Below are 116,909 nucleotides of genomic sequence, written 5' to 3'. Positions count from 1 at the left end.
CGACGGAAAAAAATCATTGCTGCTCGCTCTTTTTATCTGGTCTTCTTCTTCCATCCCATAGTAATTTTTTCCAGTAGCTTGTCGAGATGTCCGTCCCTTGCACTGCTTTCTACCCCTTGCCTGAGCGAGGACGGAACGTCGATGGACGGCAGTATAGGCTATTCCACCGAGCGGTTTAAATCAAAGTGTATGTACTTAAAAGGTGATTAAGGTATTTTTATCGCATTTGCCGGGCGAGATCATTCAGAATTGATATGTTAAATGGCACACAAATTGTTAAGGCCGGGCTACATTGATCGTACTCTCTGGTGTAATTTTGATTTTCACTAGCGCTCCTGGCGGCGGCTGCTGGAAGCTTTTTTTGGTCATCGAGGGAATGGTCGTGCCGGATCTCAAAATTAAGTTGTTTTTCCATCGTTTTTTGCCATGAAAATGGATGCCATGCGTGCAAGACAAGTGCATCTACCTTTTACAAAACTTTTCTCGTCCAAATTAAGTTAAAAACATGGAAAAAATGCATATTTTCTAAAGCGGCTCCAAATTGTTTGGAAAAATGCTTCGGTCAGCCGCCGCCAGGTGCGCTAGTGAAAATCAAAATTACGCGTGCGAGTACGATCAATGTAGCCCGGCCTTTATATTCCATCCAGTCCTTCCTGATTGTAGCACCGGAGCCTCCAGTATTGTTATGTCAAGTCGTGAAATGCTCTGGAGAACTCTACCCTCTCATATTAATACACCTTGGTTCAGATTCCCTGTGCAGTTCAGTATGGTAGCTTTGAATTATGGGCTAATTGCTCGATTATTGTAATGTAAAAAAGAACAGGAAAAGTTAATTTAATTTGCTATTACTTTTTCTACTCTTTCGAAAACATGTTTCAAGATTTTTGTTTCACAAAAATATTTTTATTGGCTTGATGGTCTTACAGTGTGTGTTAGTTAATTCTGGACAATTATGATGATGAAGAAGTTTGAAGCTAAAACTTGTGCCGTTGTTTGTTTATAAAATTGTTCAACAATAAAAGTTTTATTTTTGTTTGTTAAACTCGAACGATACGGGAAATGCCGTCACTGAAAGTCGACCAAGAGCCAACCTCCAATGTCGACTGAATGCACCACGAAACGCGCAGTGGGCCGTTTGTTTGATGGGTTTGGCCGACACTGTCAAAGCAAGCAGGCAAGCACAACAAAAACGATTGTACACTCGCTTTGCCGCATCCCAGCATTGTGCGGTTTTGGTTATTTGCTAAAGTAAAATCATTTCCGCTGCTTCGAAACCAAAATGTGATCGGAAAACCCGTGTACAGAAGGTTGTAAATAAAGTGCAAACATTATTCTGCGTGTTACGATAACTTTTAGCTGCTAAACAGTGCAGCCGGCATCTTCTCTGCACTTATTGGCGCAGAGTGTACGGCGAGGGGAGTGAGGCTGGTCAGAAGATTTTTTTTTGTCAAAAAAACGCCGGGCGTGTGTTGGAAGAAAAGTGCTTATTTGATAATGTGCCAAACAAATATTGCATTGTGTTAAGTGGTTAAAGAGGAACGTTTGCTAAAATTCGGTCCGATGCGCGATACGCTTGGGAAGTTTACCAAGCAGCGGGAAAATGTGAGCGCCACACGGGCACGCAACACTTAAAAACAAAAGCACCATTCATCATACATATATTATTCAACGAAGCCAAGTATCAGTTCCTGTAGCGTACGGTCACACCATCAAAAAATGTGGCACGAAGCGCGCAAACAAGAGAAGAAGATCCGCGGCATGCTGGTCGACTATCGGAAGCGGGCCGAACGGAGGCAGGACTTCTACGAGCGTATCGTAAGTGCCGGGAACGGGGGAGAAGGGGAGAGACGCTGAACCGGTTCCGGGCAGGACCCCTTGTTGTTTTTCCACCGTTGACCTTGTACTGATTGCAAATTTCCCGTTTTTTTTCTCCTTCGCCGCCGAACGCCGTCCCGAATGCAGAAAGCCGACCCGACACAGTTCCTTCAAGTGCACGGACGCAAATGCAAAATACACCTGGATGCGAGCGTCGCGACAGCTGCGGAGAATCCGGCAATCATGCAAGTGATATTCAATGCGCACGGGGAGCGATGGTTCTCCCTGGTTTTCTTTTCTTCCCCCTCTCCCTGTTTGCTTTGATTTGTTCGCTCATACGCGCTGCAATTTTCTCACATGCTTCCCATGCGTGTCCAGCCCTTTCCACCCGCCACACAACCGGACGCCGGCCGGGTTTCGGGACCGGGCCGGTTCCTGCCGGACGCCCTAGTAAAGTAGCAAATACATTTCCTGTTTACCTTCTCCATGCCCGGCGTAATTGCAGCGTAATTGTCCGCACAGCACTGGGCACGGAAACACACGCACACAATTACCCCATCCTATTCGCTTACTACCAGCTTGGCTTGGTTAGAGGTGACCGCGTCAAAGAAACCCTTTCAACAGGCTTGCAGCACACGCACAAAAAAAGGCGGTCTGTTTTATGTTTGTCTTTTTGCTTCCGTTTTCCGGCTTCCTCTATCTCCAGGATGCCTTGGCAGGGACAGAAGGACAATCTGATCGATCGGTTCGATGTGCGTGCCCATCTGGATTACATACCGCCGGTGCCGCGCACCAATCCGCCCGACCAGCCGGACGCGCCCGACGTGGACGATGCGGACGAGCGTGCGATGAACTACGAGCGGTACCGGGTGCTGGCGCAGAACGAATTTCTCGGTGGGTAACTATACATCCAACGGGAAGCCGGCCGAGTGTGTGTGGTTTGGACCCAATTTTATCCCGTTCCCTCGCTCTCCTCACCTCTGTTGCAGGCATTGTGGAGGAAAAGTATCTCCACCAGCTCTACCTCGAGGAACAGTTCGGCGTGAATGCCCAGATCGAGGCGGAAACGAAGGCGGCGGCTGCGGCCGCCAAAAAGAAATCGTCCGCCGGTGCCGCGATCGGCTACACGTACGAAGAGACGGAAACGCTGCCGGGTGGTTCGGGCCCCGGGGGCGTTGGAACGGCCAGCATCCCATTCTCGCAGTCGCTGACGGCGATCGAGAAGGCATCGGAAGCATCGGCCACCCCACTGTCGGGCACGGGGACCGGGGGACCGGCGGCGGCGGCGGCGGCGGCCCGGTTCGATGAGTGCATGAAGGACGATTCCGACTCGGACCTCGACATGGACGTGTCGATCGACATTAACAAGATCGGCACGAATCAGGCGCACGAGCTGAACACGTGCGGCCGGCAGTACGGCATGAAGAGCAATGACTTTTACTCCTTCCTCACGAAAGATGCGGACGAGGCGGACGCACTGCGGATGGCCCGGGAGGAGGAGCAGGAGAAGATCATGTTCAGTGGGCGCAAAAGTAGGCGCGAGCGGCGGGCCCAGCGGGAGCGGAAGGTAGCGGGCCGGCCGCTTAGCCCGCCGAGCTACGCGGCGAAGGAGGAGCTGGTGCCGCGCACGTTCGTGGAAGCGAACGACAGCTCCCGGTCGCCGTCGCCGGTCAACTCGGGCAAGATCACGTACATTACCTCGTTCGGTGGGGAGGAGGAGCTGCAGCCGCACGGGAAGATTTCGTTCGGGTTTGCGCGGGACATGAGCACGCTGGGCGGCATTGCGGGTACGTCGAAGGCGGCGGCCGGGCTGCGCGCCGGCGCCAGCGGTCCGGAAGGCTCGACCAGTACGCTCAGCTACGCGGACAAGGTGAAGCAAAACCTGGAGAAGCTGAAGACGCAGGCCCAGTCGAAGGAAAGCGACCGCAAGCCACCGGTCCAGTATCAGCGGGCGGCGGCGGCAGCTGCGGCCAGTGGCGGTCGTGGCAGGGGTAGCCGCAGTAGTAGCGGCAGCCGCAGCAGCCGAAGCAGTCGGGGCAGAAGTCGCGGACGGCGCCGTCGGTCCTCGAGCAGCAGCCGTAGCAGGAGTCGGGAGCGCAGCCGCAGCAAAAGCCGAAGGCGCTTGCGGGGCACCGCCGTGGGAAGGAGTCGGTCCCGGTCGCGATCGAGAAGTGGCGGACGGAGTGGAGCGGGTGGCCGCTCGACCTATTCGCGCTACCGACGCCGCTCGAAAACGAAGTCACGATCGCGCTCCCGGTCACACTCGCGCACACGCGCGAAAGCGTCCCGTCGGAGCCCTCGGCGTCGCTATCCTGCTGGTGGTGGCCAGTCATCATCAACGCGGCGCCGTACAGCACGGTCATCCTCTTCCTCATCGTCCTCCTCCTCTTCTACCTCATCACGTTCGCGATCACGGTCCCGAACGCCGCCGGTACACCGGGCGCAACCGTCGCGTACAAAACTCCGTACGGGTGAATCACAGGACAGTGATGGGTCACGGGCAGCAACAGCAGCAGCTGCCAAACAACCGGCCGTGCCAGCCATCGGCACGCAGGAAAAGCTACCTCTCGTTGTGCCACACACACTACTCGGTGTACTTCCGCCGCCTCCGCCGCCACCACCGCCGGTCGCGGTTGAGGCAGCGGTGGACGAAAAGAAACCCCTGCCAACGCTGGCACTGATCGAACCCGAGCCGGAAGTGCCCATCAAACGGTACTACGGACGCAGGCGGGGCGACGAAAGCTCGAGCGACGACGCGAGCACGTCCGGCGACGATACGAACGGGGACGGTGATCGTAAACCGACCGTCGTACTACCACCGGCTTTGCCGACGCCGGAACTAGCCACGGGAGCGGACGATAGCCAGTCGGGAGCCGGCACCATTAAGTGAGTGTAGCGTGTAGCGTATTCGTTCACTTTCACTATTTGCTGTGCCATTTGCTTCCCCATTTGTGTGTTAAACCGTCTTCAATTAACACTCTAAAAAATGCTCATTTTCTTCTATTCAGACCCGCTTGTGAGATGGTACTACAGATCAAGCAGGAAAAGCTGGAAAACCCTGCGATCGAGCAGCAGCCCGTCGTCGGCCCGACCGTGGGCGTTGGCGGCAGTGGTAGCGCATCGTTAAGGTTTGGTAAAACGGTTACTGGTGGAACCAGCGCGCCCGAATCCAAAGTCAGTAAGAATAACTCAAACAGAAAACCAAAACCAAAACAACCGCAACCTCTATATCCGATCGTTTCCGAATACCACCACCACCACGATCACCAGCAAAAAAAATGCAAAACCGCCTTTTGCGTCCTTTCTGTCTCCAATCCTCCGATGCGTGTGTGCGTGTGTGTTTTGTTAATTGGTGACATTATCTGAGGGCTTTCCTCAGGTGGTATATTATCCTTCACATCTATAAGCGCTCTCGTTTGTTTTCGATTGACTGATTTGTGCCAAACTCTTCAACACGTTATCCGTAATCTGTAATGGGCGTCTCGAACGGCTCTTGTTTCTTTTAGTCTTTTTCCCGATAGAATATCTGCTATGTCTCATGACCTTATGTGACCATAAGACCGGATCGATGTTGATCGGATACTGATTGATACTATTCCATTATCAAAATCTTTGCCAAAATCATGATCGAAAGTTTGGTGTAAAGTTCATGTTTAAATTTCCATTCTGCCTGTCGTCCGGTAAAGCACCTCCAATTCATGTAGTTCTCAAGGTGGCATAGATGAATAAGATTACGCGCTAAGTTTCCATGTTCCAAAACTCCAAACCTGCCGAAGGGTTTCTGCTGATTCTTTAATGTTAATGTTGCGTAAAGTGTGGTATTATCATTCATGCATTCCATCGCACACGAAACACTCATTCTCTCATAAACTACACACACACACCCACTAAACACATGCACACATACACACCTCACACACATACACAACACCTACACACATTCCCCAATGAGTCACAATTCATCTCATCGCTCATACCGAATCGCCGTCTGCGTTGGTCATTTAACTAGTTTACCGTTTGTTTTCTTTTTCCTCCCTCCACACACACACACACGCGCGTGGACACGCATGCAAAAATTTGCGTAACAGGTCGGGATAGGGGCTAGCGGCATCGCCAGTACCGGGGCCAGCTCGAAGTCAGTAAACCCGCGCGATCGTCTCAAGCGCAAGATGCAGATCCTGCTGAACAAACAATGTGAGTTCGTATCACCGTATACCAATCGCCGTTGTGTCCTCCCCGCTTGTGGGATCGTAATGATGGGAACGTGTCTATCTCTCTCTCTCTCTCTCTCTGCCCTTCTAGACAAAGCGGACAAGAAGGCCGAGATCGAGAAGGTGGAGCGCCAGATACAGCAGCAGCAGGAACGTGACGACGAGATGCGCGAACTGGCGCTGAAGCTGAGGCGCCGGCAACGTGAGCTGCGTCACAAGTACGGCACGCCGGAGAGCGAACACAGCAAATCGCACAGCTCGGAAGAGCGCAGCTCGGACGAAGGTGACGAGGCGGGCGGTAAGCAGCAGCAGCAGCAGGCGTCACGGCTACATCGGTTTGGTCAGCTGCAACCATCCGGTGGTGATGGGGACGGTTCCTCGTCACCCCGTCGACTCCCGTTACTAGTGCCACCGTTAACGTCGCTTCCACCACCGAAGGTGTCGCTTCATTCCCGGCCACCACCCGCACTGCCGGCGGGAGGTGGCGGTCCACCGATGGGTTCCGGTGGTGGTGGTGGTGGTGGTGGAGCAGGATATAGGAACAGTGTCGTTATCGAACGAAAGCCGGTACTACGCAGTGCGTCTAACTTTGGTGCACAGTCAGCGGGTTCCGAGCACCAGTCGGGTTCGTACGGTGGCGATAGTGGTCGGTTGCGACGTCGCGAATCTCCCGCCCCGGGTGGTGGGGGCATCTCGTCCTCGAGAGGGTACGGGGGTGGTGGTGGCGGCGGCATGTCATCCCCCTCGATGAATCTTCGCCGAGGCGGAGCAATGACGGGCGCTGGTCGTTTCGATGATCGTAATCGCCGAAGATCGCCGCCATCGCGCTACGATCGGTCACGGTCGAAATCCAGGGAACGGTTAGGTTCGCGCGATGCGGGACAAAATGCGGCTGGCAGAGGCAGCCGTCGTACGGACTATGGCCGTACGAGAGGCGACTATGAGCGCTACCAGAGCGGTTACGGAGGCAGTGGCCATGGGCAGCAACAGTCGTCCGGTAGTTACGGTGGTGGTGGTGGTGGTGGTGGTGGGAGTCGCTACCGTGGCCGAAGATCGCGTTCCGGTTCACGGGGTCGTCGCTCGCGGTCGAACGAACGGCCCACCACCAGGGGGAATGGCGGCGGTGGAAGCGGATCTGGGGCGGTGACGTCCAGCCGGCAGTCGAATCGGTCACCGAAGCCGATCAAGAAGCTGGTGGACTACTGACATTCGCCTTGTCGATCCTTTGCAGCTCACCCAAATCTACGGTGGGCTTTGTTTTCTTTATACGTTTTAACCTCTTTTCCGTTCCTACTTCTTACAAATCTTGTAACATCTTACCTCATCATTACAACGCACTACCGCAGCAGGGTCGAATGGGTAGTGTCAAACTGACATTGGGTTTGCTCCAATCTGGTAACTCTTTATACTATCCTTATGCACACTTGATGCACACAGGTATACCGTTTATTCTTATGCTCTTAGTGGCTCTGGAACTTGTTGTAAGTCAAACCGGTTTCCGGGACACACACACACTCACAGCAATGTGGTCCATATTATGCCATTAGGTTTGCAAACCCCTGAGCCTGAAGAGCCGACTAATGTTTACTTCGTTCTAATCTTACCGCTAATAACATCATCATCGTACTATCTGCGTACGATTGTTATCACCTCTACAACACAACATAAACACCTCCTTTACCTACATACCAATAGACGATTCAGGTTTACCGTTTACAATAAGCTTTCGCGCGCTCTCGTTGGAGCTTTTGTTTGAGGGCAGGGAGGGGGGGAGGGGTTTAAAGGGTTTGGGGAAGAAGCAGTTCCTACCGATGGAGATTGTTTTTCGTTTTGTCAATGAATAAGAGCAACTGCACATTTTGCAACCATTACACACAGTACTTCACTTCACCGGACAGACAGAAGAGAATACAGAAGAAGGGTTATTAAAAGCAAGCTGTGTAAAGTTATTACTATCCGAAAATAACGTATCATTAGTGCACGGCAACAGAATTCTTGTAGATATAGCAATTAAAAGTTTGTGTGGACGGCCCTGTCCCGGCGAGACTCCGCTCAGTCGCGTACCAGTAACGCATGGTGATGTTGTCGTCCCGAATCTTCCTCGTGCTGTGTGGAATAGCGATCGGAGTTATATTCGGTGCCCTATCGCCTACTGCGGAAGTTGCCAAGGTACCATCCGCTCTCATACGTTTTGTGCAAGAATGTTTTCGCCAACACTCGAGAACGCTGTACTTGGTAGGCTTGGAGGGAATGGTCAGCTATCGAAGTTATCTCGCCTTGCCATATCCTAAAGTGATCGTACAGAGCGGCGTCTCCATTGGTATGCCCGATGAGTCAAGTTTGATTGTATTGTTCGTGGATTGCAGGACACGGGTGAGTTACTGGAGTACTTTACTTGCTATTGATTTTGTTTTAATCTGTGTGTTTTTTTGTTTTGCTCCTCCCGCTGCAGAGCTTCATGTACAACACACTGAGCATGATCTTGCGAGACTTTAACCGAATCGTTCGGAACGGAAAATACCTCGTGCTGGTAGAGGATGCTCTCCTGCGGCACGGAAATGGTACGATTTCGGCCGATCTTGGGCACTTCTTTGCAACGTACAACATCGTGTACTGGTGTGTGACGGGATTTCGGCATGCGGCAGTGCTCCAGTACTCTTTATATCTTGCCCGGCATGTTCACACGATCGGCAGCACGCTGACACACGCACCGGTGTTTGAGTGGAGGCGAGGACTGTGGCGTTATGAAAGGTCAACAATCAACGGTATTGCGTTTACTTCATTTCCATACGTATACTTGCGAGGGGAAGAGTATCGTGGTATAGATGTTACTGTTATGTTCACTATCATAAAGAATCTTGGGTACGTACTGGAATTGCGCGTGGTAGAGCCGACGGACAATAGTGACAGTGATGTTGTGCATATAGTTGATAGTTTGAGCCGCATAAAGGACGACATAATGCTCACGCGCAGACACGTGGATGCGGGTATTCTGCCCGTTGTGTATATTGCCGAAGCGACCTACTTTTGTCTGGTCGCTCCACGCGCTGCGGAGATCAACCTAACGCAATCGCTGTTGCGCCCGTTCTCGTACGAAGTGTGGCTGTTCATCGTGGGCTGTGCAGTGGCAATAAGTGTATTGAATGAGCTCTCGCAGTACGACACCCGGATGGGTGTGTGGCTGAGGTGGATCTGTTCCTGCCCCCCGCTGCCTTCGTTCTACAGCACCTGTTTCGCGTTCATTTGCTTCGTCCTTATCGAGTCGTATCTCGCTACGGTGACATCCTTCTTTCTTGCCTACCGGTTCGTGCCGGATGCGAAAACGTTAGAGGAATTCTTCGCCACGGGCATTCCGATAAGGTTGGAGGAAGGAATGGACACATTTTTGAACAATCTTGAACCACGCGTAAGAGATCTTATAGTAGCACGAGGCGTTCGCGGCACGGAGTGCGAAGAGTTCTCTGGCGGATGCGCCCATTTGGATACGTTCGCGAGAGCTTCGGTGAGGATTAAGGAACTGGTTGGGGTTGATCCGATCAGTGGCCGCAAGCGATCGTACATTGTGCCGGAGATGGTGGCAAGATACAGCTGCATGTCGTACGCGTTTGCCCGCGGCTCACCGCTGACCGATGTGGTAGCGGTGTACCTACGGTGGATGTATGAGGCCGAGCTGATGCGTTTGTTTCATCAAGATTACGAGCAGTATCTACAACCGAACGATCATGCACATACGCTTGAAGATTCGCTGGCGTTTGAGCATCTGATGTCGCTGTGGGTCTGTGTCGGTATCGGTTGGGGAGTGTCGTGCTGTGTGTTTATTTTGGGACTGGTCCGAAAGGCTTTAAATGAGCATCTATGAAGGATACATGTATGTCGTAATTACTATCGGAAGCACTAATTAGTAGCAACAGATTTGTTTCGAAGTGTAATTATCTCTCCCAAGAGACACACCAGGATCGGAGTGGTTCATGTTTTGAAAGCAACACACTGGAAACACAATACATAATTATAATTATTGGGAAGATATAGGCAATCTATTGCTTTGAGAGTAACATATCATTGGCTAGGTCAATACCATGATACCATTACACGTTATTTGGATAGCAATTAAAGTCATCTTGGGCTTAGGATACTCAGTAGGATACTTTCACACTCTTCAGTCATACCGGCAAAGCACGATGGCATGGAAGCGAATGCTATTAGTTGGGCTAGCTGTTGGAGTTATATTCGCTGCTGTAGCTGAACCTACGCAAATTCCCAAGACAATCTCCAGCTTGGTGGAAGAATGCTTTCATCATAACTCGAGAACGTTGTACTTGGTAGGCTTGGAAAAGCTTGCCGCTTATGAGAGTTATCTTGCCTTGCCACACCCTAAAGTGATCGTACAGAGCGGCTACTCCATCGGCACACCCGATGAGTCAAGCTTAATCGTAATGTACATGGATTGCAGCACATTGGTAAGTGTTTTGCAGTGCTTAACTTTGAGTTATGAACCCATTTTACTAACGGTTACGTTTTTAACCTTGTTTTAGAGCAACTTGCTCATCCAATTCAAAGCGATCATGCGTGACTTTACCAGGATCGTTCGGAATGGAAAATACATCGTGCTAGTGGAGGACGCGTATCTTTCTAACGGCAATTTAGCGGTCGCAATCGAGCTTGGATCTGCGTTCTCAACGTACAACGTCGTGTACTGGTGTGTGACTGGGTTGCACCAGGCGGAAGAGCTCCAGTACACGCTGTTTTTTGCGTCGAGCGTTTACTTTATGAACGGTCCACTGACGTACGCACCGGCGTTTGAGTGGAACCGCGGCCTGTTGCGCAATGCCACGTTCGATATCTACGCCCTAGCAATGACATCCTTTCCATACACCCACTTCCAGGGCAAACATCGACCGTTTTGTGGGATTGATGTGAACATTTTTGAAACCGTCATGGAACGAATTGGCTGTCAACTGAAGGTACGCATCTTACAACCGACGGATAGTATAGACAACGATATCGCGGTCATAACTAGGAGTTTGCATCGGTCAAAGGCGGACGTAATGATGACGCGCCGACACGTGAATGTGGGTATTCTGCCCGTCGTGTACATCCCGGACATTACGTACTACTGTTTGGTAGCTCCACGCACTACGCAGATCGACTTGACGCAATCGTTGCTGCGTCCGTTCTCAGGCACGGTTTGGTGGTTTATCGTAGTGTGCACGGTTTTGATAAGCGCATTCGATGAACTTTCCAAGCAGCACACTCGGTTGGGACGATTGGCGCAACAGCTTTTCGCTCGTCAACCGATCGCATCCTTCTATCGCATATGTCTCGCGGTCATTAGCTTCGTCCTTATTGAGTCGTATCTCGCTACGGTGACATCCTTCTTTCTTGCCTACCGGTTCGTGCCGGATGCGAAAACGTTGGAGGAATTTTTCGCCACGGGCATACCGATAAGGTTGCCGGAGGGGATGGTCAGATTTTTGAGGAATCTTGAACCACGCTTGAAGGATCGAATAATGGCGCGAGGCGTTGGCGCATCCGTGTGTTCGCCATACTCTACCCAGTGCGCTCATCTGGAAAGCTTCGCAATGGCTTCGTACCAGATCAGTGAAAACGTCGGCATTGATCCGGTTAGCGGTCGAAAGCGGTCATACATTGTGCCGGAAATGGTGACAAGATACAGCTATTTATCCTACGCGTTTGCCCGTGGCTCACCGTTGACCGATCTGGTGGCGATGTACCTACGGTGGATGTATGAGGCCGGGCTGATGGGTTTGTTTCGGCACCAGTACGAGCAGTATCTGCAGCCGACCGTGCACGTACACACGGTGGTGGACAGTTCGCTGGAGTTTGAGCATCTGATGTCGCTGTGGATTTGTGTCAGTATCGGTTGGGGCGTATCGTGCGGTGTGTTTGTCATGGAAATGGGTCACGGATGGCTGCAAAGAGTTCTAAAAGGAAGGCGTCAGGTTGCTGGAAATGCTGGAAAACAGGCTTGGTGTAAAGTGGGAAACAAAACGGGCCCAATGCCTGGTACGAAGAGTGTGCAATGAATTGCCCTAGGACTGGAGCATATTAACCCCTATTTGCTGAGGAGCAATCGATGTTGCACTAATTAAAAGCACGCGTTTTATTGTCGCTAATTGCACCCAAGAGTACAATAAAAGTATCATCCTTTTGCACTGCCGAGTGATGGCAAAACACAATGGAGCTTTGAACGACATATCGGTCAACAATTTTTTTTTAGTTTACTCAGGGGTCAGTAAGCTTTTCAAGTAAAGGGCTGGAATGAAAAAAAATCCCTTATTACGACTCTGTTTTCGAGGGGTTGGAATTAGTACGTGTACCCAAGTTTGAATATGTGATGACACATGTTACCACTCTGCACGTGTCCGGATAGGAGTTAAATAGGAGAGCCTATATTATCCCTCAGAAGGGCTTCGGATCCTATCCCATTGCACAGCACAGAAGAATCAAAGCAGCATCATCGAAGAATTTCCAATTCTATTATGTTTTCCTAAACTAGCTTAATCTTGGCATATCTCTCTCTCTCTCTCTCTCTCTCTCTCTCTCTCTCGCTCGCTCTCTCTCTCTCTCTCTCTCTCTCTCTCTCTCTCTCTCTCGGTTGGCCTGCTCACTATAGAGCACGTCTATGTGACATGGCCTGGTCAACAATAATTCTCCAAGATGCTCTGGCCGCAAGATGGTCTCTGGCCGCAGCCTCCCATCCATGTAGACACCCGATCTCCGACAGGTCTCGCTTTACCTGATTCAGCCATCGAGTTCGCTGTGCTCCCCTGCGCCTAATACCCGTGTTCGGGGATCGCTGTCGATCATCTTCTTGGTGGGGCATGAGTTCGGTATCCTCATGACATGCCCCAGCCATCCAGCTTCTCATAAGTTGTTATAAAATAAAATAAAAATGTTATCGTGGGTTTCAAGCATTAGTTGTCAGGGTTATCTTGAACAGGGGTAAGAAAATGAAGCCGTCGGTATATGAAAAATGCTAAAGAAATAGTTAGAATCCTTTCAATAGACTCTTTGAGTGCTCAATTACGATTTTGGGCAGATCTAGAAAATTAAGGCCGAAGTAATTGAACTCATTGGTCTATTGCAAAGAATTCATCAAAATGTGCCTGTTGTGTCCGAGCAAAATGAATCATAAAGACGGTATTGAAGTATTACACGGCACAAACAGAACGTTTTATATTTACAGATAAAACATATTAAACACTATACAACCACAGTAAACGGGCCGCGTGCCCTGCCGAGAGCTCCTGCTCTATCGGCTGTTCCACACACTCTGATCGTGCGGTGCTTATGGATGCGCCGGAGTGTGCGTGCGCACACTGGCATCCTCCCTGGGACTCCACCATCGACAGGACGACTGTCGCGGTGAGAACAGGGGTCGCCTATCATCCACAACATCTCCCCTTTTTAATTTATCCGGAGGGGTCCTGCCAACGCGGGATATTCCATTGGGGAATATCGGCGTGGCGACACCCTCCGGCCAAATTTACGTGCGTTGCGGGGTGTCCAGAGATGTGTGGGTGGCGACGGTGCTTGATGGTCCCATCGGCTTCCATCGATGATACGGTGCGGTGGAAGGTGGTGGCGCGTAACATCGCCTGACGAAACTGGTACTCTAGGCGGCATATGATTCGCTTGATGGGATCTGCAGCGATGGCGAAACGTAGCTGTCCAAATGTAAGCTGCAGCGTTAGCGAAATGCAGATTGCAGCTGTCCCTGATAGAAGAACTGCAGCGGCGAACTAATTGCGTCCGTGCCGAGGGGGAGCTGCAGTCGGCGACCGTGATGTCGCTGTACCCGGGTTTGAAGCAGCGGCAGAACTCGATTCTGCTGGATAGGAAACTGCAGCAGGCTGAATACGAGGCTGCATTAGGCGTCTTTGACGACGCTGATGTGGGGCTGCAGCAGCGGCGGAATGTGATGGCGCCTGACTGGAGGCTGCAACGGGCGACTTTGACGTCGCTTACACGAGGTTCCAGTAGCGGCCGAATGTGATCGCGCCGGACTGGAAGCTGCAGCGGGCGACTTTGACGTCGCTTACACGGGGCTGCAGTAGCGGCGGAAAGTGATCGCGCCGGACTGGAAGCTACAGCCTGCGTGGAGAGTGTGTGTGTGTAACTGCTGCCGAAACGGTCCCCGTGATGGGACGGCAGTCGGAACGTCGGTTGTTGGGGCGGCACCGGCCCGAAATTCCACGGCGTTGTTTTTGCACTTGCGATCGCGATGGCGTCTCCCTTGGATGATGCAGCAGAACACAGCTTCCAATCGCGATGGCGGCCGTGGGTTCTTCTTGCTGAGATCCCCCCCTACGCGAGGAGGATCCCATCCTCGTCGCCACTGTTGTGTCCGAGCAAAATGAATCATAAAGACGGTATTGAAGTATTACACGGCACAAACAGAACGTTTTATATTTACAGATAAAACATATTAAACACTATACAACCACAGTAAACGGGCCGCGTGCCCTGCCGAGAGCTCCTGCTCTATCGGCTGTTCCACACACTCTGATCGTGCGGTGCTTATGGATGCGCCGGAGTGTGCGTGCGCACACTGGCATCCTCCCTGGGACTCCACCATCGACAGGACGACTGTCGCGGTGAGAACAGGGGTCGCCTATCATCCACAACAGTGCCCAATACACGATAGTGTCCATACACGATGTTGTTGTTTGAATAGTTAATAGAGGCTTTGGCTCCAACGGAGTTCTTTCGGCTCTTGACCATGCACGATACATACAATTTACAAATTAAATAGCGAATGCTTTTTTGTTAAACAAACTTGTTTCAACAACTTTTATGCATTAAATTTATGCACTTTTAGGGCTTAAAACTTATTCAATACATCGCTAATATTATGTTAGCGCTCTACTGTTTTGGATCTAACTACATCCCGATACAATAATCTCGCGGGCCAGATATACCACATTTGACCGTGGGCTGGACTTTGACGTCTTCTTCGTTGGACAGGTCGTGGTCGTGGAGATTGTAACGGCGGTGAGGAGGTCATACCACGGACCCCGTTGGATGATGATGGTAGGGGCGGTGAGGATATCACTGTAGGGTCCTCAACTGGTACGACATCTCTTGACATCTGTCTGCTGCAGGGAACGTCACGCCGGATTCTGCCTTGAACCGAAACTCGTTGATGCTTCCTGCCAAAGTATCCATAATCAGCTCTGGATTCCTTGGTGCTGCGGGCTGCTGTGCATACTGTTGAGCCTACCGGGCTTGTTGTTGGGGCTGCGCTGTCGTGTGTGGTGTTTGTTGCATCATGTGTGCCATCATTTGTTGCTGCTGAGATAGCTGTTGCTGCTGCATTTGCTGCTGCATAAGATTCAGCATTTGCAAAAACATTCCCGTTTCAGAACCGTTCATGACCAGTCCTGCTTGTGCCGATGAAGCAACGGGATTTTGCGATGACGGTTGTGCTGGTTGCATCGGTGCACTTTGCGTTGCACTTTGCGAAAGCCCGGGTTCAGAGCCCTTGCACCGTTCAGAGACAAACGTCGCTAATCTTCCATCTCGGCATCGCCTTCAGGATTAAAGGAACTCTGTTCTTTGAAATACCTTGGAAGTTTTTTTTATTTAACAAATTTCTCTTTAATACGACCGTTCTCGTCAATGGACGATTTGCGACTAACTTGTAATGAAACGATCGTTCCTAAATCTATTAAAGACTACTTCGATTACACGTGGCTACTTCGTTTACAAGGATTAAACATTTTAATGCCGCTTCGATGAAATTGCCTCTCTTTTCAGGATAAGGATGCACTTCACACGCGAACACTTTAACAATGCCTTTCGCACAAACTGCACTGCACTGAAAAAGTCTTATTTGTTTTTTTTTTCAACTCGTCGCCACTGTTATATTTTTGTTTTATTTCTAATAACGCTAAAGAAACGTCATCGCGTTACTTCCTTTAAAACGATGCAATCGGAATGTCCTAGTTTATTATAATTTACTTGTAACCGATTTGTAAACACTTTGCTCCACGACCTTGCTCAAGCGAGCGCCATATCTTTCTCTTCTCCGATCGGGATTCACGCAACGTGCCGAGCGCGCGTTCGCTGGGAGGTCAGCGGATAGATCGCACACACACTTCGATCCACGCCCGATGAGTGTCCTCGGTGGCGATCTACGGGACCATCAGGTTGGTCCATAACAATTCCGGTATCCTATTCCTGATCTCTACAGGTGGGAGCCGTTTTGTGTTGCACAGAACAAAACAATGTCACATCGGTGGGCGCGCACGCGGCCTTACGCTTGGCCTGCAAAGGAAATGCCCAAAATATGTTAATTTCCGCCGAAAATCGCTGTTTGTTCTAGGCAGCCGATTTTCAGGGCGTTGTGAGAAGTGGGACATACGCCCGCGAACATGTACTATACGCGAAGGCATTAGGAATTGGGCTTCGTTTGCGCTTTTATTAGGGCACTGCGCGCCGTTTGGGGAAGAAGCAGTTCCTACCGTGGAGATTGTTTTTCGTTTTGTCAATGAATAAGAGCAACTGCACTTTTTGCAACCATTACACACAGTACTTCACTTCACCGGACAGACAGAAGAGAATACAGAAGAAGGGTTATTAAAAGCAAGCTGTGTAAAGTTATTACTATCCGAAAGTAACGTATCATTAGTGCAAGGCAATAGAATTCTTGTAGATATAGTAATTAAAAGTTTGTGTCCCTGTCCCTGCGAGACTCCGCTCAGTCGCGTACCAGTAACGCATGGTGATGTTGTCGTCCCGAATCTTCCTCGTGCTGTGTAGAATAGCGATCGGAGTTATATTCGGTGCCCTATCGCCTACTGCGGAAGTTGCCAAGGTACCATCCGCTCTCATACGTTTTGTGCAAGAATGTTTTCGCCAACACTCGAGAACGCTGTACTTGGTAGGCTTGGAGGGAATGGTCAGCTATCGAAGTTATCTCGCCCTGCCATATCCTAAAGTGATCGTACAGAGCGGCGTCTCCATTGGTATGCCCGATGAGTCAAGTTTGATTGTATTGTTCGTGGATTGCAGGACACGGGTGAGTTACTGGAGTACTTTACTTGCTATTGATTTTGTTTTAATCTGTGTGTGTGTTTTTTTGTTTTGCTCCTCCCGCTGCAGAGCTTCATGTACAACACACTGAGCATGATCTTGCGAGATTTTAACCGAATCGTTCGGAACGGAAAATACCTCGTGCTGGTAGAGGATGCTCTCCTACGGCACGGAAATGGTTCGATTTCGGCCGATCTTGGACACTTCTTTGCAACGTACAACATCGTGTACTGGTGTGTGACGGGATTTCGGCATGCGGCAGTGCTCCAGTACTCTTTATATCTTGCCCGGCATGTTCACACGATCGGCAGCACGCTGACACACGCACCGGTGTTTGAGTGGAGGCGAGGACTGTGGCGTTATGAAAGGTCAACAATCAACGGTATTGCGTTTACTTCATTTCCATACGTATACTTGCGAGGGGAAGAGTATCGTGGTATAGATGTAACTGTTTGTTGGGTTCTCTATATTTCCAAATCACTCCACCGTAGTTACTTTCCGGCATTCGAGTGGCGTCCCTTAAATTTCCCGTCCTTGGCGTTGTCAATCTAGTTACTTTTTTGACAACCACCGACCAAGGTTTATCTTATTGTCACGGTGGGCGTCCAATACGCTCGAAGACGCGTCACACCAACCAAACTCTACCGGTGTGAAACCTAGCGAACTCTACACTGTTATGTTCACTATCATAAAGAATCTTGGGTACGTACTGGAATTGCGCGTGGTAGAGCCGACGGACAATAGTGACAGTGATGTTGTGCATATAGTTGATAGTTTGAGCCGCATAAAGGACGACATAATGCTCACGCGCAGACACGTGGATGCGGGTATTCTGCCCGTTGTGTATATTGCCGAAGCGACCTACTTTTGTCTGGTCGCTCCACGCGCTGCGGAGATCAACCTAACGCAATCGCTGTTGCGCCCGTTCTCGTACGAAGTGTGGCTGTTCATCGTGGGCTGTGCAGTGGCAATAAGTGTATTGAATGAGCTCTCGCAGTACGACACCCGGATGGGTGTGTGGCTGAGGTGGATCTGTTCCTGCCCCCCGCTGCCTTCGTTCTACAGCACCTGTTTCGCGTTCATTTGCTTCGTCCTTATCGAGTCGTATCTCGCTACGGTGACATCCTTCTTTCTTGCCTACCGGTTCGTGCCGGATGCGAAAACGTTAGAGGAATTCTTCGCCACGGGCATTCCGATAAGGTTGGAGGAAGGAATGGACACATTTTTGAACAATCTTGAACCACGCGTAAGAGATCTTATAGTAGCACGAGGCGTTCGCGGCACGGAGTGCGAAGAGTTCTCTGGCGGATGCGCCCATTTGGATACGTTCGCGAGAGCTTCGGTGAGGATTAAGGAACTGGTTGGGGTTGATCCGATCAGTGGCCGCAAGCGATCGTACATTGTGCCGGAGATGGTGGCAAGATACAGCTGCATGTCGTACGCGTTTGCCCGCGGCTCACCGCTGACCGATGTGGTAGCGGTGTACCTACGGTGGATGTATGAGGCCGAGCTGATGCGTTTGTTTCATCAAGATTACGAGCAGTATCTACAACCGAACGATCATGCACATACGCTTGAAGATTCGCTGGCGTTTGAGCATCTGATGTCGCTGTGGGTCTGTGTCGGTATCGGTTGGGGAGTGTCGTGCTGTGTGTTTATTTTGGGACTGGTCCGAAAGGCTTTAAATGAGCATCTATGAAGGATACATGTATGTCGTAATTACTATCGGAAGCACTAATTAGTAGCAACAGATTTGTTTCGAAGTGTAATTATCTCTCCCAAGAGACACACCAGGATCGGAGTGGTTCATGTTTTGAAAGCAACACACTGGAAACACAATACATAATTATAATTATTGGGAAGATATAGGCAATCTATTGCTTTGAGAGTAACATATCATTGGCTAGGTCAATACCATGATACCATTACACGTTATTTGGATAGCAATTAAAGTCATCTTGGGCTTAGGATACTCAGTAGGATACTTTCACACTCTTCAGTCATACCGGCAAAGCACGATGGCATGGAAGCGAATGCTATTAGTTGGGCTAGCTGTTGGAGTTATATTCGCTGCTGTAGCTGAACCTACGCAAATTCCCAAGACAATCTCCAGCTTGGTGGAAGAATGCTTTCATCATAACTCGAGAACGTTGTACTTGGTAGGCTTGGAAAAGCTTGCCGCTTATGAGAGTTATCTTGCCTTGCCACACCCTAAAGTGATCGTACAGAGCGGCTACTCCATCGGCACACCCGATGAGTCAAGCTTAATCGTAATGTACATGGATTGCAGCACATTGGTAAGTGTTTTGCAGTGCTTAACTTTGAGTTATGAACCCATTTTACTAACGGTTACGTTTTTAACCTTGTTTTAGAGCAACTTGCTCATCCAATTCAAAGCGATCATGCGTGACTTTACCAGGATCGTTCGGAATGGAAAATACATCGTGCTAGTGGAGGACGCGTATCTTTCTAACGGCAATTTAGCGGTCGCAATCGAGCTTGGATCTGCGTTCTCAACGTACAACGTCGTGTACTGGTGTGTGACTGGGTTGCACCAGGCGGAAGAGCTCCAGTACACGCTGTTTTTTGCGTCGAGCGTTTACTTTATGAACGGTCCACTGACGTACGCACCGGCGTTTGAGTGGAACCGCGGCCTGTTGCGCAATGCCACGTTCGATATCTACGCCCTAGCAATGACATCCTTTCCATACACCCACTTCCAGGGCAAACATCGACCGTTTTGTGGGATTGATGTGAACATTTTTGAAACCGTCATGGAACGAATTGGCTGTCAACTGAAGGTACGCATCTTACAACCGACGGATAGTATAGACAACGATATCGCGGTCATAACTAGGAGTTTGCATCGGTCAAAGGCGGACGTAATGATGACGCGCCGACACGTGAATGTGGGTATTCTGCCCGTCGTGTACATCCCGGACATTACGTACTACTGTTTGGTAGCTCCACGCACTACGCAGATCGACTTGACGCAATCGTTGCTGCGTCCGTTCTCAGGCACGGTTTGGTGGTTTATCGTAGTGTGCACGGTTTTGATAAGCGCATTCGATGAACTTTCCAAGCAGCACACTCGGTTGGGACGATTGGCGCAACAGCTTTTCGCTCGTCAACCGATCGCATCCTTCTATCGCATATGTCTCGCGGTCATTAGCTTCGTCCTTATTGAGTCGTATCTCGCTACGGTGACATCCTTCTTTCTTGCCTACCGGTTCGTGCCGGATGCGAAAACGTTGGAGGAATTTTTCGCCACGGGCATACCGATAAGGTTGCCGGAGGGGATGGTCAGATTTTTGAGGAATCTTGAACCACGCTTGAAGGATCGAATAATGGCGCGAGGCGTTGGCGCATCCGTGTGTTCGCCATACTCTACCCAGTGCGCTCATCTGGAAAGCTTCGCAATGGCTTCGTACCAGATCAGTGAAAACGTCGGCATTGATCCGGTTAGCGGTCGAAAGCGGTCATACATTGTGCCGGAAATGGTGACAAGATACAGCTATTTATCCTACGCGTTTGCCCGTGGCTCACCGTTGACCGATCTGGTGGCGATGTACCTACGGTGGATGTATGAGGCCGGGCTGATGGGTTTGTTTCGGCACCAGTACGAGCAGTATCTGCAGCCGACCGTGCACGTACACACGGTGGTGGACAGTTCGCTGGAGTTTGAGCATCTGATGTCGCTGTGGATTTGTGTCAGTATCGGTTGGGGCGTATCGTGCGGTGTGTTTGTCATGGAAATGGGTCACGGATGGCTGCAAAGAGTTCTAAAAGGAAGGCGTCAGGTTGCTGGAAATGCTGGAAAACAGGCTTGGTGTAAAGTGGGAAACAAAACGGGCCCAATGCCTGGTACGAAGAGTGTGCAATGAATTGCCCTAGGACTGGAGCATATTAACCCCTATTTGCTGAGGAGCAATCGATGTTGCACTAATTAAAAGCACGCGTTTTATTGTCGCTAATTGCACCCAAGAGTACAATAAAAGTATCATCCTTTTGCACTGCCGAGTGATGGCAAAACACAATGGAGCTTTGAACGACATATCGGTCAACAATTTTTTTTTAGTTTACTCAGGGGTCAGTAAGCTTTTCAAGTAAAGGGCTGGAATGAAAAAAAATCCCTTATTACGACTCTGTTTTCGAGGGGTTGGAATTAGTACGTGTACCCAAGTTTGAATATGTGATGACACATGTTACCACTCTGCACGTGTCCGGATAGGAGTTAAATAGGAGAGCCTATATTATCCCTCAGAAGGGCTTCGGATCCTATCCCATTGCACAGCACAGAAGAATCAAAGCAGCATCATCGAAGAATTTCCAATTCTATTATGTTTTCCTAAACTAGCTTAATCTTGGCATATCTCTCTCTCTCTCTCTCTCTCTCTCTCTCGCTCGCTCTCTCTCTCTCTCTCTCTCTCTCTCTCTCTCTCTCTCTCTCGGTTGGCCTGCTCACTATAGAGCACGTCTATGTGACATGGCCTGGTCAACAATAATTCTCCAAGATGCTCTGGCCGCAAGATGGTCTCTGGCCGCAGCCTCCCATCCATGTAGACACCCGATCTCCGACAGGTCTCGCTTTACCTGATTCAGCCATCGAGTTCGCTGTGCTCCCCTGCGCCTAATACCCGTGTTCGGGGATCGCTGTCGATCATCTTCTTGGTGGGGCATGAGTTCGGTATCCTCATGACATGCCCCAGCCATCCAGCTTCTCATAAGTTGTTATAAAATAAAATAAAAATGTTATCGTGGGTTTCAAGCATTAGTTGTCAGGGTTATCTTGAACAGGGGTAAGAAAATGAAGCCGTCGGTATATGAAAAATGCTAAAGAAATAGTTAGAATCCTTTCAATAGACTCTTTGAGTGCTCAATTACGATTTTGGGCAGATCTAGAAAATTAAGGCCGAAGTAATTGAACTCATTGGTCTATTGCAAAGAATTCATCAAAATGTGCCTGTTGTGTCCGAGCAAAATGAATCATAAAGACGGTATTGAAGTATTACACGGCACAAACAGAACGTTTTATATTTACAGATAAAACATATTAAACACTATACAACCACAGTAAACGGGCCGCGTGCCCTGCCGAGAGCTCCTGCTCTATCGGCTGTTCCACACACTCTGATCGTGCGGTGCTTATGGATGCGCCGGAGTGTGCGTGCGCACACTGGCATCCTCCCTGGGACTCCACCATCGACAGGACGACTGTCGCGGTGAGAACAGGGGTCGCCTATCATCCACAACAGTGCCCAATACACGATAGTGTCCATACACGATGTTGTTGTTTGAATAGTTAATAGAGGCTTTGGCTCCAACGGAGTTCTTTCGGCTCTTGACCATGCACGATACATACAATTTACAAATTAAATAGCGAATGCTTTTTTGTTAAACAAACTTGTTTCAACAACTTTTATGCATTAAATTTATGCACTTTTAGGGCTTAAAACTTATTCAATACATCGCTAATATTATGTTAGCGCTCTACTGTTTTGGATCTAACTACATCCCGATACAATAATCTCGCGGGCCAGATATACCACATTTGACCGTGGGCTGGACTTTGACGTCTTCTTCGTTGGACAGGTCGTGGTCGTGGAGATTGTAACGGCGGTGAGGAGGTCATACCACGGACCCCGTTGGATGATGATGGTAGGGGCGGTGAGGATATCACTGTAGGGTCCTCAACTGGTACGACATCTCTTGACATCTGTCTGCTGCAGGGAACGTCACGCCGGATTCTGCCTTGAACCGAAACTCGTTGATGCTTCCTGCCAAAGTATCCATAATCAGCTCTGGATTCCTTGGTGCTGCGGGCTGCTGTGCATACTGTTGAGCCTACCGGGCTTGTTGTTGGGGCTGCGCTGTCGTGTGTGGTGTTTGTTGCATCATGTGTGCCATCATTTGTTGCTGCTGAGATAGCTGTTGCTGCTGCATTTGCTGCTGCATAAGATTCAGCATTTGCAAAAACATTCCCGTTTCAGAACCGTTCATGACCAGTCCTGCTTGTGCCGATGAAGCAACGGGATTTTGCGATGACGGTTGTGCTGGTTGCATCGGTGCACTTTGCGTTGCACTTTGCGAAAGCCCGGGTTCAGAGCCCTTGCACCGTTCAGAGACAAACGTCGCTAATCTTCCATCTCGGCATCGCCTTCAGGATTAAAGGAACTCTGTTCTTTGAAATACCTTGGAAGTTTTTTTTATTTAACAAATTTCTCTTTAATACGACCGTTCTCGTCAATGGACGATTTGCGACTAACTTGTAATGAAACGATCGTTCCTAAATCTATTAAAGACTACTTCGATTACACGTGGCTACTTCGTTTACAAGGATTAAACATTTTAATGCCGCTTCGATGAAATTGCCTCTCTTTTCAGGATAAGGATGCACTTCACACGCGAACACTTTAACAATGCCTTTCGCACAAACTGCACTGCACTGAAAAAGTCTTATTTGTTTTTTTTTTCAACTCGTCGCCACTGTTATATTTTTGTTTTATTTCTAATAACGCTAAAGAAACGTCATCGCGTTACTTCCTTTAAAACGATGCAATCGGAATGTCCTAGTTTATTATAATTTACTTGTAACCGATTTGTAAACACTTTGCTCCACGACCTTGCTCAAGCGAGCGCCATATCTTTCTCTTCTCCGATCGGGATTCACGCAACGTGCCGAGCGCGCGTTCGCTGGGAGGTCAGCGGATAGATCGCACACACACTTCGATCCACGCCCGATGAGTGTCCTCGGTGGCGATCTACGGGACCATCAGGTTGGTCCATAACAATTCCGGTATCCTATTCCTGATCTCTACAGGTGGGAGCCGTTTTGTGTTGCACAGAACAAAACAATGTCACATCGGTGGGCGCGCACGCGGCCTTACGCTTGGCCTGCAAAGGAAATGCCCAAAATATGTTAATTTCCGCCGAAAATCGCTGTTTGTTCTAGGCAGCCGATTTTCAGGGCGTTGTGAGAAGTGGGACATACGCCCGCGAACATGTACTATACGCGAAGGCATTAGGAATTGGGCTTCGTTTGCGCTTTTATTAGGGCACTGCGCGCCGTTTGGGGAAGAAGCAGTTCCTACCGTGGAGATTGTTTTTCGTTTTGTCAATGAATAAGAGCAACTGCACTTTTTGCAACCATTACACACAGTACTTCACTTCACCGGACAGACAGAAGAGAATACAGAAGAAGGGTTATTAAAAGCAAGCTGTGTAAAGTTATTACTATCCGAAAGTAACGTATCATTAGTGCAAGGCAATAGAATTCTTGTAGATATAGTAATTAAAAGTTTGTGTCCCTGTCCCTGCGAGACTCCGCTCAGTCGCGTACCAGTAACGCATGGTGATGTTGTCGTCCCGAATCTTCCTCGTGCTGTGTAGAATAGCGATCGGAGTTATATTCGGTGCCCTATCGCCTACTGCGGAAGTTGCCAAGGTACCATCCGCTCTCATACGTTTTGTGCAAGAATGTTTTCGCCAACACTCGAGAACGCTGTACTTGGTAGGCTTGGAGGGAATGGTCAGCTATCGAAGTTATCTCGCCCTGCCATATCCTAAAGTGATCGTACAGAGCGGCGTCTCCATTGGTATGCCCGATGAGTCAAGTTTGATTGTATTGTTCGTGGATTGCAGGACACGGGTGAGTTACTGGAGTACTTTACTTGCTATTGATTTTGTTTTAATCTGTGTGTGTTTTTTTGTTTTGCTCCTCCCGCTGCAGAGCTTCATGTACAACACACTGAGCATGATCTTGCGAGATTTTAACCGAATCGTTCGGAACGGAAAATACCTCGTGCTGGTAGAGGATGCTCTCCTACGGCACGGAAATGGTTCGATTTCGGCCGATCTTGGACACTTCTTTGCAACGTACAACATCGTGTACTGGTGTGTGACGGGATTTCGGCATGCGGCAGTGCTCCAGTACTCTTTATATCTTGCCCGGCATGTTCACACGATCGGCAGCACGCTGACACACGCACCGGTGTTTGAGTGGAGGCGAGGACTGTGGCGTTATGAAAGGTCAACAATCAACGGTATTGCGTTTACTTCATTTCCATACGTATACTTGCGAGGGGAAGAGTATCGTGGTATAGATGTAACTGTTTGTTGGGTTCTCTATATTTCCAAATCACTCCACCGTAGTTACTTTCCGGCATTCGAGTGGCGTCCCTTAAATTTCCCGTCCTTGGCGTTGTCAATCTAGTTACTTTTTTGACAACCACCGACCAAGGTTTATCTTATTGTCACGGTGGGCGTCCAATACGCTCGAAGACGCGTCACACCAACCAAACTCTACCGGTGTGAAACCTAGCGAACTCTACACTGTTATGTTCACTATCATAAAGAATCTTGGGTACGTACTGGAATTGCGCGTGGTAGAGCCGACGGACAATAGTGACAGTGATGTTGTGCATATAGTTGATAGTTTGAGCCGCATAAAGGACGACATAATGCTCACGCGCAGACACGTGGATGCGGGTATTCTGCCCGTTGTGTATATTGCCGAAGCGACCTACTTTTGTCTGGTCGCTCCACGCGCTGCGGAGATCAACCTAACGCAATCGCTGTTGCGCCCGTTCTCGTACGAAGTGTGGCTGTTCATCGTGGGCTGTGCAGTGGCAATAAGTGTATTGAATGAGCTCTCGCAGTACGACACCCGGATGGGTGTGTGGCTGAGGTGGATCTGTTCCTGCCCCCCGCTGCCTTCGTTCTACAGCACCTGTTTCGCGTTCATTTGCTTCGTCCTTATCGAGTCGTATCTCGCTACGGTGACATCCTTCTTTCTTGCCTACCGGTTCGTGCCGGATGCGAAAACGTTAGAGGAATTCTTCGCCACGGGCATTCCGATAAGGTTGGAGGAAGGAATGGACACATTTTTGAACAATCTTGAACCACGCGTAAGAGATCTTATAGTAGCACGAGGCGTTCGCGGCACGGAGTGCGAAGAGTTCTCTGGCGGATGCGCCCATTTGGATACGTTCGCGAGAGCTTCGGTGAGGATTAAGGAACTGGTTGGGGTTGATCCGATCAGTGGCCGCAAGCGATCGTACATTGTGCCGGAGATGGTGGCAAGATACAGCTGCATGTCGTACGCGTTTGCCCGCGGCTCACCGCTGACCGATGTGGTAGCGGTGTACCTACGGTGGATGTATGAGGCCGAGCTGATGCGTTTGTTTCATCAAGATTACGAGCAGTATCTACAACCGAACGATCATGCACATACGCTTGAAGATTCGCTGGCGTTTGAGCATCTGATGTCGCTGTGGGTCTGTGTCGGTATCGGTTGGGGAGTGTCGTGCTGTGTGTTTATTTTGGGACTGGTCCGAAAGGCTTTAAATGAGCATCTATGAAGGATACATGTATGTCGTAATTACTATCGGAAGCACTAATTAGTAGCAACAGATTTGTTTCGAAGTGTAATTATCTCTCCCAAGAGACACACCAGGATCGGAGTGGTTCATGTTTTGAAAGCAACACACTGGAAACACAATACATAATTATAATTATTGGGAAGATATAGGCAATCTATTGCTTTGAGAGTAACATATCATTGGCTAGGTCAATACCATGATACCATTACACGTTATTTGGATAGCAATTAAAGTCATCTTGGGCTTAGGATACTCAGTAGGATACTTTCACACTCTTCAGTCATACCGGCAAAGCACGATGGCATGGAAGCGAATGCTATTAGTTGGGCTAGCTGTTGGAGTTATATTCGCTGCTGTAGCTGAACCTACGCAAATTCCCAAGACAATCTCCAGCTTGGTGGAAGAATGCTTTCATCATAACTCGAGAACGTTGTACTTGGTAGGCTTGGAAAAGCTTGCCGCTTATGAGAGTTATCTTGCCTTGCCACACCCTAAAGTGATCGTACAGAGCGGCTACTCCATCGGCACACCCGATGAGTCAAGCTTAATCGTAATGTACATGGATTGCAGCACATTGGTAAGTGTTTTGCAGTGCTTAACTTTGAGTTATGAACCCATTTTACTAACGGTTACGTTTTTAACCTTGTTTTAGAGCAACTTGCTCATCCAATTCAAAGCGATCATGCGTGACTTTACCAGGATCGTTCGGAATGGAAAATACATCGTGCTAGTGGAGGACGCGTATCTTTCTAACGGCAATTTAGCGGTCGCAATCGAGCTTGGATCTGCGTTCTCAACGTACAACGTCGTGTACTGGTGTGTGACTGGGTCGCACCAGGCGGAAGAGCTCCAGTACACGCTGTTTTTTGCGTCGAGCGTTTACTTTATGAACGGTCCACTGACGTACGCACCGGCGTTTGAGTGGAACCGCGGCCTGTTGCGCAATGCCACGTTCGATATCTACGCCCTAGCAATGACATCCTTTCCATACACCCACTTCCAGGGCAAACATCGACCGTTTTGTGGGATTGATGTGAACATTTTTGAAACCGTCATGGAACGAATTGGCTGTCAACTGAAGGTACGCATCTTACAACCGACGGATAGTATAGACAACGATATCGCGGTCATAACTAGGAGTTTGCATCGGTTGAAAGCGGACGTAATGATGACGCGCCGACACGTGAATGTGGGTATTCTGCCCGTCGTGTACATCCCGGACATTACGTACTACTGTTTGGTAGCTCCACGCACTACGCAGATCGACTTGACGCAATCGTTGCTGCGTCCGTTCTCAGGCACGGTTTGGTGGTTTATCGTAGTGTGCACGGTTTTGATAAGCGCATTGGATGAACTTTCCAAGCAGCACACTCGGTTGGGACGATTGGCGCAACAGCTTTTCGATAGCCAACCGATCGCATCCTTCTATCGCATCTGTCTCGCGGTCATTAGCTTCGTCCTTATTGAGTCGTATCTCGCTACGGTGACATCCTTCTTTCTTGCCTACCGGTTCGTGCCGGATGCGAAAACGTTGGAGGAATTTTTCGCCACGGGCATACCGATAAGGTTGCCGGAGGGGATGGTCAGATTTTTGAGGAATCTTGAACCACGCTTGAAGGATCGAATAATGGCGCGAGGCGTTGGCGCATCCGTGTGTTCGCCATACTCTACCCAGTGCGCTCATCTGGAAAGCTTCGCAATGGCTTCGTACCAGATCAGTGAAAACGTCGGCATTGATCCGGTTAGCGGTCGAAAGCGGTCATACATTGTGCCGGAAATGGTGACAAGATACAGCTATTTATCCTACGCGTTTGCCCGTGGCTCACCGTTGACCGATCTGGTGGCGATGTACCTACGGTGGATGTATGAGGCCGGGCTGATGGGTTTGTTTCGGCACCAGTACGAGCAGTATCTGCAGCCGACCGTGCACGTACACACGGTGGTGGACAGTTCGCTGGAGTTTGAGCATCTGATGTCGCTGTGGATTTGTGTCAGTATCGGTTGGGGCGTATCGTGCGGTGTGTTTGTCATGGAAATGGGTCACGGATGGCTGCAAAGAGTTCTAAAAGGAAGGCGTCAGGTTGCTGGAAATGCTGGAAAACAGGCTTGGTGTAAAGTGGCAAACAAAACGGGCCCAATGGCTGGTACGAAGAGTGTGCAATGAATTGCCCTAGGACTGGAGCATATTAACCCCTATTTGCTGAGGAGCAATCGATGTTGCATTAAAAGCACGCGTTTTATTGTCGCTTATTGCACCCAAGAGTACAATAAAAGTATCATCCTTTTGCACTGCCGAGTGATGGCAAAACACAATGGAGCTTTGAACGACATATCGGTTAACAATTTTTTTTTAGTTTACTCAGGGGTCAGTAAGCTTTTAAAGTAAAGGGCTGGAATGACAAAAAATCCCTTATTACGACGCTGTTTTCGAGGGGTTTTAATTAGTACGTGTACCCAAGTTTGAATATGTGATGACGCATGCTACCACTCTGCACGTGTCCGGATAGGAGTTAAATAGGAGAGCCTATATTATCCCTCAGAAGGGCTTCGGATCCTATCCCATTGCAGAGCACAGAAGAATCAAAGCAGCATCATCGAAGAATTGTTTAAAGTATATCTTTGCCTTAGACATGGTCCGGTCAACAATAATTCTCCAAGATGCTCGGTCTCTGGCCGCAGCCTCCCATCCATGTAGACACCCGATCTCCGACAGGTCTCGCTTTACCTGATTCAGCCATCGAGTTCGCTGTGCTCCCCTGCGCCTAATATCCGTGTTCGGGGATCGCTGTCGATCATCTTCTTGGTGGGGCATGAGTCCGGCCTCCTCATGACATGTCCCAGCCATCGTATCCTGCCAGCCTTTGCCACCGTCAGGATGCTCGGTTCGCCTCACCGCCTCGCGGTTGTCATGAAATTCAATGAAACTCTTATCGTGGGTTTCAAGCTTTAGTTGTCAGGGTCATCCTGAACAGGGGTAAGAAAATGAAGCCGTCGGTATATGAAAAGTGCTAAAGAAATAGTTAGAATACTTTCAATAGACTCTTTGAGTGCTCAATTACGATTTTGGGCAGATCTAGCCAATTAAGGGCGTCCTTACCCGGCGTAACTTCCAAAGTTTCTGGCTAGATCAGACATTGTTAATTTGTCTAATATATCTCAGTATTGTAGCTAATGGCCTTATTAGACTACAAGAAGAGGTTAACTGCACTCATTGGTCCATTGCAAAGAATTCATCAAAATGTGCCCAAAACTGTCCATACACGTCTATACATACAATTTATAAATTAAACAGCGAATGCTTTTTTAACAATCCAATAATCGTTTGGATCCAACTACATACCGATACAATAGTTTCGGGGGCCAGATAGACCACATTTAACCGTGGGCCGAACTTTGCTGATCCCTGGAATAACTGATCGTTATAGCTAAAAAACACATAAAAAATGTTACTTAATCCATCTACCAGAACGCCCCAACTTAGCATGATCATTTCAGCGTTTTTACCATCGTATCATTTGCATTGGGCGTTTTGGGTGCTTCGGGAAATTCGGGGCCGAGTGCTGGCCATAGGTACAACATCGGTACACGCCCGTCTGGAAAAAAGAGAAAACATCTCACCTGATGACGCTGAGATAAGGTACCACACCCACACCAGGTAGTGATTATTTGTCGATGTTCCGCTGTCTTATTGCACCAAATTTGATCGGTGTTCCACCGAAAGATCCCATGGGATCACCAACCGAAACAATGGTCAAAGTGCGATTGCAACAAACTGACAAAGCGGGCAGTAACATTTGATGTAAATTTTATATTTTCCTTGTTTGCAAACGAAGACAAAGAACGGTAGAAAATGTGACTATTTTCCCCCGGTCATTGATCTATCACGCCGCCATCGCGGGTGCCGATAGCTCCGGAAGATTCGCAGTTACTCGTACGAACACCTTTTTTGCTTCTTCTTTTTCTGATCTCGACAAGCACCTCTGAACAAAGCGCAGAGAGTTAATCAAATTCCTGTCAGTTAATCAACACACCCGCCCAGCAATGCGCTGTCGAGAGAGGTGTCTCTGGCCACGCCACAAAACACGTTGGGAAGGAAAAGTCAAGGGCCAAGGGGAAGTAAAATCCGCGGCCTACGCTTGCTCTCGATGCTGACCAACGTATCGTCCGTACTTGAGAGGTTGCAAAGCTCAATTATCTGAAGTTAGCCGACCTTCGAAGGTGGGAGCCGTTTTGCGTTGCCCCAGAACAAAGCAATGTCACATCGGTGGGCGCGCACGTGGCCTTACGCTTGGTGTGCAAAGGAAATGCCCAAAATATGTTAATTTCCGCCGAAAATCGTCGTTTGTTCTAGGGAGCAGAGCACGCCGATTTTCGGGGCGTTGTGAGAAGTGGGACATACGCCCGCGGCGAACGTGTGCCATACGCGAAGGCATTAGCAATTGGGCTTCGTTTGCGCTTTTATTAGGGCACAGCGCGCCGCATACCTCCTGCCACAAAAGTCAAAATCAGAATTATGACACGGTGTGACTGGTTGTTTGTTCGTTCGCACGAGCCGCCCTGTCGCGCACAATCACATTCACGGAAAAGCGTTTGTTATTTAATTCAAATCGTCGCTCAAATCACACAAAAACTCAGTCCCTTTTCTTCTCTCTGGGTTACATTCGCGTAGCGTGGCGCGCACAGCAGAAGGAAGCGAAGCAATAGAAAGTCGATCGTGGCTTTTGGGAACGATCTCGCGACAGGTCAGGGGTACGGGATCGGGTGTGCAATAATGTATTCACTGTTCCCTTTGCGTCATTTTGGAGCATCACATCTCAAATCTTTGGAGCCATGGAGCCGCTGGGTGATTGGATTGTAAGTGATTTCCATTAGTGCCCGTTGCCTCATTGCTTTTGAAAACGTTTTCGGATGCGTTCTTTCTTGTTCGGTACGCGGCGACATCCATCGATCGAGGCAGAAAACTGCTAAATGTCGTCGACAAGCAAAACGGTTCCGCGAGCAGAGCCCGGTCGAGATTATATCACCCGGGGCGGCATTGTCATCATTGAGACGAGGGCATACGACGGCGAGTCGTCGCTACACAGCAGGAAATCGGGATACGTAGCCCTCCAAGCATTGCGCGCGCGTATCGTAGAATCGCACTTTGCTTCATTCCCAGTCTCGGGCCTCGGGTGCAATAGTAAGGGGTTCAATCATCGTGTACTCATTGCGCAACTGTCAATCACCGTTTGAACTCTGATAAAAATGTCATCTTGTCTATCCGACGGTGCGGCATATTGTGCTATTGGCTGGGTCCTGCGTCCTCCGATGCGCTATCGCAGCCGCCCACCGCCATCCGCCATCCGATGCGGAATATTAATTAAGACACCCGGGCACGACCGTGCACAGTCAATGTGCAACCTTCGCACCCTGAACCTCCTAATCCAATGCCGCCTACCACGTGGGCCGCGTGAAGTCACAAGCCCACCAGTCACAATGCGCCTCAGACTGCGGCGAACGGTGACATCGTTGTGATCGGTTTTGATGAACTGTGATGCGCAGCAACACTAATCGTCGTCGTAACTATGGTTACAGGTTGATGCGCACGGCGCTCACCGAAGAACAGGAACGACGTGTATGTAGTGGTGTCCTTTCCCATTCCCTTTTTCAATCATTATCACTAAACCCTCGAGCAGACAGAACAACCGTGTGAACAAAAACGGGGAAGCGGGTGGGATGAAAAATTATGTAATTAATTTCGATGAGCGCAGCCCGTTTTGGGACGACGGGAAAACGGGGTGGAATGTGCGCGAGCGTTTTGCGTGTGTCAAAGCAGTTGTTGTCGCGCAGCGCAGGGATTATCGGATTGCTTAATCACACGGCAAAGTGGATGGCGGGAAGAGACCCCGTGCTGCAGGATGACGTCGCGCGCCGTTTGGTCGTGACAATTGCTGCACGGTGTGTGAGTGTATTGTTGTTGTATGAAGGTACGCCCTTGCGCTTTATAAAGACGATTAAACGAGGTCAGTTTAATGATGATACGGTGGGTGACCCAAAGGTGGCACCGAAAAGCTTACTTCCCTCCCCGTTCCAACGAAATGTTTGATGCTTTATGATTATGAAATTGCCTTCCCCTCGGCGGCGAGGCGAGTTTGAAGATTCCACTTTGCCTGAAATTGAAGGTCTGGTGCCATCCACCACAAACACACACATACACACACCTATCTTCTGCTTCTTCGGTGTGGATATGTTTCCGTTTGCAACATCGTACCATCGATCGGTGAGAAGCTTCTTCAGCCTCCACTAATGATACAGAAATGTTGTTGAAGGCAAAAACGGCAGGCGCTTTGCCGCGCGGGGCAAATATGTTGTCAAAGGAGTTTGGAAGATGGTAGCCCCCGTTTGCCCCAACCGGTTCGTCGCTGTTGGCCGTTTTGATGAGTCGTTTGATTGTTTTTGATAGATTCCGCATGGGAGGAAAAACGCATTAATTTAAATGCCACTGTGGTGCGATAGGACGTGTAGAGTGTGTTTCATTTTTTTAATCGAAATATCAAGTGGCACACACCTTACCCTTTGCTGAAGGTGTTTTTTTGCGAAAAGAATTAATAAAAAACACTTGTTAATGAAGGGGACAGTTTTTCACTTACACTGTCTGGGCGTAACTGAGCTGCTATAAAAACTTCAAGGAAGAATGTACTAAATGGGTCATCTCCTAACAAGCTAAGCCTGACAGCGCAGAAGAAAGATCTGTTTATCTATTACTGCTACGCATAATCGCTCGTCTAATGCTTAGCCTCACCCCTTTGTAGCGCTTGTAGTAGTAGAGGCGTGATAAATGAAGATAGGCCAAAACTGCCAAGATGAAACTCATGTTTTCATCGGCAGATGACGCGCGTGTGCCACACGATCGTGATAGGGCTTTGACATTTGGACAAAACACACTCGTTAGCGCTGCGGCGGTGAAGATTGAGGCCAAGCGGACCCAACCGTACACGATGTACGATGTGTATGATGGACACAAAACAGGAGGCTGGAGTGTACTTTTTTCCACTTATTAAATCATACCGTACCGCAGCACCCACCTGCCCGGATTGCATTGCCCGACCTTGCGAAACGTGCCCTTAAGTATCGCGCGCAAGTTTTTGTTGTTTCTTCGGATCAACCACTCTTTGGTAGGCTTTTGGGCTGCTCCACTTAAGTGATAGTTCGCCCACGTGAACCCGATCACGCACGAGATACAGAGAGAGAGAGAGGGAGATTGTCGCTCAAGTAGCAATGTAGTGTAGCGCAGCTTCGTAATGACATTGACGCGGCGCAGCGGAAAACCAAACACTTCGGGGAGGCTCGTGTACGAAATGGCATGGAAAATGGAAGTCACCCCCCACCCCCTCCCTGTCCGCGATCTTGTAACGGTAAAGGCGGATTTTCCAGCCACCGCGTGTGCTCGGTGTGTCCTTCGCCGGCGCCAAGATCAAGTGCAACCTGTTCGGATCGCGGGCAAAACAGCAGCGTGCCACCAGATCGGATCGATCAGATTGGGGCGTAGGCAGGAATTAAAAATAATTATCGTTGAATTGGAATTAATTCGCCCTGTTAAATGATTTGTGTGTCTGTGTGTGGCGATTGCCGACTTGCAATCGCGGTTGGGAAGGAACGATCGTAGATCGTGGACCGATAGCCATTTGGTGGCATTTTGAAAACGCAACAGTACTTTTCGAGATTTATGTGCGGCGAATGGTAGTTGAGGTCGTTAGAAGTGCGCAAAAAACATGCGAGCAGGTGTAAAGAAAATGAAACAATTTTCGTATTGCATAAACTTAACAGCTCATCGTCCTGTGTGAGCCTCTGAATTCGGGTTTAAAGACGCAATACAACCTTTCCTGTTCTCACGCATCCAATCTTGCGCTCGAGAAGCAATACACTCCTCCACCCGGTCAATTCTGCTTCAGTCCATTGGCCCCCATGCCGTACTGCGCTGGTCTGTTGGAAGTGACGTGAGCAGTTTTGATTTTTCTTTTCCCCCAAGAAGCTTTTGCACCACCTTCATACAAACACAACACGCAGGGTGCCGCGGAAGTTTGAGGCGGAAACCAAGCCAACCGATACGACAGTGCGTAGATGAGTGCGCTTCTCGGTGCTTCCTTTTGCTGCTGGCCAACGGCGACGGCAACACAGACGGGGTTTAGCGATCATTCGCCACAGTCATCGCAAAGATTGGCGCTTGGCGGTAATTAAACGGTGGGAAATGTAAGCTCCGGCGCGCACCAGTGTAATTAATCGAAACGTTATGAAGATGCGGAAACGCGGAGAATTCTTTCCAGCGCCCGTAGGGAAGGGAACGCGTTTACATTCTTCGTTTACTATCATTCTTTGCGCCACATTCGTCTAGCCGGTAAAATGTGCACCTGCGGGTGCGCTTCTTTTGGCAGGGCTATTAATTAGTGGCAAATTTTAGCGATTATTTGCATTAATTAGATAAACATGTTTTGTGTGCAAAAAATGAAGACATTTAGCGAGAATTTTTTTTCTGGTGTGCGCACCTTCAAACAAACTCAAAAGACTTCAACGCGTCGTCGGGGAAGAGTAAGCGACGAACCTGAACCGAACCATCGCGGCAGGTGCTTGTGATGTGATAAATCGTTTGGATAAAATTTGTATACAAAAAAAACTGTCCTCTAACAAAGTGGCAACAACCAGTAGTGGTTTCGTATGCAATTAAATGTTTTTGGGTTTTTTTACTGCGCACTGTGGCTCCTCTCGACAAGTATGTTTCTCGATAAGTGTGCGGTGGGCCCAACAGCGCCACCGAAATCTCGAATGCACCACCGAAGAAGCTCCGACGAATGACGAAGCGTAAAACTTCAATCGAGCGGCACAAATTAATGCGCGACAATGGTGATGTTCGCCTCGCCCTTGGCCACAGTCGCGCCGGGGTCAAGTGAGGCTCGACCCGTGCTGGGCGACTCATCTGCCCAAACGGTTCTGCACCTCGGTTTGCTGACGGTTTGTGGCAGATCGATAAATCTCACCCCCCAAAAAGGGTGGCTCCACTGAGCGGCAGAAGATTTATTTACGTTCTTACACTCGTGAAGCTTCACCGATCGCTTCTCCGATAGGCGATCAGATAAGAAGAGGTCTGCGCTCTTCCAGTCCAGATGGGATCATTATGGGGGATTTTTGTGAGCGTCGATCTGCCTGTACCAGCACCGCTTTGGGGATGTTTGTTTTAAGGTATGGTCGGTATCGTATTCCACCACCTCCTGCCAGGGGAGCCTTCATCTGTTTGTCTTAAGGGACAATCGGCAGTGCAGCGATGGCGCAAGTACCCATCACAGTGTGCCTTAAGGGCATTCAATTAATGGATTTGCAATGAATTCCACCGAGCGTGGACGGCGGTCGCTGAAGGGTTATCTCGACCCCTTTGCCAACGGTCACATCCCATACACGAGCTATGTACGATCGAATTTTAAGTCAACTATGCGCGTTGTTTCACTTGTTTCATATCAATTAATGTAAAACTTATCAACAGTTGCCATATAATAATTACACGCATATCATCGCCGCTGTTTACCATTAAATCGCAACCCACACCATCTGTCGGGGCTTTAATTAGAACGCACATGTTGTGCAATGTTTTGGCTTTTTTTTGTTGCTGTGCACATCACAGTTCGTAAATTAATAGCTGCCCATCTGCCTGCTTGATGCGTACAAGCCTGCTGGTAGCTCTTTACCCCGAAGAGGAGCTTTTTTCCCTCGCTTGTGCGTCTTGTCAAAAGGGTCAATGCAAATTTTCCTTATAAGCAGCGAAGAGGAGGCTACTGCATGATCTTTCGCAGCGCAATGAAGAAAGTGTAATGCGGCAGCATCAGAAGACACAGCATGGGAAAAATGTCGGTTCCTTTTTTTTCCTGTGCCGAGAGCGTGAGCGACCGAAACGCCGGCAGCAGGATGCCGATAATGTCAAGGTTTGCCTTGCCGCCCGGTGGTGGCCCACTGGCACAGTGATCATGAAAGCCGGGCGGGATCGCAAGTGTGAATTGGCGCTGCTGCGGTTCATCCGTGGAGGTCCAGAAGATCACACACATCCGTCGTACAGCGCACAGCCGCAGTGATCACAAAGCGTCGGGGGGACAAAAGGAAAGTACGATGAACCTTCAGGGGGTTGCATAATGGCGTCAGCATCACAGATACGTTTGGTACACGGGGCGGATGAAAGTTGTAAACACGATGAACTTTGCGGGAACCCAACAGCGAGTACTGCTAAAATGCGACGTTTTATGCTTGTGGGGAGGGAATACGGATCGATTTACGATGGTTCCAAACCCGAACCGGCACTATCTTCACAACCCAAACGATGTTTTTAACAAACATAACCAGCCAGGTTAAAGTTCATCTGCAGCATCTTCGTCATCTTAGACGAGCGAACGGAGCGAAACGGATCGGCGACAGTGAAGCGTCGTGCCCGGTGGAATTTTAATATGTCTACGGAAACCGAAGAGCATTAGTAACAGCGTTGGGCTGTTGGGGGGCCGTCGACGGTCAGTTTCCTTGACCTCCTGTGTGTGTGTGTGTGTGTGTGTGTGTGTGTGTGTGTGTGTGTGTGTGAGTGTGGCTTGGTGTGTATACACAATGATAGCAGTGTGCTGTTGGGTAATGTGATGCTAGAATTTTAAAGACCGTGTGCGCGCGCGCCTGTTTCACTTACCGTGATCATCCGGTAATGCACGACGGGCTGGGTGCGATGAAAGCAGCAAGACATTGACATTTAGACCGAACGGGTGGGCACACTGTGGTGGATCTTCTGCTTGTGCATTACATTAGATTGATGCCAATTCAGGTAGCGTTTCGGGGCGGGCGGGTTGTTATTTCTGCAGCCTGGCCAACCTTTACCCATTCTTCGCTCGGCGTTTCATTTCATTCGCCGCTCGTAAAACGTTTGACATTGTTCGGGTGGGAAATTTTCGTTACAGAAATGTCAAGATCTTACGGTACTCGAGGGACGGTCCGTACTGAACCACCACCACCACCACGCTGAGACGCAAGCTCGCTTGCACAGCAAGAGGCGCAGTGACATGACCTATGATACACATAAATCATAAATCAAATTTATTTCCGGCAGCATTTTATTGCACCAAAAACGCAAAAGTGCACATGATGCGCTAATAACTCTGCTGCTTCTTGCTAACTGTTTTGGTTTTTTGGTGAACAATCCTGTACGATCACCTCACCTGATCAATGGTGCCGATTGTTTGAATCGTTTAATTATTCAACAAAACATTTATGATCTTGAGGAGGTGAAGACCCGCACCATAGGATGGCGTTTGTTTGACAGCACGCGACAGCACTGCACCGCAAGCAAGGGTGTCACACGGGTGTAGACACTTCTAATTAACCAAACGCGTCGAAAGACTTGACGCGCTGGAGGTTCGTCGCCTAATGCATTTATCAACATCTTCAAGGCTTTCGAAGCAACCCAAGCCTCCCCCCATCAACACCAACAGCGGGTAAGAATTCGCACCATCGCATCGGCAGGCCCGTTAGCTAATTTATCAAACTATCAATTTCCTGGTTTTTGTCTGGTAGCCTTTTGGTATTTAGGGTGTGTGACCTCACCGGCACCTCCCGTCTGTGTGTTTGCCAATAAATTCTCAAGGTTTCCGCGCATCAAAACATGCACGATGAAAGCGGTCCAGCGGTTAAGGATCTTTAATCAATTTCCCTCTTTGCAAAAGCGCGCGTTTTCGGATGGAGTTGAAAACTCAGCTCTGCTGGCAAGAAGTCTTGCCGATAGGTACACGGTTTTGCTTTAGCTCCAACGACCTAGCCCGGGGGTAAACTTTGTTTCGATTGCTTCATCACTTTCGACACACTAATCATAATGGTCCGTCGTGTAGAATGGTAAAATAATAAAATTCACCTGCCCTGGGACAGTCCGCACAGGATCCCTGAGAAAGGCTTCATTATTGATGGACAGTAATTAAAGGCGGACCTTCACCAGCGGTGAAGATGCGTCGTCGTGTGATCTTACTGTAGACAGATGGGGTTTTTTGTGCTTGTTGCCGTTTTGATCGACACGAACCCACATGGGATGATTGTTGGCAGTAAACGCAACACGTTATCAAACACACACATACGATCGTCGTGATCGTTAAGGCACACGGCGGGTGGGTTAAGTGCGATCGTTTTGCCGCTTCGGATAGCTTCGCTTTCTGTGCCGGGTGGTTTGTTTGTTTAGCCTTACGGAAAACTGTTGCACAAACTCGTCTAAATTTCGCACAACAATCAGGTGAACCATCTCGCTCCCAAAGTGATCCCCCAAAAAAGGCACTCGGGAGACTTTTGGTCCGAGCGCCAGCCCGTGGTATAGTTTCGGGTGGGCCGGATTGTGATTAGACGATCATCCGCGGCGAGGCGGGACACGCCAAAAGGGTTTGACCCCAATCAGTGCCGGTAAGAGCGGGAGACTGAGCGCACCTAAACCACGAAAACCCACACTCTGCTTTGGGTTTGGTGTGAGGCTGACGGTCATAAATCATGCACCGTCGAGGTGTGTGAGGATGGAGTTATCGGGTTAGCAGGCTGGCGGAGAGTGCTTTTGTGCCCAACGTGGAAGGGATCGGGCTTTTTTTTGCGCATAGCGTGCATTTTTCGTTTATTTGAAACAGTGCGCCCACCTGGCCAACGTGGTTAGGTCCAACGGGTGAGGTTGAAACAGCGATAGCGCTTGTTGGAAATGTCACCAAAAGGGATTCGATGGGCTCCTGCGGGAGTGGGAAATGAGTTTGAGCACCTTTGCTCAGTAAGAACTTTCAATCAATTGGACAAAGAAGATCTTAATTGACAAAGCAAAGTGCTGTGTAACTGTTTTTTGTTGTGATTTATATCAATTGATAAGCTAAACAGTCATTGCCCCTTCTTCCTCATCAAATAAAACCCTCTCCCACCAGCCTGCTAGTACCGTGGCACCGTTTTGGGGTGACATTTTATTATGTGCAATGTGTTGGCATGCCGATGCCGATGGTGGCACGCTTGAAGATGCGCATGTTAGGCGAGAGATACTTTGTCCGTGTGCCGTTGGGGATAGCGAGGATCGCATTGCAGCCCATTTGTGTCGATTGTCGATTGTGCAATTTGCATTGCCAGGGGAACACATTTGGGTACGGCCAGTTCGTGCTCGTTCTCACTGAATCGCTCATTGAGATCGGTTCGGTTGCCAGCCACACTGGCCATCCCGGGCGAGGAAGAACATCGCTGCCCGGGGAGGTCGCGCGAACATGCAGCAATGCCGGCGAGCGACTTGTTGAGTGAAATTTATGAGCCAATTTGAAGCCATGTTCCGCAAAACATGGCATCTTTTTCGCCCAGTTTCGTCGTTGTTGTTGTTGTTACCAGTGTTCGTAACTGTTTCTCTGCCGGTTGCTCCGCATGGCTCAAATACTTACTCTATTTCCGGTAGGGAAGGCGTCCAAGCTCGACGCCGGCGGGGTCGGGTCAGTTTGCAATTGCTGTTGTGCAGCTGCTCTCCTGCACACTAGCACCCAGCACCAGGCATTTGCCTAGCGCGCTTGGCCAACCGGCCGGGTGAGAACCGAAACCATCTTCTCAGCGCCATGATCCATGCAGTTGATCCCTCGGCAAAGCAGACGCCGGGGAAAGGAAGAAGACAAACCACACAAAGCGTACCGAAATGTCACGATTTATGGGACAATATTTTCGGGAAATTTATGAACCATTGCAGCAGCAGAAGAGTACCGATATCCGTCGAGAATGAGGCAAGCACCCTCTTTGGCAGGTTGGGTGGAACTAGTGGCACTGTGATGAGCGCGTCGGTGGCGAGAGCTCGAGGAGGTGGATGTCACCCGAGCGCCACGGGTTCGATCGAGCATGGTGCGTTTTATGACAGCTGTTTGCCGTTTGCTGGCGAGATTAAGTGAGCAATTGATCACTTGCTAGTGCGTGGATTGGTTTAAAGGGGCTCTCGAAGGCGCTCGGGCGCCATGCAAACAAAAAAAGTGTGTGATGTAAGTCTATTCTGGGCTGTGGACTTGTTGCGATTTTATATCGAGCGTCGTAGCGTTTGGGTCTTTAAGCTAATTAACTGTAATGACTGCTGCGGTAGGTGATGATTGTTTTACGACGTTCTGAAGCGTGGATGGGGTTTGAATCGCTTTTTTTAACGGCAAAAATCATTACGAAGTTCAAGAAAGGGAAGAGTACGCTAAAACATGTTGCCAATGACGCACGGGATGTTAGGGGGAGCGTTAGACACGGATGACATCTGCCATCAGAAGGTCGAATCGTTTGCGATCTACCAAACGACTAATTAAGCCATCGATCGATCAATATGAGAAGAGGAGCGCTTAAAGGATGTTTGATCGGTGCCAAAACCGTTCCATTGTTTGGCCAAAATGTCAGCCAAAAGGGTGATAAACTCACTGTTTGACCTAAACCTTTAAGTATGCTGCCGTGTTTGTTCGTCGAACGATCGGACAGCAGCAACAACAAAAAACCCTCATAAACGTAAATAAAACGACCATAAGTGTCATCATGTTAGCAACTACCGTCGTGTGTACGTGCCATCGTACACCGAGGTACTGCGTTGATTCGTGCAGCATCATTCGGGGGGTACCCCCATCGTTCAAACTCTGCGTAGTGAATTGATTTCCCGTTACGAAGAAGTAATTAGCTCGTTCCAAACAGGCGCTCTGGGACGGCACCCCAAATGCGCGCATCTTTTCCGCGGGTGACCTTTAGCAAGGAAGGCGGAAGGTGAGCCGAAGACGACGCACATTTTTCGTAGATGGCAGAGCATTGTGCTTCTGGTTTTGATTCCGATGCCGCTGCTGTTCCCGGCACGGTTCCGTGCGTTTTCGAAGCAGCGGAGAGGAGGAGGAAATAATATAACCTCCATTAGGCATGTCCATTAATTCCAATCCACTTCCATTTCCGAGGCGCTAGTGCCCCGGGATTCAGGGCCCGCAGCTAAAGGTGTTATCGCCATCGGGAGGATAGAAGGAAGCGAATACTTCAAATATTTCACAGGCAACGTTTTATTATGCAAATTGTAAATTTAGATGATCTTTCAGTGGAAGTAGACAAGTCAAAGAAACATAAACGATTTCAGTAATCATAATACGTGTGATCAGCTCAACTCACGCTGGTATTAATCACACAATACTCCGATCGAAATAAGCGTAGCAGCAACACCATTAATCAAAGCTATCCAAACGATCATCAGCAAGCGATGAAGATCGGCCACACGCCACAACGCCGCCACTATCACGCGCACAGCAAACCGGTGTGTCACCCTAAATTAAGTCACTATCAGCGGTGGCACGAGCATCCCACTGGACCACATTTATCTTTCCGAAAGCGCGCATTTAAAGCGGCTGACAGCAAAAAGGGGTTCCTCGCCTGCTGATGGATGGTGTCGTTTGTATCTACAGATCGCACTGTTCGGAGGCACGGCCGGCGGAGATCTTTTTGTTGTTGAATGAAAGTGAATCTTTCGATGTCGGTTGGAGAGGAACAGAGGTTTAGAGTCGGGTGGGTACTGTGGATTGAAAATTAAAACCGTTAAAGCATCGATTTTGGCGTCCGATCGTGGCCGAGCGATCTTCGAGAGAAATATTTGGAATTTATGAAACGTCGTGGAATGGGCGGCTTTTGCATATCTTCATGCTTACTCCATAAATACACAAGAGAAAAAAGCACGGTCCGTTCGGGTTGTGGTACACGTGCACGAACGCCTGCCCGCCCTGAGCTGTGTGGACGGTTTTGTGCTAGCGGCGGGGATGACGCGACCAACACCGTGCGAACTTTGCCTGTGTGTGTGTGTGTCTGTGCCCGTGTCCGTACGTCTGCAGATCGTGTACTCTACGGCATGCTCGCAAGACGAAAACCCGAAGACGAAACCGCACAGAATCTTCACCCCAAACCGAACCTCCGTGGGTTTCGTCCAGCTCCCCCAGGTCCAACACCCACCGCCACCCCCCGGGCAGGCGTGGAGTGCGTCTGTGCCCCGCCGAAGACACCGAAGCCTAGCGGGTGGGTTGTATATAAACCGTGCAATGGTTACGTAGAAGCATCATTCGCAAGCCAAACTCAAACCGCGAACTCCTCTCGAGCGCTCTATCATATCCCTTGCGATCCAGCGTGAAACCGTGCAGCGTAGTGTGCAGCGAAGATGAAACAGTTTGTGGTGTTTGCTAGTGTGTGCTGTGTCCTGCTGGCAGGACGCGTTGTGTTGTCGGCCCCCGCGCCCCAGCAGGGCGGTGCGCCGGCAGGCCAGAACCCGAACGATGTGCAAACGGTGCGATATTACAGCGAAAACAATGGACTGGATGGTTACAAGTTTACGTAAGTGCTGGGTGCAGTTGTGCGTGTGTGCCCACAAGTGTTTGACCCGTGTGATTGATTGGTAGTGGCGATTGGTGATAATTTACCTCCCTATTTCTGCTTTTCCCATTGCCGCATCGTTCCGCAGCTACGAGCTTAGCGATGGGCAGATCCGATCGGAAGTCGGCACCTACCGGGATGTGAAGGACGCCGAGGGCAAGGACGTGAAGGCGCTGTTCGTGCAGGGCTCGTACTCGTTCGTCGGTCCGGACGGCCAGACGTACTGGGTGAACTACACCGCCGACGAGAACGGTTACCATCCGAAGGTCGGCACTGGCCCTACGGGTGGAATTCAAGCGGGCCAGGACGCGCCAGTGGCCAGCGCCTAGAGAGGACAGAAGCGACAGTCGGGCGAAGTTCAAGCGATTGAACTGCGCCCAGAAATGCTCAGTACACTATGCTTAGTGCGTTAGATGTCTGGCAGGAAGGATATCTACAAACGAGATACACTTACCGCACACCACACAACTCCTGCAAATACAGATACACAGAAAGAATCCACAACCACACACACACAAACACAGCAACTCTCGCGTGCGCGTCAGCATGCAAAGTCAGTGGCATTCTATTTCGCTAGGCTTAAGGATAGTCGATGTAAATAACGATGCTTTTTTGTGTGCTTCTTGGTGTGACATTGTCAAGGAGGCTGCAATAAACGAAGAAGCGTAGGAAAATCTAAACGATCGCGTGTATTTACTTACCGAAGGTGTCACAGTATTAATTTGCAATGATTGTGAAAGAAAATTATCTTAATTTTTGACCATTCTTCTATGGTTTGACTAATTCAACGCTTTAGACCAATCGGTAAGTACCTGTTATTCTTTGTTGGAATATATTTGCACATAATTGCTGTGTGATAGAAGCGATCGGATGGTCTAATCGTAGTTTCAGCCGGCTCCTGTAAAGGTCGGATGCGGTTCGATTCTTATCTGGACACATTGATAGAAATATTTAAAGCTACACCAGGCTTCGGACGTGGATGTACGTAAAGGTATTATAATGTCAAGAACATCAATGATCTCAATCATGATGTCATCAAACGTTTATAGAGACTTTTGAGCCCTTTTTCGTCTCTTATTCGTCTCTTTAACCTCATACAATGAAATAATCTTTTAATATCGAATGTTCTTCTTGGCAAAACTATGCTAACCATGGTTGACAAAGTGGCAAGAGCAATTAGAGCAAAACATTTTCATTCTATTCTCATCATTTCTCTTGGTTATGATATGTCAGTGTGTGGCTATCAGTCGAGATTATTTAGACAGAATTAATTAGTGTGATTATAAGCAAACCATAAAAATCCAAAAAATTAGATAAATGATTCAAAATCATTCAATTGTCTTCCTAATGCTCATTCAAGAGATCTTCCTAATGTTCATAATCCTGCCGATAGATTGTACCTTCAAGCAAACAAAATGGATGATAAATCCATCAATGATCGTCTAGCAATGGTATTATACCTAGCAATAAGCACTCTGACCCATAGCTAAAACAAAAAGTGGTGTCGATTGGTTACTTTATAAGATGATTTTGTTATACCCTTAACAGGAAGTCTAATAGCACGCTTTGCATAAGTAAGACGCCATTACTATCTAACCGTTCTCACACATCATGGGCACGCTTATCCGTAAAGTAACATAACCGATGACCGATGACCGGTGCCGTGAAATTAATGATTTAAAAATCACACAAAGTAGTTTCTGTTTCCTCCAACATCAGCGCATCCGTTTATTGACCATTACCCATTCCCATACACGCGAATTTCCATCCATTAATCATGGCACCACTACTAGGCGAATGGGCGATTCTTGCGCTCCCCACCGGACAGCTCGAGTTTGCGATCGGTATCGTAGTCACCGGTGCCCATCCGGGAGCGATATCCGTTCTCGTCTGCAACGTACTCCACCCAGTACGTGCGGCCATCGTCTCCGACGTACGAGTAGTGTCCTTGGACGGCTACGAACTGCACATCTTTGCCTTCCTCGTCCTTGCTGTACCGGATCGTTCCCTCTTCCTTGCGCCGCTGCTCATCGCTCAGCTCGAATCTACGGGAGAGAAAGTACCGACAAGCTGGATATATAGCATCTTCTTGTCTGTGATCTAGCACTGCTCGCTATGTCTTACCCAAAGTTGTATCCTTCGCTCTGTGCGTTATTGTTTTCGTACTGCACAATGTACGGTGTTGCGCCGGAATCAACGGGAGCTCCCACAGCGGCACCGACTAGTGTGCAGAGGACTAGAAAGGCAAACACTTGCTGCTGCATTTTGAAAACTGTGTGTTTTAAACTCGCGAATACTGTACCGAATACTGATGTGCTGATCGTGTGCTGCAAGATCTTTTATATAAGAAATTTTTGGGCGAAACTGAGATGACATTTTTTTTGGTGTGGTGCTGCATCCTGCATGCAGCGGAGATTAGAGATCCTAAATGTTTTGCATCTTTGCTTAAGCAGGCTCCCATTTGGGCGGTAACGAGGTTCCATCAATCAATACCGATTGACAAATGTGTCTATGCGCCACGAGCCAGCAGTGCAGACGGGATGCATTTGCATTTGCGAAACGTGTCATCGGTCTGCGGGAGGATTATGATATTGTTTCTATCGTGTGTCGCAAATAATACAAACATGCCAAGGTAATATGCCTTTAAAGCTAGTGTATAAGATGTATTGCTAATTTAAATAAAAAAAGAAGGTGTAATGTACAGAAAATGTTACTTTATTTTAAATACTCCAACCGTTGTACACAAATGCTTCATAGACGTTGTCATGCTGGACTTTTGGTGGGATATTCTCACTCTGGGCGTGCTACTTTTTGCCAAAGTAAAACGTCTTTTCAAACGTGAACGATTGCGGTTTCACACGCTCCACTCGCTTTATGTCGGTAATGAGCCCCTTGGAGTGTAGATTGTTCAGAATTTCCTTGAAGCCTGCCGTTTCTGAAAAGGAAATGAATGTTAGTAGACCTCTTTAGAAGTGAAGATAATTTATTTAACAAAAATAAAGTAAAAAACATGGAAAATGCGGTGTTCAAAACAGCTTCTAATGATTTAAAAACGACAGAAACGATCAAAACGATGAAAATGCCCCTGAAGGTATGCAATCTGTGAAGCGATTTAAGTGAAACATTTCAGCAGAAAAATTTCACTGGTGAAATATTTCACGTGAAATTGGGATACACTGTGGTAAAAGTGAAAGATTTCATTTTTAAATTGTTCCGTTGGAAATTAGAGTTATTCGACACGTTGAACCATATTCTTGCTGCCAGAAAATCTATCAAAGAATGGTGATCTTGTGGCAAAATGGATAGCAACTATTTTGACACGGATTTAAGTTTTTTGCTCACTTTGCCAAAGGCATAAAATTGAACGTTCTTACACATAACGCGGATCTTCACCCTAATCCGCGCAAGACCCTAATCCGAAAGACACCCGTGCCGCACAGAACCATTCCTATATCGATCGCACACACACTTACTGTCAATCTTTTCGGTGTATTCCACAAAGTACAGATAGTCGTCGTTCGGTGAGTTGAGCACCCACTTCCCGTTCACTTTCAGCGTATCGCGGTCCCAATCGTACGCGTACTGCGAAAACTCCACGATCTTCAGCGGCAATCTGTACGGAAAAAGCAATACGAGACAACTTGTCAGCACAGCACACACCCATCACACTGCAGCCCCAGCACTTACTCGTCACTGAGCACATTGCTAACAAACTCCGTCTGGTTGGAGATGCGCTCCGTCACGACGTGCTTTACCGTGTAGAACGCACTGCCCTGCCCGATCACTGTCAGCAAAACTACACCGAAAGCCACGTAGCTAACCAGCGCACCGGACCAGACGCACTTGCCACCGTTACCGAGGAGCTTCATGTTGACAGTTCTAACAGCACCGTGCCAATGAGTGCGGCCGGTAGTGGTGGTGCGAATTTTATATTCTTCACACCGTCCGCCCGAAACCCACCCAGAAAAAACTCTCCGAAAATGCTGAAATTCGGGTTTGGGAATCGATTTGCCACGTGACGGGAGATCGCCAGCGTAAAAAGGGTTGGAACGACCAACGGGTGCGAACGTTTGATCTTCTTCGTGCGCAGTGTACTGGTTGGCAGCAGAAGAGGAAGAAAAAGAAGGGAGTTTTTTCTTCGCTCCATCAAGAAAGAAGCCGGCATTAGAAGCTTTCGGGTGTCGGGTGTTCCTCTCGCAACCACTCACCAGGGCGATTGGGTGAGATTTTAACTCAAAGCGTTCTGTCTTGTAACGCACACAAACACGGAAGGAATGGCGAGCTATGGGAATCAAGTCCATGCGGCTGGCTGCATTAAATTAGATGCTTTTTGCAGTGATCATCATCTTTGTTTTTTTTGTTGCTGTTCCTTATTGACCATGGTAAACATATTATGAATGAGTTTGGAGCGAATGCAGTTCCATGGGATGTTTACTCGCTTGCTCGATTTACGATCATTTCAGCATTGAAGGTTACATTTTTTGTGTGTTATTAGATGCTAGAGATTGACAGTTCTATTGAGCTAATTCGATTTGTTGTATGTTTCGCTAAATGAGGAAGTAATAAGATTGTTCTTTACGGTTATGGCATGTCCGAAGCAGTGACGCTTAATCAGGTGCCACGTACCTAGCAGGAGGGTGAGTTTTGGAGTACCCTTACAGTCAATGCAAAGGAAGGCATTTTGTGAAGCACCTCCCGAAAGCTATAGAAAGCAGATTTGCGTCAAAGGCTGGGCTTTTAATTGCCCATTGAGGTGAAACCTGTTTTGTCGATTTTGAAAAAAAGAATTTGTGTTTGTGAGTTAGATCGACGCAGTTACGATCGCGCTCCGTTACGAAACCGAAGCAGTGCAATGCGTTAGAACTTGGACACGGTATGGTTTGGTCCAGCTTTCGAGCAGTACAATTAACACCTTGGAGGTGTTGACTGATAGTACGTGGATTTATTTACTTTTGGGGTTGTTGGAGCGATGGTGGGGCACTTGTTGGGCACAGTTGTTTGGAGGCATACTTTCGTTTTCAGCAGCTGTGGAGATGTATTGGTAGACTTCTTTGGGTGCACTTTGTAGCTAAAACGCACCAGAACCAAACGCACTAAAACCGGTTAACATCACATCACAACTAGTACATAAACTTTCCTCAGCAAATGTGTGTCACTATTGTCGCGGAGCTTCGGAGGGTTCGTCGCTTGGCCGTTTTCCCACATTCATCCGATCGCTTCGCATCCATCAACGCGATCGTACGGCGGCAGATATTTCATCAGCCATTCAAAGTAGGTACGCGACGCGCATTCCATACGCGTAGAGTGTGTCCACGCGTTCCCAAACCCCCGAAAATAAAGCTCGCAATTGTTCCACAAGGGAGAATTTAAATATTCATCAGTGTATGCCGGCCGCGCGACTGTTGGTTGCCGTTTAATCATCGAGCCGCGTCTGGTGGGATGTTGTAAAGTTCACCGGCTCAAGTAACGCGCGTCTAATGGTGTTCGTGTGATTGGTGATTCCATATGAAGATAGAGAGAGAGAGAGAGAGAGCAAAACGCTTCCAAGAAACGATCCTCCAAGAAGATTGTCTTAATTAGCAAAAGGCTTATGTCCAGATTGTTTTTTTGGAAATGTTCTCGCCGATTTCACCACAAAAAAGCGATAGGAGAGAGCCCAAATCCCCAAACACTTTCGGTAGAACTAGTGACATTCAACGAAGCAAAGGCTAGAATTGCTCGTTCCTTTTTAGTGGTGGTATTCCCTGGTCAGAACATCCACCCAAATGGACATTTAGCACTAGAGTGGCATGAATGAACCGGTATATGTTCGCTAGAATATACGTTCGCTATTGGGGTTCTACCCTCCTAAAAGGCGGCAACCAAAAAAAAAAAGTGCGTCTCTTTCACATTCATCAACGGGCTGATTAGCAAGCGATCCTTCCAGTTTTTTTTTTCCTTCTGCGTCCGCTTCATCGTCACTTCCACCACTCTTCTGTAGGTTCGGATGTGTTTTTGTTTGTTCTGGATAAATATTCATTCCGCCCAAGCATAGCAGGCTCGTCGGTTTTGGTATTAAACCAGTTGCCGAGTCCCCCTCCCGTACCCGTACAGCGAACCAGCTGCAGCTTGCCACCGTTGCTTTGCGAAGGTGCTTCCGTGCCGTCAGACACACTGGAACTGGTCTGGTTGCAGCCCAGTCCCCAGTCAGTCTGTCTGTCGCTGTCCGCCGTGTGGCGGGTCAGCGGATGCTCATAATGGGATGCAGATCGTGTTACAGATTTGATCTTGACACTTGCGCTGCTCCCATGCCAGCAGCATCCCGGAGGTTGGGTTTGTTTTTTTTTGGGTGAAAAATAACATGCATGCAGCATTCATAATCATGTCGCAATTAAGTGATATGGCTAATCGACGTCAGAGAGTGTGGCAGGGATTGTTCTGTTGTGGTCAGTGTTTATGGTCAGCAACTTTTGACCCTCGTGGAGATGTGGACCCCTTTGTGTGTGAGAGATGATGTAAGGATGTGAATTCTGGTGTGGTCCAGATTTGATCTTCGCCCAGGGAGGACACTGTTTTTAATGATGTGGTTGCAGACGAGATGAGTTGTTGTTCGGAGCAACAAATGGGACATCATAGGGTGAGAAAACGGGCAAACCGGAATCGTTTATTTTGCCGTTTGGTTTTGGTGAAGGTCACACAGGTTCAAGTGATGCTGCCACAGTACAGTAGTGGATGAGCGTAAGACGTGAATTGAACCATCGCACTAGGGGTTATTAATAGGCAATTGGCAAAGGGCATGGCGGTAATGATGGGCTGATTGAGGCAAGGAAAAAAAACAGGATAGATACACACATACACACCCATTTTACATGCCCATAGACAGATCTCGCGAGCCCCTCTTAAGTAGAATGGGGCTTTGCTACCTGTTCATTATGCATGAGGAGGGGAACTTTTTTTTCGGTTTGTTGATGCGCGTCAAGCTCGCGATCGTATGCTCTCGATTGATCTTTGACGGCCGAACAAAAAAAAAACCCCGCTAACAGCTTTGTGACGCGTTGAAATGGATGGGGAATTTTGGGGGCCCCATGCTGCTTGCTTGACGTGCTTCAGTAACACCGAGACAGTTTGGTGAAGATGTTTATTTGTTTTTTGTGATGAGGAAATTTAGCCTGTTGTCTGGCTGTCTGTGTGTGGGGGAGCTCGCGTGACGGAAGGTGCTAGTGTGAGCTTCTGCCCTGCCAACCGGCCGTAGTCATGAACGTGAACTTGAGGAAGCTACTCGTAGCCGCCGCTAGCTGCTGGTTGGTGCTCGTGTGTGGATCGCCCGAGCGGGTTGCAGGTGCCGGCCAGGCGGCCACCGTCGACGGTATACTGCGGTCGGTTGTTGCAGTACGGTACGGTATTCCCTTGACCCGGCGCACCCACTGGCGATGGCTCTGTATGTTCTTTTAATATCCCGTTTTAGTGCCCAGCTGGAACCGGTGGCGCAGAATCGTTTGTCCCAGCGAACAACGCCGATTAGACAGGGAGGCTTGTCCTGCGGTGGAGTGATACGTGTGCCAGGACTGCAACGGTTGTTTAACTGTGTTACTCCCGATCGGGTTGTGTTGCAAACGGGAGCAGCACCAACACCAGTAGCACCTCCTCCCCAGTTCACTGTAGAAGCGCGTGTAAACGATAAACCGCAGCAGCAAAGCACGGTGGAGATAATCGCCTCGGATCAGCGAGCAACATGGTCAACGTACAGTGACGGAACGCCTTCAGCGATACAGGGCGGCAACGGTCCCCTGTACCAAGGTGATCCGGCGATAGGTGCGAATCCTCTCGCACTGATCATCCCCACGCAGGAGCAGTTGCAGCAATTCCAGCAGTGGCAACGACCGTACCAGCGTCCCAGCAAACCGGTGACGACCACCACAACCACAACCACCACCGCTGCTCCAGACGTGGATGAGATCTACTTCCCGCCAAGTGTTGATGAGCCGGTACCAGTGCTCGGAACGGTACGTTCTACGCAACATTACACCACAGCGGCTCCTGCGGGAGGCTCGATCGCCGAACGGGTTCCATGGGAAACGAGCAGTTGGGCCAGTGTGGGAGGCAACACGAAAGACCCGTCCCTGGAGGAGGAAGTAACGACCGAACCACCGCACGAGGAGGAGGAAGAGGAGCACGGGCTTGGCAATCGAATCGATCACAAGCTGCTTCTCTCGCTCGTTGGTTAAATTATTGCTTATTATGTGTTATTTGTACTTTGGCAGTGTAAACCGTGGTTCGTTATTAAACAGTATAACATGTTGTGTGTCTTTTTGTGTGGTAAAATTAAAAAGGAAAAAAGTCTATGAGTCTAGTAATTGTGTTTCTGCTACTGCGTCGTGTTCATTGATAACAATCTATTCTGCTTTGCCTCGCACGAATTCCAACACGAAGAGGGTTTTAGAAGGAAACCGGTTTAGGAAACCGGAAAGCAGCTTACCCAACCCTCCATCCCACCCGCTTTGAAGGGGAGGTTGGGCTGCGAGACAAAGCATTACAAAAAATCGCACACGATAAGATTACAGGAGGTGATGTAAATGTAGGTGCAGTAAAAGATGAAAGGAAAAATAAACAAATTTCAAACTAATGCAGCTGATCGTGCGTCATTTCTTGCCCAAAAACTTTTTGAAGATGAAAGGGAATAATAATATGTTTTTTAACCATGCATCTGATGCGAGCTATTTATTGCCGTGACTGTAAGAGATTAACAACCTACGAAATGGCAAACATCATTAAGAGAGTACTTGCAGATGATGGAGGCTTAAAAAGATCCTTCATCCCGTTGGGCCGCATTAGTTGCAGTACGATCGCGAACGGGTAACCATGGTGAAGATACGATCGGTGGTGTTTGCTGTGTGTCTAACGGTGGCAGTGAGTCTCTTCTGTCCAACTACAGCACGGTGGGCTTAGCGTTTTATTGTGCTTTGTACGATCTGCATACTTTACCACTGCCGTTTTCGTGTGCTTAAACCTTCCAGACCACAGTTTTCCTTCCTCGGAGGCATTGGAGTACAAACCCCAGTCGGTGGAGTGCATTTGGGTGTACCGACGGGGCTTACCGTTAATGTGGGCCGGCAACCTGTGGCATCGAAAAGTCCAGCAATTGTAACGCCCTTGCCCGAAGTTCCACAACCAATCGCGGAGAGCAGTGGTTCTCCTGATGAAAGTGTAGGCACGCGGATTGATGGAGCTTCCGAGAGTGCACCGGACGTAACGGAGGCACCAATTCACATGGAGGTGACCGAGCTTTCCCCGCCGGGCGAAATTCCCTGTCAAAAAGTGGAACTACCAAGTGATCCTTCAAACGAAACAAACGCTGACAATGAGGAAGGCAACACGACGGAGCTGCCGTGTCTAGGGATTGGTGCAGGCAACCGGATTAGTCCGAAACAGGCTGCATTACTGTCACTAGTTGGTTAGCAGTTGTGAACGAGATGAATTTGAAGAAAGTGTATGTTTAAAATGAAAAAGCTCTTGCATCAATTTTGGCTTCCGACTTCCTAATACAACTCCAAGTGGCTTGTCAAGGTATACCCTTCTAGCTAAGAGGTTCAGCTTCTGTCCAACACCGTCCAACGCGTCAAAGGAAAAAGGGTTTTCCCCGGTTCTGAGATTTGCCGCTCTTCCCAAAAGATGATAAATTTAAAGTACGGTCAAGTTAGTTTAGTCACGAATAAATTTATTATTATTAATTTCATTCAATTAAGTTTTACTTCGAAGATGCCAAGAAGGTAGCAAACACAAGGAGCACCACCAGCAGGTTAGCTTCCGGAGCGCACCGACCATCGTTGATGAAGAACTTTACCTCCGGAAGTGGGATGGATGGTTGGTTGGTGATGTTCTTGGTGGCGGTGCTAGCTGCGGTGATTCCTTACCCTTTTGTCATAGAGAAACCTGTGCGGTCGGCTGTGGGGCGTTGGAAAGGATGGGTGGGTGTACAATATGGAGCTCGGTTGGTGATTCTTCACACTCGGGTTTTTGGGAATGATTAGAGAGCGCTGGAATGGATGGATCGGTGGTGCAGAACGGGCTTACCGTGTGAATGATAAAGGTTAAAAACCCTGGGCAAGCAATACTTTCGGCGTTCAATATCTGGTGTGGTTTTGGCCGGGGAAACACACTTCATCTCGACCTGGACAGGCAGCCGAGAGGCGCAACCTATCTCGAGCATGGGCTAATATTTATTCGAAGTTTACCGGCGCAAGTTTTCCAGCGATTGAGAGGAACGCCCTCTTCCCTTTCTCAGCACAAATGTGACGATTTAAAGCCTGCCGGAAGTGTATGGCTATATGTTATCGCTTGTTGTAATAAATTATAATTGGATTTGTTTGTCTTTCGGTGGGGGTGTACTTTGGTCGGTTTGGTTTAGTTTGGTGGACGGGATTAGATGAAGATTAGACCCCGGTCCCGGTGTGGTGTGGCCGATCTTTGCGAGGCCGAAAGTCACCGGCACTGGGCAGAGGACGGTGCGGTGATTCCGTTGCCATCACGTTAACAGGAGGGTTGAAATTACGGCTCAGGTTTTTTCACAGGCTCGAAACTCTTAATACGCCCACCGCTGCCACCACCGACGAGCGATAGGAGAAGCTTCTCCTTGGCACTCACACCGCCAAACTTTGGCTCGAGTGCAATTGGTTCTATCGCGTAGAGAACGGGAGAGAATGAGAGGGTATTAGCAAAGGGCACGGGTGATAAGCGGCGTCTTTGCGAAGGTTACCTTCAAAGTCACCGGTTCGCTCAAGGGTCAGCAGGTATTCACCGTCCACGGTGAGCACGGTTATGTACTCCACAATGCGATGCTTTATCACCTCAACCACACTATAAAGAAAAGGTATCACACACAACCATAAGGTTCACGCCTGGAGAAGTAATCTTCTGGACTCCAAAAACCCCTCACCTGTCGTGTATTTGCTGCACAATGTGATCCCTCATACTAGCATACTCTTCGCTCGTACCATTGTCACTGTCCAAAAACTCACAGCTCGAAGTTCGCGTCGTGTTTGCACTATCGCCCGCAACAATTTCGAACGCCTGGCTGGGCCGGCCAACTTGTAGCACAATAATCGACGTACCCGTCGCCTCCAGCTGACTCGCTAATCGATCACAGTAGCCGCCGACGTCCAGCGTATCCAAGGGTACGGAGAACACTTGAAACACGCTGCCGAGTGTCATGCTAATGACACCGCCGATCGACAGCAGCAGTAGCGCGAATATCTGCCAACGATACATCACGAGCGCGGCCAGCTAGGACTGATTGATCAAGCGGTTGCGCGCGTGGTGATATTTAAAGTCTCTCCACTTACCTCCACTTTGTGCGCGCGCCGTGGAATGCAAAAGGGGTTGAACTTGAAGCTCACGACGACTTTTACATACCGTGTGGAGTCAGCATCGGGCGTGCGTCTGAGTGTGTACGGGAAGTTGCCGGAACTCGGTGCAGTTCCATTGTAGAAGTGATTTGGTTATCATTCTAACATCTTGTTTGGGATCATGAATTTATGTGGAAAGGTGTCGGGTGGAAAAAAAATCCCAATCAAAAGCAGTTTATAGCCGACACGGGTTTAACACGTTTCGGCATTGGATGTGAATAAGAGCCGTTTTGGAAACTGGTTTCCTTGCGAGCTGGATAGAGTAGGTCTATTTTTGGGTATTGAATTTATTATGTTAACGTTTGCTTTGCCTCAATAGCCATGCAGATAGTGTGATAGCCTCATAAGCTTTCCGGAACTTTACTTCTTGTTGATGGTTAACGTCTTAATGTTTCCTCCACCAAGCAGCGAGAGCAGAACCTTCTGTGCGTCGTCATCTGTCACATCGAAGTAGGACACCACCTTTGGTTGGTAGTTTTTATCTGAAAATTGAAGGAAATGTACCATTAGAATGAAAACGAATTGTTTATGGTTGAGTACGGGTGCGTAAGACTTACCTAGAACTCGCTCCGAGGTTACAGTAAAAACGAGTCCATCCTCGCTCGCAAAAAGAAAGTTCTCTATGATCAGGTTTTCTGTGTCACCGTCAACAAATCGGGTCTGATGCTGCTCCAGGTTGATTTGCACACTGCAATAAAAACGACGAAGTTAACAACGTTGCCAACTTCTGCCAATTCGTTTTCCTGCCTCTCAAAACCTTACCCACTCGCGAGCAGATCCGTCACGATCGTTCGTATCTCTGCGATATCGTCTTTCACGATCGGCTCTGCCTGCTGAGGTGCAGCTAGCGACATCGCAATCGCTACGCACAGGAGAAACCCATGCTGCTTCATGCTGGAGCAGTTTGCTGTGTATGAGTAGTTTCGGGGTTTTTTTTATTCGGTATCGTCCGGACACCAAGCGACTCTCAAGACAACTGGAGAACGAATGATGAGGTGGCTCGATCAGTTGAAGTGTTATATAAACAAGGAAGACAAGAAACGAGCCTGTGATAATGGTGGAGTTGTTGAGTTTGGAGGTGATGGGAGTGAAGAGATTGGAACTGTTCCGAAAATGAACCATTGCGAGTCGAATTCATTCCTGAAGTTTGGTGACGTGTTGGGGAATTTCTGGAGTCAACTGGTAATCAGGAGTACTTTGGGGTTATCCAAAGACAGCAAGTAACATAAAATGGGTAACGATCATCACGTGAGGTTTGTTAAAATGTGGGTTAAAGGCACTCTTCGTTCATTATTTTGGAGATCATTTTCAGTGACGCAATTTGTCCCGCGTGGAAGCTGTTGATGCATTTCGTCCCATTGCGCAGCTGTTACCGTGGAAAAGCCCTTTTCGTCGGATGCATCACCCTTTTTTTTAAAGATCCCCGTAATCCTTTACCCATCGGGGAAACCCTCGAGTACGCGGGAACCGCATGGTGCTTCATTCGGCGCGCCCGGGGTTAATTCGATTTATGCATGCATCGGTGCCACCGAGTGCGCTCGCGAAGGGAAGGAATCCTTTGCATACCAGGGGGTTATTCGCAGCTCCGTAACACCGAGCCGTTACGTGTAACCCCTTCGAGCGAGGACGCGCATGCATGCCATGCCTGCTTAATCAATAACCATTCAATATAGCACGGACGCGGTGCAAACTGTCAGCTGCTCATCTCTCCCAGGCGCGTGCATTCGAGGGCTTCACACATTGAGTTTCTACAAAAAAAAAAAAAAAAAAAAAACGGAAAGACCCAAGCACCCAACATAAGCGAAACGGAAAAGGGTATGATCATTTAATCGGAAGCGGTGTTTGAAATTAAAATTATGCCTGCATCGAAACGCGGCAGGACAGTTTTCACCGTTGCCGCTGGGTGTTGTGTACCGTTTGGCGCAGTTTGCTCGAATTGGTACAAATTGAAAGCGCAAACATGATTGGGTTTGAGCTGGAACTGCTCACAAACCGAAACGGCGAGCGGGCCAAGGAAAGCGCAAACGTGTGTCGAAAAGGGTTTCGAAGGTGGGTGGTGTTTTGGTTTTCATTTTAATTTGGACAGGAAATAAACAAAGCCCCAAGACCAGTGCGTTGCTGCAAAACACACACACACACACAACAGGGTCTTGAGAACGAGAATGAGAAAACAAACCGTTGTCCTGTGCTTGGTCGAGGAAAGGGAGGGCTTTCAGTGAAAAACCATTCCATGTGGGGGGTTTTCAGTCCCAAAAACACACACTCAAAGACACAGAAATAGAGAGGCGGCCCGAATTCCCGGAATCCGGAGAGGACACAGGGATTGAAGAGGGACCCGGAGGCTACTCCGGAAGGCTATTGCTGCAATGTGGTTTGTGCTGGGGAGTGCGAGAGGGAGTACTGGTGGTTGGAAAAACAAACAGACCACTCGACCAAAACCGATGTCCAACGTCTGTCGAGCTGGCCATGGTAGAGTAGAACCGGCATGGCAAGGAAAAACATTCCACCGGTCTGAAGTCCAAGGAAAGGCGTCCCCCGCATGGGGTTGGGTGGGGGAGGGGGAGTGAAAGGTTCGGAACACATTTAGCTGAAAAGTTTCTTCAAAAGCGCCCCAGGAGCTACACAGGACACAGACACAAACACACACACACATACAAAGCGTTTTCGGGTTGGGGATGGTAGCTACCGCTACGTTTCGTATATGTGTGGCATGTGCTCCAAAGAGACATGGACCAACATGGTCGCTGTCCGAAAGTGGAAAAACCCTCTCCGTCCGAGGCGAGGGCTTTTTTGGAAGGAAGGTTAAGCTTGTTTGAGGATAACACAAACATGGGTCGAATAAGGCTGAGGCTGCCCATGGCGCTCGGCAAGCAAACATTCGGCCGGCACTTCCTCACACAAAAAGACGTCTCGGTAGTTTCGCCTCAGGGGAGGTGGGAGGCCGTTTTGGCCACAAACGAACGAAAAAGTATCCCTGTGCGCTAGAATGCCGGGGAGGAAAAGATGTACGAGCATATTGTGGTAGCGGTATAGCGCAGTGTCTATTGAGAGGAATATCGATCGACGGTGGTAGCAGTAGTAAAACAAAGCAGGCGCCTAACCTAGCCTTATCGTACTCACCTTCGTTGACCGTGTGCAAATGAGACAGAAACAGGGAGCTCGTTGACCTAACCTCAGAAATTAATTCCCATATCCCAAGACGTTCGTTGGGGGATTTTAAGCGTTGGTCATCATTTTAAGATACCCCTCGCTTCGGACCCTTCCCCGTGCCATTGTAGCCTCTGCCGACGACTTTCTTGCTGGCAGGAATTTTAATCACTTTGATTTATCCATCTTTGCTTCCCTTCGCACGAAGACAACTGGTCGGGTGGCAAGAAAGGACGAAGAAAAATGAAAGAAGGGGTTTGCGAGTTTGATCTCTTTACCCCGGTGCCCGGCCGATGGGTCACACCAGAAAACTCGTACGTGCATAAGTGACACCCGGAAAAACGAATGACCAAAAGTCGTCTCTACATTAGCATGCCCATTCCCGGGTGCCATTTTCACTTCCCTTGCGCTCCGTACCCATTTCCCTTCCTTAAGAGAGAGAGAGTGAGAGAGCTCCTTTGAACGCAACGAACCATTTTCAATTCAACTTCAACCGACACCGTCCGTTCTCAATCGTCCGAAACGGCTCGTGCGAATTCCCGAATGTGTCCCGGGTCCCCGTCCGTCCGGTCATGGGATGGCGTCATCGCAGTATGGCACTGGTGAGCCCGGCACCCGGAAGAAATATGAAAAGTTCTTAAGTCTTTGATTTAAATTTCGGTCACCGGTTGTTCCCGCCGCCATCTCATCCGCCTGCCGTTTCCATGGGGACACAATCTTCTGCCTGACTGGGTCCGGTCCTGGCGTACGTGTGCACATACGAGGCTTTGGCTTTGAGGCGACCTGAACCTGAACCTTAGGGGAGGATATGAGAATGCTTATGGTCATGGGCTAAGTAGGTGACATTATTTAAATTCTAGCTAGCCTGTTGGCCAGGCCTGTTTGGTTCGGGGCTTTGCTGTTAAGACGACCGATGGTCTGTGTGTGTGTGTCGGTCCCGGGGAGAGAGGAGGGATCAGAATGAAGAGTTTTCGATTTTTCAACGTATTTATTAGCTAACCCAAAGGGCGCTTAGTAGGTATGGTGAGGGTTTTAACGTACTCACGGCGCGTGTGTGGGCGAAAGACTCCGAGGCAACCATGCGTGCAGTGGACCCGGTCCACGGAAAATAGCCAATTTCGTGTTTGAAAGCATGATGAATGGGGAGCGGTTTCTTTCGTCCTCAGAGCTCTTGAACTCTTTTCCTTTGCTGCCAGTTCCGTTGAGTATAAAGTTGGACAGAGTTGAATCGAAAGATTGCTGCCAGTAAAGTGACAGGAGGCGGTTAGGCCATGCAGGCGAAAGGGGTGTTTTGGGCAACCAAAATTAATACACACTCGGGTCGGGACTGGGATTAGGGCACTATTAATAAGTCACACAAGCGCGGATGTAGGCCAATGAGTGCCGGGGTAGAGTCGTTTGTTCGGCACAATGGACGGGGCAAGTTACGGGTAGTTTGGTTTACTATGCTTCAATTAGCTGTCTAGAGCGACGCGGGTGACGTCAGCCGACGATGCGGTCCAGCTGCTTTCCCGGAGAGTGATGGCGGTAAGATGGATTTCGGGAGACAGTTTCGGTCACTTTGTGATTTGGGCGATGGGGATGGTTTGAGGAGGATGAATAACACCAAGAAGTGGTACAAACAGTTCGAGGATAGTTCAATGAGTTATCATTAGTGTATGTGGAGTAGATAATAACTTAAAAAGGTATAGAAGTATAAAACATCTTTCAGAATTGATAGTTGTCATCTTGCCCACAAGATGGTGTCCACAAATTGCTCGTATATTAAAATGAGACCAGAGACTTTGGACAATGGACAATTTTCATCATATCCTATAGACGCTTTTTATCGTGAGTGTTGCGACCGCAGACGTGTAGTAGTCCATATTACTCTTGAAACAGAATTATTACCTTAAATGACCAAACATGTTCGTTAAAATATGACAATCAAAGATTAATAATCTTTATTTTTAGCAACTAATTCAATGAAAGATGATCTGCAAAAAGGTATCAACATGTTTAGTCTCACACAAGAAATGGCCACAACATTACTATAATACTTGAATAAAAAGTTGAAAGTACCTTCAACATAGCGAGTCACTGTATAGACGACTCGACAATAGTAAAATGCGGAGACTAATGCCCACCGGGGGAATTGACTCTGCAAACCGTTGGCTCAATTCTTCAATATGCCAATTCGAAAGCAAAGGACGACGCGTTTCTCTTGCCAACTAGAAGCAAAAAAAAACCTTCACATTCTAACTTCTATGTCCGAGCAATGCAAAACTCATACACCAGAATTTTGGCGTAGAACTGCTCAAACTGTTGGCCATAAAACGATTTTCACCCTCCGAGGAGCGCTCACAAACGAAGTTGGAGTATTATTTATCGTTTTGAAAAATATAAATAATCTTCCTATCCAAGGGTCTGCCAAGCTACGGGGCCAGGAGCGGACGACTTTGCTTCTTTTATTCCCAAAACCAAACCAATCCGAACCCGAGGTAGGCGATGGCCGGGCGTTTGTAGCTAGCAATGGAAATTACTCCATCGCTCCCGGGGCTCGTGTACGTGATCGTAGCGTTTTAGGTGAGGTTTCTCCGAATGATTCCACTCGGGCAGGAGGGAGTTGGTATGGCATGGTGATGAAAAATAGCACATGATAACGGTTTTGGACAGTTACCAGCCAGCAAAACGGACGACCGCTCCGTTAGCATACCCAATGCCTAGCCCCTTTTACACGGAATGGACGCGGCAGAGGACGTATCTCTATTCTGTTGTATGGTGGTGGTGTGCTTGTACGGTACGGGGGAGAGGCGAAAGAAGTTAGAATGTTTCCTTTTACACCCACCACCCACTCTCCCACACACCGAGTGGGAGAGTTAGTTTTGCTCTCACTCACTCCTCGTCATCTTCTGTTTGTGTGCCTTGATAGTTACCATAAATGGACGCTTGTTATCTTGACCCAGGGTGATTAGAATTCCTAATGAATTCTTCCCTTTCGGGCGTCCACCCCTTCAGGCTGGTGGTGGTGTGTGGTGTGTGTGTTTGTGTGAATGTTTGCAAAAGGACAGGACGGTGTACCTAGTGCTGGTCCGTTCTGGGAATTAGGAATAGAGGAGGGAGTTTTCATCTCCTAACAAGCACCGCACCGGTTGGACTTCGATCGATTGGGCCAGGTTTTAAGATGGAAGAAGATTCCACATCTCAAGATTGGCCTTTTTGTAGTAGTGCTGAGGGAGAAGGGGCGTCCTGTAGCGGTCTTGTGGCGGAGAAGCAAGACGAGGTTTCTTACATAACCGCAGAAACCAACCATGGGGGGGCTTCATCCAAGGGACCATCTACCAAATTGACTCTCGATAATGGGGTTTGCGAGACGATCCTTCCAGAAGCGATGATCGACGCAATGATATGCGTTGGCTAGCCGATTTAATTTTATAATAAAACAAATTCAATTTCGCCCAGCTTCGGTGGGTACTCTGCAGGATCTGATCGGTGGAAGAACACGGTACGGAACGTTTTGCATCTCCTACCTATTCCACCATGTTTTCCATCACACCGAACCTGACGGGGATTTTCATCATATTCAGCTGGAACGATGCACACGAGCCGTTGTTTGGAGAGATGCGCTTGGGAGAGCGGTCGAAGTTAGGCAAAGGGAAGACTGGGGTCCATTGTTCCCCCGTACAACAAAAAGAAGAAACCCCTTAACAGCGAGGGAAAAAGCCGGAAAGGTTTATAAGCGGCCAACGGGAATCGGGGGTTTTTGGACATGCAACACAAAAGCAGCAACGAAAGGAGCTGGAGCTGAAACTGAGAAGCTTTCAGCTCGATGCACCTGAAACTTGGAATCGGTGTACGGGTTGGGATAGACAGCACTGTGGTCGTTTTGTAAATGATTCAAAATTAGAGCCGTATTTTCAAAGTTTCCTACTTTATTGGTATTAAAATGCTTGGTTCTGTTAATCATATAATAATTGTAGTAAATTTTGCATAAGTGTTTTCAATACTTTACGGTCATTGCAACGATGCGCAGACACAGCTTCTTCCAGCAAACTCCATCCCCAACCCGACTAATGGCTCCGGAAACCGGAAGCCTGCATCGAGGAAAGAAACAAGAGCCAAATCCTTCGCCTCTCGGGGGTGGAAAACGGGTCCATGCCTTGGGTTCGTACAGCTTATTGTTCGTGTATGGCCGTTGGCTTCCGCCCGACTGCATAGTAAGCTCGGTTGCATGCTTTACGTCCGCTCAAATTTTGCTCTAGAAAGTGCAGCCGAAAGTGTGCTGCAAAGTGGATTATGTTTTATGTACCGATTGAAACTATTCACCTCTTCGGTGGCTGTTGGAAAGTGGTACTATTTTGATTAATACGGTGCGAACGGTTGCATACAATTTTTAATGGGAAGGAGGAAGCTCTTTACTTCCGTTTTCCGTCCGGTACCTAGAAGGGAGCGCTTGATTCTTCCTGTCCCGCCTGCCAGTAAACGAGTTAAAGGACGCCTTCATTAGCACATTAAATTTACATACTAAAGCAGCTGAGAAATGTCACAACGGATCCCTTTTCTGCGCCCCCTTTTGGCACAGTGGTGTGAATTCAAAGGAGGAGGAAAATGGACATTTCAACACACACGAACATACACAAACGTTGAGCAAGTCTCCCTACTGTCCCTCATACATTTCTTGGACGTCTATCCATTTCCCCGGTCACAAAGGGAAGAAAAAACATAAAACGCATAAACGCTCAGAACGCCCGTACGAACGGTAGCGATAAAGTAAAAGCATGCGAACCCTTGTCTATTTATTTCTATTAAATAAAATATGTGCTGTCCTGCGAATGTTTTTTACACCCTCACCCCCCACTCCCCCCCCCAGTGACGCTTCGACCTTCAACTAGAAAGTTGAGAAATGGACAGGAAGCTGGGAGTAAGTTTAGTGCTAGTGGGCGAGAGGAAAATTGTTGTTTTTCCGTGCCGCTTTGCATCAGGCCTCCTTCCCTTACCCCTGCACAAAACTTTTCCCCGTGCAAGGGTAATGGCGAGGAATTGTAGAGTCCGCGAAAGGGAAGGAAGAAAGAAAACATATCAAGAAAGAAAAATGTTCACTTTGAAAATCGAAGCAACCGCGCCAAGACCAAGGCAGGTTCGCCTTGACAACCGCCCCGAACCGTCGGGCGGGGTGGTTCATCCCTTTTTCTTTTTATTTGCCTTTTTTCCTCCGATCCGATGGACTGCCTGTTTGGCCTGCTGTGCCAGACTGTGGTCAAGTGGAAAGGAAAAAAAAGGATTGGGTAAGGAAGGTATGCTGTGCGGAGGGGAAAAAAGGGTCGGTAAAGGGGGTTTTAGAAGACAATCTCAATATTCATCCATTTCGTATCCAGGGAGGCCAGAAATTCCCAGTATCTTGTTAGCACATGCCGACCATTTTTGCACTCACGTGTGTGTATGTGTATACAAGGGTTGTCCTTTGCCTTAGTCCCCTTCCCACACGCAAATAAATACACAGCCACACACACACACAGACTGGACGCCCATTTTATAACCTCATACCGGCAAATATTGACACATTCACACAAATGTGCACACACTAAAACCATCTCGGACAAACACACACACACACACCAACACACAGACGCACGTGCAGGATCCACCGAATCCCTTTTTTCCCAGCCCGGAATGTCCTTTCTAAACAAACCATACCGGCGTTACCCATTCGGGAAATGCGAAAAACCCTCGTCCGTCCGGAAAAAGGGACCAAACCCGCTCACCCACCCAGCCGGTCCCGTCGGACGAATATTCTGCACGGTAGGCTTCGCCCCCGGGGGTGGATGGGTTGTGCAAAGGGTTCTCTATCGTCCAGTTCGCCCAGCAAACTACCTACGAAAACGCCATCCCCGAAACGGAAGGATGCTTCCGCGTGTAGTTCTGCTATGAGCTAACTCTCTCTCCCACACACACACACACACACACACACACACAAGCACACGTGGTCTTCTGTTTTCCCTCCCCTTTCACGTAACGTTGGCAACTGGAGGCAACACTTTTTCCGACCAGGTCTTTGACGGTCGGAATTTTCCATCCCTCACTTACTCACTCACTCACCGCGTGCAGAAGGGTGTCTTCTTTGCGCTTTGCAGAAACCCCTCGCTTGCTCGCTCGCTGCGCTTACGGGCTCTGTAACAAGAAAACGAGTCAATTTTATTAGAAAATAAATGCATAACGAAGGTCCGCACTATTGAGGTGCGAGGGAGGGAGATAGGGACGTCCGAAGGGAAGTGCGATACGGAAGGGTTTTTCGGACTATTGGTTGATAGTAAAAAAAGGACAGTCCAGTGTGTTGGGAAGGGCCGCGGCCGGGGTTTGGGAGAGCAGGAGAGTGGACGCAAGAGAAAACAACCCTTGACTCGTCGTATCGCATCGTAAAGCGATCATTTTTACCCCTTTCCGTCTAGTGCAGGGTTTTACGGCTCATCCCTTTTCCACGCCACCACTTTGCGGGGGAGAGGAAGTGGGGTAGCGACGGTGGTTGGGTGGCTGGGTTCGTGTTGGACCTTTTCGCCCCCGGAATGTCAGATGGAAATCGTTCACACATTTTGCAAGGAATTTGCTTGGGGCAGACGGAGAAAGAGGGGGAGCTAGCGAGGGGAAGGGTTTGCGAAGGACTGTCCAGGGCTACTGGTTGAAGAACAGCATAAACTTATAACTAGCCAACCCACTTAAAACCCCTCCGGTGGCTTCGAGTGGCTCGAGTTGGGCTGGCCGTTTTTTGAGTGGCTGGTGTTAGCGCCGAAGCGTTGTTTCAGCGCAACGGACATCCCACCGTTTTCCCTTCCCTATCCCATCCTGCTGCAACTCGGTATCTCTTTGCGTGTGTGTATAGGTGGGACGTGCATTCATTCCCTTTATGTCCGGTCGAGGAAAAACTATTCTCATTTTTCCTCTCTCTACGCTACTGTGTGTGTGTGTGTGCTTTGTGCTCTCTCACTCCCTTTCGCTGCCGGACAATGTTAACGCTTTCGCTTGCGTACCTCCCATGCGTGCGCAAAGTATCGCCAATAATAAAATGGTGGACGATGATGGCGAATGGTTGCTGGCCAGGGCATGATGATTAGAATGTGTGATATTTCGATCCAACGGGAATACAATGGTTCGTGCGAGAATGGACATTCCGGCGCGTGGGGTGTGAAATGTTTGGCGTGCAGAACATGCTGGCCGGTGCTAAGCGATTCGGAATGTAAGGGAAACATAGCTAATGCACTGATTTGTTGATGCTTTCGATGATTTCTTTTATTAACGAATTATTGGGGGAGAGATTTTGACAGGAATTTGGAGTGTTTTAGTGTGTGCGAAACGTGAGAAATATCAAATAAAAGAAAAAATCGTTCTATTACATCGATTAACCTAAATCACGATTGAATTAGTGTAACATTTTGATATGATAAAAGCTACAAATGATAATGGTGCATGTGTAAAATATAACTTGCACATGAGCCATGAGATAAACTTTATAAGCAATTGATGTTTGAATAAATTGTGTTGGCACTATCTCATTAATTATTTTACCTATTTTATTATATTGGAGTGGTTAAACTTGAGCTACTTTTCATTATTTTTTTATATAAAAGAATATGTTTTTTATTATGTCTTAAGTTCTGATAATTAACTATGTGTTCGCTTCAGCATCTTTATCAATTATTGGAATAGAAAAAAATTGAGCTTTGGCACACAATCTCAGCACAATCTAGGTATTTGTCGGTAAATGTTTGTTATTTCAAACTTTAAAAGTCACTGTTGCCTCTTTTAAATTGAATAAGCTTGTGCTGAATTTCTTGTTCTGTTTATTTAACACTTTAACTGCTGTAGGACACTATGTTGTTGTACGATCATGTTAAAGGTGTTTGTGCATATCTTCGGTCGATTGAAATATCAAATAAGGTATTTTTTCACAGTAATTGTTTAGAGTTTGGTTAGTTTTAGAAATCTAGCCAAATGTTTTCAAAAAGAATTGATACGATAATTAGATGACATAGCGTTCAATGTAAGATTTTGTATTGAAGGATTTAACACTCAAATTAGGAACTAAAAGGCACTTCACATGTTGCTGCTGTTCGAATCACTCAATCAAAAATTCAATAATAATCGTCATTTAAAATGTACACTAATTTGCTGTTAAAATCCACATGTCACAACATCAATCACCATGTTTTCACTTAACTAAACGAGCCTTGAATTCGCACAAACTTCCGAAACGAACGCTTCTGAACCGAACTGACGATCCTGCTACCGATCATAGCTGCTGAACGACTAAGGCCTCTGCCCAGACCCGTGCCATACCCATTCCAGTGGCGCAACGACACTAACACGAAAGCACGTTACCTACTTCCCGGGGCATTCCATCGTTGACGGTGAATGACGGCTTTGCTTTTGACGCAATTACCTTCAGCCGTATCTTACCGTCCTTTTTCTTACACCTCATCATCCGGGGAGCGGGTCCATAGGTCGAAGGGTTGAGGTTGAGGATCTTTTGTGTGGAAGGTCTCGGCAAGGAGCAAAAGCATGAAAGGGTTCGTGTTTTTTTTGGTGTTGTTGTTGTCTGAGACTAACGTTTTGTCCTGCTTGGATTCTAAAGGAAGCCCAAATGGGTATGAAAAGGATTAGGTTAACGTAAAATGGTAGTAGAAAAAGGAAGAAAACACTATGAAAAGAATGTAAAATAATAGTTTGAAGATGTTTATTTTGTTTTCTGAGGATGATTTTTTGTTCGTCCTTGTGGCTTTTGAGGACTAATTACATCAAGAAGCTTCTTTAGTGTTTGCTCAAGAAGATAATTACCATTTAACTCTCACTGTAAGGGGACAGTGAAGAACATGTTAGATGATAAATGCATTACGAACGTACACACGGCTACACTTTCACTCTTTCCGCCGCATGATCCACCATCTGCCAAAAGGCAGCTTGTTGCACTACTTCACCTGCCCTGTTTCAATCAAACGCTTAATCAAACGCAACATCCACAGTCCCGGACAGCCGGAAGTGGTGACGGCTTTTGTCTTTGACTGTTTGTTCGTGAAAAACACAAAACCGTCACCGCCGTGCACTTCCGGCAGTGGAATGGTTTTGGTGACAAAGCGGAGGAAAGTGCTCCAGCTAACAAGGTTAAACAAATCGTACAGTTTAAGCTCCGCGAGCGGGTTCATTTTACACACAGCACAGCAGATGCAACAACTGGCAGCGAATAACGAGCGAAGGTTGACGGGCCCCGACAGGAATGCAATGGTTTGTGTTTTGAAAATTCCATTCCGCCTTATTTTTGTTTTCCAACGGTGTGTCACTTAACGGAAGCCCTTTGATTGAGTGCAGGCTGATCAGATGAGAACGCCTGTGCACGGGGTTGAAGGGATAGTTTGACGAATTCGTTTTTGTTTGGTTGACAAATACGTGGGCCTGGGGGGAACTGGTGACAAACTGGCAGCAAACGGTGACGTTAAAGGTAAGGGAGCTCTTACTTTCAAATTATTGCGCTGCTCTTAACGACAAAGTGCACAAGGGAGAAAGTGAAAATCATTTCTCAAGGGCGCATTTTCTCGCAAGACGTAAGGAAATGAAGCTCAGGCTAAAGGGGACATAGTAGCACGTGACTGTGGTCAACAAAACTGCCCCTTTACGATGTCAGTGTCGATGGTCGGGTCAAAAGGAGTTCCTTACCTGACGGTTTCTTGACCGAAATGTGTCCGGTCATTCTTCCGGCGTCCAACCGAATGTCCAAGGTTGTATGCAAAATAGACTGAACAAAACCGACGCCATCGAACGGGCGTTGCGTTGAACTCGGGAACAGGACCTTTCACGAGGCACACATGTCAGAATTTAGCGGACGTACGCGTACCACTGCAGCACTGGTGCCAATGCCCTGGCAAAGGATGCATATTTCCCCTTCCAATCTCTCGGGAGGGTTTGATGGCAGACGATACCGAGTGTAACGCTTATGGGTCGTATTCTAATCGGGCGAACATTTAAATTTAGGGACCTTCGCAAAGGGATCTATCGCGAACAGGGGACAAAACGGCCGATGATAGCGAAAGGGTCCCGGAATCGGAATTAGGATATTTATTCATCGTAAAAAATACACACAGCCGAAGAAATATTTATAAATTACCGGGTGTTGCCGCGGGAAGCACTTTCGCCTCGCCAAAAGCGTGTGCCAGAGTGCCTGGGATGCCGGTCCGGGGACTCGCTGCTGCGGTCCCAAATGAAGCGCCCGCGGGAAATGGGATTCTAAAAGGTGTTAAGCGACCAACCGTAGCCCGGGAACGACCTAGCCGGCCAGGTAGGTAAGGATTTCAAAGCGACGGTTTTAAATTTCAGTGTACCTAAACAACCCCGGGGAACCCCTTTCCGATGACGATGGCGCAACAGTCGATGCATTATGAGTGCGTGTGTGTGTGTGCAGAAATTTTGGCTCAGTTGGGCGAAATTACCATAACAAGCTGCATACGCAAACGAAATAGTGAATCTGGCGTGAGCTGGGACGTGTGTGCGATGGGACAGATGTTCGGCTGTCCTGCATGTGCGTTTGGTGGGCCGTTTCGAGAGCGGTTGAGTGAACGTTGATCTTTCGGTGGGTTTGTTATGTTTTTTTTTTCGTCGCATGGAAATAGCGAAAGCTGCTCAAACTGAAAGCATTTTTCCAAATGGTATCAGGAACGGATTAATTTAGGAGAGGTATTTCTTTTTCCAATCTGCATTGGTTAGAAGCATTCGGCAACGGTTTAATGGCGATTTCAGTGGTACAAAGCGAGATTGATTTTTTTTTCAAAATTCAAAATTGATTGTTACAATGAAAGATAGCTCAAAGGATTAGTTTTAAATGATTTTTCAAGTTGTCAGAAAACTGTGTAAGAAATGTCCACAAAGCTTAGATGTATTGCATTCGTCAAGTAAACAATTTAATGTTGATTTATCACAATGAAACATACAATTGAATGAAACTTCTAAGTAAAGACTTCATAAGACCATTAATTTTAGCATATTGTATTTCTGCATCGATCTATTCACTTGCAATCTTCGATCAATGCCATTATATCGTTGATAAACTTTAACCTTACATTCTTACCTTATCGACCATATAACAATCTATTGCACCATAACAAGACTAAGGTGAATATCTAGCAATGAATAAAACATATGGCAACATTATCTGGAGCGAAAACTCGAGCATCAATGCCCTTCCAACTCACAACGTGGCTGTGATGGCTTACAGAATCTTCCGGCTAGTGCGGTAACGAGATCGCAGCGTTTCGGTAAAAATCCTTCAAACCAACGGAGTAGCATCAGTCGGCAGTGACACACACACACTAGGGTGGCGTATCGATTGTAATTCAAATTTAAAACTAATCCTCCTTTTGTGGCAAAGGTCTGGCGTCCTGGGTGTCTCGTACATTATGCCAGTTACAGTTACACCAAGCAATGAATGCTTTCACTTTTGTTCCAGATTCCGGCCTCTACACAAGGCCCTCCGATTGGCATCGACGCACGCGGGATTATCTAGGATGTTGGTTTGATGAAGTGCAAAATAAATTGCACAATACCGTACCAGTGGCCCGAAATCGAAATCTGCCCAAAAGCTCCGATCGGTTGCAGCTAGGGAAAGGGGTTAACGGGTTGTGCCAAGTTCCGTGGGAAAACGGATGTAGCACGAAACACATCATCCGCTTTCCGTGATCTGCAACTCGCAGGACAGCGTAAGAAGGCTCACACAGCACAGCTGCATTACCTGGCAAACATTCGGGACACGACCTTACACGGACGCGTTAAGGATGTGCACGGTACAGCCCCGCGTTGAAGAACAGTAACGGTTTTGTCGGATTTGTTCGACTCCCGGGCGCAGGTAGAAGGACGAAACGGTTTTTCTTCGACCGGCGAAAGAAAACTTTGTAATTATACTGACGTAACGATCCGTTTTTTTCCCGCTCGCTTCTTTATGTGGTGTGTGATTATTTGAAAGAAAGAACGCACCCAACGAGCAAGGATACCTTGCACAGTTGGCGATCGTGGCGTCATCATAATTCACTGGCTTTTGTGTTTCAATTTAAGGTAGCGAGGCGCATCCCAGTAGGTACCTGAGAAGAATAGAAGATCCTGCTCCGAAGGTTCTAACTTTTCATGGGAAAATTGTTAACCCTTCGACAACCCTTTTAAAAAAAACGGGACACGATAGGATGACGTAAGGTTTCTGGAAATAAAGCCTTGCACAATTCATTTGCTTCCCGGTACGGTTCGCTCTCTGCGTCAGCAATGGTTCTCGAATTCGAGCGGCCGCACCGATTACGATCAAATCGTACGATCAGTTGGAAGTGGATCCCGTTGGGAGGACTGCTTACAACAACAACAACAGAGGAAAAAAACCTCATCAGACACTTGATTTCGATTGTGTGATGCCCTCTATAGTGCGTCGATAAGCCGCCGGAAGTCAACAGGCACTCCCGTGGAACGGATTCACACCGATAACACGCTGATCTGTTGCGGTCTTCAACACTCTGCGGGAGGTGCTCAGAGAGTGGAAGAAGCGAAGCAGCAACAAAATTAATCGTTCACCCCTCAACGATGGGAGAGGTACAGGGGGAAAAAATGGTACCAAAAAGCATGTTTTTCCACAAAAAATAGAAAACACTTTCCCACTAGGTTGTCCCCGGGAAAGAGCGGTAATGAAAACCTGAGATTGCCTAATAAAAATAGCAAACACCAGTGGCAGCATCGAAGGATCGATGGCAGTGGAAGTACATACCTAAAAGCCAACTGGGGGAAAACGACTGCACCAATCCTAATCGAATGTTTTGTCTGCGCTTAGTGTAAATATTGTTGCGTCTGTAATTGCCTTTGCCGTTCTCCCAGGTTCTCGATTGCACCAAATACCCAAACACCAAACAAAAAGGGCAACCTAAACCGTGAACCATTGCAACAAAGCACCACCGACCGATGCACTCGATGGAAGTGGCTTTTTTGTTGTTTTCTCACGTTTCACCGACAGCCCGGAGTATCAATGCTTTGGCTTTAGGTTTTTTGGGGTGAAAAGTAGATGTTTTCACACCAAATACGATACCGTCGATTGTGATGTCGGTAACGGTTAATGAATGAGCTGCAGAGGATAGGGTGCGACTGTTTGACCTTTTTTTTCGGTCAGGCAGAATTCGCAACGGGTGATCAACGGGTGTAATGAGCTGTTGGGGTGCAATTTGTCAGCGAGTGAGTTAATAGCGTGGATGGGTAGTGGTGAAGGATGCTGGAAGCAGGGTAATTAGGAGTGTAAAATATGTGCGTATTTTGGTGCAAGAATCCTTGAAGTTTGTTAAGAAGTGTCAAGCGAAAGGAAGATTTGTGCGAAGAGATTGAAGACCTGGTAACTCCGAAACGAAGAGCTTAAGATGGTTTCCCCATTACTCCACTGTTGCCAATAGATGGGCGAAATAAACAAGTATTCTTTACAGTCCTCCGAAAGCGCTCAATCCAAAGCAACAAAACATCAAAGCATTGTTGGCTCATTCTTTTTCCACCATAATCCCCCCGTACCGTATCACACATCACCGAGATGCTAAGGCACCTGATACTCCGATCCAATCCCGGGCGGATATATAATAGCCAAACGAAACCGACGGCGCACAACGGACACCCAAACCCGCGGACGCTCCAAGGTAAAGGCAAAACTCGATCGACCATGAACCATGATAGGATATTGGAAATTACGATTCTGCTGCGCCACCGAACGGCCCCCTCCCCCATCCACCCCTCTCCTCATCGATACCGAGAAGGTGGGATCAGTGGTTTCACGTCGGCACGTTTGGGAATCACATTAACCGCGTCAGCCTTGCCCGACTCGGCCGTCGTTTCCGGTCCAGTTTTAAGCTTCGAGAGATGAGCAGAAAATAACAAACTACAGCGACACAGACCTTCCCCGAGAGTCGGGCGCAAATCTCGGTGCAGAAGGAGGATGGAAGAACAAAAAAAAGCCTGCAAAACTCCCGAAAGTCTTATACGTGCTCATATGAGTGCTTATTTTTGGGGTGGTGGTCTTGAGCCGGCCAACAACACGCAAAGGGTCGCAACCGAACGCGGAAGCGCACTGAGGGAGGTACTGTGTGCTGTGCTAAATATATGACGGGGACGAAGGCTCGTGCAAGGAAATGCTGGAAGAAAAAGTGCAAAGCAAACCGAGAGGAGATGATTCGCCAAGGATAATAAAAATAAATCCCACGTACTTATCTTTTGATATATATTTATACATTCACTGTCCATTCCTGCGGGGGTAGGATGGGCGCGAGGACGTTCAGAGCTCGGGACCGCGTTTTTGCTCGGTAAGTTTGGTTTGGTGCTCGTATGATTACGGTCCCGGTATGTGAGCCGACCGGGGGGCGGTCGAAACTGGACCAGGCTGGACGAGGGTTGGGCAAATCCCCAATGTTATAAGCAACATATAAAAAAGAGAACGAAAGACCCGAATGCCAATTCCAATCAAACGAATATATCCTTTCGGTCGCTTCGGCGCTTGTGGAAGGTGACGGTGTGCAAGGGGGCCACTGGAAAGGATATTGGCTTCCTATACACCGTCCCGGCTTGGCTCTGCGCACTGTTTGTGTGTCTGCGGTAAGGACAGACTGCCCTAGCAACGGTAGCAAACTACAATTCCGCCCATTCTTTTCTTCCCGCCCCAGCGCATGCAGAGGGAGCTTGCGCTAGATGGCGGGAAAAAAGACATGGGGATGCCTTTCGAGGACTGAAATGAGACGACCGGGTGCAGGAGTTTGGCGAGCTGCCGTTGGCGGACATCCGAGGCGAGGTGATGCGGGAACCGCACGGAGCAAAAAACGGAGTACAAAGCTTATAACGTTCTTAGAAGTTGCCATCGTTTCCTAAATCCCTTGCAAATCCTTGCTCCGCTACATTCCTGGAGCGGACCGCTCTCCTGCTCTCATTCTCTCGCTCCTGTTGGTAGTCCTGGTCGCCACTGTCATAGGTCGTCGCCGACTTCGATTAGCGATCGATGCCAAACGTGTGGTCTTTCGTCCTCTACGGACTGTACGCTAAGCATTGTTTATCTTGGTCGGTTCGATTCTCGTCTGTTCGGTGGAGTATAGAGCATTTTGGTTTTTTTTTGTGTAGAATGGAGACTCGGCATAGCTTATTAGCCAGTTGTCGAGAGGGTTAGCATAGACCAAGGGGTGAACGGCCAACCAGACGGTGGTATTTTTGCCCGTCTATGGAGGCGTTTTCTTTTATATTGCTCATGTGTTTTGTTCTGTATTTTTGGGTGGAATTTAACGTATTTTTGGTTGTAATGTATTCACTTGTTTAGGACGTGTGGGCGCTTATTCAATGGCATTGTTAATGTTTGGATGTTGTTTCATTCAGTTGTACTAATTTATTTTGTATAAAATCTGTATAAGTCTTCAAATATCATTCGTTTTATGTCCTCTATATAAATATCCTTTACACTTGATCTTGCGGGAGCACATCTTCGTTCTTAGAGCACATCACTCTAACACTTGGACGACCCCCTCTGTCAGCCGCATTGGCAAGAACCCCATCCACAACACAACCGATGTAAAATGGGCAGGGAGACAACAACGACGACATGGTAACAAGAAATACCGTATCATAAATAAAACTCATGAAAAGTTCTGAAATCATACTGCAGCTACCCCGAAAGAAGACCACTCCTGCTCCACCCTTCCACGGACATTGCCACATGTCACCACCGTGTACGAATTTCCCCCGGGGACTCGTAAGCTATGCATAGAAACGCGTGTCTCGCGTACCATTTGGCGGGAGGGAGCAGCATCCATGCACGTGGGCCTTGGAATTGGAATTCGATTTGCTAGCCAATGGTGGCAATCCAACTGGTCCACCATCGTGGGTCGTGGTCGTGGTCCCACGTGTGGATGTTTGCGTTTTATGGAGCCATCGAGAGAGGTCGATTTGCCCTCCCGCCCGTTCCGGCAGACGCAATTCGACGACGTTCGATCACTTCTTTGTGTGCCCGCTCGGTTACGGTTTTATGACAAATCGAGCAGGGATTTGGGCATTGCTTGCCGCTCGCTTCCAACGTCGGAAGGTAACTGGGATGTGTTTTTTTGTTGTTGATGTTACACGCTCGTTCCTCCCTGGGCCATCGGGTTCGGTCAGTTCTGGGCCATACCGTACAGCAATGCGTTCAGTACGGTTGCTAATCCTTTGCACGCGCGTCACCAAGGAGTGTCCGTAAAATGGGGGATTTTTTTACCTCCTTTTCGATTGGGGTTTCGCAAAAGGGTAACGTGGCGTGGGGCGTGGTGGGGGTTGAAGTAGAGGTAATCCTTGAGGAAATTAAATTTCCTTACCGCCGTTACACGGCGAGAAGTGGGTTGCCGTTTTTATTCAGCGAACCGCAATGCAAATTTGGTCATCGCCAAGGGTTTCCGAAATTGATCCTACAGATAGATCCTACACACACACGCAGTGGCGCCTTGTGAAGGATAGCAAGAGCCAAAATAAATCCATCTTGAACACCGTTCTTCACATGCACCCGGCATAGACACCCATTCTCCCAATCCAATCGGTGGCATTTGGAGCAAACATCAAGCTGGGTGAGGGTTGTTGTTTGCCAATAGCTGGACGATGTTGTTGATAAATAACACCAATATGACACAAAATTATGATGACGATCAACCCCCTCGTTTAGCTGTGTATGGCCATGGGGAGGGATTTTTTCCAGCCAAAACCGAGCAGAGATTGAAACGGATACAGAAAAAAACGAGGGTGTAACGCGGTGCTTTGGGGTGCCAGAGCCATGGAAATAAGTGGAAAGGAAAAGGAACTCAATTTTGACCATATGTGGCACACCGGCAGCATCGCCATCGTGTGTCCTGCCTTTGTCGTTTGCTGTGTTTATTGCAGTTTGTGGCTTGAATGTGTGTGTATTTTTTGCTTCATTTTTATTCTCAACTTTGTGGCTAGTTCGTACTACCAAACGACATCCGTGGAAAATTGGAAACCCCCAATGCTGTACGAACGGGTAGAAACGCCATTAAACGTACAGGGGATTCGGGTTCGGTTGTCGTTGAGCTGACCGTTTGAGGGCAGTAGGGTGTGCAGTGCTCCGACGCCGACCAACCAAATGCGTCGCATTACGTCCACGTTGGATTGGATTGGAAGGTGGAAAATAAATGGACGGGAAAAACTACCCTTTTCTGGCGAGCGTACTCCTCCGGTCGGTCTGCCGGGAGGGTGGGAAACAAAAGGCTGAAATGAATAGCGGCCTGGCGTACACTGGGGTTTTGCGTGAATTGGGACGGGTGTGGCCATTAGACGTCGCGTAAAATTCGCTCGTTTTGTTGGAAGAAATACCTATTTTTTTGCTCTCCGTTTGTGTGGTGTGTGTTTCAGTGGTATCGAATCACTCGTTTTTTTTTGTGTGTAGAGGGTTATGTTGTTTGTTTTCAAAATGGCTGCCATCAATGGCTGAATGATGAGGATGTATGTTTGCTGAGCCTTTGTTGTAAGTCACATCATTACGGGACGGATTTGCTAGTGCTCCTGGTTTTGTCGGCAATTAATTGAGTCGAATGTTGTTCGTAGCTGAATGAAATTGCTTCAAAGTTGTTACATGCCGATGCAAATTGTAATGAAAACTAGGTTAGCTAGATTTGTTCAAGCGACATCAAAATTTTTACGTGGATTTAGTTACACGAATGGTGCATAAAAGCATTTCTTTCATCTCTTCCTGCTCGTAGACCATGTCAGCCCAAGTTCTTTGTTTTTAGAATATTGCTGATTAAAATTTTTCAATGAGGTTAAACATTCAAAGAGATAAATTTTCGAGTTAATCTTATATTCTGTGTTTAAAATCCATTCACATCAAAAGATCTTTAGGGTTTTATTGAGTAAGTCAGCTATAAAACCATAAAGAGAGGGTAATTTTATAAAATTGTTGTATTTACCCAAGCGCTGAGTTTGACTAGTTTTTAGAACGCCTAAAACAATGCATTTTTAGATGAATAATTTATACGACATGTAGTCGAATAAGTAGTAGACATAAAAAATATCACAACAAATCATTAAAAACCAGGATTATTCCAAAGAGGAAAGATTTTTTGAATGGTGGAACGCCTGTTAAATCTTTCAGTTTAGTTTTTGAAAATATGGATAAACTTAATCAGTGTCACTTAATGATTCCAATTCATATGACATATTTTAATTAAGGATAATAACGACGATGGATAGGGCCGGTCTGGTGGTACAGTCGTCAACTCGTACGACTTAACAACATGCCCGTCATGGGTTCAAGCCCCGAATAGACCGTGCCCCCATACGTAGGACAGACTATCCTGCTATGATAACAATAAGTCAGTGATAGACAAGCTCACTTCACTAGTGGGTACAGGCAGGCCTTGACCGACAACGGTTGGTTGTGTTGTGTGCCAATGAAGAAGAATAACGATGACAGAACATGCACTGTAGAACAGTTATACAGTTGAACAGATGAACAGTGAGCATAGAAAATTGAAAAAAAGTATATTTATATTAAAAATAGACACGGAATTATCTAAAATCTATTGGCTAAAATCTATATTGCAATATTGAGCTCTATTTTGAATGTAAGATATAGACATAAGACTTTACTTAGTAATGAGGTTGTACTTATAACTCATCTATCCGTAATCGAACGACATACTTTATAATTGTAGTAAATATTTCAGAAAAAAATATATATATTTTACATCTATTGTATTTATTCAAACGGTTCCTCCTGAAAAAAAAAACAAAAATCTCTGAGTGCTGATTTATAGCACTGTTATTAGTCTGATTTAACAAAAATGCCATCCCTTTTATCTATTCCAAAACTTACCGTTTTGCCAATGAAACTGCTCTCTGCGAATTCTTTTCCAAAAAAACGAATAGTTTTGACTTTACTCCTCAAATCCCGGCTTCAATCCAAAGCACCGGATTTGTATGTGTGTGTGCCCGTAATTCCCTACACCACTTCAACCCTTTATTAAGGGAAGTGCGTATGTGCAAAAGTTTGCAAAAATTCATCCATCCTCAAGCATAAATCAATGCATTGCGATCCGTTTTTTTTTTGCTATTTTAAACCCTTCACGAAGCAAAATATAGCAAGGGAAACATCTCATCCCCGAGCACAGGTATAAAATGGACTGGTAGTGGAATCAAAAAAGAAAAAAAAACACGCTACACTCATCCTTTTTAAAAGTATAAGTTTGCAGCGTCCACGATGATGTAACGGTAGCGATGGACTAATAAATAAAAATTTTACACTCCTCGCTGTCCCTGCTCGTCGAGCAAAGAGTGTGAAGCTTCGGTCAATCACTGCTGCAAATGTGGGAAAGTAGCGTTGCGATGTGTGCCACCGAAACAGAAAAACAAAAAAAGGAACTCGCGCACCCCAAGAACAAGCGCAATGAAAAACAGAAAAGGATCGATATACAATTCCTATCAAAATCGAAACACACCGTTACAAAACCATGACAAGTCATTTTTCCCGGACCCACGGTAGGAATCGAGGGGAGTAAAAAGTTAACAAAAAAAAAAAATCGTGACAATGTTTCGAACGGCAAACGAACTGCAAGATGCGACGCGCCAAAGCCGGCGAAGGGCCAAAATCGCACGGATTACCTTACCACCGTGGTGGCCAGCAGGCGAGTGTGTGTGTGTGTGCGTGTGTCTTTGCACTGGCGAAGTTTAGCACCCCGGGATGAACATATTAACCCCTTTCTCTGTCAATATTTCCAATCGAACCTAGTGGCCCGGGCGACCCCTTTGCCCTTAGGTAGACTGCTGAAGCAAAAAAAAAAAAACACGGTGTGCTTGATTTTATTCTGTGCGCTGAATCCGGGAGTCCGTGTCTCAGTTTAAAGTTCATGGCTCATCCCCGAACGGGCCACCGGCGTCGTAACGAACAGGGAGCATGGTGTTGCTGCTGCTGCTGCTGAGAAATGGAATTGACGCAGTACGATGCGAGCACTGAAAGCAAGGGGGAAAAAAGGGTTCAATTATTGATTAATGTCATTCCGTGACAGGGAACAATCGAGTTGCTGGTTGCGGCCGAATGTGTCGAAAAACACACACACACTTTTCAGAATCGTTATAAAAAATCGCTCCATTCGAAGGTAAACGGAAAAAAAAATCGCACAGAAAAATTCAAAAACAGAAGGGAAAAAAGAGAACTCAAAATTCGAACTCACGTCGATGGGAATTGGGAAACTGGTGGGGTGTTTTATTTTGAGCCGAGTTAGTATTTATGGCCCTTTTTCTTGGGCCGATTTTCTTTTCCAAAAAGGAAGCGCTCGAGTACACAAAAGGTAAAGGGGGCCATCTTTTTGTTCCATTTCATGCTCGAGCCAGCCAATATTGTCCGAAAAGGCGCATCCGGGAAAAGTGAAATGAACCAAATCACACACGCACACACCACATATGTGTCCAGCTCGGGTGGACTGGCCAGCTTTTGCTCGCTCAGTCTATCCGCCCTCCCGATGTAGTAATTCATCCAATAGTCGGCCGAAGGAAGAATATGCTAATTTTATGTTCTTTCATAAATTCTCATGCATAACAATCGAAGGAAATTGAAACATATTCCAGCCTCCGGGCACATGTTAAGAAAAATTGGAGGGACAGAGAAAAAAAAGGGAAAGTCGAGGGAACGGAGCAAACGGGGGATGGAATGGAAAAAATAGAATTTTTCCCATTCAACGCCCCTGTACCGGAATGGAAGTACGGAGTCGCCAAATGTGGCGCGTCCATTCCATTGTCCAGGCACACATATACCCACACACACACACACATGTACCGGCTGTGGGCTACCGTGGGTCCCCATGTGTTGAAATCTCGATGCAAATGGCTATTTCTTTACCCCACCCTACCTCGTCCCATCCACCACCACCACCATTACCGCTTCCCACACACACACTGTTGGCCACTTGGTCGTAATAACAACAACAACAAACGAAATTCCCTTCCCGTCTCTTCCACGAAGAAGAGGAAGATTTTCCACAACACAAGAAAAGCGTCTTGGGTGGGCGCGCGCACCACCAAGGGGAAAGAGAATAGAATTTGTGCTTTGTTATGGTTTTCCCCGCACATGCTTTTGCCCCGCTTTTTGGGGCAGAGGAAAGGAGACGCGAATGTGGAGCGGTTTGCGTTTAGTTTCGGGAAATTGGACACAGTTGTGTGTTGCCCATTCGGCAAGACTGGGCTGGGCTGGGAGGAAAATTTATCCATCCCCTTCCACACGCTCTTTCTATCTCTTTCGCTCTCTCGTCCTCTTTCTCAGAAACCTCAAGTGTAACGCTTTCCTTCGGCGTTGGCTCACTGTGCTTGAGAACACATTTGTCCTGCTCGGTTTTCGGACCGTCCATGGGCGTGTGTGTGTGTGTGTGGATGTGTTTTTTCTGTGTATGCTGTTGTTGCCGCAAGTCCACGTCTGTACGGTCGCTATAGGATGAACCATCGCTCTTGCCATGTGCTTTTGGTGGTGGCGGCGCGGGGGATGGCTGGAAGACGACCACACAAAAATAAACACAGCGCTGTCTAGTGCACGGATTGGTATAGCTTGGCAGAATGGGGAAGCGTGGGGGCGATGGGAACCATTATCATCATCCGTGTGAGTATGTTGCCTTTTTGTGCTCATCCCCCCACATTCGAACGAAAACCCTCGGACCCTCGGATGCTCGTCCACAAGGGCGCACACACACACAGAGTGGATGTGAGGAAGACTTGGGTTTTCTTATCCATCGCCGTTACCAACACACCACGGCGAGCAGGTCCGTGGAGCCCGGGTAGAGCCGAACCGAAATCGTTATGTTTCGTTATTTATTCAGTAGCGAAACGAAAACATATGCGGTGAATTAAGGGAACACAATCCGCCTCACCCAGCGCCCAGCGAGCGGTTCTGGTAGGTTTGGGGTGGTCCTGCAACCGTTTGCTAGTAGCAGCGAACCTCGGCAAAGGTATGGCCACATGTGTCCATCCAACAGTTTGACTCATGTGGGGGGGAAAGGGGGAGGCACGTTAGTGAGCTTGAGTGGGAGTGATGTTCGCTCGAGAGCACCAGGCACCAAGTTTGAAGCTTTGATGATTTTGCGAGAACAACCTGCGCTCGTTTGCTGTTTGGACAAACCGGGGGTGGCTCGTGTCGGGTGACGGGGTGAGACAAAATCTAATTGTGACGAGCGTTCGTGGGGTTGTAAATCATTTGAATTTTGGGGTTTGCGTACTCGGTACACCGCGTTCCTTGGTTGCTTGAATGCTTGAAAAATGTGTTCTCGGTTTGGCGTAAGCGTTTTTCGCACCGTGCGTCGTTTTGGGAAGGATATGATGACGAGCTAAGTAACACTTACGCTTACATCAGGCGAATTGGAATATTAGAAACAGGCGATAGGATGATAGAATGTCATTGAAGCTTTGCGGAAGAGTTTGTGGGTTGGAGTTTGAGCGCTAAAAAAAGGCCTTTTCATTTAAATCACAACTGACAGCTGTAAAAAAATCGACAGGAATGATACAAATTTGGTCTTTAAGATCTTCACAATTCAAAAAAGTTGCTTATTCTTTACTTTTATGTAGAGTATTTAGTGAAATCGTTAGACTTAAATTCCAAAAAATAAGAAAATATGTTTCCAAGCACCAATCAACTTAGCACGTGTGCAGCCACACTGCTATGCACGACCGCGAGCGAGTTATTTCGCACGAAACGTCCTGCAATGGCCAGCCCAATAACTCATGTCACCGACACCGATGACTCCCGACGGCACCCCCGCTCCGTACAATGTTGATTGGCTGAGAAATGTCCTCACCCTTTGGGGGGGGGATGGAACTTTTTGCATGCTTCCTGCACCCGTGCATTCAGCCTCGCCGCTTCCAAACGCGCAAACCCTGTCCTGCCAGAACTACAGCAAGGAAAAACGCAATAAGAGAAATTTATGGGTACGGATGTTTGGTCCATTTGCGACGAACAAACGCAGCATTACATGCACCCGGGCACAGTGGTGAAGTCAGAGAGGAACAGAGGAAAGAAACGACAACAAGAAACACAAGCACACACACACCAGGGCAGAAAAACCTTTTCGGGCGCCGAATTGGACGGCCAATAAATAACAATAACCGTGCTGCCAATTTCACTCGCTGGAACTTTTCCACCCAACTCGCCTCAAAGAACGGGGAGCTGGAAGGTGGCATCGGCTTCGGGGGGTTTGGGGTTTTTACGGGGACGCTTTTTTTACGGTGTGCTAGTGAGTGGCCATTTTTACGATTATGTTAGTACGGGGGTGATAGAAGCGGCCGTGAGGTAGAGAGGGTGGTCCATTGTGGGAGAAAGGTCTATTTTCCCTGCTTCCGGTACAACGGGCGAACAAAACAGCGAGCAAAAGTTTGTGACTGTGCGGGATGGGAAAATTTGCCAATAACGATGCGAGTGCGATGGCTGGATGAATGCCCATCGAATCACAGCCCAAATAATAAGCAGTTCGGCACAAACGGGCAAACTTTCGTCCCGGGGGCGATTGTCGGCCTGGGGGGGCCGGTGTAGGGAAGGGAAAAATTGGCGTGCGTCATTTTTTTTCCTCGTCGATGTCTGCCGGAAACCGTTTGCTGGTCTCCATTTTCGGTTATTTTTAGTTTATTTGTCGATTTCCGGACGATAAATAACTCTGCCCGGTCGGTCGGGCGGCAAACTTTCGCTTTCGGCCGCGTCCTTGGGCCGGTCCTTTCGCCTGGGCTGGCCGGGTCATTTCCGGACGAGCGGTGAAGGGTTGCTCACGAAAGGGGGAAGCACTTTCTTTGTGACCCCTTATGTGTGTGTGTGGCACATCGTTGGCAGAATTGGCGATGGACGTCGTCGCTGTCTGCCCCTTTTTCCACATATGTACTGGGCATTGAGTCGTTTTGTACATGTCGCTAATTTCCTGTTACAAGTCGTGCAGAACCACAGGACCGTGCAATTACTTCCGGGCTGAGCGCGTGCCGTACGGTGGAGGGCGATTGACGACAAGGGCGGAGTTGGCGAGCGAATGACAGAATATGTAACCGGGGAGGTATGGTCAGGCTTTAGGTGGTGAAGAAAGTTGGTGCATTTGTAGATTCTGGCCTAGATCACTTCAATGATTCAGTTCAGTCTATAAATACAATAAGACGTACGGTTAATATTGGTTTTGAGCGAAGTTCTTGGAATGCATTTGGCGCAGCATTGCAATGGTGAGTGCTTTTAGTGTCTGATGAAATGGAAATAGGATTACAGCAAGTTCGCTTGGTTCTACTAACCATGATAGTGTGCATACGTTGTTGACTGCAAAGAGCATTTTAATCTGAATCCATGATTCCATTATTATATGTTAACAGTTCATCCTTAGTTTGTTCGAAGTGCTTCGTAACCAACTAGTATCGGATAGGACCGTGCATTTGCATCTTTTCTGCATTCATCCTTCGCAATGGGCTGTAAACAATAAATGCAGCACTTAGTTTTAAACTTAATAAACACATTTGCGGTATTCCTGCGAAGGAAATATTGATTTCATATGGCTAATCGCAATGTAAATGTGTTCTCTTATTAGCTTAGCTTGATATTTTTTGCTATTGTTTTCCTCATCGATCTATACATCTATTGAATCACTAAAAGCGAATACCCATCATTCGCATATATAATGGACATATCCATATTTTAATATACGTAAACTGTTATCTTTAAGCAAACATATGCTATCAAATCGAAGAAATTTCGTCCTCAAATCTCCATAAATTTTTCCACCTAGAAGTTCATTCCCATTCCTATCAACCGTGTTTAAGCTTTCGCCCACCCAAAATTCTTTCCCCAATCAAATACGAAATGACCTCCGAAATTCAGCTGCTGCTTCATCGAGCAATTTCACTCATAATCCTTTGCCGAGACAGACAAACAATTCTCGTTCGATCGCGAAACGAGGAAACAGCATTGCTCGTTCAGCCGGTAGCGGAAAACACAGCAGAAAATTGTGTGTGCGTGTGCAATTTCGTGGCTCATGATGGCCACGACGGGGTTGATGCCATCGAATTTTGCCTGCTTTTGCAACAGAAAACGAAAAAAAACCTTGTCGCTTCCCGAAACCCATCAGTCGCTTCATTTAGCCGTGACATTTTTTTTAAAAACGGCTACACATTAAGCCCCCACAAGGGGTAGAGCAAAAAAGGGTGAGCTGAAAAAAGTAGTGCGCGAAATCCCAAACAGGCGGACGACTGTGTGACTTCCCTTTTGTTGTAACCCTTTTTGTGTACGCTTTACAATTCCTTACTTTTTTGTTGTTGGTGCTCGTCGACGGATAATAATTCAGTATTCAATGCACTGTACACACTCTTACACACACACACACACACACACACACACACACACACATACACACACACACGTATTCCGGGACTCTTTTCGGACAGTTTTTGGTGATTTGGTGCGCACGGGGAAAAAGGCGGTAGCAGCATCCTTCTGTCGATATTTCCAATCGGTTCCGTGATGTTTGGTACCCCTTTCCCGGTACCCAGGGGCCGGGAGCCGGGTGTCCTCTAAGCCGGCCAATGTCTGTCTGGTGCGCGACAGATAAAGAGGAAAATCGGGAAAATTATGTAATTTATAGCTTATCCATGTAAGCCAGCCGGGCTAATAGTCTGGGGTTAGCGCGAGGGTACTCTCGGCGTACACAGTCGGACGGATCGATGGCTACGGCTATTGACACATGAGTTATGAAAAGGGTTGAGAGAGAGAGAGAGAGAGAGAGAGAGAGAGAGAGAGAGAGAGAGAGAGAGAGAGAGAGAGAGCGGCCGGCTCCGTCCGTCCATCCAACTAACGAGCCGGAAAGCATTAGACCAGATTGAGCCAGATCATTGGCGTGGCGGGCGATTTAAAATAAAAGTTTAAAATACAGAAACTACCCTGCCAAATCAATCGCCGTGCGAGGGATGAGAATTCATTTCGCTTGCAAAAGATGTTGTAAGCTCAAGGGGTTTTTTGGTGCAGAAAAACAGTGCACAGAGCCTTGTGCGATTAATCTAGCTAAGAGGGCTGCTAACAATTTTTATTCTTCACCGCCACAGCCGGAGCCGTAAATCGTTGCGTTTCGGACTGCCGCGGCCCAATGATACTGATACTGCTGTTGTGCTGTGTGTACGTCCACGCGTACAAAGCACATACGCATAAAATTCGCCAACCGAACCGAAAGATGTAAATTCATTCAATTTCAATTTATCAATTTCGATCCATTCGCAATGTGAGGATGGGACGGTTGCCCCGCGTCCGCGCTTGCCAGTCCACCGAGCCAGACCAACCAGCAAGATGAAGTGTTTGCAGGCTGGTGCGCTGGAAAAAGAGTGGTAAAAAGTCAGCACAACCAGGAGAGCAGGCAGGTTAGGCCGCCGTTCTGGACCGACCGGTGAAGATAACGAGTTGGCCACCGTTTGGGTGTTTGGATGCACGCAGCATACAAACTGGCCGGTAGTGGTGGTTGTTTGCCTTTCCGACGTTACTTGTATTCTGCAAGACGAATAATATCTTGCGCCAGTTTTCGCTAGGGTTTGCGGAGAGGGAAAAAAACCTTGGGGGAAGAATTGTAAAAAAGTATTGAATTTCATTTTTAACATTGAACTTCTTTCGCTCCGTCCGGGAGCTGTTCCCCGTGTGCCGTTTGTGCTCTGGGGAATTGAAAACCATAAGTTTTACGGGCTTGAGAATCCCTTTCGGAGTTGGATGGTTTGGTAGGATCTCACATCACGGCGCGGTAGAATTTGTCTGGTTTCAGGCACATTCAGGCAGTTGTGTGTAGTGATCTCAAGCGAGAATACCTTTTGGAACTGATCTTTAGCAAAGTTACTCAGTTACTAAGTTAGTTTGTATTTTGCAAATAAAGCCATTTCCATACAACCGGTCCACTGTTTCCAAAGCCTTTTGGCGGACACGTGGACATCCGGCAAAGCCCAAGTCCGGGCGACATAAAAGTCCCATCCCTCGTCCGTTCCTTACCATTCCTTTCATCCGCCTTTCCATGGGCCTTGGCCACAGCTGCCTTGCAGGAGATAAAATTCCACCATATAAAAACATCGCCCATGAACGGGGCAAATGGGGTCGATAATGCTACCCAGGAGAGCAGTTTGACACTCGTTTCCAGAAATAAATGTACCACACTCTTCCTTGTCTTCGTCTTCGTCCGGCTCGATTCGGGGCACTACCCGCGCGGGGGTTCTAGAGCCGTAAAAATCCCACCCTCAAGCAAACGGGAGGCTTACGCTCGTACGCACTAGATGTGGTGAGTGGGGTTGGCGCTACGTGCCTTTAAGGATAGCTCGCCACTGGTCCGATGCCCATGCAGGCCCATCATCAAAGCAGGCCTTTGGGCAGCATGGCGGTAGGGGTTTATAAATTTTATATGACCATCAACTACTGGACGTCCGGGAAACTGTGTCGTTTTCAATTTCACTCCCGCCCCGCTTAACGCCCCGCTGGTGTGCTATTCCAGTCGGCCGACTGTGTGGTCCATTAAAAACGGCTCCGCAAAATTCCCACTGGACACGCGACGGCAACAAACACTTTCGCTCTCTCTCTCTCTCTCTCTGGCTGTATGTTGTGCAATGTGAACCGCAGCTGGAAAAATCGGAATCGGTTTCGGAGTTTTCGAGTGCAAAACGTAATTAAAAATCCGTCCCATTTGACAGTTTTCGTGAGGGCGTGGGGAGGATGTACGGGCAAATGGAGCAAATCGTCCAGGAGTGAAATGATTAATGAACCCGCCGGCGGACCGCTGTGGCCGCTGTGTACGCGTGTGTGTAACGATTCCGTTGCGTTATGGAACAGGGTATCGCTGTCAATCGCTAATTCGTTCGTCCTAATTGAGAGCCGCCTCTATCGTGTTGCGTGTTCCAATTCGTGCGATTCGAGTCCATAAATCAAATCACAAATTTGTGCTGTTAAATAAAGCAGCAAATGTTGAAGAAACCTCAGCAACCCTCCGGTGCGAGATTTGATTGATATTGATGAGGAGGTCAGCAGTGGGAAGTGAGCGAATGTTTGTTTTGTTGCGCAATGTGGAGGAAAGCTCTGGTGCAGGTCCTTGGGAAGTGGTAGCACGAAAGGGGTTTTATTTGGCAATCGTAGATTACTTTTCGATGTAATTTAATCCATTTGTTGTTGTTGGTTGGGTGGACTTTTGGTGAGGCGATACAAATGCTTTGATTGTTGTTCGCGTGTGTTCGAATCGCATTGTTTCATCTTCGTACACCCGCATTGGAGTCGGTGGAATACTAGAAAGTGGGGCATAAATTAGCAGTATTTCAAACATACGCGCAAGCTAGTCCGCTCCATAAATCATGCTCCAAAAAAAAATGCAAACTGATTTCCATATTTCCATCAGCCAGTAAACGAATTGAAGCAGCATTCGGCATTCGTGAAGGACGCTTGCCCGTCTTGCAAAAACCCGAACTTTGTGCTAATCTCGACTGAGTAGGACGGCGCTGCCCTCGACATGGTCACGGCGCTGTGTGGCCACGCCGTGGTAGCGCCGAGCGGGCGAGAAAGTAGCAAATGTGACACACACATGACACGGCTTAGCCGGCGAGGCGCTGCGAGATGTGCTCGTGTGTGTTGCGTGTGCTGTGTGTGTGTGTATATGTGTGTGGGCTGCCTTGTGCGCCACGATGGTACGTATCCTCCGATAAGGATGATGTATGCCACCGTCATACAATAAACTTAATTTATTGAATATAATACGGAGGACACAGTGGCAGGACACCGGCACGGGCCGGGCAAACCCGAGCAGCAGCTGCGAGAGTGGCCACAGTGAAAGAAATCTGCTGCATAACCAAATGAGACACATACATAATGTGTCCATTCTCCACATGTACTCCCCCTCCACACACACACATGGAGAGGAAAGGGAGGGAAGCAAGAGAAAAAAGAAGCAACGAAATAATAAATAAAACCGGAGGCTCGAAGTCTGACAACTACACGACTCCGAAATGGACGCCATCGTCGTCATCGTTGTCGTCGTCGTCCAAACCGCCCTTCGCTTACCCCGCCACCCTACAGCATCGGAGGGTTTTCTTCTTTTGGTGGCTCTCGTTGTGTCAGGAAAATGGATGGGAATTGAAATGGAAACTCGATGCGAGGCGCAAGCAGAAGAGACAGCAGAGGAAGAAAGGAAAACCCCCCAACCAACACCCCAAATAGAAGGAACGTCCGAAATGAAAAAGATAACATTCGTTTCATCAAAATTCAAAACCATTTTCCATACATCATCGCCAATGGGCGGCGGCTCAAGCTTGGATGGATGGATTGGTGGCTGCGGGGCCATGCAGGGCCTGCGCGCCCTATTCGCACATAAATCCTCGCGCGACTCACTCTCACAAACCGGAGTCTCCCCGGCGTGTGCGTGCGAGCGCCTCCTTGACGTGACAGTGTCAACCTGCAAAAAAAAGGGGAGGCCGAGAGTTTTCCCCGGGACGGCAGGACCAAAAACCTCGAAAGGTTTGGAGGAAGCACCTCACATAAAGGCACACAAAGAGGAAGGAAAGCGCCAGTCGGTTTTTGGACAAAGCCCACCACCGCACCGGGCCCGGTGCCGGTGTGGTTTTATTTTGAGCACTCACTGTGCGCACACTGGACCGGCCATATCCCTTCCCGTTTCGTCGCTCGCTTTTTTTTGGTCTGTGGCAAAAATGGCCCACCACACCATAGCAACATGACGCAGCAAACGCGCAGAGGTGGGCCGGCGCTTTTGTAACCGCAAATGCAAAACGATGACGGTCGCATATTCGGGCCAAAGGGCTACTTACGTATTGATGGACCGTACATTTGTACATTTGAATATCTTTTTTGTGATGAGCGCTTCTTTTTTCCTGCTGTCTTTTGGGGGGGTAGGGTGTCGTTAAAAATAGCCCAAACCGTTCAACAAAAAAGAGAGATGTTGTTGAATTTAGAGTGAAATATTCATACAAGTTTGTGCGAGCCACTCATGAATTGAAGGTGGACGTCCATTTTGTGCTTCTTAGTACTGTGCCCCAACCATCCATCCAGATGGCAGTGCGTTGTGCGTTGATTTGTCCTCACCTCGAGGAAGGACAAAATAAACGGATGATGCTCGTTTCACTATTCATCCGTTTCCTTCCGCTAAATTAACGCATTCCTGTAAGCCGAAGATAATTCGGTGACTATTCATGTTTGTGCTTTCCACAACGATCCCTCTCACTCTCTCTCTATATATATATCTCTCTCTCTAATACCCTTTCTTTCCATGTTCTGCCCTGTTTTACCAGCCGACCCGACGCGAATGGAAATGGACCAGAGGCCTCCAGAAGTGTCATGCACTCGGCAAGATACTCGAATATTACACTCCACCTATGGCATCCGTTCGGTTTTTACCCTTCAGCGGAACTGTGCAAGCCATGTTTTTTTTTTTACGTATCCTGGTAGGACATTTATGCTTTTGTGCACCGTCATCGGTTATCGGTATTTTCCGTTCGGGGAAGGTTTGCTGTGGCCTTCCTCTGTTCACTTCCGCCTAAGCTCGCCGATCACGAGTGGTCGGCGAATGTTTCCAAACATTTATTTTTAATAAACTGTGACAAGAAGGGCAATGACGCAGCAGCGGAATGTGAAGCAGAGGGCCAAGCAGGAGCAGGAAAAGGGGTTTTGCAGGGACATGGGAACCGAACGGTCGTCGACTGTAGTGTAATGTTTGGGAGGGTTGTATTTTTTTTAATTTTCCAAAGGATCTGAGCTTGTTGGTATTTGTAGAATGATAGTAAGATGAACGAGTATGTAAACGAGTAAGTTAGTAGTTTGAGACAAATCATTGGGACTTTCTACCTCAAGAAAGGATGGAAAATTTCACCCGTCCCGAAATAAACATTCGTAAGATTCTAACCGTAAGGCGTTACTCCATCGTACCAAACCTTTGCCAGAAAAGTTTGGCGCAAATATTTCCCAGATTTCCCGAAGGTCCATTTCGGTCAATCAATCGAAAACGAGCTCCCACTCGGGCTCGTTCCACAAAGTTTGCCAAGCTGGTCCTTCACACAAACGCTCCAGCTCAAGCGGGGAAAGGGAACTCGGGTCCGATCCGAATGCCCGGTGATGATGTATCGAACAGAGCGGATTAATTTTCCTAGAAGGAAAATTAATTGATTGCAAAAACTCCCACCGGAGACACGGTTACGTCCTAGTCCTAGGAGTTCCCCTTACCCGAAATCCGTACTCAAAAGAACCAAGAACCTTTTGCTTGGAGCGCGGAGGTGCGAATGGAAATGCTTGGACATAGTTGAAGGGGTTGGCGGCATGCACAAAGTTGGACATTTGCTAGCATTTTCGGAAAGTTCGTCGGCGATGAGGACGAAACAAAACCTAACTTTTCACGGATTTTCCATCCGTTTCTGTGCCGGTTGCTGGTTGCGTTTGGACGGGGTCTCTGAAGTATTACCCAACCCCCATTTTGTGCCACAACGGCAGAACAACCGTTGCGGCAAAGTTGTGTCTCCAAGCGATGGACCGGTTGGCCCCTGGAGGGCCTGCCCCTTTCTCCAGAGAAGTTCGGTCCGTTGACCGAGGTGGACGTGGGGCGTGGGTTTTTGCTGTGCGCCCGACAAAAAGGATGAACCCTTTTTTGTTGGTTTGCAAAATAAAGTAAATATCTTACACGGCTTCTTGTGCGTGTGTGTATGTCGAGGGAGGGGAGTGTTTGGGATAAGGACTCCACTCGTCCATAGTTTGGGATAGTGTGGGAGAAATGAGTGTAAAAAGGGCGGGTGTTTCCATCTTGGAGTTTGTGTGTATTTTTGTGAACTAATTTTAGGTCCTGTTCGGCAAGAAGGATATTAGTGAGGGTATAAAAAAGGGATCTTTTCCCAGCGTCTTATCCGTTTCCGTACTCGCAAAACAACGGTCCAGAATAGCTCTGGCAGTGTGGCTGTGTGCGATGTGTCCCTCTGGGGAGGGCGATGACGGCGGACCATCGTTATGGGCCCGAATCTTAACGCTTTACCCTTCGCTTAATGTAAATGGGGATAGCATTGCGCCTTGGTAGTGTGGTAAAAAACCGTGCAAGCAATCGAACGCAAGCGGCCACGCCACTTATGCTCGACCATGGCGTCAGCAAACACTTGACGCTTGATGGTGTGTGTGCGCGCCTGTACGTTAAAACAATGGCAACAGCGGAGCCTGATGGGATGGGCACTCAAAAATTACTTCGCAAAATGAAAGACCACCCTCGGTCGGTTCAGCTGTGACCGGCAGCGTTCGCGCACATATGTGACTGGCATTAGAGCTGGGGGTTTTGGGGCGGGTTGGGGTGGTCGGGGAAACTCTACCGTCCGTAATAGTGCCTCGTCCATCGCTGGGCTGCACAGAATTTCATATAATCTAACCATTAGACGGGCTGCCGGTCGCTCTGGGCAGGCTTTGTCCTTCTATCCGTGTCACACTTCCACAACACATCGCTGTAAGTGTGTGCCGTTTTTTTGCCGTTATGTGTTTTCATATTTTTATTACACTCACCCTCTCTTTCTCTCTCTTTGCGCTGAAAATGAATGGCACAGCACAACACCACAGGAAAAAAAAACCATCCCTTCCGACACAGGGACACAGAAAGCTATCCGGTGTGTGTGTATTTGTATGTGTAGAATTAGGGAAAAAAGAAAGCAAATGCTCATATCATGTGAGGGGTTGTGCCTGGATGAAATAAAGAGAAGAAAAAACAACAACAACCTACAAACGGAAAGGACGAACGCCGGAATAGTCGGCTATCCCGTTCGCGCGCATGGCGGAACTGCTAGCGAGAGGGTGAGTTCATCCACTGACCTGGGGTGGAAGAGTAGGAGTGGACACACATTCCTACCATTGGACGTGTCTGTGTGCGAATGTCCTTTCGGGTCGGTTTTCCCATTGCTTTCCACACACCCTTCTTTCGCTGTCCATTATGATTTTCCCCCACAACCTACCAAACGGGGAGGCGATTTTTCTCGTTTTTTGTTGTTGTGTTTGTGCTTCTCTTTCTCTCCCTTCCTTCGCCGTACTGTCACGGTTGACCGGAGATGGCGGTGGTGGGATGATGGACACAAGTACAGGAGGGTCGAAGGTGCGTTTCATGGTATGGGTGTGTCCCTGGTAACCTGTGGCAATGCGATGGAAATGGCGGAAACGGTCGGCTCTTGCCCAGTGTCCAGGGGATGTAAACGTGCAATGCGCCTGTGTCCTGCAGCGCATCCGGGATGTGAATGTTGCGCCCATTGAAGCGATACGTACGCATACACGGACGCGCAAATACACGGAGGGAGTTATCTTTACGACTGCGTCGTGTATCAGCTATCATAAACTGCTTGCGATTGCATTAAAAAAAAAAAACGGATTCCACTTTAAAAGGGATCTGTTGACACTGATAAGAGAGGATTTACTTATTGATTTTTCTATGAATATTTGCAAGGACTAAGCAACGATGGCTTGCAGTATTGCATTTATAGATAAACTTTAAACATCATTTTTGAACAGGACTCAATCATTGCTTTCTTATTAGTTACACGATGTGTTTTAAGTTGTTAAACGATGCTTAGCAATACATATACAAATTATTGTACATGTCTCTCACTTACCCTTTTAAATTCAGAAACCAATATTGAACGAACCTCATGTAAAGGTTTAGCCTCTCAATGACTCAACTGATACAGGCTTGTGGTTAAAAGAAATTATTTAAAATAAATAAACTGTAAAAAGTGTGATGTGTATTCCGTTTCCATTCTCACGCTTGTTAAAAGACGAACGACCGGCGAGCTGCTCATTTGCCCCCTTAAGCAAACCTCAACCAATATTTAAACCACAAGCAGCCCCGGCAACTAACAACATCGCCACATTTCACCCGGATGCAAATCACCCCGCAGAGTAATCGGTTGTGAAGATAACGACGTTGCCGTCCAGCTTTGGAAGCAAAAAAAAAAAAAATAACCCACTGAAGGGTACACAGTGCAGAAGCACACACTGAGAGAGGCGAAAAAAAAAACACATTATCCAAAATTGACCGTCATGAGGCAGTGGCGTCGCTTGACACCCACAGAAGTGTCACCCCTGGTTGTGTTGTCCCGCATGCAAAGCAGACAACACGTGCCTATCGAATTGGTCTTCCTGCTGGGGGTTACAGTGATAGCGTCCATGGTGACGGTTTGTTTTTTTCACTCTAGTTTGTGTGTCTCGTACTGGTGTCACCCGTCACGGGTGGGTGAGTGTTGCAAAAGAAAGGAGCGAGATGGAGTAGAGCGAAGCAAAGAAAAAAAGCCAGGCAGCTTTATTAAATTTACTTGCCAGCAAACGCCGATCAAAGGGATGTGTGTGTCCATTTTTCTGTTCTTGGTTGATTAGCAACCATATGCGTTCAATAAGAGAATGATTTTCCGAAGGGGCAATGGAAAGAAATTTAAGACTCATGTGAAAGTTTGTAGCGTAAAATAGGAAAGTTCGAAAGAAATTTGTTTTTGAGTGTGTTGATATTGAAACTGCTGCGTATCGTTACCTTAACAATACGGGGAAAGCAACTTTTGCAGTGCGTATTGCATACTTGGTGGGTAAGTAGTTGCTAAATTTGAGTTTGAATAATACGCCTAATTTTAGTCTATCCTTAAATAAGAAAACCTTTCAATTTATTCTGAACAAGTAGGAAGAAGGAATTGATTGTTGTACTGTACTGTAGCAACCGAGATCGGAAACACTTATGGTCCTTATCAATTCAGGGACGAGCTATTTCTGGACGTAGAAGCATTGGTCGGAAAAAATAGACTTTAGCTAAAACTTCTCTACAAATTTCCCTTTGCTGATGCATGTCTCTGGCCACCACAGATGGCTCTTCACGTGAAAATAAGTCGCAAACAAATTACTGTTTGATTTGGTTTCCACTGTGCTGTAACTACACGGAACACGGATCTCCAAAACACATCACGTATTCCCGGTAAGGAGCGTAAGATTTTCACTCACATCGTGGTGCGCTGATACGCCAGCCGGGTGCAGACCACTCGAGAATGATTCTTCCTTCCGGGAGACACCAAGACCAGCGCCGTTTGAAGTACCATCCATCGTCCACTCAGCCGGGTGGGTGCCAGTGCCGTTGTGGGTAGTCGAACGGGACTGATGCTGGGGGAGAAATCTGGGTAAATCTCAACAGCAACGCATGAACGCAACGGTCCCACACGGCACACGGGATACAGGGTTTCACACGATTTATTGGTCAGTTTCCATGATTTTTTGGTGCGTTCCCACGATTTTTTGATTGTATCCCATAGATTTTTGGTTCGTTCCCATAATTTATTGGAATTTTCCGATTGGATATCAATACAATTGGACGAAAAAATTCTGGGAAACGGTCAAAAATTCGTGGGAACGCACCAAAAAAATATGAGAACCTATCAAAAATTGATGGGAACCAACCAATACATCGTGGGAAACCCTGTAAAGTTTCCCATTTTCCAGGTTTGATTGTCGGTCGGGTCGGTACTGGGTTTATCAGGAATAACGGATTCCATACCTACCGGCTCGTCTCTGCTTTGCTGCGAAGCGCTGGGAAGCGAAGCGTGACCGGACTGGAGTGGTCGTTGGCATGGTGGAAAACTTCGGTACAAGTGCTAGCAAATAAATTTGGTAAGTCCATGCAAATAAAATTTGTCCATCACGGTGAACAGGCTGGGCGAGGATGGGTTGGGAATAGTTGCCTCATACGTGAAAGGACGAGCTGTGTGCTGTAGGAAGTGGAAGAGTTGTGTCGTTGTGTGATTTCTCTCTCTCTCTCTCTCTCTCTCTCTCTCTCTCTCTCTCTCTCTCTCTCTCTCTCTCTCTCTTACAAACATACAAACACAGAAAAGGAACGGACAAGTAGCGTATCCTTCCATTGACTCGATTCACCTGAAGCATGTCGTATTGGATTTTTATTACATTTGCTGGCCGAAAGTGACAACACACCGGACGAGTGCCTGGCGGGGTTGTGGGCGTGAATGATGTTCGATTGATCTTTCGACCACTCCAGCCCGATGTGTCGCATCAGCTTTCAAATCATTCAATTAAGGTCGAACCATCCCCCGGTCGTGGCTCCTCCCGATAGGACCAAAAGCATTGAAAATGGAATGGAAAACACAACTCCATTATCGGTGCCATTCAATACTTTGCAAATAATCCGCTCCTCCCTTTGTCCAACGTTCCCATGGCGTGGCGGGGTAGTTGGATTGGTGGAAGAGACTTTTTACTTAAACCATGCTAACCGTTTGCAACTAAAAAAAAACCCCCAATCACTAACAGGCAAAAACTGGACCGACGGGGGCTACGCTTTTCCACACCAGGCCACTCACTACACTCGCACGGAAGTGACACAGAAATAACACACTCCCGCGTAATGGGGCAGGGCCGACCGAAACCTGTACCCGACATTCATCAAACACAGCGTGTTTTCACCGGTGGAGGTTTTTAGTTTCGCTACGCTCTCCGGCCCGCGGGCTGCATTTTCCGCGAAGGCTTACCCTAAAAACCCTGGACTGTGCCAAGCGCGGGGACTTTTGCCAGAAAATATATTCGACCATTCGCAGTCGCGTTTGTCGGCCCACAACTGCAAGCGAAGGCAGTGCGGGGAGATGTTTGTTTACCTTTTGCCCTACGGTATGTGTCATGTAGATGGCAACTTTGACAATGGACCAAAATGGCTTCCGCCACTGTCGACGGAAACGACGGAAACTCGGGCCGGGCAGGGCAGGCAACGCATCAAATATTTGTACATTTTTCCGCTACTTTGCGGTTTGGGTGGGCTGGGAGGGTGATGGGGAACGGTTGTGGTAAAAGGACTCTTTCGATTGTGTGGACCACACCCATCCTGCCATCCTCTTTTGGGTCCATTTGTTTGTCACATGCGCTTGCTTTCAATTCCGATGGAATCCGCCGGGTCGGGTGAACGAAATTTGATAATGCAAAAGAATGGAATTATTTACGTTTTTTTCTAGAGAGAGAAAGAAAGAGAGAGAGAGAGCGAGAGAGAAAGAAGGAGGAAAACCCGGGAGGAAACTGATAGACAGGATGGCCAATAGGATCCTGTCCTCGGGTGTATGTTTATATTACGAATGTATGGGGCTTGTCGGTTATATGAATTATGTGGAAAATTGCGCCGATTTCCGGTGCACAAAAAATATAGTGAAAATATTGTTTTTAAAGGATAGTTGGGAAAACATGGAAACGAAAATCCATTTCAAAAACACGGTCTCTATCAACATCTATGCTGAGGAAGAGAGTGAAGAACACATTTTTGCAATGAGTAATGCATACATTGAGGCGTTTAAATTGCCAGTTAAAGCTCGTCTTAGCGAAGCCTTAATGAAACCAAAAATTAAAGCTTCCAAACTGAACCATTCGGGAATTAATATTCTTAAAGCTTCACCGCTTTTATTCGCACTTGACCTTCTTTTCTGACGAGAAACAAAAACAAAAAAAAAAACGAGTCCCTGTAATTAGATGCTAAATGTGAAAAATATTGATCGACACAGAAGAAGGGAGCTATTTTTAAAAACAAAAACCAGGGAAGAAAAAAAACATTAACCCAAAGTCAAAGGACCGTAGCCATCTCGTGCCCCGCACAGCGCAAACGGAAAAATTAAAGCATCTTTTTAATTATTTCCCACTGCTTTAAAGATGCAAAAACCAGCGACCAGAGGCACGGCCACGCCGGCAAACGAAATGTGCCGCACACAGCCGCGCACTCGTCGGGTCGAGACGGCTCGAGGAAGCAGATAGAATAATGCGTTTTTTTATTCTTCTCTACTTTCTTGTTTCGTCCACTGCCACTCCTCTCCCCGCTCTCCACAAAAACACACCCCTCGGCAGTGGCCCATTTTTCGGTACACCGGCGCTCGCGTCTGGCGTGGCGTGAGCGGTATCGATTTTTTATCCTCATTACCCTACCGTACCGGCGCGGATCTTGAGTTCTTTCCTCCGCGACAAAATGTAGAAAGAGGGTGTGTGTGTGTGTGGGGGTGACCGTCTCACAGCCCAAAACACTCGCAGACGCACACAGCTTCATTCAGTCGCAGAGTTGGGCGGGATGGGTTTGGTTGTTTTTCCTAGACGCCGTTTCTGCACCACAAAGCGGGATGGAAAAAACCAGCCCAGTGCCGCGAAAAAAGTCCCTCGAGATGGTAAGCAAAACGGAAAGAAATTGAGTGAGAAAGTTTGTGCTGCTCGCAAAAAAAAGAACCTCCCGAAAGCCAGAGCAGCTGCAGGAATGAAAGCAAGCAAAGCGTTTCACTTTTATTTTTAAATTTTCCTTTACGCAGCGTGGCCCTTTTCCCTTCGCTTGGGGAGTTTTTTTTTGTACCGTGGCGCGAAAAATGGCGCGAACTGAGAACAAAACACTCCGACACTTTGGCGTTGGCCTTGTCCGGTGCTGGAGTTTTGCCTTTCTCTCTCTCTCTCTCTCTCTCTCTCTCTCTTCGCTGCCAACAGAGCCGTGCTGTACAACTTCATCAGCTGATGGCTGCAATCATAAATTAAAATACATAAAATACACGGTAAGGTGCGGTAACGGGGGTAGGCGGAAAAAAAGACACGGACGAGCGCCTCATTGGGCGTACACGATTTCTCGGAAGTGCGAAAAGCGATAAAGGAAGGAAAGGAATAAAAAAAAAATAATAAACGCGAACAGCACACAGCGTCGTCTGCTTTCATCTCGCGATGTTTTCCCGCGAGTTTTCCACCATCGTCGTCGTCGTCGTTGTGGTGGACGCATTTTCACCGCTGGGAAGGTTGGAAGGTGGCCGGTACTTTATGGCCGGCACCAGTTCAAGGACGACGGTGCGACAGTGCTTTCACTCGCGGGCTTTTATGCATTGTTTACATCATTTGCATAGCGAAAGTGCGACTTGTGGCCGCGCGCGAGTCCTGAAGTCACTGGTGAGTAGGGAGCAATAACCGCAGCAACGAACAAACGCGCGGGAACGTGCGGGGCTGAGCAGGGACGTGCTCGAGAGCCACCACCATCGAGGGAGCGTGCCGGTGGAGTTTTTGTTCGTAAAGTTTAGAGGATTTTTTTGTGCTTGTTGTGGTTGCTGCTGTCACGCCACGTCTTTGCTGGCTGGTGTAGGCTGCTCCACGACGCCTAACCACGGTGAAGGTAGCAGAAAAGTGTGTAAAAACGTAAAATAAACGGTTGCTTTGATGGTGTGCTGGCGGCTTTGCAAGAAAGCAGGAAACGTAACTTTAAAGCTTCAGCGTGTTGGCAGCTTCATTCATTGTTGGCGTTTGGCGAACTTTAGAGTGAGGATGGTTGCCTCGCGTTGACTTCACAGTTGCGTAAGAAATTGACAACATAACGCGTTATTAGTATGATTGAATGTAATTTGATAGATTAATGTCTGCTTTAAGTTTTCAACTCAAATAAATTACCCTTTTTATGTAGCTTATTTAACTAATTTAATCAATGTACGAACGTGAAAATAGATTTTAAACATATTCGGTCAAACACTTACCACACACTTTATGTTGCATAATTTTGTCTTCCTCGGCACAATCGTCACAAAACAAATACATTCACTGCTAAATTCCAGCACGAACCGATCCGATCCGGCTAGACGAAGCTGTTCCACGCTACCCATACCCAGCAACAAACCCAACACCACTACCGGGCCACCACGGGTACGGCTGGCGCGAGCAAGGCGAGCGTGTAAGCGTGTTACGGGGTTGGGATCGAAATAAAATGAAGGATTTCTTCCCCTCCACCGTAGCAAGGGCTGCACAAGAGGCGACGTGCGAAAGGGAAGCGCCGAACGACGATGGCAAAGCAGAAGGGGAAATTAGGGGAATTAGGATTTAGAGTTTTCTCCGCCAGCTAATGGGAAATGCTTATTGGAATGGGCTACGCGGGCGCCAACTGCTATACGGTGTTGGGTGCTGGTACTACACCGAGCCGCGCTGCTAGGCGATTGGGATGGCTGTTTAATTATACAATTAGGGCTCTTGCAATGATCTGGACAACGCAAGATAAGTACAAAAGCTTTAAAGAAGAAGAAGAAGAAGAAGAAAAAATGCAATAAATTTACAAATAGTTTTCATACGAATTAGTGTTTAAGATGTCATATTTGCTCTTAAGACATTTGACCTCAACGCATCTGGTAATTTATTAGAATCATGCACTTTTCAAAGATCGAATTTCAGAGCTACCTACATTCTTCTCTACGATTTGATACTTCTTTGCAGATGATCCTACAAATGTTCTCCGTGTATAGAGCATTAAGCAATCAAGAAGATGCAAACATGAAATTGCCTAGGAATTGTTCGATATTTTTCGGAATCAAGTATCAAATAAGTATACAATGTAAAATAAAAAAAAATATAAATAGATAAAATGTATGTAAGAGACAAATTTGAAACAAAGGGCAATTATCAAACATTTACTTTCCAAAAATGTCATTTTCATCAGTAGCTTTGGTCTTGCGGATGAGTTTGACAACGTTAATAGAGACATACGACAGCTATGTAGAGCATTATGCCATTTGATATTGCATGTAACATGTATGCTCCAAGTGTATTTCAATAACATGTACACAAGGCTGAATACAAATAAAATACGCAAATTATCAACAATGTTTAAAATGAAAAGTTGCCCTACTTACCACGCACAAAATTGTACATGAAAGCATAAAGCAGTGAACAAAAGCAACAAACAACAAAAAAGTATTTATGTTTCTCTGTGTTACATTTTTTTGCGCTTCAAAACACCGCAAAAAAAACTATTCACAATGCAAACCATAATCTGCACAGCACTGCAACATAGGAGCATAAAACTAAAAGCGCAGCGAAGCATTATTTGCTTTGATTTTCGCCGAACTAGAGTGGCGGAAGTTCAAACGGCTGGTTTGCTGGTTCCAGGTTCAATTGATGTTACCCGAGGCGTGCGCGAACGATTGATGTGCTTGGTATACGTTTTAACAAATAATTTTCCGTGCTACATTTCTGCTTGTGCAACTATTGCTTACCCAAATAACAAAAGATCACACACAAAAAAAAAACAAGCGTTTGTTTCATACGAGTTTGAACGAGTATGCTCAGCACAAAACCTCTCCATGTTTGCCGCTTTCCTTTCGCCTAACATCGCCTAACGATCGCCTCCCTCGAGCTGGCCCTTCTCGTTCTCGCAGCGCTTGTAAAAGGGTTAATGTACATGATTTAAGTCTCGTGATCAGGTGCTTTATTACGATTTTAATTTCACCTTGCCCTTCCTCCTCCGTGCGGGCGTACGTTCTTCTCCGTGGAGAACAAACCCTTCCCCAACGCATACCACGGAGTGTCGAACGACGGAGAAAACAATGCGAGAAAGTGTGGGAGCTGAGCGGGGCGAGGGGGAGTTGTGGCGCGGGTAAGCCATTGCCGAGATTTCCGGCGCAGTCTCGCGAACCGACCAGCACCAACAGAAGCATAAATCATTTTTAATGTTTCGGTTCGGTCGTTCTCTCTCTCTCTCTCTCTCTCTCTCTCTCTCTCTCTCTCTGGTCGGGGGATGGAAGCCACCCTGACTGTTTGGCGGCGGTGAACGGATCTACCAATCCGGCCAGCCTTGGCCGGGGTTAGTTAGACAATGGCCGACGGCCCGGGAGCTGCGAACCGCAAGCACTGCCACTTATCAAAAATGTCTTGCCGGAAATGACACCCGCACAAAGCCGTGGCTGGCACTCGCACCGGACCGCCATGGTGTGGACAGTGCCGTGCAGGGCGATTAGTTTCGGGCGCCTTCCATCGCAAAAGCAAGCGGGGTTGTATTTGGGGTGGACAGACCCCGTTCGATGGACTAGGCGGCCATTTGGGCCAGTGTACGAACGGGGACTCGGAGACGAAAGGATTTGTTTTGAATAAATTATATTCTGCAATCGAGGTTTGGTGGAGGAAGACGGACCGCGTACAGATGGAGTCCTGTGTAATCTCTTATTCCAGGGGGGGAAAGAATGCAGTGCATCCTACACCTTCACCGCCAAATTGAACGGCAGAATACGAACCGCGGTTGAAGTCACATACGCACACATCGGAACGTCAAGCGGCGCCATTCACATCCGGTAGGGTTTGTTGTGTGTTATTGTTTTTAAAGTTCTCATTCCTAGTTCTGCTCCCGCGTGTCTTTGCCAGGATCTTAATTCCAGAGTGCATTCATGTTTAGAGGTTCCCCAGCACACCACAGAAGTCAATGAGTGGAGCTTCAGTACAGCATGTTCTTGAATGTAATGAAAAGGAGTTGGAAGGTAGAGAGCGTATGTAATGTATGGAGACGGCCATGTTGGTAGGGAGGGAAAAGAATTTCCTGTGTGTAGGATTGTTTTAAATCTTACCCATGCTCTGGTTGCGCATCGAGCATGAGATTAAGAGTTCTTCAAACACTGTGTGCATGCTGGCAGGTCTTTCAGAAGGATTCGACGTGGGGCGTACGTTGTACATTGTGTACATTGTTTGGTTGATTAAATTTTGTGTATGGAGTACACTAGATAATCTTTTGGACTGGAAAAGTAAAATAAATGTAGTAAGACATTAAGTTGATTGTTTTCTAACTCTCATATTCGATCAAAAGCTTAAATGTAAAATGGTTCATTGGATTGGATAATAGATGTTTAGTAAGTTAGTATTGTACTTAGCTGTATGGTTTGTAATGCCTTTTTTATGTTAATAACCTTGTCTTTTCTGTGAAATATATTTCAGCATTATTTTAGAGTACAATTAATTGGTATAGAGATAAGCTAATCTCAAAAATATTTTCAACAAGGAAGAGATCAATTTTCATGTAAATCTTAAACAAAAAACCCAAGATAAGAAAGAATAAATCGCTTAAGCTTTGAACAACTAGAAATGATTTTCTCTAATATTTGTTTGAGCTCGAATCATGGCGTTTTATTAATATATTTATTTACAAATTAACAAACCAAATATTTCTTTCAGAATCTTTCATTTTAAATGCTTAATCGATTCTTCGAAAGATTGCTCACCGAATGGCATCAATATTTTTAATCATGCTTGTTAACTGGTAAAATCATTTGCAAATAACAGCGAACATGTTTAGTTTAGTACCTTGCATCCACGTATATTGAACAGTTCAATGTCCGTTTCCAGCTAAAACATAACCTCTTGCAGCATCCAGCATGTATCCGTCCTCGGTTTTTTCTCTGTAATATTGCTTTGGTATTTTTTAAAGGACATTCTTTTCTTTTTCGCTTCCTCGCTCTATCACTGTTCCTCTATTTACCATGACACACCGTTCACCTGGTAATCCGATACCTGAAGATATGCAGAAACGGGACATGATAAGCCTTGCCGACTGCTAACGCTCCAGATACCAGCTACGGCAACAGATCAAGAAGCAGCAAGCAGGGCCTCAGCCCCGACCGACCGACCGACCGACCGACCGTCTTCCTGCAGCACAATATAGTGTACAATGTGAGTGAAGTTATATTGGAAAATTTCCTCCAACCCTGCACACGCATTTGAATCCTTTGCCTGCGTGCGTTCCTTTCCGTTCGGCTGAAAAGAATGAGCCAATAATGGGGGTAGTAATAGAAAGAATGGCCCCGCACTGTTTCGCTTTTGTACTGGTACCGGGTCTCTCGTTACAGTGCTGCACTGCGCTGGAAGCTCCTGCTGGAGTTGGGATTTTGTTTTGTAGTGGAGCAAGATCCCGTTCAAGTATTGTGCAAGCCGAGACGAACGATGCATTGTGTTGTGAGGCTGGAAGAAAGCTGTCCAGCGAGGCAGAACGCTTGGGACGGGTTGTGCAACATGTCGTGGAGGATGTTGATTTGATGAGTGTCTTGTTGGAATCACAGTGCATGATGATGATTATTTTAATTGCAAAACAGCAAACGGTAAAGGTTTTGGGCTGTAATATCGCAGGTAATATCTTACTTCCTTTGAACGATCGGACATCGTGAGTTTTCCAACCGAACGGTGACCTTCGGAACCACCGTCCACCCCGGAGGCCATTGCGTCGCATAAATCAGAGGGTCCATTAAAAATCTGTCTACAAATTGGAAGCGTCCCGTGCTTCCGGAGGCCTGCTGCCCGAGGGGTTCTTTCCGTGGCGGTCAATTCTACCTGCGGTTCGGATCACCCTTTTGCCCGTGCGGAAAGGGGTGCAAAGCTGGCGTGTTATTTTTTACTACCAGGCTCACCAACGACCGGCCCCGGTTCGACCAATGGCGAGTGCTGATGGTGAAAATATGCAAATTAGCTGCCCGGCAAAGGGTCATCCCAAACTGTCTCAAATATTATTGTCGTTTCGGGCGAAGTTTTAATCTATTATTTATACGCGAACCAGGAGCCCCGATACCGAGCGGCCGAGCGACCGTACCGTTACCGGATGTAGCTATCCACGGAATGGAAAAAGGGACACATTCGCAGGGATACCGGGATTTTGGGCACGCTCGTACCGGTACGGCTGAGAGCAAAACCCCTGGTTGTGCGTTTTTCCCCTGCTTCCTCTTTTCCGTTGTGTTTGATTTTCTGTTTCCAACCCTTGCCGGGAAAAAAACACCCAAAAAAGAAACGGGGGTAAATGGAAATGACGAAGCACACTTCCGACATACACAAACATACCCGCCACACATACCGAACAGGCGCACGCGAAAGGGGTCGAAGGGTTTAATTAAAGCCCCCGTGCTCGGTCCATTGCCGGTCAGTCGTGCGGGCGCACACAACCTTTTCCACGGGTCGCACGGTTCAGGCCATGTTTAGGCTTTAGCCGGGCAGCATGGACTCGCCTCTCGGCCGGGATTTCCGCATTTTTCACATCCACCGCCCGGTGCCGTCATTTTATTCCACTCCAAATGGTGCTTCCGACGCCGCTCCCGAGCGGGCCAGCGGGCAGTTTTAAACGCGTCCTGCGTCCGAAACCGGGACAAAATGTCGTCCGGAGGTGGTGAAAAACCTCCCTCCCGTTCGGTACATGCGCTTTAGTGCACACCATACGTGTATCGGTGTCCGGGCTTGGCTGGCAGAACGGGGCTGGCAGTATAGGGTTGTTGCAATGGGGTTTTGGCGTGCTCGAGTGTGCGTCGGCCGCCTTGCCCGTAATGGGAGACAGAGAATGGTTTTGGTAGTGCGATGAAATTAAATTTGAGTTTGATTGAAATTGCCAAAGGCGAGACCAATTAACACCGGCCAAGTAGTGTAGCAGCGCCGTAAGTGTGACGGGCAGCTACAACGTACGCCGTAACAAGGGAAATTATTTGAATAAATTTGTGTGTAACCGAAGCCGGAAAGGGTGCAATGTAGATGGAATTGTTGTAAGGCTGAGTTTAATATGCAAGCAGCTTGGTGAATGGCAAAGAATCATTGCGCAAAGAAATCGAGTTGGGTGTAGTTTTACGCGAGTAAGATTTATTTCTGCTGGGATGCATTACAATATCTCGTTTTGTGTTTCATAAATCTCTACAAAACGCAATTATAGTGTAAATTATTCATAGCAGTTATTGTTTTTAGAATGATTTTGACAGTTTGGTATTGTATGCACAGTAAAAATGTATATATTTCTGCAATTTATGTTTTTAGAGTACCTGAAAGTATGCAAACCGTGTCGAGGAATAAATGATCAAGTATCGTGATCAAAAGTACAATCGCATTCTTTATTTTCAGCTTATTGTTTGGTCATATTTTAGGTTAAATATGTTGTAAATCTTTTTTTTTCAATCAATGAAAGGCCTATTTTTGTAGCTTATATCTATCGCTGCATAATTTTTATCTAAAAATGGCTCATTTTGTACATATACATCGCTCTTTTTAAGCTGCAATGCATCACATTGCATACTTTCGGGCGTGAAGCAAGGCTACTCGTGTGGACTTGTTTAAGCAAACCAATCAAAGGTTAAAGTATGTCGGCTTGCTGTGATGAAGTTACAGAACAAACTTTGCCCTATCATGTCAGCATTTTTGATACATTGTAACACTTCCACCTTTTCAGTCTTCAGTGTCCAACCGACCCAGCGACGGCAGCAGCAGTACATTAACACCATCGCCCTTGACGGACCCTCTTTAAAACGCTCCCTGGCCACAATCAAATCCATCGACCAATCCAAGCGTGTACCGGTGGCACCCGGGCACCCGACATCTAACGAATTTCGTTTCCAAAATTTACTTCATAAAATATTGAAACCATCTACGAGGGAACCCCCTCACTAAGAACAGAAAGTCAGGTCCAGCAAAGTCTCACCCAAAGACTGAAATAAGAAAGGTTCGGTTCGGTTTTTGCTTCCACTCGCCCCGTTCCAATGAACGAACCACTAGTGGAAAAACCCATCCAACCGAAACCGGACCGAAAACCCACCGGGAGTCCATTTTGGGGTGGGTGGTCAGACCTGTGCGCCACCTCGGCTTAGAATACCGCTTCCAAACCAAACCCCGGGCTACAGCGAAATGGACACGGGGGCTAGGCAACAGGAATGTCGAAGGCAAAACTTTTCATCTTGGTTTTGTCGGAAACCGCACCCAGCGGACAAGGTTTCCACTCGAAGGCGCTTTCGAAGTGGAGAAGTTTCGTGCTTCTTGGATGTGCTTTGTGTTTGTGTGGGCGTGTGTGTGTGTGTATGAATAGTGCGATAGAGTCCCGCGAAAAGCAGCAGAAACAAGCAGAGTTACGATGGTCCACGAACCGCAGAACGGTCTGGGAGGGAACGGCGTGCCCGGGTGTACGCTTCGCAGGAAGAGCGGTTCTCGATCGGGAAGAGTTTTGTGAAAATATATAGTTTTAGTGTGCTACTTTTTGCTTAACTTTCTAATACAACTTCCCCTTCTCCGGAACCCGGCCCGGGCGTGGGCGTGGGCTGGCCGACAAGCGCCGACTGTTCGCATCCGGTTGCCGGGAACCGCGTGTATCTGGACGTGCCCGGACTTTGGACGGACTTGCCCAGCAAGGCAGAAGAACCGCTGCATCCACCCGGGTGGAAGGGCGCAAGTCACATCAGAAGCGTGTTTCGTGGACATCGATTCTCGGTACAATGTCTCATGTTCCCGGGGGTTTCAGCGAGCTTTTTTGTATCATTTCAATGTTGCGATGCTCCGTTCAAGCCAATCATTCGGGCTTTTCATCTATCCGGGGAGTAACTTCAATGCTTGTTTGGTTCGTTTCACTACAGAGATGTTCTTTCTTCGACTGTCTTTAAGAAAACACAAACTTTGTGCTCAACCAACTGATGTATTTTTCAGCACAGCAGGAAGAAGAAAATGCTGGGTTGTTTCAGCCCATCTTCCCGTATGTGATGTTTATTTCACCCCTGCCGGTGGGTTGGTTTCGTGAACGGGAGAACACTTCATCAGCAAAGTTCACGCCACCAGTTTCTAGGGTAGGGAAATAAGGCGGTTTCTTTTAAGACATCTTTTAACGGGCAAAGGACGGACTTTTGGCAAACGGTGCGCCGAGCAACCCCGGGCACCAAGTATCAACTTTTGATGGTCGATGGGCAAAAGTTTGCACGGCCGCGTACGGTGCAGGCCGTTGTTCATTGTTCACAAATCAGGCACCTCTTGGGATGGTGGAGGGCGTTACATACTTCACATACGCCCGAGCAAGCAGCACGGCAAGGCTTCTTGGCGTGGGGCAAAAGTTGTTGCATTTGTAAAATTACCACAATGTATGCGTGCAGGTTAAAAGGTGCAGGAGGGAGAAAGCAAAACTTTTAACTTCTTTTAACTAAACTCCTCCTTTCGGGATGGAGGTTGTCTTTATAAAAGCACAGGGTCTCCAAGCACGACAGTGGCTGACAAGGTAAACTTGTTACAAAAGGACACACAGCGCATATGACAAGAAAGAAAAGAAAAACACTGACAAACCGGATCTACAATGTCCAGTTTGTCAGCGCAGTAGTTTCGTTCAAATAGTGTTGAGTTCTTCCTGCTGATACAAGGGGTTATGGGCGCGAAACACGTTTCTTAAGAAGTTTATGAGCGTGTCCGCAGCAATAAGAAGAAAGGATTAGCCGGGCAAAGGAAACTCGCTGGGCTGGGCCAAGGGTTAATGGAAGTGTCTGTACTTTGCGGTCTGTTTACAGGGAATTGTCCAGCGTGCGATGACAGGCTGGGCTGGATGAGTGGATGATTTATGCGACCGTATTTCGGTACACAAGCGCACACGTGTTTCGTTGGCCCATTCTGACCTTAGAGGGGCTATTCGGGTGAAATGAGGAATTTCTGCGATGTATTGGACAGTTTAGTGGCTCCGAAGACGTGAGTTTAGTTGAATTGAGGCATGTAACAGTTACTTTACAAGTGCTTTGCAATTTATTGTGATGTAATTATGCAAAATGAGCTCATTTCCGTCTAAACATCCATATACTCTTATGGAAAACCCATTGGAAAATGTATGGATAACAACAGACAACCCTCAAGCTGAAGCTTCCTTCCCAATTAGCCCGAGACGCACTCGGGCCATTCTAATTGGATGCTTTTCCAGCTCCCGATTACCCATCCATAGAAGATGCAATGAAGCATCACAGGTGCTTTGTCGTTGCGATACGAAATAAAATAACGACTAAATAAAGCAAACACACACACACACACACACAGATATGGATCGGCATGAATTGATGTTGAGGAAGGAAAGGACCGAACAAATCTCAGTACATCGGTTCGCGGACCATAGGAGCAGGATATTGACAAGAGTGAAAGAAGGCGAAAAAAAAAACCACCAACCAACATTATCCAACATCGAGCCGACAATGCTACCGACGAGTACGGACGACTCCACGGCACTCCAATGGGTTGCACAATGAGGCTACTAAATAACGGCTGAGTTCCTGTGAAAAGGATCCACGCTGCATTCAGCCACTGGATATCGGCCGTAGCCGACGAGTCAGTTCCGAAAGAAGGGAAGGCTTTTTTTTCTTTACTCCTGCACCCGGCTTGAGGCCGTCGAGACGCTTGCGTACACACTGTTGGGCGGAAATGTGGGAAAATCTTGCAAGAATTCCGTGGCCCCGTCCACGACCGGCGTGTAGATGTTGTTATTTTTGGTTGTGCGTTGTGGTACCAACGGGTCCCAGGGTCCAAAACGCAGGTGCGGAAATCCAACAGCGCAATCACCGGTGTGGGCAACGAGAGCGGCTGATTTTGGATAGCTTTCGGACGGCGTGGGTGTGTCGTCGTTAGCAGCCCGGTAGCACAGCGCAGTCAGCAAACGGTGGTAACAATAACTACTCCACCGACGGCGCAGTTGGGACGACGAGCAGCAGCAACAAGGAAGAAGTTCCAATCTCCGTCCCCGGTCGCTCCACACCAGCAGTGCAGCGTGAAGATGTCGTGTCGCGCAGGGCGAAACCCGTGCTCTAGCCCCGGTAGCAGCTCTAGCAGGAGCGCACCAGGATGCACACACAATAGGATGGAAAAGTTCGGAAAAAGATGATGACTATGAGATGTCGTCAGCGTGTTTTCCTGCAGCATGCGTTGCCCACCGTTTCTTCGTCGTCGCGTTTCATCGCCGTTCAATTGAATCGTGCTGGGGGATGGCGGCGACAACAATGATGATGATAAGTTCGTCGGTTCGGTTTTGCCGAACTGGTCCCTGGTCACGCGGACAGCAGGTGGGAGGACTGCACACGGACAGAGGCACGATTGTACAAATTCTGCACAACTTGACTAGAATGGTAGAAGGGATGGATAAGAGGTGGTGTTCCTGGTTGTACATTCCGGTCGAAAGGACTAGCGAGCGTCCGCCCAGGGCCCGTTCCAATCCAATCCAATTCCATTCCGATCTGATCCCAGGGATGCCTACCTTTCCACTTCAACAACGGATGGCCAGGAGAAGATGTGTGGGTGTGTGTGTGTGTGTGCGGCTGCGCATGTATTTGTCCTCGGCATGTATTCGACGTTAATAATATGTTTTATTTGTAAATTTGTATACCTTCATTTGGTGCAGTTTCGCAGCGCCGTTTGCAGGGGAAGGGTGGTTTTGACGCAGGAGTTTCGGCGAACTCCATTCGGTAGGAATTTGTTATTATAATAGAGCAGCGAGCATGTAAGGCTTCGGTGGAGTACGTTCCACGGGGATGGGGTCGAGATTTACTAGTCCTGCTCGATCGAAGCATATCATAACGTCGGATGGGACAGATTTGTGCATATTTTGTGCAGTTTATTGCATTTTGTTTGCACGTTGAATGCCGGTAGAACCTACCTGGAGTGTCTCGGGTCGCAATGCATGTTAAGCAAAATGTCTTATTCGCTTGTATGACAAAAGAAACGGGGAAATAATGTGCATTCTTACCATTGATCGTGGTAAGGTGGATGGTAAAGAAACTGTCAAAGAGAGAAATGGTATTGAAACATAAAATAGGTACAGTGAATCTTGGCCAAGAGAGCACTTAACATGCCATGAGGATTTTACTAATCGAGTGAATCTGTGACTGGAGGATACTCCGTTAGATATTTTTTTGTTAATTTCAATTGTTAGGGAAGTCTAACGAATATGAAACCAGTTAAAAAAGAATGAAAATATGGATCGGGAAAATCAAGTGTATTTGATTGATATTTGTAAAATTTTTTTACATGCTGATACAAAACGCCTGAAGGTATGCAATATGAGACAAAGTGACACTTTTAATAGTTTCTCTTATCAGCAATATTAAAAAAAATGAGGCGAAAACAGCTCTATAGAAAGAAAAGCACAATTTATATATTGTGCTTCAATTTCTAAGCCAAATTCAACAAAGAGCATTCCGGGGTTTTACTGGACATAATTCCTTTTTGAATGACAGATAAGACAAAAGACACTATACTCATGGTATTTTATCTACAAAATACGTATTAATTCTTACCGTATTCAAATATTTACGAACCTGTAAGAAAGCTTCTTTCCAACTCATTCCGCACTTATTGATTGATTCTACTGCACTGCAAAAGCTTCTACTCCGGATTTGGAAATAAAGTGCATAAGCGCACCACATAAGTTTACAAAACTTTTCTTCGCAAAATCTTTCGTACACTGGGAGTTTTTCCCACAACCGCATCCTTTTTAAACTTCTTTTACACCTTCAAATCGCTTACTCGCCTTTTCGCAATGGTTCTCTCTGGTGTATGTAAAATTGGCGCGAAGAAAGCCGAAGTCAATACGGCACTGAACAACTTCCCCATTTCCAGCTAACGGCATACTCCTTCGATCGCTGGAAAGACATTATCCAGCACAAATTGCTGTAAACATGTTCAACAGTGGTTCTTAATTAATTGGAACCAGATGGTGACCGGCGCCGCGGGTTTACCGAATCGGGACGTATCGACACACTTGCAAAAAGGGCGGGGGGGGGGGGGGGGGGGGGGGGATAGGGAAAGGCATCTTGTCTTGCGGCCAACGAAGTGAAGGTCTTGGAAAAGCGCCACAGATCGTACATGTTTCTCAATTTGCATTAAATCTTCACCTCAGCGTCAGCGCATATGTGCGAATCGGTGGTAAGTTTCGCTTCGTTTCGGCCTGCGTGAAGCCCACACCTTCGTTCGATTCATTCCGTATTCCAACTGCTACCCTGCTGCTGCTTCTTTTGTGTTCCAAAGTCCCCGTCCGGATGGGGAAGTGACGCAGAGATGAAAAGAGCATTGCTGTTGGGCTGCTGGGAACATCGCCCCATTGCAGCTACAGAGACTCCATTAGCTATTACGGTAATACGTCAGTCACGGAAGAAGGCAGCGAAACGGAGGGCCACTTTCAGCAGGTGAGCAGCTCGCAACTGTTCACTGTTCTGTGAAGGCTTTCACCTAATGAATTAGTGTTTATATCCTTCCATCGTATGGGGAGAGGAAAAAAATGGCTAAAACAAGCGAGTGCTCCAAGGCTGCTCCACAAGGCTTCACTTGTGTATGAAAAGAGAACCCTACCGCCCGGCACTTGGCGGTTTTTATCCCATTCCCCATTTGTTGCTTTCAGGGGAGTGATATTTCGTCCGCTTCGAAAGCAACAAAAAAAAACCCTTTTCTCATTTATTATGAAGTAGTCGTAACAACGAAAACTGGGCAGAGGTAGAAGAAAAAGGCATAATAAACCGCGAACCATGGCGGCCTGCTTGCAAGCCACTAGCCGTAGAAATAATAATAACAAAAAAAAAACCTGCATACACATGTGTGTGACCCACGACCTCCCAAACGATGGCTTGCTTTTATCATGGTGCGCCTACGTTCATCATTGCTAATTAAAGTCTCCCGTCAGATCCCGTGTATGTAGGTGTGTGTATGTGTGAGTGGAAAATGGGAAGCAATATCCCGTCCCGTCCACGGAGGGCTCATTTCAATGGGATCGTGCGCGCTTAAAAGAGTTTCCTTTCCCCATCATCATCATCATCATCGTCGCCGTTGCGGTGAACCAATAACTTTCCTTTAAGGGTCCAACAAAAGACGGAAGCAAAAAAAACCTCACACATAAAGAACACACACACACACACACTCCATACATACCATGTGGATACATCCGTCGACAGTCCAAATGTGCATGAGCCGCGAAGCATAAAGCAAAGCCATCCTTGAGAGATTGAGATCACCATAACATTCATTAGCCAATAGGGAAAGTGCTATTAGTGGGATAAGCCATCCGTATGCGAGTGAGTGTGTGTGTGTGTGTGTGTGTGTGTGTGGAGTGGGCTTTGGGAGGGACGGCATTGGTGAGATTGACATGTGTGTGTGGGTAGAAACAAAAAAACGCAAAAAAATACTGCAGGAGCAAAAACCCGACCATTCAAAACTACCCGAACAATGGCACTCCAGGGGAAAACAATGACCATTCATCATAAGTTTAGAGGACGTCGCCGTTTTCTATTGTTTTTGTTTTCCACCCTCAGATCAAAGCGTCGCAGGACGCAAACTGAATGGATGATGGAAAGCGGGTTGAGGTGAAAATGGTCCCAAATGTGAGCTGGCAGTGTAGGCTTGCGACGTGCGTTTTGAAATTACTATTGAAGGTAAGCGAGGTGGGTAATTTGTCTGGAAGATGGTGTTGATTTTATACTCACCGGTGTATTTTGAATGGAATTTTAATGTAAAGGATTAATACTACAACTAAATCATATAAAGAAAATTTTGCTCCTACTTATTCTATTTCATTCTAATAGTATGCTTCATGTCCAAACTCCAAACTGAATAGCAAACGATTCCAATTACCATTCAAATGCCTACAACCCACCTCGGGAAAAGCGGACATGTCACATTTGCTGCAAAATGTGTCATGCACTCCCAGCACCATGACCTTCGCATGTTTGCGCTGCATTGCGAACGTTGCACAATCGAACCGGTAACTGGTGTAACATGCATGCAATTTGAATTTTCCGTTCCGTGTGCACCAACGAAAATTACAAAACCCATCCCAGTCTGGGCGATGTAATTTTGCGACCAAATGTGTACTTCCTCATTTCCATGTTAGCCCATTCGGAGCCAATTCCGATCAGCCCAGGCTGTATGTGTGCCCATCCCACCATACCCGCTTGCGCGTAGACATGCTTTCGATAATCGAAATTTCGCCCCCGGGGGCACCCGGCTAGATTCATTACCGGGGGGAGGTTGGTTTTTAGGTGGAAAATTGAATCGTCAGCGCCCGCACATGTAATTTTTAATTTCCTTGCAGCCTCTCGCCTGCCGGTGGCTTCCCGACTTTTTCCCGCATGCAATTGCACTGTGCAATCGCGCTTATGCTCGGGCATGCAGATTGCTGGGACGGGACGGTTGGAAGTTGGAAGCGTACAGAGAGGAAAGCCGGATGGAGGTGGTTCGAGCAATTAAAGCACGAACCGCACCTACCGAAACGGCGGCGCGGTTGACAAATTGGACGACAGGGAAATCGACATTTTACCGAGCGCTTCCTGCTTGCAGTCTGTTCGGTAGCAGTCGGCGCAAAATGGGAGGTTTTTGTGTTTTCGGTGAAGGACATGTCCAGGGAGGTGATTAAAAGGCTGCACACCATACGTGAATTCAATTCGAGCAATGATTTAAATTCATCAAAATAGGTGTGTGCTTTTGAGAGCAAAATTACATTTCGCATCCAAAATCCGCCTCATATCGCGCATGCCGGTAGCCATCATTGCCAACCGGACCGCCCGCAAGGGTGCCAGGACAGGAAGGCATAAATCAAAACATTACGCTCCTTATTCAAGCACCCTTTTTCATTTACACACACACGCGCGCGCCTGGGACGAGACGCCATGCTTTTGTGCCGTTGCACCCACCAATGGAACGGTACCGGGCACGGTCCTTTCGGGCTAATGGGTGGCGATTTTTGGGGGCAAACGGTCAGCGGTGCGGGTAGGCCCGCGCGGAGGAGGCCGGACCGTTTTCTGATTGTGTGCAGCATTTTCCACCCCTTTTGGGTTTTGCGAATTTACTGTCCAGACGCGACATTTTCCTGCCGCGCTGCATCCGATGGAAGCTGTTGGCAAAAAGGGTTATGTGCACGAATGGCGATACGAATGGTTTGTGCATGTGTGTGAGTGAGTGAGGAAGAATGCAAGGATATTAAACCAACCAGCACTACATGTTCGATTGTGGGATAAAGGACTTCAATTACAGCAGTGGAAGAGGGAGTTCGCTGGAGGAGATTACTCTGTCGGGAATTTGAGTGCTGAAGGAAACAGTTTTGCTGAGGATTTTAATTTTAAAATTATTGTTATTATTTAAAAGAAATCAAAACACATTCTCAGAACAGTCCTTTCTTAGTACATTCTCAAATTCGATCGAAAAACATTAACCCATCTTCCACCAAGTGTCACTGCGTTCGGTAGTTGCTGGCTGCCTTTTTTTAGGGACAATTTATTTCCCTTGCTCTGGGCACGTGTAGACCCGTGTCGCTCCTGCTTGCCAAACAGCGTATTTTTAGGCATGTGTGTAAAGTTCACTTTCGCTTCTAGCCTTCTCCTTACTGTTGTGTATCTCTCTGTACGCGTGTGTGCGTATGTGTGTATAATACAATCCCGCTCCGATAACATTTCCGGATAGACAAAGGTCAGAAAAACGAGGGTCGATTAAATTTTTACCAGAATTGATATGGGTTGTTGGACATTTTATATCCCCCTCCGTCCCGCTCCCGTGGGTTGCCGAGACCCTTCCGGGAAGCGGGTCGTTTTTCCTTCCCTTCTCAAGCCTCCTCGGCCGCAACGGAAGGTAGCGGTGCGATGTTCGACCAACCGGCAAACCGGGATGGACGGACCCGATTCGATCAGCCCGGGCGCAGCCCAGCTCACTTCCCGCTGTCATTTCGACACGGTCAGAAGCGAGCCATCACGATAAGGACGCGAAGGACCAAACGCCACAGCCATTGCCGCTGTTAGCCAGCGCTAGCGGCTGTCACGTATGGTGTTGAGCATACGGTCGGGTCTGGGTAGGGAGTCCATTTTAAGGTGAATTGGAATTGAAAACTGCTCGGTAGAGTGAGCTGTGGCGCGGTAGTTGGAGAATTGGATTGGTTTGAAGTGTGGCTCGCAATCGAGGTTTGTATTGGTAGGAACAATGATTTTTTTTAGTAAAGAAGTGTTGGTTAAAATCAAAAGATATCTCACACTTGACTTTATCAAACTAGGCACTTGAGCCTTATCGGTAGATTAAGAATACTTATCTTATTTTGCCACTTTAACACTTGAAGTCGTTAAGCAATATTGACTGTTTCATCTGTAGTGCAAGAAACAATTTAAATCATGGCGACGTCTTCATCACGGGAATATTGAATCAGGCTATTAAAGATCCTAGATGTAGTTAGAAAACTATGTAAAATGTCATGTAAAACCATTTCATTTCATTTATCAATTTCAATATGTCTGCCTGTTGGGTTGAACATAAATGCTTAAAACCTGGTACTAAGCTGGCCCTATTGGTACTAAGCTAATTGGAACTATACTAAACTAAGTAGATGAGGATATAACAGCAAGGAGATCCGTAGTGAAAGAAATAAGCAGCGGATAAGAAGAACATATTTTACAAACAAAAACTAAAAATTAAGAAAAAAAACAAAAAAATAAAAAAAGAAGAGAAAAGAATTTGATTGTATAACATGAGCCGGAACATAGTTGAGACATTAAAATCACGGCAATGTTCATTGAATTGACGCAAAAAAAAAATTTGCCACGGGTCGTTAGTGCCAAAAGATGTATTGCGGAAAGGTATTGCTAGAGCAGTCCGATTTCTTAAACACCTAGAAGGAAGATACCAACTAAGCTGGGGCAGCAAGTCTGGAGCATCTACATTTCCTCGTAAAAAATTGCTGATAAATGACACAGTGCTTTAGTTCATCTAGATTCGAGGGTTTCAATATTGAATAATATGCAACGATCACTGTATCACGGTAATGAGGTGATGGAATTTCCGACGAGGCGACGATATAAGCACCCAGTGACGCGCTTTTGCACACCTTCGAGTTTATTATTCCAACCTACCCTGATAGTACAGAAGACAACAGAAGTATACTCAATAACGGGGCGCACTAGGGAACAATACAATACCTTAAGTCATGCAACAAATAAGGCCAAGGTTTGAGTAAGCTTTACCGATGACCGACGCAAGATGACTATCGAATGATAGCCTTTCGTGTAACATAACACCTAACCCGCGAACACATGACACTCTGTTGATAACAGTGCTATTAAGAACATAATTGTGAATGTTTGTGGTTGGCATGTTTTGCTCTGTATATTGTCTATCTTTAGGCACTTTGCAGTGCGGGTTGCATAGTTGGAGATGCAATGTGATCTGCTTGGCATTTTAGGACTTTTATTTGAAAACTGGAATTTGACAGATGTTCAGAAAGAGCTTTTGTTTGCCAAGAAATGCAGTGGAAATAATTTTATTCAGCATTTGTTTATTTGAATTATTTAGTACTGAATATACTTTCATGGGTTTATTTTTATGTCTGTTGATGTTACGCTGTGTGAACGTGCTTAAATAATATTAGAAAAATCCTTAAATTAAAACTAAATATTGTATTATTTTAGCCAGCAATTAAAATGAAAACCATGGCTGCATTCGTTCTGGCGGCCATTTCCGTCGCAAATAACGCCTCTTGCAATGACAACTTTGTTAGTGTTGGGGTGGTGCTTGTTAAAAACTTCGTCTATTCGTGCTATTCTTTTCTCACCACCCGGTCCAGCATATATTTTCCACATATATACACACACACACACACGGTCGAGCGACCATGTACGGTTTGTTTGGCTGCCCGGCTTCCTACCCCGGCAGCAGTTGAGTTGAGTTTGTGTTTCGTAAGAAAATATCTTAATGAGTTATTTTCCTCCATTCGTAAGGCTCGGCTGGCGACCATTTCCACGGACCGGTCTAATTCGTATTCTCCCACCCCATCCTGAGAGCCCATCCATTCAACCGTACAGCAGTTTGCCCAATTCGTCCGCTGGCAGGCGTGCCGAAAAGGGAGAAAGAATGGTGCCCGACGCGCACGATGAAATACCGCTCCACACCGGATGATCTTTGGCCGCAGCAGTGGTGGAGTCGAACTCCCAGCGCGGCAGAGGCGAAGCTAGGGTGCGGGTGCGGGTGGATAGCGGTGGCAAAAACTAACCTCAATCTTTGCCGTTTTTGCAAGGCCCAGTCCAGCCATCCACACATGCACGCACGCACAGTAGCCAACCGTCCAATCGTCGCGCTCGGGTGTGTAAACTCCTCGCCAACGCCAGCAGAACGGCAAACTTTTCTTCCAAGCGCAAAAGGAACGGTGAACCGGCGCGCTTTCGCTAACTTTTGCCCCCGGTTTTGGGTGGGGCGGGAGGTATGGTGAGCAGGGAATATCGAACGGAACTGTAACTTTTCGCCCAGTCTCCCAAAACTACGGTCGGGCTACCGTTTTGGCACCATTTTGAGCCCCAGTGTATGTGTGTGTGTGTGTGTCCCTTTCGTAATGGTTGCGCTTGTCCGATCGCCCTGCACCACACGGCGGCACCACACGGTGTGCGGATCCACCTTCGGGGTTGGACGTTCGGTAGCGCGGACGCTTTTAAATATACATGAATATTACATCCCACTGCGAGCGATGGGCCAGCGCCCGGCCCAGCCCAGCCCAGTGCTGCTCGGTTTCGGTTTGGGAAAACTCCTGCCCGTTTCGTTGCAGCCCGCTCGACCGTCCACAAACCCGCACCGTTTGGGATAAAGTATATAACCGCGGCGAAGACCGTCCCGGACCGGACCAGAAGAAAGCTGAACCCTTTTTGTCTAAACCTTTCGACCCCGATCTGCCACCCTTCCGCACAAGGGACGCATTCTTCGGACGCCATTCCGCTGCCCATGCGTTTCGGCGTCCAAAAAACCCCTCGCAAAGGCGTGGGGGCCCACTGGCAAACTGGTCAGGCTATCTGATTTCCCTATTGCCTTCCCATTTCGGGACGCTCGTTCGACTTTTGTCGTCCGGTGTGGGTGGATGTAACAGGGCCGTTAGGGTGCCGAACGGGCGGGTTGGCCATCCTCACGGGAACCATTCCGGCGGTTTTTGTGCGCTTCCGTGTGCTGTGTGTGTGTGTGTGTGTGTGTTTTTGCAGCAGCAGCCGAGTGTGTTGGCGCAGCTGCCGAAACCTTTGCTGGCCGGACCGTGGACCACTGCCCCCTTCCCGACCGCCTCACTCGGGATCATTCCGGCCCGTTGGTGAATAATCTGCAGATAAATATGGCCGACCGAGTGCTGAGAAATGGGGTGTCCTTTTTGTGTCGGTGTGTGGCCCCGGCCAAACTAATAGTGCTGCCGGTTTTGGGCCCAGCGGAACGGGATGTGGGACGCGGGATTGCGGGGAGTGAACGAGATGTATGTAGATGTACGAAAAATTCACACCACCATAACACACAGCAGGGCAACGAACGGGAGAACGGGAAGGAATAGGAAAGAGAGGTACTGTACATGCCAGGGTTAGCATTCTTTAGCATTCTTCTGGGTGGACCCTTTGGCAGGGTGGCTGAATGTGTTTCATGATTTGAATGCTGCTAATGTAACTACTGCTTCCATTTTACCATGAAGTGTGTTGTTGTTGTTGTTGTTGGGAAAACGGAGTGACTGGAAAAGAATTTACAAAAACTATGCTGTAGTATTAGCCGTAAAGCTGTTAATAGGCAGTGTGTTTAATGTAGTACATCAGAGAAGCTACCAAGAGTGATAACGGGACAAAAACTGTTACTACAATAATCGCATTTAATTTAATCAGAAATGTAAAGCATAAAAGCGCTATTCTGTATAGGCGGTTGCCTACTTTCAGGCGCATTGGTAAATCAAGTCAACACAGTGGTGTCTCTGGAAGGTTGCAAATGAACATCAAGTGTTGAAATGGTCTTCTTTGACCTCAGAAAGAGATATTTCAGTGTTTTATTTGAATTAGTTTTAAATTTAAATTAAATCGGTCGAATTTTAAAAACCATTTTAAATGGTACCAAATTCTAATGTTCAGTTTAAATCAGATCAATTGACTAATATGGTGGCTAAAACCTTCCACTTCCAGATATGCTATTGCTTCCGGTCCGCAACAATAGCGTATATTGGAGATTAGCTGTACTGTAATTGTATCAATAGTGGTATGTTGAATAGATGGTACAGCTGTATATGATTGAAACTTCGCTTAGCTAA

The 116,909-nt window shown here is 47.6% G+C and overlaps 13 protein-coding genes and 2 long non-coding RNA genes across 15 annotated transcripts; 9 read left to right on the top strand and 6 right to left on the bottom strand.

The window, feature by feature from the left end:
• Positions 1–1,162: 1,162 nt before the first annotated feature.
• On the top strand, positions 1,163–7,957 carry LOC1273354 (CLK4-associating serine/arginine rich protein). Its single transcript, XM_061642736.1, has 7 exons — positions 1,163–1,815; positions 1,963–2,060; positions 2,522–2,709; positions 2,805–4,701; positions 4,824–4,989; positions 5,904–6,009; positions 6,118–7,957. The coding sequence occupies exons 1-7, from the start codon at positions 1,717–1,719 to the stop codon at positions 7,230–7,232; spliced, it is 3,669 nt and encodes a 1,222-aa protein (XP_061498720.1). The 5' UTR covers positions 1,163–1,716; the 3' UTR covers positions 7,233–7,957.
• A 1,028-nt stretch (positions 7,958–8,985) lies between these two features.
• LOC133391899 (uncharacterized) lies at positions 8,986–12,967 on the top strand. The gene is made up of 3 exons (XM_061648570.1): positions 8,986–9,817; positions 10,404–10,483; positions 10,559–12,967. The coding sequence occupies exons 1-3, from the start codon at positions 8,986–8,988 to the stop codon at positions 12,068–12,070; spliced, it is 2,424 nt and encodes an 807-aa protein (XP_061504554.1). The 3' UTR covers positions 12,071–12,967.
• A 223-nt stretch (positions 12,968–13,190) lies between these two features.
• LOC133391170 (uncharacterized) lies at positions 13,191–15,720 on the bottom strand. The gene is made up of 2 exons (XR_009764656.1): positions 14,464–15,720; positions 13,191–14,385 (listed from the first exon to the last, which is right to left on the bottom strand). It is a non-coding gene; the product is annotated as an uncharacterized LOC133391170 (long non-coding RNA).
• Positions 15,721–17,633: 1,913 nt separating this feature from the next.
• LOC133391168 (uncharacterized) lies at positions 17,634–18,812 on the top strand. The gene has a single exon (XM_061642738.1). It carries the CDS (start codon positions 17,761–17,763, stop codon positions 18,781–18,783), a length of 1,023 nt encoding a protein of 340 aa, XP_061498722.1. The 5' UTR covers positions 17,634–17,760; the 3' UTR covers positions 18,784–18,812.
• Positions 18,813–19,000: 188 nt separating this feature from the next.
• Positions 19,001–21,861, top strand: LOC133391169 (uncharacterized). Its single transcript, XM_061642739.1, has 2 exons — positions 19,001–19,381; positions 19,457–21,861. The coding sequence occupies exons 1-2, from the start codon at positions 19,001–19,003 to the stop codon at positions 20,966–20,968; spliced, it is 1,893 nt and encodes a 630-aa protein (XP_061498723.1). The 3' UTR covers positions 20,969–21,861.
• Positions 21,862–25,293: 3,432 nt separating this feature from the next.
• Positions 25,294–27,215, top strand: LOC133391167 (uncharacterized). The gene has a single exon (XM_061642737.1). It carries the CDS (start codon positions 25,421–25,423, stop codon positions 26,441–26,443), a length of 1,023 nt encoding a protein of 340 aa, XP_061498721.1. The 5' UTR covers positions 25,294–25,420; the 3' UTR covers positions 26,444–27,215.
• LOC133391895 (uncharacterized) lies at positions 27,018–29,096 on the top strand. Its single transcript, XM_061648562.1, has 2 exons — positions 27,018–27,041; positions 27,117–29,096. The coding sequence occupies exons 1-2, from the start codon at positions 27,018–27,020 to the stop codon at positions 28,626–28,628; spliced, it is 1,536 nt and encodes a 511-aa protein (XP_061504546.1). The 3' UTR covers positions 28,629–29,096.
• Positions 29,097–42,515: 13,419 nt separating this feature from the next.
• On the top strand, positions 42,516–43,524 carry LOC1273355 (endocuticle structural glycoprotein ABD-5). The gene is made up of 2 exons (XM_312322.3): positions 42,516–42,805; positions 42,933–43,524. Exons 1-2 carry the CDS (start codon positions 42,633–42,635, stop codon positions 43,171–43,173), a joined length of 414 nt encoding a protein of 137 aa, XP_312322.1. The 5' UTR covers positions 42,516–42,632; the 3' UTR covers positions 43,174–43,524.
• Positions 43,525–44,541: 1,017 nt separating this feature from the next.
• LOC1273356 (endocuticle structural glycoprotein SgAbd-5) lies at positions 44,542–45,172 on the bottom strand. The gene is made up of 2 exons (XM_312323.4): positions 44,969–45,172; positions 44,542–44,889 (listed from the first exon to the last, which is right to left on the bottom strand). Exons 1-2 carry the CDS (start codon positions 45,106–45,108, stop codon positions 44,634–44,636), a joined length of 396 nt encoding a protein of 131 aa, XP_312323.3. The 5' UTR covers positions 45,109–45,172; the 3' UTR covers positions 44,542–44,633.
• A 366-nt stretch (positions 45,173–45,538) lies between these two features.
• On the bottom strand, positions 45,539–46,764 carry LOC133391256 (uncharacterized). The gene is made up of 3 exons (XM_061643517.1): positions 46,532–46,764; positions 46,318–46,457; positions 45,539–45,779 (listed from the first exon to the last, which is right to left on the bottom strand). The coding sequence occupies exons 1-3, from the start codon at positions 46,711–46,713 to the stop codon at positions 45,649–45,651; spliced, it is 453 nt and encodes a 150-aa protein (XP_061499501.1). The 5' UTR covers positions 46,714–46,764; the 3' UTR covers positions 45,539–45,648.
• Positions 46,765–49,040: 2,276 nt separating this feature from the next.
• Positions 49,041–51,446, top strand: LOC133391255 (uncharacterized). The gene is made up of 2 exons (XM_061643516.1): positions 49,041–50,217; positions 50,289–51,446. The coding sequence occupies exons 1-2, from the start codon at positions 50,078–50,080 to the stop codon at positions 51,046–51,048; spliced, it is 900 nt and encodes a 299-aa protein (XP_061499500.1). The 5' UTR covers positions 49,041–50,077; the 3' UTR covers positions 51,049–51,446.
• A 165-nt stretch (positions 51,447–51,611) lies between these two features.
• LOC133391259 (uncharacterized) lies at positions 51,612–52,556 on the top strand. The gene is made up of 2 exons (XM_061643521.1): positions 51,612–51,759; positions 51,838–52,556. Exons 1-2 carry the CDS (start codon positions 51,683–51,685, stop codon positions 52,277–52,279), a joined length of 519 nt encoding a protein of 172 aa, XP_061499505.1. The 5' UTR covers positions 51,612–51,682; the 3' UTR covers positions 52,280–52,556.
• Positions 52,557–52,980: 424 nt separating this feature from the next.
• Positions 52,981–54,348, bottom strand: LOC133391257 (uncharacterized). Its single transcript, XM_061643518.1, has 3 exons — positions 53,757–54,348; positions 53,577–53,677; positions 52,981–53,496 (listed from the first exon to the last, which is right to left on the bottom strand). The coding sequence occupies exons 1-3, from the start codon at positions 54,086–54,088 to the stop codon at positions 53,369–53,371; spliced, it is 561 nt and encodes a 186-aa protein (XP_061499502.1). The 5' UTR covers positions 54,089–54,348; the 3' UTR covers positions 52,981–53,368.
• Positions 54,349–54,492: 144 nt separating this feature from the next.
• LOC133391258 (uncharacterized) lies at positions 54,493–55,891 on the bottom strand. Its single transcript, XM_061643520.1, has 3 exons — positions 54,988–55,891; positions 54,783–54,913; positions 54,493–54,707 (listed from the first exon to the last, which is right to left on the bottom strand). Exons 1-3 carry the CDS (start codon positions 55,116–55,118, stop codon positions 54,586–54,588), a joined length of 384 nt encoding a protein of 127 aa, XP_061499504.1. The 5' UTR covers positions 55,119–55,891; the 3' UTR covers positions 54,493–54,585.
• Positions 55,892–55,983: 92 nt separating this feature from the next.
• On the bottom strand, positions 55,984–97,395 carry LOC133391260 (uncharacterized). Its single transcript, XR_009764733.1, has 3 exons — positions 96,856–97,395; positions 67,051–77,352; positions 55,984–65,968 (listed from the first exon to the last, which is right to left on the bottom strand). It is a non-coding gene; the product is annotated as an uncharacterized LOC133391260 (long non-coding RNA).
• Between the last annotated feature and the right edge of the window lie 19,514 nt (positions 97,396–116,909).

This window comes from Anopheles gambiae, chromosome 2 (genome assembly GCF_943734735.2).
Source record: "Anopheles gambiae chromosome 2, idAnoGambNW_F1_1, whole genome shotgun sequence".
Lineage (NCBI taxonomy): Eukaryota > Metazoa > Arthropoda > Insecta > Diptera > Culicidae > Anopheles > Anopheles gambiae.
Note: the sequence above shows the minus strand (reverse complement) of the source record. Positions and strands in the feature narration are given on the sequence as shown.

What these genes read in the sequence shown, in the direction of transcription:
- LOC1273356 (XM_312323.4), bottom strand. Translation starts at nt 45,108, where the DNA reads ATGCAGCAGCAAGTGTTTGCCTTTCTAGTCCTCTGCACACTAGTCGGT. An exon ending in AGCGAAGGATACAACTTTGG is followed by an intron (nt 44,890 to 44,968) that starts GTAAGACATAGC and finishes TCTCTCCCGTAG; the next exon opens with ATTCGAGCTGAGCGATGAGC.
- LOC133391168 (XM_061642738.1), top strand. Translation starts at nt 17,761, where the DNA reads ATGTTCACTATCATAAAGAATCTTGGGTACGTACTGGAATTGCGCGTG.
- LOC1273355 (XM_312322.3), top strand. Translation starts at nt 42,633, where the DNA reads ATGAAACAGTTTGTGGTGTTTGCTAGTGTGTGCTGTGTCCTGCTGGCA. An exon ending in CTGGATGGTTACAAGTTTAC is followed by an intron (nt 42,806 to 42,932) that starts GTAAGTGCTGGG and finishes ATCGTTCCGCAG; the next exon opens with CTACGAGCTTAGCGATGGGC.
- LOC133391255 (XM_061643516.1), top strand. Translation starts at nt 50,078, where the DNA reads ATGAACGTGAACTTGAGGAAGCTACTCGTAGCCGCCGCTAGCTGCTGG. An exon ending in CGGTCGGTTGTTGCAGTACG is followed by an intron (nt 50,218 to 50,288) that starts GTACGGTATTCC and finishes ATCCCGTTTTAG; the next exon opens with TGCCCAGCTGGAACCGGTGG.
- LOC133391169 (XM_061642739.1), top strand. Translation starts at nt 19,001, where the DNA reads ATGATACCATTACACGTTATTTGGATAGCAATTAAAGTCATCTTGGGC. An exon ending in ACATGGATTGCAGCACATTG is followed by an intron (nt 19,382 to 19,456) that starts GTAAGTGTTTTG and finishes ACCTTGTTTTAG; the next exon opens with AGCAACTTGCTCATCCAATT.
- LOC1273354 (XM_061642736.1), top strand. Translation starts at nt 1,717, where the DNA reads ATGTGGCACGAAGCGCGCAAACAAGAGAAGAAGATCCGCGGCATGCTG. An exon ending in GCGGAGAATCCGGCAATCAT is followed by an intron (nt 2,061 to 2,521) that starts GCAAGTGATATT and finishes CTCTATCTCCAG; the next exon opens with GATGCCTTGGCAGGGACAGA. An exon ending in CCAGCGCGCCCGAATCCAAA is followed by an intron (nt 4,990 to 5,903) that starts GTCAGTAAGAAT and finishes TTTGCGTAACAG; the next exon opens with GTCGGGATAGGGGCTAGCGG.
- LOC133391256 (XM_061643517.1), bottom strand. Translation starts at nt 46,713, where the DNA reads ATGAAGCTCCTCGGTAACGGTGGCAAGTGCGTCTGGTCCGGTGCGCTG. An exon ending in AGCAATGTGCTCAGTGACGA is followed by an intron (nt 46,458 to 46,531) that starts GTAAGTGCTGGG and finishes TTTTCCGTACAG; the next exon opens with ATTGCCGCTGAAGATCGTGG. An exon ending in ATACACCGAAAAGATTGACA is followed by an intron (nt 45,780 to 46,317) that starts GTAAGTGTGTGT and finishes TTTCCTTTTCAG; the next exon opens with AAACGGCAGGCTTCAAGGAA.
- LOC133391899 (XM_061648570.1), top strand. Translation starts at nt 8,986, where the DNA reads ATGCTCACGCGCAGACACGTGGATGCGGGTATTCTGCCCGTTGTGTAT. An exon ending in GTGGGTCTGTGTCGGTATCG is followed by an intron (nt 9,818 to 10,403) that starts GTTGGGGAGTGT and finishes CACACCCTAAAG; the next exon opens with TGATCGTACAGAGCGGCTAC. An exon ending in ACATGGATTGCAGCACATTG is followed by an intron (nt 10,484 to 10,558) that starts GTAAGTGTTTTG and finishes ACCTTGTTTTAG; the next exon opens with AGCAACTTGCTCATCCAATT.
- LOC133391257 (XM_061643518.1), bottom strand. Translation starts at nt 54,088, where the DNA reads ATGTATCGTTGGCAGATATTCGCGCTACTGCTGCTGTCGATCGGCGGT. An exon ending in GTGCAGCAAATACACGACAG is followed by an intron (nt 53,678 to 53,756) that starts GTGAGGGGTTTT and finishes TTTTCTTTATAG; the next exon opens with TGTGGTTGAGGTGATAAAGC. An exon ending in GCGAACCGGTGACTTTGAAG is followed by an intron (nt 53,497 to 53,576) that starts GTAACCTTCGCA and finishes TCTACGCGATAG; the next exon opens with AACCAATTGCACTCGAGCCA.
- LOC133391259 (XM_061643521.1), top strand. Translation starts at nt 51,683, where the DNA reads ATGGTGAAGATACGATCGGTGGTGTTTGCTGTGTGTCTAACGGTGGCA. An exon ending in TTCTGTCCAACTACAGCACG is followed by an intron (nt 51,760 to 51,837) that starts GTGGGCTTAGCG and finishes TAAACCTTCCAG; the next exon opens with ACCACAGTTTTCCTTCCTCG.
- LOC133391258 (XM_061643520.1), bottom strand. Translation starts at nt 55,118, where the DNA reads ATGAAGCAGCATGGGTTTCTCCTGTGCGTAGCGATTGCGATGTCGCTA. An exon ending in ACGGATCTGCTCGCGAGTGG is followed by an intron (nt 54,914 to 54,987) that starts GTAAGGTTTTGA and finishes TTTTTATTGCAG; the next exon opens with TGTGCAAATCAACCTGGAGC. An exon ending in AACCTCGGAGCGAGTTCTAG is followed by an intron (nt 54,708 to 54,782) that starts GTAAGTCTTACG and finishes TTCAATTTTCAG; the next exon opens with ATAAAAACTACCAACCAAAG.
- LOC133391167 (XM_061642737.1), top strand. Translation starts at nt 25,421, where the DNA reads ATGTTCACTATCATAAAGAATCTTGGGTACGTACTGGAATTGCGCGTG.
- LOC133391895 (XM_061648562.1), top strand. Translation starts at nt 27,018, where the DNA reads ATGTACATGGATTGCAGCACATTG. An exon ending in ACATGGATTGCAGCACATTG is followed by an intron (nt 27,042 to 27,116) that starts GTAAGTGTTTTG and finishes ACCTTGTTTTAG; the next exon opens with AGCAACTTGCTCATCCAATT.